This window comes from Syngnathus floridae, chromosome 22, assembly GCF_059516105.1.
Source record: "Syngnathus floridae isolate MCC-2025c chromosome 22, RoL_Sflo_1.0, whole genome shotgun sequence".
Classification (NCBI taxonomy): Eukaryota; Metazoa; Chordata; class Actinopteri; order Syngnathiformes; family Syngnathidae; genus Syngnathus; species Syngnathus floridae.
Window position 1 is genome coordinate 8,163,054 of NC_142434.1, and position 142,354 is coordinate 8,305,407.

At 45.8% G+C, this 142,354-nt stretch overlaps 2 protein-coding genes and 2 long non-coding RNA genes across 10 annotated transcripts in view; all 4 read right to left on the minus strand.

The window, feature by feature from the left end:
* Positions 1 to 4,643, minus strand: part of LOC148379540 (janus kinase and microtubule-interacting protein 3-like) — a 15,134-nt gene extending 10,491 nt beyond the window's left edge. For 2 of the 6 annotated variants that reach the window (XM_088366933.1, XM_088366932.1), the window contains exon 1: positions 3,942 to 4,637. The gene's annotated coding sequence lies outside the window, so the exon portion shown is untranslated. Of the gene's footprint in view, positions 1 to 3,941 lie in introns of all 6 variants that reach the window. The other 4 variants (XM_088366931.1, XM_088366928.1, XM_088366929.1 and 1 more) reach the window with 4 other exon arrangements.
* Positions 4,644 to 24,044: 19,401 nt separating this feature from the next.
* Positions 24,045 to 79,730, minus strand: aldh1l2 (aldehyde dehydrogenase 1 family, member L2). 2 transcript variants are annotated; one of them, XR_015855306.1, is made up of 24 exons: positions 79,533 to 79,730; positions 71,090 to 71,234; positions 66,396 to 66,630; positions 63,118 to 63,283; positions 60,690 to 60,791; positions 60,397 to 60,486; positions 58,781 to 58,915; positions 57,680 to 57,805; positions 57,451 to 57,542; positions 57,009 to 57,153; positions 45,462 to 45,581; positions 45,244 to 45,371; positions 39,959 to 40,109; positions 38,381 to 38,451; positions 38,191 to 38,296; positions 37,995 to 38,082; positions 37,813 to 37,906; positions 37,633 to 37,732; positions 29,799 to 29,897; positions 29,520 to 29,685; positions 27,015 to 27,120; positions 26,751 to 26,950; positions 24,774 to 24,979; positions 24,045 to 24,677 (listed from the first exon to the last, which is right to left on the minus strand). XR_015855306.1 is itself a non-coding variant. In XM_088366451.1 (23 exons), exons 1-23 carry the CDS (start codon positions 79,578 to 79,580, stop codon positions 24,924 to 24,926), a joined length of 2,769 nt encoding a protein of 922 aa, XP_088222577.1. In that variant the 5' UTR covers positions 79,581 to 79,730; the 3' UTR covers positions 24,045 to 24,923. The 2 variants fall into 2 exon arrangements, 1 of the variants encoding a protein (XP_088222577.1); XM_088366451.1 differs by having other exon boundaries at positions 24,045 to 24,979.
* A 24,140-nt stretch (positions 79,731 to 103,870) lies between these two features.
* LOC148379542 (uncharacterized) lies at positions 103,871 to 112,280 on the minus strand. Its single transcript, XR_015855442.1, has 3 exons — positions 111,882 to 112,280; positions 110,792 to 110,881; positions 103,871 to 107,418 (listed from the first exon to the last, which is right to left on the minus strand). It is a non-coding gene; the product is annotated as an uncharacterized LOC148379542 (long non-coding RNA).
* A 20,339-nt stretch (positions 112,281 to 132,619) lies between these two features.
* On the minus strand, positions 132,620 to 132,933 carry LOC148379543 (uncharacterized). The gene is made up of 3 exons (XR_015855296.1): positions 132,897 to 132,933; positions 132,741 to 132,806; positions 132,620 to 132,657 (listed from the first exon to the last, which is right to left on the minus strand). It is a non-coding gene; the product is annotated as an uncharacterized LOC148379543 (long non-coding RNA).
* Positions 132,934 to 142,354: the final 9,421 nt, after the last annotated feature.

Genomic DNA, 142,354 nt, shown 5'->3' on the forward strand with positions numbered 1-142,354 from the left:
TAAATTTGTCGGGCCGCGTCAAAAGTTAAATGGGACACTGTTGGAATAATTTTAAGTGAAGCTTTGGCCTGCCAGACCTGGAGGCCTCGACTTTACGAGTTTATCTTTCCTTTTATCTAGGTTCTTCCTTTTTAGTGATAGGGATGTCTTTTGATCCCTGTCAGCCATTTGTATCCTTCCTGTCCTTATGTTGTCTGTGTGTTTTCGTTCCCGTAAGAGGCCTTCACTAACAATGAGCAGGGCTTATTTGCATAGGTGACATGTTCTTTGTTTGATTCACAGGAACTTCATTCCTTTGCATTTAGATATAGTTTTGGTTCATAGATTGTAGTTTATCAGACCTGTTTTTCTTTGTTAAAGGTTACATACAGTTAGAAGTAGTTGCATAAAAGTTATCCCATATTTACTCAATGTTTGTTTAAGGAACTGCATACCGGTCACCTCACGTTTGCTTAATGTGTGTTGAAGTGTTTAGGACAAGTTACTTATTATTATTATGTGTTAATTTACCAAGTAGATAAAGTTAGCAAAGGTCTAGTTGCATTTGTTCCACAGCAAAGCGGCAATCAACGTGCTTCAAGGTATTTGACCACAGTCGAGGACGAGTCAGCCAACTGTGAGGGAAGACGGCTGGGGATGGCCTCTGCGGGGGGTCAAGAGCCAACAACGAAGTGCTAATTCACACCACACTACATTCTTTTGCTAATCAGCGTTGCTACAGACACGATCCCCCCTCCCTTTTGTGTAGCAACGCCTCTGTAACCAGGGCAACCATAAGAGGGGCACGTGGAGTAAGGACTCAGAACTGATGGAGGTTGTAACTGAGATTGCTTTCTCTATCGTTCTCCTCGCGAGTAAACCTGTTCTGGTTGTCTTCTCTTCTTCATTCCAGCGAGTGATTTAATGTCTAATCGTATTTAGACCCAACAGACACGATCAAAAAATAGACTTGCCTTCCAAATTAATTATTGGGCAAATCTAAATAGAGCACGACATTTTTATTCGGTTTAAGAAAGTCGCTATTCTTTTTGAAGCAATTAAGTGGGGTGAAGAACTCCGACGGTCAAGTGCTAGATCTACGTATAGGAAGTTAGAATTAATCGTATAAAGTGCATTGATTTTCTTCTTAAATGCTATTATTGTCACACTTTTATTAATTCGATTCTCTTTCGAATGAAAAAGTTGGTCGGCTCGCTGCATGAGCGACCAAGTGGAACGGACCCATATCAACATTTACTTCGGCAAAACTAGTGCTTGGGTGCGCTATACAAACGAATCCCTGAGGTCTTAACAAAGACATCTAAAAAATATCCGTAACAAAATAAGAACTTCAAACACTAGCGGGGAGCCATCAATACGATGCGGTCACTTCGAAGTCTTGCCTCGAATTGAGTTACTCGGCTCGAGCTTCGGGTGACTTGAGAGGGATTGGCGTCGTACAGAAATTAGATTGAGTCCGGTGGAGTTAATTTAACTCGGGTGGTTAGATTACGGACGAATCTCCGAACCCGGCTAAAACAAACCCGTTACCGGGAAGCCGGGGGCACCTTAATGCGAGAGGTGCGTTTGACAATACGTCTTACAACAAAGTAGTGATATTGGAGTTGAATAGAAGTAACATATCCTATGAATATATATATATATACATATACTATATATATATATATATATATATTAAAGATAAGTATAAAGTGCAGCAGTGATAATTATGCAATAGTGCAAGTAGGCAAAACAGTATTCAAGAGTGTGCAGAGGAATGCTAAACCATGTATTAAACTTCTATTTAAAGGGTTCATACAAGTTCAGTAAAGTTGGTAGTGCGAGATAGTGCAAGATAGAGGTCCGTAGTGTCATAAAGTACAGTTCTGTGAATGTGTGATGCAGAGTTCAGTTTAGAGCTCAACAGTTCTAGTGTTCAACAGTCTGATGACAGCAGGGAAAAAGCTGTTGCAGAACCTGGTGGACCTGCAGCGGATGCTGCGAAACCTCTTCCCAGAGGGCAGCAGGGAGAACAGTCCATGGTGGGGGTGTGATGGGTCATTGATGATGTTACGGGCACGGGACATGCAGCGCTGAGATGAAATGTCCTGAATGGAGGGAAGAGGAGCCCCTATGATCCTCTCTGCTGTCCTCACCACTCTCCTCACTTTGGGAGCTTATGATCAGGGGATGCTTTGAGAATAATTGTCAATTTTTGGCTATGTGAAGCCCTTTGAGACTGTTTGTGATTTAGGGCTATACAAATAAACTTGACTTGACTTGACTTGACTCACGTTCTTCCAATCGGAGGCGGTGCAGCCTCCACACCACACAGAGAGACAGCTTGTCAGAATGCTCTCTATGGTGCTCCTGTAGAACGTCCTCATGATGGGTGGGGGCAGGTGGGCTCTCCTCATCCTCCGCAGGAAGTACAAGCGCTTCTGTGCCCTCTTGACCAGTGCCGTAGTGTTCATAGTCCAGGTGAGGTCTTCTGTGATGTGGACCCCCAGGAATTTGGTGCTGCTGACCACCTCCACAGCTGAGCTGTTGATGATCAGTGGAGCGTGGTGAGGCTGTTTTTTCCTGAAGTCGACGATGATCTCCTTCATCTTCTCCTCATTCAGGATCAGGCTGTTTTCTCTGCACCAGCCCACCAGCTGCTCCACCTCCTCTCTGTAGTCCAGGTCGTTGTTGTCTCTGATGAGCCCCACCACCGTTGTGTCGTCTGCGAACTTCACGATGTGATTGGTGGTGAACCTGAGGACGCAGTCGTGTGTCATCAGCAGGGGGCTCAGGACGCAGCCCTGAGGGGAGCCTGTGCTGAGGGTGATGACATCAGAGGTGTTCTGTCCGACCCGGACTGACTGAGGTCTGTTGGTGAGGAAGTCTAGCAGCCAGTTGCGAAGGGGGGTGTTGAAGCCCAGGTGTTCCAATTTTCCTACCAGATGCTGTGGGATGATGGTGTTAAACGCTGAGCTGAAGTCCAGGAACAGCATCCGCACATGGGTGTTCTTCTCCTCCAGGTGAGCCAGGCTCAGGTGAAGAACGGAGGAGATGGCGTCCTGAGTGGAGCGGTTTTGCCGGTCGGCAAACTGGAACGGGTCAAATAATAGGGGGAGTCTGGAAACGATGTGACCTTTAAGCAGCCTTTCGAAGCACTTCATCATAACCGGAGTCAGTGCAACAGGCCGGTAATCATTAAATGAGGTGATTTGAGGTTTCTTCGGCACCGGAATGATGGAGGCAGTCTTAAAGCACGCCGGCACTGTGGCTTGGCCCAGCGAGGTGTTAAAAATGTCTGTGATGACCCCAGCCAGCTGACTTGCACATTCCCTGAACACACGCCCAGGAATGTTGTCGGGGCCAGAGGCCTTACAGGGGTTCACTCTCCTCAGGGTCTTCAACACATCGGCGGAGTCAAGGCAGAGTACCTCCTCTTCCTGATGGGGGACAGTTTTAACTGCTGGAGTGCCGTTTAGTGCCTCGACCCTCCCAAAGAAGTTATTTAGACCATTTAGAAAGTCAGCATCAACTACACCCACCGGGGGGGGGAGGGTGAGATATAGTCTGTAATCGCCCGTATGCCTTGCCACATACTCCTGGTGTTTTTGACGTCGTGGAAACGATCCTGAAATTTTCGACTGTGGTCTCGCTTCGCTATCCTGATGGCACGGTTCAAGTTGGCTCTCGCTGTCCTCAGTGTCTCCTTGTCGCCAGACTTGAAGGCAGAGTTCCGCGCTCGTAGCGTTTGACGTACCTCCTCAGTCATCCGGGGTCGTTGGTTGCCCCGGGTGATTATATTCTTAGTGGTGCTGACGTCCTCGGTGCATTTGTTGATGTAGGCTGACACAGTCATGGCACACGCATGTGTAATCTACATCAGGAAAACTGGGAGGGAGGGAGGGAGGCAGGCAGGGAGGCAGGCAGGGAGGCAGGCAGTGTCTGTCTGTTGAGGTTTTCACCTTGTTCTTCTCCTGCTGAAGTTCTAACTGGACGTCCATCAGTTTGGTTCACAGCTCGTCATTGGCGGCCTGAAGGGCGTCCGTTCGCTCCGCCTTGGCCCGCCCTGCCGGAGCTCGTTTGGACATCTCTTACTCGAGTCTCGCCCGGTCGTCAGTCAGAGATCACAACATTTGTACCTGGAGAGCACAAACGCAGCGCTGTTTTCCACTGGCTTCGAACTCAACTTCAATCGGTACCGTAACTTACAACATCATAAACATAGATCTAGCTTGACTTATTCATTGAATAAATGCATTTTGTTCTTCAAAACTGCATCACGCAACATAGCGTGACCGAGACGGCCGTTATCCACCTGCGTGAAGTTATTTGGTGAAATGAATGAGATGTTTAAGACACCATCGTTCTGTCTCTATGTAGATGAAGGGAAATAATCGATTGCTGAAGGTCCAAAGGTGTTGTAATAAACAAATAAACATATTAGTGATTAGTGACATATTTGTGATAAACATATTCGGCAGGATAATCACATATGTTAAGTTGACTGCCCACACTGTATTTATTTATGGTTATTTGTTAAATTGAGTACTGTTAGACATGAACTCGCCGTGTCCGCTGGAGGGAAGCAGTTCCCCGCCACAGCGGCACCGGCGGCTTCTAAAGTGCCGATCCGCTCGGTCCGATCTATTTTCGGCCACCCGGCGCGTGCGCACGGCCTCCCGGTGGTCCCGGGCGGCGTGCGTGAGTGCGCCGGCCGCCGGAAGTCGAATGAGGCTCCTTGATATCCTCCACGGTGCTTTTAAACAGCCGATCCGCTCGGCCGGAGTTATTTTCGGCCACGGCCCATGCGCACGGCCTCCCGGTGGTGCCGGGCGGCGTGCGCGAGCTCGCCGGCTGCTGGAAGTTGAATAAGGCTCCGCGATCTTCTCCGCGGTGCGTATAAACAGCCGATCCGCTCGGCCGGGGGTATTTTCGGCCACCCGGCGCGTGCGCACGGCCTCCCGGTGGTCCCGGGCGGCGTGCGTGAGTGCGCGGCCCGCTGGAAGTTGAATACGGCTCCGCGATCTTCTCCGCGGTGCTTAAATACAGCCGATCCGCTCGGCCGGGGGTATTTGTGGCCACCCGGCGCGTGCGCACGGCCTCCCGGTGGTCCCGGGCGGCGTGCGTGAGTGCGCCGGCTGCTGGAAGTTGAATAAGGCTCCGCGATCTTCTCCGCGGTGCGTATAAACAGCCGATCCGCTCGGCCGGGGGTATTTTCGGCCACCCGGCGCGTGCGCACGGCCTCCCGGTGGTCCCGGGCGGCGTGCGTGAGTGCGCGGCCCGCTGGAAGTTGAATACGGCTCCGCGATCTTCTCCGCGGTGCTTATAAACAGCCGATCCGCTCGGCCGGGGGTATTTGTGGCCACCCGGCGCGTGCGCACGGCCTCCCGGTGGTCCCGGGCGGCGTGCGTGAGTGCGCGGCCCGCTGGAAGTCCAATGAGGCTCTGCGATCTCATCCACGGTGCTTATAAAGTGCCGATTCGCTCGGCCGGAGGCATTTTCGGCCACCCGGCGCGTGCGCACGGCCTCCCGGCGTGCGCGAGCTCGCCGCCTGCTGGAAGTCGAATGAGGCTCCACGATCTCCTCCGCGGTGCCTATAAATAGCCGATCGGCTCGGCGGGAGCTATTCCCGGCCACTTGGCGCGTGCGCACGGCCTCCCGGATGTGCCGGGTGGCGTGCGCGAGTGCGCCGGCCGCTGGAAGTCTAACGATGCTCCGCGATCTTCTCCGCGGTGCTTATAAAGTCCCGATCCGCTCGGCTTTGAGCTATTTCCTGCCACCCGGCGCGTGCCCACGGCTTCCCGGCGGTCCCGGGCGGCGTTCGTGAGTGCGCCGGCTGATGGAAGTCCCGCGGAGGATCATCGGAGCTCCGCGACGCGCACCGGGGAGCCTCTCAGTAATCACCCGGGGCCGCAGGAGCATTATTCGGCCACTCTGCGCGTGCGCATGGGCTCCCGGTGCTCCCGGTCGCCTCCACTAACCGTTGAAAAAAGTTCAAGTGAGCCTACCTTAAGAGAGTCATAGTTACTCCCGCCGTTTACCAGCTTAAAGTGTCATCGGACGCGCAGCAATGCGAGTGCGAGAGGTGGTGTATTTACTCGCCGTGTCCGCTGGAGGGAAGCAGTTCCCCGCCACAGCGGCACCGGCGGCTTCTAAAGTGCCAATCCGCTCGGTCGGATCTATTTTCGGCCACCCGGCGCGTGCGCACGGCCTCCCGGTGGTCCCGGGCGGCGTGCGTGAGTGCGCCGGCCGCCAGAAGTCGAATGAGGCTCCTTGATATCCTCCACGGTGCTTTTAAACAGCCGATCCGCTCGGCCGGAGTTATTTTCGGCCACGGCGCATGCGCACGGCCTCCCGGTGGTGCCGGGCGGCGTGCGCGAGTGCGCTGGCCACTGGAAGTCGAATGAGGCTCCGCGATCTCCCCCGCGGTGCTTATAAACAGCCGATCCGCTAGGCTGGAGCTATTTCCGGCCACTGCGCATGCGCACGGCCTCCCGGCTGTGCCAGGCGGCGTGCGTGAGCTCGCCGGCTGCTGGAAGTCGAATGAGGCTCCGCGATCTCCTCCGCGGTGCTTTTAAACAGCCGATTCACTCGGCGGGAGCTATTTCCGGCCACGGCGCATGCCTACGGCATCCCGGTGGTGCCGTCGTATGTGAGCTCGCCGGCTGCTGGAAGTCGAATGAGGCTCCGCGATCTCCTTTGCGGTGCTTATAAACAGCCGGTCCACTCGGCCGGAGCTGTTTTCGGCCACGGTCCATGTGCACGGCCTCCCGGTGGTGCGGGCGGCGTGCGCGAGTGCCCTGGCCGCTGGAAGTCGAATGAGGCTCCGAGATGTCCTCCGCGGTGCTTATAAAGTGCTGATCCGCTCGGTTGGAGCTTTTTTCGGCCACTGCGCATGTGCACGGCCTCCTGTCTGTGGCGGGTTGCGTGCGCGAGTGCGCTGGCCGCCGGAAGTCGAATTAGGCTCCGCGATCTCCTCCGCGGTGCTTATAAACAGCCGATCCGCTCGGCGGGTTGCTATTTCCGGCCACTTGGCGCGTGCGCACGGCCTCCCGGTGGTGCCGGGTGGCGTGCGCGAGTGCGCTGGCCGCCGGAAGTCAAATTAGGCTCCGTGATCTCCTCCGCGCTGCTTATAAAGAGCCGATCCGCTCGGCGGGAGCTATTTCCGGTCACCCGGCACGTGCGCACGGCCTCCCGGTGGTTCCAGGCGGCGTGCGCGAGCTCGCTGACTTTTGATTCTTGCAAGAGAGTATTTATTAAGAGAAAGCATGGTGGGGGTGAGAGTGGACATTGGTGGGGGTGAACCCCTGCCCTCTAGGGGGATCACAGCTGGGGGTGTTTTACGATGTTGTGTAAACAGAACAATTCTGAATGCTTTCTCTGCAGTTCAAAGGATCCCAGCACTTTGTTCTACCACTTTGTCAAGACAGGACAAGCTATGTTAATTATTACAGGTTACATTCCAACATAAGCATAGGATCAAACTAATCAATTAACCCTAACAGCTAAGTTCATTTACACAGTATGTAACCTGAATAATGACATTTATCATATTTTTTTGTTTATATTTTCCAAAAAGCAAAATAAAAACAGGATTACATGCGCAATGCAAACAGGCTAGATACGCTGGCTTGTAAGTCACGCTCAGTATACTGGGTGCATGCAGAATCAAGGCTAACACTACTTCAAATATCAATCTTCTTCTTCTTCCTTCCAGTGATAATCCCAGAAACAGTTCCTGTCGTCTTTGAAGCAAAGACGGACATCACACTGTGTAGGTGTATCCTGTAGGGCAGTGTCCGCAGTGCCCTCTCTTCTTCGTCTTCATTGGGAAATGACCAAGAAGGTCCATACGCACATCCGGTGGTGGGTGTGGACATGTTTTCTTGGGTTGGACGCTGGTTGGATTCTCATTACCAGAGGATGGGCTCTTCTGAGCAGTCAAAAGGCCTGCTGTCACAGTGTGTGTCACTGAGCTGCCACTGCCTGCAGATGGAGTCTTGATTGTGTCCTTCAGAATGAGAGAGGATGCTAGCTGTGCCTGGAACAGTCTCAGGTTCAGTGTCTCTTTCGGAGAGACCCCGAGAGCCTTGCAGTCCCGCTTGTAGATGAGCCAGGCGTTGACCGCAGCAAGGGTGATGGTGTGCCAGAAGATGTACATGTACCAGCGGCGAGAATTCACGGGGAACTGGTATTTGGCTGTGAATGAATCCAGCAAATCCACACCTCCCATGTATTTGTTGTCGATGCCCACGATGTGAGGTCTTTCAACTTCTATGTAGGTCTTGTTGACTTTGTCCCAGCGTTGGATTTTCTCCACAGGCTCAGTTCCAGCAAAGGACGACATAAGTGTGACCGCTCGGTAGTCATACCATTTGACGGCAGAGATGTTGTGTTTCACCTCCACTCTGTGGTCAAAGGCTCCCCTTCTTCTTCAAACTCTTGTCGTCTTCAAGGTTGCAGTTGGGTAGGCACACCTGCCTGCCTGTTCCGACGTAATGTATTCCTCGATCAAGGAGCTTCTCTACCAGTGGAACAGAGGTGAAGAAGTTGTCTGCATAGAACTTGTAGTTGTGACCTTCTGGCAGTGTTGAAGCTAGCTTTGTCACAACATCACCAGACAAGCCAAGTTCTGATTTGGCTCGCAGTCCATTGTTGCTCCCTTGGTAGACATCAAAGTCAAACATCACGCCAGAGACTACAGTTCTCACCCATACTATAAACCCCCATGGGTGTGGCTTGCCTCGCATGTACTGTTTGATGCTTCTGAATCTCCCCTTGAAAGGAATCATCATCTCATCCCCAGAGTTGTGCTCTTCTGGTATCACCTGCAGGCAGTTTTCTCTGAATGAATCAAGCCAAGGTCTGGTCTTCCACAGTTTGTCCTTCTTTCCAGTCTCTGGTACTGTCAAGTTGTTGACGAAATGTAAGGCTGTCAACAAAGACTGGAATCTGTTCCATGGCATCACGTCAGCAACAGGAGGGTGTCGTGTGTCTTCCTCCTAGTACATACGGGTACCAGCCATTTGTACTTGGCCCATCTTCAGGTACATGCCCAACATTTTCTCAATTTCCTTGAAATTGGTATTCACACATGTTCCCTTTGTTTGAAAGCTGTACTCATTTGTGTTTGTCGTCAGAGACTGAATCATTTCTTTAGAAACAAACTGGTTAAGTCAAGTCAAGTCAATTCAAGTTTAATTGTCCATCCATCCATCCATTTTCTGAATCGCTTAGTCCCCACGGGGGTCGCCGGCATGCTGGAGCCTATCCCAGCCGTCATCGGGCAGTAGGCGGGGGACACCCTGAACTGGTTGCCAGCCAATCGCAGGGCACACAGAGACAGACAACCAATCGCACTCACACTCACACCTAGGGACAATTTGGAGTGTTCAATCGGCCTACCAAGCATGTTTTTGGATAGTTACACTTGTCCAGTATGGACAAAAACACAGTGATGAAGTTTAATTGTATAGCCCTAAATCACAAGCAGTCTCAAAGGGCTTCACATAGACAAAAATTTACCATTATTCTCAAAGCATCCCCTGATCTTAAGCTCCCAAAAGGGCAAGGAAAAACTAAAAAAAAAAAAAATACCAGGGGAAAATGAGAAACCTTGAGAAGGGACCACAGATGGAAGGATCCCCCTTTCAGGATCACCAGGTTGCAATGGATGCAGAGAGGGCACACATAGCACCAGCTCAGTGGCCTAGTAGTAGAGTGTCCGCCCTGAGACTGGAAGGTTGTGGGTTCAAACCCCGGCCGGGTCATACCACAGACTATAAAAATGGGACCCATTGCCTCCCTGCTTGGCACTCAGCATTAAGGGTTGGAATTGGGGGGTTAGATCACCAAATGATTCCCGAGCGCGGCACCGCTGCTGCTCACTGCTCCCCTCTCCCCCAGGGGATGGATCAAAATCACATGGGGATGGGTTAAATGCAGAGGACAAATTTCACCACACCCAGATGTGTGTGTGACGATGATCATTGGGACTTTGGGACTTTAAATAATACATAATAAAAGTGGATGTCCAAGTCAAAGCGAAGAGCTGCCGGAGGTGCCCTCGATTGTCCTGGCAGTGTCTTCGAGAAGGTTGAGCTGCAGTTCCCTCATCCTGAATTGGTCCACGAGAATCCAGATAGCCACTGTCAGCTTGGGTGCCACCTAACCACCTCGATAAGGGCATATATAATTGGGTGTCATCCGCGTAGCATTGAAAACTAATATTATATTTACGTATTATGTCCCCAAGCGGAATTATATAAATATTAAATAAAATTGGTCCGAGTACCGATCCCTGTGGGACACCACACGTAACATTATAGAGCTCAGAGGACGTATTGCCATGGACCACTCGGTGCGTCCTGTCTGATAGATAGGAATAGAACCAGCCTAGTGCTGACCCTGAAATACCAACACAACTTTTAAGACGCCCTAATAAAATATCGAAGTCTACAGTCGAAGGCAGCACTAAGATCGAGTAGTAACAATACAGAGGAAGTGTTTGAATCCATAGCTATGAGGAGATCATAAGTCACTTTAGCAAGTGCTGTCTCAGTGGAATGATTAGCTCTAAAACCAGACTGAAAAGAGTCATATCGATTATTGGCGACCATGTAATCAATAAGCTGCTGAGCTACTACTTTTTCAAGAAGTTTTGCTATGAATGGGAGGTTTGAAACTGGCCTATAATTACTGAGACAGTCCGGGTCAAGATTTGGTCGCTTAAGTAACGGTTTAATGATAGCGGTTTTAAAGGCTGTTGGCACTATCCCAGAGGAGACAGACAGATTATAGACAGATATAATTATATTTAAGACGGACGGTCCTAAAATTTGAAATAATTCTTTAAGTAGGTTGGCTGGAAGCGGGTCGAGTAAACATGTTGTTTGTTTAGCCGCACTAACCAATTGTGTAAGCCTTTCAAGGGACACGCTTTTAAAATTTGAGAGGGTTATTCCATGATCATCAGCACTGGTAAACGGCGGTCTCGACTGAGCGATTGGAATGGTATTCTTGGTCTCGTCCCTAATGGATTCAATCTTTTGAGCAAAAAATTTCATGAACTCGTCAACTGAGTGGAAAGAGCTATCGGGGGTCGGCTGGCGTAGTGTTAGCTTTGCCACTGTATCAAATAGGTATTCAGGATTGTTTTTATTGAGATTAATGACTTGTGAAAAATAACGAGTTTTTGCTAAGATAAGCGCATCTTTATATTTCAGGAGGCTGTCCTGCCATGCCTGATGGAAAACCTCAAGTTTGGTTAAACGCCATCTGCGCTCATGCTTTCTACATAATTGCTTAAGCGTACGTGTTTCATCTGTGAACCACGGAGTAGGCAATCTACAGCAAGTTATCAGATGTAGCGGCGCCACAGAGTCGATGGCATTTAACAATGTCTTATTGAATTCATTTGTAAGATTATCAATAGGGCCGATATGTATGCGGGCAATATGGCGGTTGCCGGTGACAGTAACTCAGATAGGGCAGTTGCAGTCATGGAGTTAAAATTACGGCTGCCATAATTCTGATTGCTCTCTTGTCTTTCACAAGGATAGTTCCTTTCAAATTTTATTAAGTAATGATCAGACAAAACAGTGGTGTATGGCAGTACTGCTATATTTGAGGTTGCAAGTCCTCGGGATAATACCAGATCTAAGGTATTTCCTCCATTCTTATGCGTTGCTGCCTGTACGGCTTGCGTAAAACCAAACGTATCAGTAAAAGTCTGAAACGCCGAAGTAAGTCGCTCTGACGGTAAATTCATGTCGATGTTGAAATCGCCCATGATAATTATATTATCCGCATTTGTCACTAGATCAGCCATGAATTCTAAAAATTCATCCAGGAAGCCAGAGTAAGCCCCGGGTGGACGGTAAATAACAGCAAGATAAAATGACGGTAAAGCGGTGGATCAGACAGTGAGAACTTCAAATGTTTTAAATACGTTAATCGAACGAGGCCTAAATCTAAGCTCGGAATTTGAGATGAGGGCGACACCCCCACCCTTTTTTCAAGGACGCGCCACATGCGAGCTCACAAAATTTGGAGGCAAGGCCTCATTAAGCGGCAGCAGTTCATTAGGTTTTAACCAGGTCTCGCAAAGACCAAAAACGTTTAGATTATGTTCCGTGATGAGGTCATTAACGAGAACTGCTTTCGTATGAAGCGATCCAATATTCATAAAACCGAGTGTAATCGGTCGATCAGGGTGCGTATCTATTGAAGGATTTTTAAACGAAATGCGAGTAAAATTGTGTTCTCTAGGCCTGACATCACCTCTCAAAAGTTTATTAGCGCGGTGGGATGAAACGACCGTGGGAATTTGATGGTGAATATTTGTTACACATGTGAAGTTATCTAAAACAGGCACCGTTTCATCAGCAAGACCGGTCGGGACGGAGTGATTGGATTTGTCTACTACCCCAGTAGAAAGTGTGTTTATGTGAACTGTAGCACTATTTAAACTGTCGCGCTCTAGTCTACACGAGGAGCTATGTGTATCCTGAAAGTCTAGCCTAGCGCTAGTTAACTTTAACTTAACAGACTCCAAACCCATCCTCACAGGTGGTCTAATCACCTGTGCCTTGGCCTGCTCTAAAGTGACCTGTCATGAGTGGTAATCTATATTCCTAGAAAGAGTGAAGGCGGCTTCACGGTTAGGGTGACTCTGAAGTCCTACCTCAGCAGGTCGGGGCGGCCCCAGAAGGAGGACCAGTTATCTATAAAATACAGTCCCTGCCTTTTACAGAACCCAGCCATCCATCGATTAAGGGAAACTAATCTACTAAACCTCTCATCAGTGCCTCTCCCAGGCAGGGGGCCAGAGACAAATACTCGATTCCGACTCATCTTTCTGGCAAGATCACAAGTCCTCACTATGTTTTTCTTTGTGATCTCTGATTGTCTCATCCTAACATCATTGGAGCCGACGTGTATCACTATGTCCGAGTAGCTAGTGTTGGTGGAACTACGCTGTTGACTAGGCCTATTGCGAGTCAGCTCCCTAAGATTAGCTTCTATGTCGGGTGCTCTGCCCCCAGGAATACACATTAACGTGGCTGGATTTTTGAACGCAATGTTTCGGGTAATGGAGTCACCTATGACCAAAGTGCGAGGGCCAGTAGACCAAGATGACTTCGGACGGCTATGCGTCTTACCTGGCTCATCGCGATTAGCAAGCCATCCATCCATCCATCTTCTTCCACTTATCCGGGGTCGGGTCACGGGGGCAGCAGCTTTAGGAGGGACTCCCAGACTTCCCTCTCCCCAGCCACTTCATCCAGCTCATCCCAGGCATTCCCAGGCCAGCTGAGAGACATAGTCTCTCCAGCGCGTCCTGGGTCGTCCCCGGGGTCTCCTACCGGTGGGACATGCCCGGAACACCTCCCCAGGGAGGCGTCCAGGAGGCATCCTGATAAGATGCCTGAGCCACCTCATCTGGAGTAGCGACTCTACTCCGAGTCTCTCCCGGATGACCGCGCTTCTCACCCTCTCTCTAAGGGAGAGCCCGGACATCCTGCGGAGAAAACTCATTTCGGCCGCTTGTATCCGAGATCTCGTTCTTTCGCTCACGACCCATAGCTCGTGACCATAGGTGAGGGTAGGAGCGTAAATCGACCGGTAAATTGAGAGCTTTGCCTTTTGGCTCAGCTCTCTCTTCACCACAACGGACCGGTACAGGGTCCGCATTACTGCCGACGCTGCACCGATCCGCCTGTCGATCTCACGCTCCATCCTCCCCTCACCCGTGAACAAGACTCCAAGATACTTGAACTCCTCCACTTGGGGCAGGATCTCATCCCCGATCCGGAGAGGGCATTCCACCCTTTTCCGATCGAGGACCATGGACTCGGATTTGGAGGTGCTGACCCTCATCCCGACCGCTTCACACTCGGCTGCGAACCGTTCCAGCGAGAGCTGGAGATCACGGCCTGAAGAAGCCAACAGCACCACGTCATCTGCAAAAAGCAGAGACGCGATGCTGAGGTCCCCAAACCGGACCCCCTCAACGCCTCGGCTGCGCCTAGAAATTCTGTCCATAAAAATTATGAACAGAATCGGTGACAAAGGGCAGCCTTGGCGGAGTCCAACCCTCACTGGGAACGAATCCGACTTACTGCCGGAAATGCGGACCAGACTCTGGCATCGGTGATACAGGGACCGAACCGCCCTTATCAGTTGGCTCGGCACCCCATACTCCCGAAGCACCCTCCACAGAACCTCCCGAGGGACACGGTCGAACGCCTTCTCCAAGTCCACAAAACACATGTGGACTGGTTGGGCGAACTCCCATGCACCCTCGAGGATCCTGCCGAGGGTGTAGAGCTGGTCCACTGTTCCACGGCCAGGACGAAAGCCACACTGCTCCTCCTGAATCCGAGGTTCGACCTCCCGACGGACCCTCCTCTCCAGCACCCCTGAATAGACCTTACCAGGGAGGCTGAGGAGTGTGATTCCCCTGTAATTGGAACACACCCTCCGGTCCCCCTTCTTAAAGAGGGGAACCACCACCCCAGTCTGCCAATCCAGAGGCACTGTCCCCGATGTCCACGCAATGTTGTAGAGGTGTGTCAGCCATGACAGCCCCACAACATCCAGAGCCCTTAAGAACTCCGGGCGGATCTCATCCACCCCCGGGGCCTTGCCACAGAGAAGTTTTTTAACTACCTCATTGACTTTGACCCCAGAGATTGGAGAATCTGCCTCAGAGTCTCCAGGCCCTGCTTCCTCAATGGAAGGCGTGTAGGTGGAATTGAGGAGGTCTTCGAAGTATTCTCCACCCCGACTCACGACGTCCCGAGTCGAGGTCAGCAGCACACCATCCCCACTGTAAACAGTGTTGACGTTGCACTGCCTCCCTCTCCTGAGACGCCGGATGGTGGACCAGAATTTCCTCGAAGCCGTCCGGCATTCATTCTCCATGGCCTCACCGAACTCCTCCCACGCCCGGGTTTTTGCCTCAGCAACCGCCAAAGCCGCCTTCCGCTTGGCCATCAGGTACCTGTCAGCTGCCTCCGGAGTCCCGCAGGCCAAAACGGCCCGATAGGACTCCTTCTTCAGCTTGACGGCATCCCTTACCGCCGGTGTCCACCAGCGGGTTCGGGGATTGCCGCCACGACAGGCACCAACGATCTTACGGGAACATCTCATTTGGGTCTGCCAGGTCGGACCGGCATCTTCCCCCACCATCGGAGCCAACCCACCACCAGGTGGTGATCAGTTGACAGCTCCGCCCCTCTCTTCACCCGAGTGTCCAAAACATGCGGCCGCAAATCCGATGACACGACTACAAAGTTCATCGATCATCGAACTGCGGCCTAGGGTGTCCTGGTGCCAAGTGCACACATGGACACCCTTATGTTTGAACATGGTGTTCATTATTGAAAATCCGTGTCGAGCACAGAAGTCCAACAATAGAACACCGCTCGGGTTCAGATCAGGGGGGCCGTTACGCCCAATCACGCCCTTCCAGGTCTCACTGTCATTGCCCACGTGAGCATTGAAGTCACCCAGTAGAACGATGGAGTCCCCAGAAGGAGCGCTCTCCAGCACTTCCTCCAGGGACCACAAGAAGGGTGGGTACTCTGAGCTGCCGTTTGGTGCATAGACACAAACAACAGTCAGGACCCGTCAATAAGTATACCCACACCTGCTCGACGCCTCTCACCGTGGGCAACTCCAGAGTGGAAGAGAGTCCAGCCCCTCTCGAGAGGGCTTGTACCGGAACCCAAACTGTGCGTGGAGGCTAGTCCGACGATATCTAGTCGGAATCTTTCTGCCTCGCACACCAGCTCGGGCTCCTTTCCAGCCAGAGAGGTGACATTCCATGTCCCAAGAGCCAGCTTCTGCAGCCGGGGATCAGACCGCCAAGGTCCCTGCCTTTGGCTGCCGCCCAGCTCACATTGCACCCGACCCCTTCGGCCCCCCCCACAGGTGGTGAGCCCATGTGAAGGGGGACCCACTGTTAGAGATTTGCTCACTCCAACTTATTTTGCAAGAACCACACGGTAGACAAGCAAGTTCTTTTACACACCTGCAGGTGGAGAGTTCACACGTTGAAGGAGTGAAGTCTGAACCCTCGTTCCTGCGAGGGGATATTTATTAAGAGAAACAGAGTGGGGGTTTGGGTAAACTGGCCCTTGTCCTCTAGTCTAAACATGTCAGGGGATGTTTTACGACCTTGTGATAAGGAGGACAAGGTAAGGTATTTATTACCTGTTGCATTCCAACATAATCCTATGATAAAGATAACCTGGAAAACCCTAACACCCACGTTTCCATTTCGGGCTATGCCCGGCCGGGCCCCATGGGCGAAGGCCATGGGGCCCGGCCGGGCATAGCGGCGATTAGCAAGCCGCTTGGGGCTAATGCTAACCAGGCTAGCGGGCTGACTACAACCCGTGTCTGTGTCCGCCACAACTACTGTTATCGCACTATTCTGCTCTAACTGGTGGACACGTCCCTCTAGCAGAGACAACCTCTCTAAGAGAAGGGTGCAGTTGGTGCACGAAGCCGTACAAACCTCTTGGTCCGCTGCCATACTTTGTGTCCGAAGAGCGAAGAGCGACGATCGAGATCCAACGGCGACGTGGGCGGAAGTTGAGTCCCTGTTGTCAGTTCGTCTACTTACCCTGCCCGTGACACCACTCCCTTTTTGTCCCCTGAACAATCTCTGTTGCCAGCTGCTTGTGTAAACTGACCGACCACGCCTTGATCGCCGCCTGCCCCGACTACTTGCTCGTCCTTTGACCACGCTCCTGATCGCCGCCTGTCTCGACAACCTGCCTGCCTCCGACTACGACTACGCGTTGCGCTCTGCTGCTCAGCCACGCCAGACCGCAAGTCCAGCGTTCCACTTCCCCTTTCCCCCTTTTCAATAAAGGATCGTGCGCACTTGATTGTCATGTCTCTGTTCCATGACAGTGGCATGTTATATCACTGCCGGACTCATCATTCACCATCATAAGACGATTTGTCGTCACTACCTAATGATGGAGCAAAGAGGCTATTTGCTTGTGATCAACCACAGTGGCTTAATTTACCTTCTGTCTTTATGTACAGTGGGGGAAATAAGTATTTGACCCCTTGCTGATTTTGCAGGTTTGCCCACTTACAAAGAATGCAACGATCTACTATTTTAATCATATGTATGTACATTCTAACAGTGAGAGACAGAATCCCAAAGAAAATTCCAGAAATTCACATCATATGAATTTATAAAAATTGATAACCGTCTGATGAGAAAAAACAAGTATTTGAACCCCTGGACAAACAGCAAGTATTCTGGCTCCTACAAGCAAGTTAGTCTTTCTTTAAGACACAGCCCCAATCCCAACCAATTATCTACATCAAATACACCTGCCTCACCTCGTTACCTGTATAAAAGACACCTGTCAACACCCGAAAAACCAGCATCCAACATCACCACCATGGGCAAGACCAAAGAGCTTTCTACGGACATCCTGCACAAGGCTGGGATGGGCTACAAGAGAATCGGAAAGCAACTTGGAGAGAATCTGACAGATCTTGAGGGGGGGGGGGGGGGGGGGGGATTCATAAGCTGGAAGGCGCATTACCGCCACCTATTGTGTTGGAGTGTAACCCAGAGTATCTACCATCCCATCATTAGTTTTACAATTTAACCGCGATATTCTTCACGCCAAACCTGTCTCGAAAAGGATATCTAAAAAGCATCTTTTGTCCGACCGTAACTGGATCCTTTGATGTAATCTCTGCCCCATATCTCTCCATGTCCTTTCTTAATAGATGCCATGCTTGTAACAGTGAGATTTGGCAAGGTCCAGCAGTAGCTAACAATTTATGGCAGGGGTGTCAAACTCATTTTTTTTGCGGGCTGCATTGTAGTCATAATTTATTTTGGAGGGCCATTATGACTGTCAACCTAAATAAATGTATGAGCACCACCTATTATATACCGTATTAGCTACAATGCAAACTGACTAATAACTCATTTTCAAGTCAGACTAGTAAGAACTGGTCAAATATATATATATAAAAAAGATATATTTAAAAGTGAGGACAATTTGCAATTCGAGTAATGACACATGACTTTGATGCGCATTTTGTCTTCGCGGGCCACATAAAATTATGTAGCGGGCCGTATCTGACCCCTGGGCCTTGAGTTTGACACATTTGATTTATGGTATCTCCTTTTGGCCAAACTTTGCAGTAAATTGACAATGCGAGAATAAAACTGTAACGTGTACAAAAACACTTGCAAACAAATGTAGTATATTTTTATTCTGCTCTTATTCTGTGGATATTTCACTTGTAGGCATTAGTTGTGACCTGGTCAAGTTCGTGTGAACTTAGAAGGTAGAGATACAGCTGGTGGCAATCAGGAAGGAACAAAAAGTAGACTGTGTAGAGCCAGCAAGGCAGACTGGCGTGTCATAGGTCACCCAGCAGCCTTTATACGGACCCTCAAAGGTAGGGTGACCAGATTTGGGTTTCTGAAACAGAGGACACCCTTTATCTGCGAGGGGGGTACACTGTCGTTGAGAGCACAAGAGTGGGCACCGGGGGGGGGGGGGGGGTGCTAGTGGTTAGACCACTGGATTGTCCTTGTCCGGCGTGGGCGGGGGGGTTGCTGTTGGTGAGAGCGCTTGAACGGCGGGGAGGAGCGCTGGAGTGGCAGAGGAGTACTGCTGGTGTGTGCGACGGCAATCGAACAAAATCCTGAACAATTTTGAAATTACCCCCGGACCCTTTTTTAGGTTTCAAAAGTAGGACATGTCCAGGAAACAGAGGACATCTGGTCACCCTACCCAAAGGGAGGAGGCGCGGGGTATAAAGCTCGGCATCTGGAAGACTCGGGAGCACACAACATTTTTTCTGGGCGTGAGGCACTTCACTCTGATATCGATCGGTTGAATAAGATATTTTCCCAATCAGCCATGTGTCACTGAAGTTTTCCTTCCCCAATCCACCTTCCACCGCCAGCTGACCACCGAAAACAATTCACCACACAAATCTAACGGGAAAGCTCTTTTAAATAATTTATGGTTTTAGTTTCTATGTTCTTCTCGGTTACAATGGCTTCTTTCCTGTAATACAATATTTGTGTGTGTGTGTTGTGTCGATTTGCACTTGATGAGTTGCCGTAGATTTTCGGAAACTTTATCCAACCACAAGCAAGCATTTTCCACCAGAATTTGTTTCAAATGTACCTTGAGCCTCAACAGACGACATCCATCACTACCTCTTGTTGGATTATATCCAATGTCTTTATCTTTAATGTTCGCTATGCTAATGGTAATTAGCAGGAGACTGGCTTCAAGGTTTATTTAATGTATGCCAGAAAGATACACAGCTGTGGAGCCTTCTCTGCAAGAATGCGGAAGAAGGTCTAACACCCCCCTATTCTTATAGTACTCTTGGCCGCCCTCCTTCTGCCTAGCCTGTGTGATAACGTGTGACCTTGCAGTCCTAACTGAGATCAACTCATATGTTTGTGCAAAGAGTGTCATAGAGAAGGGAAAGCCAGTTAAAGTAAGAGAAAGGTCACAGCAGGATAACGGCATAGCTCAAGCTACCTCGCTAGTCACATGTGCCGAAGGGGCCTATTCTAACACGACACGTGTGTCTGAGCTCAAATTACCATAGAAAATATGATGCAAACTTTTCATACGGTCATGTGTCAAGAGTGTGCATTTGCACACTCTTGAGACTTAGGTGCTCTCACCGACAGCGCACCCCCCTCGCCGAAAAAGGGTGTCCTCTGTTTCAGAAACCCAAATCTGGTCACCCAAGCTTACAAGCTACAACAGAAACAAGCAGGGTTCAGAAGAGGAAGGGGCTGCATAAACCAGATCTTCAGTCTGAGGAATGTTATCGAGCAGTGTGTAGAATGGAACACACTTCTGCACATCAACTTCATCGACTTTCGTAAAGCCTTTGACAGCCTACATCGTGACACCCTATGGAAGATTGTTGGGGCCTGTGAAGTTCCTCCAAAACTGGTCACTCTCATAGGGATGTTCTACTGTCACGTTCGATGCAGCGTCATTGTTGTTGGTGAGCTATCTTCACGGTTCATTGTGGAGTCAGGTGTGTGGCAAGGTTGTATTATTTCCCCCATTCTCTTCCTGATTGCCATAGACTGGGTCATGCGGAATACAACTGAGAGACAAACTTGAAGATCTCGACTTTGCCGATGATCTTGCTATCCTTGGAACAAAGCACATCCTCTACAGGAGAAAACTGACTGACTGACCAAATTCGCTCAACAGGTAGGCCTGAACATAAATGCGTCCAAAACCCAAATGATGTGCATTAATGCCACTCCAATGTACCCATCACAGTGAATGGACATGCTCTCGACTATGTTGAGGACTTTACCTACCTGAGAAGTCTCGTCAGTAAGGACAACTCTGCACAAAAGGACATTAGAGCAAGACTCTGAATGGCACAGGGTGCTTTTGCTAGGCTACACATCATCTGGAAGTCCAAGCAATATAGCTTAAGAACAAAGGTTCGACTTTACAACAGTAATGTAAAATTTGTATTGTTGTACGGCTCGGAATGCTGGCGAGAAAAATCTTACAATATGAAAAAAGTCAAAGCTTTCCTCAATGGCTGCCTCAGGAAACTCTGTCAAATCTTCTGGCCTGAGAAAATACCCCATGAACAGCTATAGAAGACCAACTGCAACAGTGTGGCGCGAGAGATCGAATGCCGTCGACTCCAATGGCTCAGGCACGTTCTCAGGATGGACCAAGACTGCATCCCCAATATCGCACGATGAACTCCACCTGGGAAAAGGAAGCAAAGCCGGCTCAAGAACACATTCGTCATACAGTTAGGTAAGGTTCAGTTGAACTGAAGGAGATGAACCTAACCTGGGGCGAGGCACAGCATGTTGCCAAAGAAAGCTCCAGATGGAAGCAGATCGTTGAAGCCTTATGTCCAGTCAGGGACAAAGAGGATTAAGTAAGTAATGATTGATGTTGGTGGTGCTCATACAATTGTCTCAAAGTTGAGTTGTTTGAAGGCAAAATTTGCTTTTGTTCCATATTTTAAATGTTTTAGCACAGTTTGAGCCTTTTGCAAAACCACAATGTTTAGGCCTCTGTGTTAACTGTTTTGAAAATGTAGATTTCTAGTTGATGGCTGCATCAAAACAATCAATAAAAATTGCTTTGAAAATGTGGATTTTGAGTTGATGCCTGCGTCAAAACAATTGATAAAAAGTGTAATTCCCATGCTATTATTCAGGTAGCAAGCAAAGTCATTTAGCTTGGCTGTTAGCGAAGCGGTTAGCGTGCTAAAACCTCATAGTTAGTTGAAGCGCTAGTCTTGTAAAGCAGGATCGAGTCTTGATTTTAATCCTCTCATATCTTGGTGAGCACAACAGACAGCACTGTATCGACATTTCTGCCACTGACTGCTCTCCTCACGGTACCCGCTTAGTTTGGGTGTACGAAAAACGTCTACCTTTTTATTTTTGATTCACTGTTGCTGCCATTTCTTTAGTTTTAATATGTTTTAGTTTCAGGATGGCAGAACAAACTCTTATGCACCCCACCATTAAATCTTTCAAAAAATTCTGCCACATGTTAGATCTTGTTTATGATTTTATTGTGTACTTGGAGTCTCCAAGATTGTAGAAAAGTGGACTCTATCCCTCCAGTTGCTGCAGAAATACTTTTCTGATCGGTTTCTCCCTTCAATTTTCTCCGTTTTCTATTATGTATTTTTATCTATTACATCACATACGTTGGGCCAGGACTACCAAACAAGGTAATGGGTGTGGCCAAACGGTTTCGCAAATTCGCCATCTTCATTACTCAGAGAGACTTTTGTAGTCAAAACAACTCAAGAATGTAGAAGTGCGGAGATCAAAATATTCCCTTGTTGGATGCAACAATCCACACAACTCATTGCACCGTCCCCCAGCATCAGAACCTCAAAGAAGTGCCTGGTTAAATTTAAATTTTCAAGCAGTGTTCCCAAATTTGTGGGCAATGTCCTGCTTGTTCAAGGACGAGTGTTTCAGAAATCTCGTCAGTATCGAGAAGGATTCACCGAAACACTTTGTTTTGTTGATGGTTTGGTTCATTTAATTTATGGAAATGACGGACAGCAAAGCAGTAAGCTTGAGATGACACAAAAATAATAAACTGTATTTCACTTTCATATAATTGCGTGTCTACAATGCATTCGTTTTCATAGCATTAGCGTCAGTCTTTCTGTGGATTTTAGAGCTGTGCGTTCTATGTTTTCACTTCTTGTGGGTGTATTTGGAGTAGTTGTATCAGATGAATTGCATCAAATGTGCTGTATTATTCTTGGGGAACACATTGTATTAAATGCATTCATTAGCTTCTCGCTAACGCTAGCATTAGCTCACTGGTTAACTTGACTGCAGTGCTTGTTTACAAAATGTGCTCATAAATATTGTGAGGGGACTTATTTTGTTACGTGTTAGTATGTATGTACGTATGGACGAGTCTTCTGCCGGTGACATCTTTTAATCAATGAAAAAGTTTGCGGCGCAAGTAAACGCTACTTTGGCTAAAAAACTACAAATATGTCCGACCGGAAAGGGAGGTCCACATCTTGCGGCCTGGAGGTAGTGTGGTGTGAAGTATCTCATTTGCATTTAAAGGGACTGCACCAAAATGGGTTGCTCTGAGCCGCACCTCAGACAAAGTATAAAAGAGGGACCTGTGATGCTATCAAAACGAGGAATTCAGACTAAAGCATCGCTGTTCCACTTTACATAAACTACAACTGAATGAGGAAAACTTAAAACGAAAGAATTTATTAACATGATAAGTAAGCTTTAAAAAGAAAATTGTCGTTGAAAACCGTGATTTTGCGTTTGAAAGCCTGCCCAATGTGGTCCAAATTTTGTTAAAAAAATAACAACTGATAATTGGGTTGTGTTTAGCCCGTCCAATTTGGTGCGAATTTAGTTCAAAAATAACAATTGATTATTGGGTTGTGTCGGCTATAAATCGGTTATACGAACATTGTTTGGAAACATTGTTACGTGTGCATCATTTATGCCAGGACCTACGTAAGGAGTAATAAACCATTGTGAAAACTATTGAAAGTTTATTACTATGTCATACGGATAGTATAGTATTTGTATATTTTATATTGTCAAAATATACAGAGAGCACAGGGTGGGACGTAATACGTTTTCAACTTTTTCCTAACCCATTTGAATGTTAACGTCAATTATTTTATTTTAACTTTCTATGACAATGTTTTCTAAATTTTGTTTTATATGTTCAATAAACAAACAATCCTCATATTTCACAGTGACTGTCTCCAATTGATGATGTTCAAATAAGATGAATTTCTATCCCGAGGCGCTTTGCCTTTGTTTCATGTCATGGTTTTGACCATTGGCGTAGCAAGCAAGACAAGACTGGGAGGGATCTGACACTGAAAAAATAAGGACGACTTCCGCAAATGTCAACAACCGATGTCTCAATGACTCACCTACATCTTTATACAGCTAAATTACAGTCTGGTGTGTCTTTGTGGGGACTTTTTGGAAGAAACAAAAAACAAACACAAAGTGTTGTTGAGTGTGGCAATAGTTTTATTCATTTTCGAGCCTCACTACACCATCAGTAACGCTGGTAGTTACATGTTACTGTGCATGTCAGTTCTTCAACATAACATAGATGGAACTGGCCTTTGATGCCATTCAATTTTTTTAGGGTAGTTAAAAAATAAACCATATATCTGTAAGAACATAAGATTGCTCAGAGCACCGTTTCCTGAAATAAGTGTGCAAAAGGTTTTAACTTCCTGAACTCGCATTAACATATATTGCACACGTCTTTGTGTTATCTTTCGTCACTGCGTGTGTTTGTTTGTGTGTGCGGGATTGACTGATTAAAAACTAAAATGAAATGAAATAGTGGCTGGTTTGAGCAGTACTCAAAACAGTCCTGCAGTGAGAGGTTTGGCCACATCCACAAAGTAGCAACTCAAAGCAAAGAGTGGCGGTCATTTGTTTCTTCTATTTCACTGTTAGGCAGCATACAATTTGGAGCAAAAATATTGGAACAACAAGGTCAGTTTCTTTGTTTTTATTTATTTCATTTCGATTTGACTTCTGTACACAGACTCTACTCAGTCAATTGTTATATGTTCCACGCATAGTCTTGCTAAAATTGGACTCAAGCAATCGGGAAAACAATGGGTAAGTCTGCTAGGTATTATTTTCAGGGTTTCTGGCTGATACAAGGTGAACTTTGGGAGTTATGGAAGCGCATCCACAAGCCAATGCGCGACTCATGGAACTCAACCGTTAGAAAGAAGGGAACGTGGTTGAATGGGACAGCTGCATGAGAACATGATGATCTCAATCTACTTCCTTGAAGGTTGGACATTTTGTCAAGCAACCAACTATGAAGCAATTTAGGATGCTCTTTTCTGACTCCATCTCTCCGTGGGTGTGTTGGCAAGGATAAGCAAAGCAGCCTTTTCCTAAACTCATATTCCTCCTCTGATCTGAAACCCAAACGGGCTCAGTATACAACAAAACAAATGAACTGACCACGTTTCAACACTTTTGGAGTCGATTCTATATCATACACAAAAAATATCGAAGAGATTAGAATGTCTGCAGTGAAGAAGCATCTGCGTCCCTGTGATGTTTGGAATCACTCTTGCTCAAATCTGATTTTATGTGTTTGTGCGTCGACCTAATGATTGGAGTTGGAGAATATAAAAATAAAATTTAGCTGTCAGTCTGGATAAAAAGGCATGAACCTAATACAAGTTATAGTTAAAATACATACCTATGAAAGAGATAACCATTGTAACTAGATTACGTAGTTTTAATTGAATGATGATTTTCTCAAAGACGTGATTCTGAATTGTGCTGGCCGTCTCGTAGCAGTAAATCCCTTCCGGTTAAGTTGTGGTTGGCATTCTGTTTAAAAAGTGTCTCAATATTCCACAGTCACTGCTTTGGTCTTGAGGTATTCCATGAGAGCATCCTCTCCTGCGAATGAGAGAGCGACCCGGTTGGAGTTATCACGACACCAACGTTCTGATTTATACCAGCATAAAGTACTTATTGAAATAATAATACCATAGCATAAACCTAAAAGAGCAGGATAAGCCAGGGAAAGATAACTGGTCAAATAACTTACAATTTGAAGATTTTTAAATGCGTTTGAACATTTGCACACACATTAAATGTTGTTGGATGACAAAAAATTTAACTTTTGACTAACTTGAGAATGGAATTTCTGAAAAAAAATGTGCTTGAAGGCTGAGAGTTGGAATGACATTTTTTTGTAAATTTTGTGTGAGTATTGTAGGAGTAATTTTTTTTAATTTGGGGTAAGTGGGGATGTTTGGCATTAGTCTGGAGAAACTCAATAGTTTAATGTTGGACTAGTTAGTCAGTCAAAAAAATGTTTGAAATTACAAAAAATGAGAAATATTTTAATGGACAAAATGTTGAATTTTTGAGTAAAGTTCTTGAATCAGTAGGCATAAGCTATAGAATAACAAATTTGGAGTGATTCAAATCACATATAAAATTTTGAAATTAGAGGAAAAAGACAACATATCTATATCAATTTTATATGGATATTTAAAAGGGAAATGCAGAATTTTTGCTACATGACAATTTTGAGCATGTTGAAAATTCTTATGGTGAATTGAATGAGCCAAAAACTTTAAATGCAAATGCAAAATGTTGAATGTGCCATTGGGAATAAATGGTGACCTCTTGATTTATCCATCCATCCATCCATTTTCTGAACCGCATAGTCCCCACGGGGGTCGCGGGCGTGCTGGAGCCTATCCCAGCCGTCATCGGGCAGTAGGCGGGGGACACCCTGAACTGGTTGCCAGCCAATCGCAGGGCACACAGAGACAGACAACCAATCGCACTCACACTCACACCTAGGGACAATTTGGAGTCTGCAATCGGCCTACCAAGCATGTTTTTGGAATGTGGGAGGAAACCGGAGTGCCCGGAGAAAACCCACGCGGGCCCGGGGAGAACATGCAAACTCCACACAGGGAGGGCCGGAGGTGGACCTCTTGATTTAAATTTTCTTAATTTTGCAATGAGAAAAGTAGTTGGTTGTCGTGAATAAAATGGATTCTTGGAATATGTTGAGGTTAAAATTGTGTGAATTGGTGAATAAATGAAGACATAGTGGTGAATAATGTAAAATATGTGAATATATAAAATTTTCAGCAAAACGATTTAAATTAAGAAAATTACTGTTAATAAAATGGATTCTTGGAATATGTTGAGGTTAAAATTGTGTGAATTGGTGAATAAATGAAGACATAGAGGTGAATAATGTAAAATATGTGAATATATTAAATTTTCAGCAAAAAAAATTAAATTAAGAAAATTACTGTTAACATTTTGAAATGTCTGGTTGTGCAAATTATGGGAACGTTATACATACTTTGTCCCCAAGGTCATTTGAATGAACTAAATGTTTATATTTTGAAACAGGAATGATGTGTTGTTTGAAAAGAATGAGAATAGTTTGGGATCTAAAAATTGTGAAATTGTGAAAATTTTGAAATGAGAAAAAATGATTCCCGGATTACATAAATTGTCTGAATATTTTGAAATTGGAATCGAGTGAATTGGGTGAAAAATGTGGAAGGAGATAGAGGACAAAAAGTGGGCAGATTAAAATATAAGAACAATAATAATAGTAATAATAATAACAATAATTTTAATAATAAACAATAGGAATAAAAATAGTTAATAATAGACTCATTTGCCTGCTTACCTAGGTCTTTGCCAAAGCCAGACTGCTTGAAGCCTCCAAAAGGTGAAGCAACATCAGTCTTGTTGTAGGTGTTGATGAATACTGTTCCAGCTTCCAAGTGTTCACTCACATACATGGCTTTGCTTATGTCACGTGTAAACACACCCGAAGCCAAGCCATACTCGGTGTCATTGGCTCGCTGTAGCACACCATCCACATCCCTGTAATTATACAAAATAAAACATTTTAACACAGGACAAGCAAAAGGGCATTTTGATTACTAACCCATCTTTAAATTTGGACACGACCATGACAGGTCCAAAGGACTCCTCTTTGGCAATGAACATATGGTCTTCCACATCAGTGAACACGGTGGGCTCCATGAAGAAACCTGTCCGGAAAAAAAATAGAAATAAAATAAAAAATCTAGTTCCCATTTTATAACACAAGAGCGCGATTGCACCCATCAAAATGGTTAATTTATGGTCTTTGTGTAGGAAAAGACCGAATACAAACAGGTAGGCTTTTGTTCTTTATGAGAAAAGGGGTCAAAAATGATAATTAGATTAACACAAATTAAAAAAATAATAAAGAATAAAAGTTAGTCAGTTTGTAACCAACCTAAATTAGTTCTTCTAATAGCTACTAGTTTAATAATTGTGTCTGCAGTCAAAAGAAGAGTAAGATGTGTGAAGAGCTTTTTTACCTATCAAATCTTTTAGTTTAGAAAGAATTGAGCTAATTTACATTTGGTGTATGATTTTCCATCTGTGGCTGCCAACGCAATTTATGATTGATAATCACTCCTAAAACATAGTTTCAGTGACTCTTTCAGTTATATACCATTTACATTTAGTTTTATATCACGATTAACCTGCATACCACCAAGCACCATCAATTTAGTAATTTTATTTTCAATTAATGATATGAAATTTAATGATAATAATTTATTAACATCAAACCATTTTGGAACACGATTAATTTCCTTTGTACTGTTTTGAGAATAGAATCGAAAGCTTTTATTGTCATTCTACAATAACAAACAAACCGGAGATACAACAAAATTGCAGTAACCCTTGCAGATACTAGTTGTTATCCCCTGTGCAAAATAAATTATCATGAAGTAATAAAAATCTAAATTATTATTATGTATCATGAGCAAACATTAAAACATTTTAATATATTTGAGACATTAAATAAAATATAAATGAATTGGGTCCCAATACCGAACCCTGTGGAATACCACAGGTTATTCTTTTCAGTTGTGATTCAATTTTCTTTTTAACATATACTCTTTATGTATTGCTGTAGCTATATTTTCTACAAATTCCATCACTGGCAGAAATGTTGATCGCTTGTTTCTGAAGCCATATTGGCGGTCATTTAGTCAAAGTCAAAGTCTGCTTTATTGTCAATTTCTTCACATGCCAAGACACAAAGAAATCGAAATTACGTTCCCACTATCCCGCAGTGACAAGACATAGTATACATACAAGTAAACAACACAAAAAATAAAAATAAAAACAAGAAGGCACAAACAATGAATAAGTAAGAGTGATGAATAAATAATAAATAAACAAATAAAGTCCCATATAACACAATGACACAATGAATAAGAGGAGGAAAAATGGAGCAAGTGTGCATACAGCAGACAGTCAGAATAAAGCGCAAAAGTACAGGACGCTACGCAGAAGGGGGAAGAGAGTTCAGGATCCTAACAGCCAGGAAAATGAAGCTGTTGGTGAGTCTGGTGGTGCGGGAGCGCAGGCTCCTGTACTTCTTCCCAGAGGGTAGAAGATCAAACAAAGAGTGAGCGGGGTGACTCACATTACTCACAATCGTGGCCGCCTTGCGGGTGAAATGGGAGGTGTAAATGTCCTTCAGGGAGGGGGGTGAAGCACCAATAATCTTACCAGCCGTGTTCACTATGTGCTGCAGGGCCTTCATGTTGAATTCAGAGCAGGCACCACCCCAGACAGCGATATAACTCGCGAGGACGCCCTCAATGGTGCCACGGTAGAATGTAGTCAATCATATTTATCATATCATATTTAGTCGTAAGTTAGAAATTCATTTAAGGTAACAAAGAAACCGGTCTGTAATTTGACACAATTTGCTTTTCACCATTTAAAAAAAATTTAATCACTTTCTTCATTTTATCAGGAAACATACCTGTCATAAAGGATTTGTTGCAAATACAGGAAAATGGTTTGCATGTTCTCCCCGTGTCCGCGTGAGTTTTCTCTGAGCACTCCGGTTTCCTCCCACATCCCAAAAACATGCTTGGGAGGCTGATTGAGCACTCCAAATTGGCCCTAGTTGTGAGTGCGAGGGCGGATGGTTGTTCGTCTCTGTGTGCCCTGCGATTGGCTGGCAACTAGTTCAGGGTGTCCCCCCCGCCTACTGCCCGATGACGGCTGGGATAGGCTCCAGCACGCCCGTGACACCCACAAAGCGGTACAGAAAATGGATGGATGGATGGTTCAATGACAGTTAATCTATGAGTCTCTATTTTAGAGATTTCCAATCAACTCATGAACACGCCAACTCGCCTAAATATCATATATATATCTTTGTTTCGGTCTGTTTTTGTATTTCTTATACATCCTTTTAGTTTGTTTTAAATTTCATGCAATGAATTAATATTTCTATTTTTTGCAAGCTTTCTAGAGAAATTCTTTTACTGCACATTTTCTGTCATTCATTATAACAAATGTTTGTTATACGAATCATTAGTATCTTACATAAATCGGACGTTTTGCATCATGTTGATTTTTTTTTTTATTTTACCTGGCCTGTCCACTTGTTTGCCACCGTATACCAAAGTAGCTCCTTCTTTTATTCCAACATCACAGTACTCCAGCAGTTTGTCCAAGTGTGCTTTGTGATTCTGTGGCCCATGATCTGTGGATCGATCTAGCGGGTCTCCAATTTTCATCTTCTTTAACTCCGCCACCTTGGTGAAGGGAAGGGAGAGAGTTTGTTGAATCATAACAATGCAATATGAAGTGCTACTCAAAATGGAAGGACTTCGCTAAGACTATGACCTTTCCACTTGACAAAACTCACCACGCGGCCAATGAATTCATCATGAATTGATTCCTCCACAAAAAGGCGCCCAGCGGCAATGCAATTTTCCCCTTTGTTGAAATACACTGAGCTCATACCCTATAATGACAAGAGTAACAAATAAAAAAATCAATTTTATTAAACCCTCAGATTTATTATTTAGTATCACAGCAAATCTTGAATTGAGAAAAATACACTTGGGAAACTTGGTATGGGGAGAAGCAGAATTTATTGATCACATGAACAATTATTCAATTCAATGGTATTCATAAAGAGACAGCAAATGGCTAATTACTTTTCCTCCAAAAGTCTCATTGTGTGAAGGCGATGGCCTTCACACATGTTATTCTACACCGTTCTCTATGATTATTATTAGTGTGAAGGTAAAGACCTTCACACTATTGTTATGCCTGTCCTTTATTATTATTAGTGTGAAGGTGAAGACCTTCACACTATTGTTATTCCTGTCCTTTATTATTATTGTGTGAAGGCGAAGGCCTTCATTAGTGTGAAGGTGAAGATCTTCACACTATTGTTATTCCTGTCCTTTATTATTATTATTAGTGTGAAGGTGAAGACCTTCACATTATTGTTATTCCTGTCCTTTATTATTATTATTATTAGTGTGAAGGTGAAGACCTTCACACTATTGTTATTCTTGTCCTTTATTAGTGTGAAGGTGAAGACCTTCACACTCTTGTTATTCCTGTCCTTTATTGTGTGAAGGCGAAGGCCTTCACACAAATGTTATTCTACTCTATTATTATTATTATTGTGTGAAGGCGAAGGCCTTCACACAATGTAATTCTACTTTATTATTGGGTGAAGGCGAAGGCATTGTTATTCTACTTTATTAGTGTGAAGGTGAAGACCTTCACACTATTGTTATTCCTGTCCTTTATTATTATTATTATTAATGTGAAAGTGAAGACCTTCACACTATTGTTATTCCTGTCCTTTATTGTGTGACGGTGATGGCCTTCACACATATGTTATTCTACTCCATTCTCTATTATTTTTATTATTATTGTTATTATTGTCACCTCCGTGAGTCATCACCTTATCGTGGGGGAGGGGTTTGCGTGCCCCTATGATCCTAGGAGCCATGTTGTCGGGGGCTTCATGCCCCTGGTAGGGTCACCCATGGCAAACGGGTCCTAGGTGAGGGGCCAGACAAAGCACGGCTCACAGAAGCCCCTTATGATGAGTAAAATAAATGGACTTCGTTTTCACCGGGGCCCCCCTCTGGAGCCAGGCCTGGAGGCGGGGCTCGAAGGCGAGCGTCTGGTGGCCGCGCCTTCGCCCATGGTGCCCGGCCGGGCACAGCCCGAAAAGGAAACGTGGGTCCCCCTTCCCATGGGCTCACCACCTGTGGGAGGGGCCAAAAGGGTTGGGTGCAGTGTTAGCTGGGCGGCGGCCAAAGGCAGGGACCTTGGCGGTCTGATCCCCGGCTGCAGAAGCTGGCTTTTGGGACATGGAATGTCACGTCTCTGGCTGGAAAGGAGCCCGAGCTGGTGTGCGAGGCAGAAAAATTCCGACTAGATATAGTCAGACTAGCCTCCACGCACAGTTTGGGTTCCGGTACAAGCCCTCTCGATACGGGCTGGACTCTCTTCCACTCTGGAGTTGCCCACGGTGAGAGGCGTCGAGCAGGTGTGGGTATACTTATTGCCCCCCGGCTGGGCGCCTGCACATTGGGGTTCACCACGGTGAACGAGAGGGTAGCCTCCCTCCGCCTTCGGGTGGGGGGACGGGTCCTGACTGTTGTTTGTTTATGCACCAAACGCCAGCTCAGAGTACCCACACTTCTTGGAGTCCCTGGAGGAAGTGCTGTAGAGCGCTCCTTCTGGGGACTCCATCGTTCTACTGGGTGACTTCAATGCTCACGTGGGCAATAACAGTGAGACCTGGAAGGGTGTGATTGGGAGGAACGGCCCCCCTGATCTGAACCCGAGTGGTGTTCTATTGTTGGACTTCTGTGCTCGACACGGATTTTCAATAATGAACACCATGTTCAAACATAAGGGTGTCCATGTGTGCACTTGGCATCAGGACACCCTAGGCCGCAGTTCGATGATCGACTTTGTAGTCGTGTCATCGGATTTGCGGCCGCATGTTTTGGACACTCGGGTGAAGAGAGGGGCGGAGCTGTCAACTGATCACCACCTGGTGATGGGTTGGCTCCGATGGTGGGGGAAGATGCCGGTCCGACCTGGCAGACCCAAACGCTCTGTGAGGGTCTACTGGGAACGTCTGGCGGAATCTCCTGTCAGGAAGAGCTTAAACTCGCACCTCCGGCAGAGCTTTTCCAACGTCCCGGGGGAGGCGGGGGACATTGAGTCTGAGTGGACCATGTTCCGCGCCTCCATTGTTGAGGCGGCCGACCAAAGCTGTGGCCGTAAGGTCGTTGGTGCCTGTCGTGGCGGTAATCCCCGAACCCGCTGGTGGACACCGGCAGTAAGGGATGCCGTCAAGCTAAAGAAGGAGTCCTATCGGGCCGTTTTGGCCTGCGGGACTCCGGAGGCAGCTTACAGGTACCGGATGGCCAAATGGAACGCGGCTTTGGCGGTTGCTGTGGGAGGAGTTGGGTGAGGCCATGGAAAATGACTTCCGGACGGCTTCGAGGAAATTTTGGTCCACCAAACGGCGTCTCAGGAGGGGGAAGCAGTGCAACGTCAACACTGCTTACAGTAGGGATGGCGTGCTGCTTACCTCAACTCGGGACGTCGTGGGTCGGTGGGGAGAATACTTCGAAGACCTCCTCAATTCCACCTACACGCCTTCCATTGAGGAAGCAGGGCCTGGAGACTCTGAGGCAGATTCTCCAATCTCTGGGGTCAAAGTCAATGAGGTAGTTAAAAAACTTCTCTGTGGCAAGATCCGCCCGGAGTTCTTAAGGGCTCTGGATGTTGTGGGGCTGTCATGGCTGACACACCTCTACAACATTGCGTGGACATCGGGGACAGTGCCTCTGGATTGGCAGACTGGGGTGGTGGTTCCCCTCTTTAAGAAGGGGGACCGGAGGGTGTGTTCCAACTACAGGGGAATCACACTCCTCAGCCTCCCTGGTAAGGTCTGTTCAGGGGTGCTGGACAGGAGGGTCCGTCGAGAGGTCGAACCTCGGATTGAGGAGGAGCAGTGTTGCGTACGTCCTGGCCGTGGAACAGCTCTACACCCTCGGCAGGATCCTCGAGGGTGCATGGAAGTTCGCCCAACCAGTTCACATGTTTTGTGGACTTGGAGAAGGCGTTCGACCGTGTCCCTCGGGAGGTTCTGTGGAGGGTGCTTAGGGAGTACAGGGTGCCAAGCCAACTGATAAGGACAGTTCGGTCCGCATTTCCGGCAGTCAGACAGATTCGTTCCCCTTGAGGGTTGGACTCCGCCAAGGCTGCACTTTGTCACCGATTCTGTTCATAATTTTTATGGACAGAATTTCTAGGCGCAGCCGAGCCGTTGAGGGGGTCCAGTTTGGGGACCTTAGCATCGCGTCTCTGCTTTTTGCAGATGACGTGGTGCTGTTGGCTTCTTCAGGCCGTGATCTCCAGCTCTCGCTGGAATGGTTCGCAGCCGAGTGTGAAGCGGTCGGGATGAGGGTCAGCACCTCCAAATCCGAGTCCATGGTCCTCGATCGGAAAAGGGTGGAATGCCCTCTCCGGATCGGGGATGAGATCCTGCCCCAAGTGGAGGAGTTCAAGTATCTTGGAGTCTTGTTCACGAGTGAGGGGAGGATGGACCGCGAGATCGACAGGCGGATCGGTGCAGCGTTGGCAGTAATGCGGACCCTGTACCGGTCCGTTGTGGTGAAGAGAGAGCTGAGCCAAAAGTCAAAGCTCTCAATTTACCGGTCGATTTACGCTCCTACCCTCACCTATGGTCACGTGACCGAAAGAACGAGATCCCGGATACAAGCGGCCGAAATGAGTTTTCTCCGCAGGATGTCCGGGCTCTCCCTTAGAGATAGGGTGAGAAGCGCGGTCATCCGGGAGAGACTCAAAGTAGAGTCGCTACTCCTCCACGTTGAGAGTAGCCAGATGAGGTGGGATGCCTCCTGGACGCCTCCCTGGGGAGGTGTTCCGGGCATGTCCCACCGGTAGGAGACCCCGGGGACGACCCAGGACGCGCTGGAGAGACTATGTCTCTCAGCTGGCCTGGGTACGCCTTGGGATCCCCCGGGATGAGCTGGATGAAGTGGCTGGGGAGAGGGAAGTCCCTCCTAAAGGTGCTGCCTCCGCGACCCGACCCCGGATAAGCGGAAGAAGATGGATGGATGGATGGATGGATGGATGGATGGATGGATGGTTATTATTGTGTGAAGGCGATGGTCTAATATGTTATTCTACACCATTCACTTTATTTTTATTACTAGAATTTGCAATTCCTGAAGAAATTGCGTGTGAAGGTGAAGAAGTTGAATATATACTTGGGGAATGCTGGAGAATGATGTTGAAACGAGTTGTATCCGTTGAAAAATGTAGAAATTAGAAGGGAAAAAGGACATTTTGGAAAATTGGGTGTGAATTTCAAAATTGAAAATGTGGAAATTTTGGTAAGTGGGAAGGTGTGGAATAGGTAGGAAAATGATGAACAGTTGAAAGTTGAAATGCGTTGAATCAGTTGAAAAATGTAGAAATTAGAGTATAAAAGTGAAATTTTGGAGAATTTGGTTGTATTTAAAATTTGGAATATTTGGTAAATGGGAAGTTGTGGAATAGGTAGGCAAAAGATGAATTTAGTTTTTCACTTCTAATTTCTACATTTTTCCACCAATTCAACCCGTTCCAACTTTCAACTGTTCATCTTTTGCCTACCTATTCCACACCTTCCCACTTACCAAAATTTCCAAATTTTCAATTTTGAAATTCACACCAAATTTTCCCAAAATGTAGTTTTTCCCTTCTAATTTCTACATTTTTCAACCGATTCAACCCATTCCAACTTTATTCACTTTGTTCACCTTGTGCTTACCATATTCACCCCCTTCACCCCCACTTCCACTATGCTTTCACAATTCAACCCTTGACCCCCGCTTCCAGTGTGGCGGCCATCTTGGATTGACCCTGATGTGCCCCAATGAACCCAGAATGAACCGGAAGTGCCCCAAATCAAACCGGAATTGACCCAAAATGAACCGGAAGTGACCTCAGGTAAACCGGAAGTGACCCCAAATCAAACCAGAAGTGACCCCTAATCAAACCGGAAGTGACCAAATAAACCGGAAATGACCTTTTTTAACCGGAAGTGACCCCAAATAAAGCGGAAGTAACCTCAGCTAAACCGGAAGTGACCCTAATCGAACTGAAAGTGACCCAAATTAACCAGAAGTGAGCTTAGTTCAACAAATAGTGCCCTAAATGAAACCAGAAGTGAAATAAATATCACATTTCCTTTAACTTTTACAATTTTTGACGGATTCAACCAGTTTCAACTTTTGAACTCCAAAGTGAACATCTTCAATCTGTAGTTTTGGTTTTGTTCCAAATTTCAAAAAATGTTGGTGCAATTTTTTTTAAAATTCCCATTCATTCTCTATGGGGCATTCAACAATGGGGCATTCAACATTTGCTCTAACTTCTACATTTTTAACCGATTCAACACGTTCCAACATTCAACTGTTCATCTTTTTCCTACCTATTCTACAATTTTTCACTTACCAAAAGTTCAAAATTTTCAATTTTGAAATTTACGCCAAATTCTCAAAAATGTCGTTTTTCAACTCTATTTTTACATTTTTTCAACCGATTCAATCCGTTCCAACTTTCAACTCCTCATCATTTTCCTACTTTTTCGACAACTCCCCACTTACCAACAATTACAAATTTTCACCACAAATTCAAAAAAAATTCGTTATACACTTCTATTTTCCACATTTCTCAAGTAATTCAACATCATTCGGCATCATTCCCCAAGAAGTGATTCCAAGTCTTTGCCTTCACACGCAATTTCACCAGAAATTGCATTTTCTAGTTTACAGTATGAGGCCATTTCCCTTATATTTGCTGTATATGGAGGAAGGAAGGAAGGAAGGAAGGAAGGAAGGAAGGAAGGAAGGAAGGAAGGAAGGAAGGAAGGAAGTTAGAGTCGGAATTCTGACTTTATTCTCAGATTTCTGACTTTATTCTCAGAATTCTGAGAGGTGAAGTGAGGTGTGGACTACCATGGGAGCTGCTCTACGCGGATGACCTGGTATTGATGGCTCACAGTCGAGAAGACCTAGTTAGGAAGCTAGCAGCATGGAAGACCTGCCTGGAAGTGAAAGGAATGAAGGTGAATGCGGAAAAATCAAAGGTCATGGTTGGTGGTGCTGGCCTGGGAGTGGTACCACAGTCAGGAGCATGGCCATGTGGAGTTTGCGGGAAGGGGGTGCAAGCTAACTCTATCCGGTGCAAGGGTTGTCAGAGATGGGTACACCGGAGATGCAGCGGAGTAAAAGGCAGCCTACTAGCTGCAAGTGAGACCTTCAAATGCAAGCGGTGCAGGGGAGAAGTCGCCCAAGCAAACCCAGCTGAGCAAGAGGGGCTCATAGTAGATGGGGAGATGTACGAGGTGGTGGACAGCTTCTGCTACCTTGGAGACATGCTTAACGCTGATGGTGGGGTGGACCTAGCAGTGACTACAAGGGTGAGAAGCGGGTGGAAGAAATTCAGGGAACTCATGCCCTTCTTAACATCTAAGGCCCCATCCCTGAAGATGAGAGGCCAAGTGTACTCAGCCTGCGTCAGAAGTAGTATGACGTACGGAAGTGAGGCATGGGCCCTGAAAACAGAACACGAAGAAAAACTAAACAGAGCAGAAATGAGGATGATCAGATGGATGTGTGGTGTGTCAATGAGGGAGAAAAAACCCAGTGCAGAGCTGAGAAAGAAGATGGAAGTGGAGGCCATAGTGGATGTGGTGAGGAGAGGCAGACTGCGATGGTACGGACATGTAGTGAGGAAGGACGAGAACGACTGGGTGAAGAAAGTTATGTCGTATAACGTAGAGGGAACAAGACCCAGTGGCCGACCTAAAAAGACCTGGCAGACGACCGTGTCAGCCGACATGAAGGCACTCGGCATCAACCACGAGATGGCCATGGACCGTTCCCGGTGGAAGAAAGCCATATCAAGAACCCAGTCCAACCCAGCGGCGCCTGGAAAACGGACTTTAAACCGATGATGATGAATTCCGCCTTTAAAGTCGGAAAGTGGGAATTCTGACTTTAAAGTCCGAATTCTGAGAATAGTTCTGACTTTAAAGTCAGAATTCTGAGAATAAAGTCAGAATTCCGACTTTAAGGTCAGAATTCCGAGAGTAAAGTCAGAATTCTGACTTTAAAGTCAGAATTCCCACTGTCTGACTTTAAAGTCAGAATTCTGACTTTATTCTCAGAATTCTGACTTTAAAGTCGGAATTCTGACTTTATTCTCACAATTCTGACTTTATTCTTTATTTATACTTTAAAGTCGGAATTCCGAGAAAAAAGTCAGAATCCTGTCACCCCTCGTTTTTTTTTTCTTCACTGGCCCTAATCCTCTTCCATACAGGTGTGCTTACTTAACCTGAGTTCACAAGTAGCATGAATTGAACTATTCACGCAATGATGTTGCAACTATTGGGTCGTATGTGGTAGAAAATCAACATTCACTTTCTCAAGATCTAATCCCGTGGACCGAAATGCAGGAGTTTTGAGATTGACCATAAAATATTTTGTTTGACAACCCACACTTCTCTTGACCAAAAATGGAAAGAAAGAACGCCCTCTATTGTAATAGCAAGATATTACAAAACTAGCAGCTTTCCATTTCAAACACCAAGACAAAAAAATAGCAAAACCTACAAAATGTGATTGTCTTACCATGCGAACAGCCTTGTCCATGTCGCAGTCGCTAAAGATGATGAGAGGAGATTTCCCTCCCAGCTCCAGAGAAACTTTCTTTAAATTACTGAGTGCACAACTTTAGAGGGAAAGTATAATATTTCAACATCAACGGCAGTCCAGGCATGTTAAGTAAAGGAGAAGATCTTTAAGTCTCACCTTTTCATGATTTGTTTGCCAATAGGTGTTGAACCAGTGAAACCCAGTTTGCGAATATCTGGGTGATCAGCCAAGCGCTGTCCCACCATTCCTCCTAAAGGAGAGCAATTTGTTTGAGTTTGTAAGATTCCAAACAGTCACTTGAAATAATATTACGTGATGTTTTATGACGTGTCTATTACCTGAACCAGGTAAGATGTTGATAACTCCTTTTGGAATACCGGCTTTTACTGACAACTCAGCAAATTTTAATGCGGTCAGTGGTGTGACCTGAATAAGTGAGACGCGTAATATAGGCCTGACATACGAAACTGATTAACATGTGGCTCAAGCATACTTGAGCGGGTTTTTAAGAAAAGACATGCTGTGTATGATCACCTGTGCCGGTTTAAGAACAAGCGTGTTACCAGCTGCAAGGCAGGCAGCACTTTTCCATGCCAACATCATGAGTGGGTAGTTCCAAGGGATGACAATAGCGCAAACACTGATACAGGGGAAAAAAATTAAGAACTAAACAAGAATAAAAAATTCAAGGGCAAAGTTTTTTCTAAAACCATGTCAAACTTACCCGATTGGGTCTTTTTTAGTGAAGGTGAGGTTATGGTTGGGCCTGGCCTGGTTGATGGGAATTGTCTTGCCCTGCAAACAGAATTGTATGGATTGCATCGTATACTTCAAATATGGGCTCTGTCTTGAGTCAGAATGTTTGCGTCGCAAGCAAGTGCCAAGTCGTTGCCAGGTCAAGTTAAAGGCTTTCCTAGGTCAAATCAGGTGATTAGTCTGACCTCTAGAGAGAGAGACAGAGAGAGCGCAGTGAGTTAAAATGATGACATCATTGGCCAATATATCTAACCTGTATGCCTGTGTCGTGGGAATCTCCTTAACCTCCTTACAAATAAATGTTGTAGTCTTTACACCAGTGCAAATTAGTGTGCAAACCTCCAAAAGAGCAAAACAGTCAATATTTACAACAACAAAAAAAAGCAGGGATGGGCTAGCCGAGTAACGAAAACAGGTTATTAATATCGAGGCTGTCGGGCCGATACCAGGATTATTATTTCAAGGTATTTGAGGTGAACATCCTTGAAAGTACTGTAGCTAATTGATAACAATCAAAGATCCTGACAAAACCCAAAAAATAAATATATAAATGTTTATCTCATAATGTTCTGTCTTCAATCCAAAAGTAGCAACCCAAATAGTTACCGAATGTGATAAAGTTAAAATGTTAAACAGTTTAAAAAAAAAAAAAGGGTGACTTTGGTTGGAATAGCTTTCATCTTGAGTACAATGCACCAATAATTTCAGAAAATCTAATTATGGGTTATGGCCAATGTTAGGGTTTTTCAGATTATCTTTATCGTATGATTATGTTGGAATGCAACCGGTAATAAATAAGATAGATTGTCCCATCCTACACAAGGTCGTAAAACACCCCCTGATATGTTTTGACTAGAGGACAAGGGCTTTCTCTATCCAGTCCACTCTTACCCCCACTCTGTTTTTCTTAATAAAAATGCTCTTGCAGGAGCCGAGAGTCAGACCTCCAATCGAACATCGCTGCACGCACAGCGACGAATGGACTCTCCACCTGCAGGTGTCTAAAAGGACTTACTTGTCTCCCGTGTGGTTCTTGCAAAATAAGTTAGAGTGAGTGAATCTCTAACAGCCAAATTCATATTTGGGGTGTAGGAAAAAAGTGGCTTTTTGGGAGATTTTCTTTGGTGTAATATCATCTATAGAGAATCTGAAAAAATGACTTCAAATTAAAGTTGAACAGTTCATGACGTCATTATTTCTTAACATATATCCTCACCCGTTTAATTTCGTCTGCGACTCGTGGAAACCCTTTTCTCAGATTGGGTGACTGTTATTAACCAATAAGATAATCTGAGTAGAAATTCCCCAAGTGTTCTGTCGATGTTAAGTTCCCACATCAGAATTATTGTAACACTTCAGATGTCCTGATTTGCCCTAAAATATTTCAAGTTAAATAGAGCAAATAGAATATTTGTGAGAAAGGGTTGTTTTTTTTTAGTTCACAAAGATAGAAGCCACTTGGCACATTACTCGTGAAATTTCACAAAGCTTGCCCATTTGTTTTTGTGGCAACTGTGTCAAAAACCTTGATGGCCATCCTTTTTACCTGTATCTTGTCACACCAGCCAGCAAAGTAGCGAAATGTCTGGATGGACATGCCCACATGAGTCTTGAGGGCCAGCGTGTACACAGCTCCGGAGTCGATTGCCTCAATGGTGGCCAACTCCTCCTGGTGTTGCTCCATCAAGTCTGCTAGTCTATAAGGCCAACCAAAAAGCACAACATTTTGAATTACCGTATTTTTCGGACTAACAGTCCGGAGTACAAGTCACATCAGCCATAAAATGCACAATATAGAGGAAAAACACATATATAGCAAGTCGCACCGGAGTTTAAGTCGCATTTTGGGGGAAATTTATTTGACAAAATCCAACACCAAGAACAGACATGAACCAGCAATAACAGGCACGGTATGCTAACGTGACATGAACACAAACAAGGAGCTGAGAACGGGCCTGATGTAACATTAACAGTTATTCAAATAACTATAACATAAATAACACGTTTATCAAACCATCTGTGTTACTCGAAATCATGAAATCTATCGATTGATTTCGTCGTGTGTGGTGCGCCGCTGACGTTGGACTCGTCATCAGTTGAAGTTCAAATTATTCCACAGGCCCATATAACAATATATAAACTATAGCAAATACCAATAATATAAACAACGATTTTATCGAACCATCTGTGTCACTCCAAATCTTTAAATCCATCGGAATCTTCATCTTGTGTCACTTAAAAAACACACACACACAGCTGTTGACGGCGGAAGGAACTACCGTATTTTCCGGACTATGTCGCTCCTTAGTATAAGTCGCACCAGCCATAAAATGCCCCAAAAAGTGAAAAAAACATATATAAGTCGCTCTGGAGTATAAGTCGCATTTTGGGGGGCAATTTATTCGACAAAATCCCACACCAAAAACAGTCATGAACGAGCAACAGCAGGCTAAATGATAGCAACAACAGGCTAAACGATAGGTATGCTAACGTGACAAACACAAACAAAGAGCTGAGAACGGGCCTGACGTAACATAGAGTGATTAAGGACAACTATTACATGAATAATATGTTTATAAAACCATCGGTGTCACTCCAATTCATTAAATAGCAACAACAGGCTAAACGATAGGTATGCTAACGTGACAAACACAAACAAAGAGCTGAGAACAGGCCTAACGTAACATATAGAGTGATTAAGCACAACTATTACATGAATAACATGTTTATAAAACCATCGGTGTCACTCGAATTCATTAAATAGCAACAACAGGCTAAACGATAGGTATGCTAACGTGACAAACACAAACAAAGAGCTGAGAACGGGCCTGACGTAACATATAGAGTGATTAAGGACAACTATTACATGAATAACATGTTTATAAAACCATCGGTGTCACTCCAATTCATTAAATCCATCGGTCGTTCTTTGTCAACAATGGGTGCGCGCGGCTGAGGGCGCTTGCACTTCAAAATATTCCACAGGCTCAGATAACGATAGATAAACTATATTTCAAATAATTATAATATAAGCCAATAATATTATCAAATCATCAGCCTCGTCTTTATTCCACAGATCTAGTATATAACTATATTGTAGCGTTAACAAAGTACAAGGATAGACGTGGTTTGGTAAACGGCTATTTATTAAACAAAACAAACTTCCAAGCGTGTGGCGGCGTGGACTTCCAGACACGAGAACTCCTTGGCATAGGACCGGGCGTGCGTAATGGCCATGTCCGAGCCCCATGCACCGTTCGCGGACAGCCAAGCGGCCGAGCGCCGGCCCCCGTCTCAGTAGAGTAGGACCGGGCGTGCGTAAAAGCCATAGTAGTTTTTCAAACCTTGTATGTCACTCCAGATCCTTAATTCCTTCAAACTCTTTGTCCTTCGTGTCACTTAGAAATGATCACCGCTAATGATGCCGGTAGTCCTTACGTGGGTACGTTTGTCCTTTATGTAAACAACCGCCGCGCCGTGCCACTGACGTCACTTGAAATAGTAATCCATTGGTACATCACGGTTCTCCAAACGTTCTTTCTGCTGCTCGATTACTGTTTTCAGCTGCATGTTTTACAACTTGAAGTTTGTAACCTGCAAAATATGAGTTTCTTTTTGGTGCCATTTTTCTTAAGCCCACCCAGTTGATGAGTCACGGCCAACGGTGAAATTTAGAGCGCCCTCATCCAGTTTCTTCTGAAAATATAATTTTTTTTGGTTGTTTTATCAAAGTCAAAGTCTGCTTTATTGTCGATTTTTTTTCATATACTAAGACACACAAAGAGATTGAAATTACGTTCCCACTATCCCTCGGTGAGATAGTACACATATGCATACAAGCAACACAAAAAAACCCAAGAAGGCACAAACAATGAATAAATAAGAGTGTTGAATAAATGATAAATAAACAAATAATAATAAATAATAATAAAAAAGAGGAGCAAAAATGGAGCAAGTGTACATACAGCAGACAGTGGACTTGGATATGGTGCTTTAAAGTGTTAATTGCTTTATTTGATGTTTTCTCTATTTTTTATGTTTTGAATATGTTCAAGATAAAGATATAAAAGCATGTGAAGTGATCAACTATACTAAAAATAACATGGGAAGTGGTCAACTATACTTGTAAGTAAGTGATGTCTTAATGATCAAGTAAAAATTTGTGAAAAAAAACATATATAAGTCGCTCCTGAGTATAAGTCGCCCCCCCACCCAAACTATGAAAAAAAACGCGACTTATAGTCCGGAAATTACGGTACGTGTGCCGCCGACGTCAGACTAGATATATCAAATAAATGTAATATAAACAACAGTTTTAACAAACCACCCGTGACACTCTTAATCATTAAATCCATCGGAATATTCATCCTCTGTGTCAATAAAAAAAAAATCCAGTTTCGTCTGAAAATATAATTTTTTTTGGTTGTTTTATCAAAGTCAAAGTCTGCTTTATTGTCGATTTTTTTTCATATACTAAGACACACAAAGAGATTGAAATTACGTTCCCACTATCCCTCGGTGAGATAGTACACATATGCATACAAGCAACACAAAAAAACCCAAGAAGGCACAAACAATGAATAAATAAGAGTGTTGAATAAATGATAAATAAACAAATAATAATAAATAATAATAATAAAGAGGAGCAAAAATGGAGCAAGTGTACATACAGCAGACAGTGGACTTGGATATGGTGCTTTAAAGTGTTAATTGCTTTATTTGATGTTTTCTCTATTTTTTGTTTTGAATATGTTCAAGATAAAGATATAAAAGCATGTGAAGTGATCAACTATACTAAAAATAACATGGGAAGTGGTCAACTATACTTGTAAGTAAGTGATGTCTTAATGATCAAGTAAAAATTTGTGAAAAAAAACATATATAAGTCGCTCCTGAGTATAAGTCGCCTCCCCACCCAAACTATGAAAAAAAACGCGACTTATAGTCCGGAAATTACGGTACGTGTGCCGCCGACGTCAGACTAGATATATCAAATAAATGTAATATAAACAACAGTTTTAACAAACCACCCGTGACACTCTTAATCATTAAATCCATCGGAATATTCATCCTCTGTGTCAATAAAAAAAAAATCCAGTTTCGTCTGAAAATATAATTTTTTTTGGTTGTTTTATCAAAGTCAAAGTCTGCTTTATTGTCGATTTTTTTTCATATACTAAGACACACAAAGAGATTGAAATTACGTTCCCACTATCCCTCGGTGAGATAGTACACATATGCATACAAGCAACACAAAAAAACCCAAGAAGGCACAAACAATGAATAAATAAGAGTGTTGAATAAATGATAAATAAACAAATAATAATAAATAATAATAATAAAGAGGAGCAAAAATGGAGCAAGTGTACATACAGCAGACAGTGGACTTGGATATGGTGCTTTAAAGTGTTAATTGCTTTATTTGATGTTTTCTCTATTTTTTGTTTTGAATATGTTCAAGATAAAGATATAAAAGCATGTGAAGTGATCAACTATACTAAAAATAACATGGGAAGTGGTCAACTATACTTGTAAGTAAGTGATGTCTTAATGATCAAGTAAAAATTTGTGAAAAAAAACATATATAAGTCGCTCCTGAGTATAAGTCGCCTCCCCACCCAAACTATGAAAAAAAACGCGATTTATAGTCCGGAAATTACGGTATGTGTGCCGCCGACGTCAGACTAGATATATCAAATAAATGTAATATAAACAACAGTTTTAAAAAACCACCCGTGACACTCTAAATCATTAAATCCATATTCATCCTCTGTGTCAATAAAAAAAAAAAAAAAAAAAACACACAGCTGTTGATGCCGGAACTACGTGTGCTGCTGACATCAGACTAGATATATCAAATAAATGTTTTATGGACAACAATTTTAACGTATCACTCCAAATAATTAAATCCATCGGAATATTCATCCTCTGTGTCAAAAAAAAAATATTATGATGTTGTTCCAGACCTACGTGCCCCGCTGACGTCACCCCCGTTGTCAGTTGCGGCTTCAATTATTCCACAGATCTACGTATATGTATAACTATATTGCAGCATTACCAAAGTACCAGGCAAGACGTGGAATTGGTAACCAGCTCTTAATTTCACAAAACAAGAGCTCGACATATGAGCCAACACACCCTGGATCGCTCTTCCCGTCTCCCCCACCCCTGCTGCCTTCACGGCCTCGCGAGACAATCGGAAACTACTGAAGTTTAACAACATACACGTTGCTACTCAAAATAAACTATATGTCAAATAATTATAACATAAATAACAAGTTTATCGAACTATCTGTGTCAGTCCAAATCATTAAATCTCCCGACTCCGGAAGTCAGTGAATCGAACTCATTGTCAGTGAGGCTCCAATTACTCCACAGCCATAGTGCGCCCTCATGCGGTTTAAAGTGAAAAGAACATGCGAATTGATCAACTATACTAGTAAGTACGTAAGTAATATGTTAATGATGAAGTAAAAATGTGTGAAAATTTTCACACGTAAGTCGCTCCTGAGTATAAGTCGCTCCTGAGTATTGCTCCTGAGTAAGTCGCCCCCCCCAAAACTATGAAAAAAACGGTATATCTTGCTCTTATTTAAAAGAAAAAAAAATACATAGACAATGTTTTTATAAAATCTGCATCCTCAGAAAATATTTTTCTATTATCATCATCTAATCACCATTAATACACTCAATATTCCACTCCTGCATACTGTTTCAGGCCACATTATTTGTTTTTAAATGTGTAATGTTTCACTGTGTCAGTCGTCACATTAGTCATGGTTTTCTTAATAACTATCAGGACACACTATTAATCCTTTTGGGACTACTTACTTATAAAGTAGATTTCCTCTGTCTCTTGGGTTCATCTTGCCCCAGGGCCCAGTATAAAATGCTGCTTTAGCAGCTGCCACGGCCTGGTCCACATCCCCCACTGAAGCATAAGACACCTTACAGATTACCTAGTCAAAAATTATGACAAGCAGAATCAGTCCATGTAGTACTTTGAATGGAAAAAGAACCGATGATTATTTTTTCCTCAGATGTCTTACAGATCCATCAGTTGGATTAATGGTCTCGTAGGTCTTGTCATTTTCAGCATCCACAAATGAGCCGTTGATAAAACACTGGTGTGGCATTTTCACAGTCATGCTGTTAATTTCCTTGGTTACCTGATTAAAAAAAAAAACAAAAAAAAAACAGGCTTATAATATCAATCATAAATCAACCACAAACCACAACTGTAAAAATTGCTGATTCTACAAATGGAGGCTCGATAATAAGGACCTGGTGTCGAGATTTACTGAGCTTTATTGAACTGCCAAAAAGAATGTTTATTGCTAGTACTAATTGAATTTAATTAATTAATTATTGGGATAACAACTGTGCTTTACAAAGATACACATGATAACTGTCCTGATGTGAGGTTGAGGTTCAGAAGCAAAAAAAAAAATATATATATATATATATATATATATATCACATTAAGCAGGTAAGATAAATACTTTCATTAGCTTTTGTTTTGCAAATCATGACTCAGCTTGGGTCACATGACCAAACTTAGAAAACAGGTGAGCCATGATTGGTCGTAATCTGATCCCTGAGCAACTGTGATGTAGTTTAGTTTTCTGTTGACAGCTAAGTGCCAAATTGGCTGCAAAATTTGCTTGCAAATGTAAACAGAACAGACCAACAAACAAGTTAACGGCTGTAGCTAACAGACAGCGAACATGGAGTGCAAACTCTTGCTTTACCTCAGAGACATAGATTCAGTTCTTCACCTTGTTATGCCCTCGTGGTTCCTAAATCCATTTGATGGAACTTCAGACCTGCCGCAAACATCCCCCTTGGCTTTCTGGGGAACTGCCTCAAGCCATGCCCCCCAACTCTAGTAAACATCAGGTCATTGGGAAATGAAACCTTTATTCTGTGGGATTTTCTCAACTCTGGTGGCCTGTACTGCATCTGTTGGACAGTGATTTCAATCAGTTCTGGTCAGTCTTGATGAACTACTGCCAACTGAATGTTTACATTTCAACTCTACAACTGTCGCGGCTCATCTGGTTTCTGGGTTTGGTCATATTAGGGTGACCAGACATGTCCTACTTTTGAGACCTAAAAAAATATCCGGGGAACATTGTTCGATTGCTGTCCTGCACACCAGCAGCCCCCCCCCGAGCATTTTCACCAATAGTAGTCTAACCACTCGCCCACACCCGATGCCCACTCTGGCACTCTCACCCACCGATAAAAGGTGTCAGAAACCCAAATCTGGTCACCATCTGTCAGGGGTCGGGAACCTTTTTGGCGGACAGAGCCATAAACGCCCATTTTTTAAGAATAACTTCCCGTGAGAGCCATACCATTTAAAAAAAAAAAAAAAGGTTAAATACAGTTAAATGCATGTATTTTAATTAAGACCAACGATTTTTTGAGTGGGGCGGCTCAGTGGTGCACTGGGTAGCACGTCCGCCTCACAGTTAGGAGGGTGCGGGTTCGATTCCACCTTCGGCCCTCCCTGTGTGGAGTTTGCATGTTTTCCCTGTGTCCGCGTGGGTTTTCTCCGGGCACTCCGGTTTCCTCCCACATCCCGAAAACATGCTTGGTAGGCCGATTGAAGACTCTAAATTGTCCCTAGGTATGAGTGCGACTGCGGATGGTTGTTCGTCTATGTGTGCCCTGCGATTGGCTGACAACCAGTTCAGGATGTACCCCGCCTACTGCCCGATAACGGCTGGGATAGGCTCCAACACGCCCGCGAGCCCCGTGGGAACAAAGCGGTTCAGAAAATGGATGGATAAATGGATGGATTGATGGATGGATTTTTTGACTGTACTAATGTATTCTTTTTAATAACGTTTTTACCGTCGCCAAAAGTATCTGGCTCGCGAGCCATAGGTTCCCAACTCCTGCCCTAGGTCATATGATGCTCACATTCTGAGACCTTAGGACAGGCATGTCCAAAGTCCGGTCCACGGGCCAAATCCGGCCCGCGTCGAAATTTAAACCGGCCTGAAGCATTGTGACATAAAATCAATAATAACTGGCCCGCTGGCACTGTCGCGGGGACCTGCGCACCCCAGAGCGGGCCACAGAAATGAAACTCGTCCGAACGGGAACACGCACATGAGCCAGCGCTCATGATCGGTTGCGAGTGTGTCCCCCCCGTCCCTTCCCAGTCCACGCGCACACAGGTGTCCGTTTGCAAGATAATCAGTGACACAGACACTTCCTCATTCAAATGTCCGCACATTTGGGGACCATGAGGGCATAACAAGGTGAAGAACTGAATCTATGTCTCTGAGGTAAAACAAGTTTGCATTCCATGTTCGCTGGCTGTCAGCGACAGCCGCTAACTAAGGCGACGCTAAAATCAGAGACGCTGCAAGCACAGGGAAAGGCAAAAAAAAAACAAAAAAAAAACACGGACTACTGGTGAGAGCTGTCTACTTCGCGCAAACTTTACACACTACTACGCGGCTGCGTCGCCCACTCACAGTGATCGCAGACAACAAAACAACTATGGATTATTATTTTGTGATTAGGAAGTAATTTGTTGCGTATGAAGTTGAAATGAAAAAGATAAAATGGAGAATGATTTAATTTGGATTAAAAATCTGACATGATGCAACTTGACCTGTCTACTGCAGTCGAAAAACCAATATCACCCTTCTCGTTAATACAACAATAACAACAATAATAAAACAAACTTAATACATTAATAGAAAATCATTTAACTTTCATTAAATTGTTCATTTGTATTTAATGTATTATTATTTTAATCTTTAACTTTTCTGGTAGTGCAATTGACAATAGATTCTAATGTGTCTGATTTCATAAGACCAAGTCGGGTTGTTGTGATGCGTCTAGTGTGTTGGTGGAGTGCCCAGTGCATGTCAGTTCTCACTGTCAACCCTTACCGCTGGCTAGCAGTATGCGAACGGGAGAGCCGAGTGCGTAAGTCTCTCCCTGCCAGTACATAGCCTCTCTAACAGCAAGCCCTATGTAGTGCCTCCATGCGGCAACACATGGTAACTGGGTACCAACACAGACCCAGGCTAAACTACAAGGGACTCGGAGGAGGTTTGGCCCCTAGACGTGCGGCACGCAGACCCACCGGTGTGTGGACACGCCCTGGTGCCTACGAACCAGCCTCAACTATGGGTTAAATAGTACCATTGCCTAGTGGGCTCCTTGGGAGAGGAATGGGCTAAGGGAGTCAACCCCTACAGAAAATCAATTTCCCCTTGGGTTGGTGTCAGGAAGGGCATCCGACTGTAAAAGGTTTTGCTCCAAAATATTCGCAGTATGGCTAGACAAACACAGGAGAGGCGGGGTGCAGCCTTAAGTACTCCGTGGGCATTTTCACCAGCCTACGACAAAAAGAATGATGGAGAAGGAGGCCAAACCGCAGGTAGATTATATGACGGCCCTCAGCCCGATGGACTGCGGGGAGGCCTGAACCGGAGTAGAGACGGGCAGGAGGCACGTGTTAGGGTGGCTACATGGAACATCGGTAGCATGTTACGCCGATCGGGGGAGGTGGTTGAGGCTCTACACAGGAGAAGGGTGGATGTCTACTGTGTCCAGGAGTCAAGAGGGAAGGGTGGAAGTGCAAGGATGCTGGGTGCAATCGGCAGAAGGTACAAGTTCTTCTGGCAAGGCTGCAATGAAGGGACTGGTGGTGTCGGAGTACTTATTGCCGAAAAGTGGATAGATCAAGTGCTAAGCATTAGCAGGGTAAATGAGCGGATCATCTTTGTGAAGTTGATCGTTGGGAAGCGCCTGACAAACGTAATTTCGATCTATGCCCCTCAAGATGGCATAAGTCAGGACGAGAAGGATGCGTTCTGGCACAAGGCCATCATGGTGCTGTCAGGGATCCCCCAGAATGAGGTTATAATTCTGGGAGGTGATCTGAATGGACACGTGGGGAGGGAGTCAGATGGCTTTGAGGGGGTACATGGGAGACAGGGGTACAGTATGCGGAACGCAGAAGGAGAGAGGATCCTGGAGTTCAGCGACGCACTGGAGCTGGTGCTGTGCAACATGCTTTTCAAGAAGGACGAAGCCAAATTAGTAACATACAGTTCGGGTGGCTCCAAGAGCACAATAGATTACATCATGGTGAGAAAGGAGGACCGCATCCTGGTCAGGGATGCCAAGGCAATCCCCGGAGAAGAGTGTGTGTCTCAGCATCGCCTAGAGTCGTCGGAGACCTAACTCTGCGAATCAAGAAGGTGGGGGCTAACAAGTATCCTCCCAAATTGAAGGTGTGGAAGCTACATAGCGCAGGGAATAAAAATGAGTTCAGGCAGAAGATTGAGCAAATAGCAGAAGAAGTGGAGGAGATGATGGGGTCGGGTGGTGTGGATGGCAAGTGGCAGGCAATGAAGAAGGCTCTGCTTGGAGCTACAGAGGAGGTGTGCGGATGGTCAAAGGGTAAAGCAAGACAAAGAGAGACATGGTGGTGGAATGACAGCGTCGAAAGAGGGGTGAATGAGAAGAGGAGGTGCCATAAAGTATGGAAGAAATCTAAAAGGGAGGCAGACCGAGCACGGTATGTAGAGGCAAAGAGGGCGTCACGGACAGCAGTGTGGGAGGCCCAAGAGACCAAGAGGAAATAATTTGCAAGTGAATTGGAGAGTGAGAGGACAAAAGAGCTTCTTCAAGATAGCGGAGCAAATGGTTAAGGAGAGGCGTGATGTGACCGGTGCAAACTGTGTGAAGGATGAGGATGCCAACATCGTGACAGACAACAGAGGAGTGAAGGAAGTATGGCGAAGGTACATGGAGAAGTTGCTGAATGTGGAGAATGACTGGGATGGAGATGTGGGATGCGACGAAGCGGAGGGTGAATGTTGCCCGATCACGCAAATAGAAGTGGGGAAAGCCATGAAGGCCATGAAGGATGGAAAGGCAGCTGGAAGATCTGGAGTGGTGGCAGAGATGCTAAAGGCAGCGGGAGACGTCGGTGTGCAGTGGATGACTGACCTGTGTAACAGTGTAATCGCTGAGGGGCACATTCCGGAGGACTGGACAAAAAGCATCCTGGTGCCTCTATTCAAAGGGAGGGAGGACCCACTCGCATGCGGGTCATACAGGGCTATAAAGCTGCTGGAGCATGGTATGAAGCTGTGAGAGAGGGTGTTAGAAAGGAGGGTGAGGTCACGGGTAGAGGTGGACGAGATGGAGTATGGCTTCATGCCTGGTAAAGGTACAACAGACGCAATTTTTGTCACCCGACAGATGCAAGAGAAACACCAGGAGTAGAGGAAGAGGTTGTACTTCGCTTTTGTTGACCTGGAAAAAGCGGTTGACAGGGTGCCAAGGGAGGTGGTGAGGTGGGCCCTAAGGAAGTCGGGCGTGGAAGAGGGACTGGTTAAGGCTGTGATGGCTCTCTACTGCAGAGCATGCACAGCTGTTAGAACAGGAGTTTGCGACAGTAATGGGTTTGAAGTAAGGGTAGTGGTGTACCAGGGATCAGTGCTCAGCCCATTACTGTTTGCTATCGTGATGGATGTGGTATCGAGGGAAGTGAGCGGTGGACTACCATGGGAGCTGCTCTATGCGGATGACCTGGTATTAATGGCTCACAGTCGAGAAGACCTAGCAAGGAAGCTAGTGGCCTGGAAGACATGCCTGGAAGTGAAAGGAATGAAGGTGAATGCAGCAAAATCAAAGGTCATGGTCGGTGGTGCTGGCCTGGGAATGATACCGCAGTCAGGAGCATGGCCATGTGGAGTTTGCGGGAAGGGAGTGCAAGCTAACTCTATCCGGTGCAAGGGTTGTCAGAGATGGGTACACCGGAGATGCAGCGGAGTAAAAGGCAGCCTACTAGCTGCAAGTGAGACCTTCCAATACAAGCGGTGCAGGGGAGAAGTCGCCCAAGCAGACCCAGCTGAGCAAAAGGAGCTCGTAGTAGATGGGGAGATATACGAGATGGTGGACAACTTCTGCTATCTTGGAGACATGCTTAACGCTGATGGGGGGGTGGACCTAGCAGTGACCACAAGGGTGAGAAGCGGGTGGAAGAAATTCAGGGAACTCATGCCCTTCTTAACATCTAAGGCCCCATCCCTGAAGATGAGAGGCCAAGTGTACTCAGCCTGCGTCAGAAGTGGTATGACGTACGGAAGTGAGGAAACAGAACATGAAGACAAACTAAACAGAGCAGAAATGAGGATGATCAGATGGATGTGTGGTGTGTCAATGAGGGAGGAAAAGACCAGTGCAGAGCTGAGAAAGAAGATGGGAGTGGAGGCCATAGTGGATGTGGTGAGGAGAGGCAGACTGCGACGGCACGGACATGTAGTGAGGAAGGACGAGAACGACTGGGTGAAGAAAGTCATGTCGTATAACGTAAAGGGAACAAGACCCAGTGGCCAGCCTAAAAACACCTGGCAGACGACCGTGGCAGCCGACATGAAGGCACTCGGCATCAACCACGAGATGGCCATGGACCGTTCCCTGTGGAAGAAAGCCATATCGAGAATCCAGTCCAACCCAGCGGTGCCTGGAAAGCGGACTTTAAACCCATGATGATGATGATGATGGTGATTCTCATTTGCAATATCAACCTATCTGCAGACAGCAAAAGATAAAGTTACATATTTACAAGTTCATTTACATTGGTAATGGTTCGAGGAATGTCGGTGCGAATATTTGGCCCTTATACAATTTCATCTAACCAAATCTGGCCCGCTTTGCAAAAAGTTTGGACACCCCTGTGATGTTATTTTCAGTCAACAGCAAGCGGGAGCACAACACAAAATGGCAGCCTCCTAAAATGGATAAACGGGTGGATTTCATTTGCGCTTCAAGTCAAGATTCAAGATTTTTTCAAGATTCAAGAGTTTTTATTCGTCATGTTTGAGCGTGCCAAACAAGGAACAAGTTCATATTATTTATATAGTTCTGACTCCTACTCGCAAACAAGTCACAAAGGGTTTCACAGGACCACAGTGGTCAATCATTGATGACATTCCATCATCCAAACTCACCAATTGGGGAAGGAAAATTCAGAGTCCAATTTTGTGGAAAATGTAGAAACCTTAAGAAGAGATGCGGGTTTTAACATATGTAAAAAGAATGGCTGTCACTATTGACTATTTTTAGAGTTGATTATTTTATTGGTTGTTCCATTGATGAATGAAATCCAGTATTATTTCTGTGTATTGAAAGTTTTTTTCCCCATTTGCTATTTATTAACCAATTATTTTTGTTTATTTAGTATTATTTAGTGATTAAAAACAGTTAAGCAATATCACACACAAAGGATTGATGGTAATTGTTAGCCAGATGTTTGCAAATGTCTTATTGTGATCAAACCCAAAAAGATCAATCAGTCTGCTTTCATGAAAGAATTAAATTATTACTTTTGAGAAGGTGAAATAAGAAGACCTTTAGTTAGATATATAGTTAAAAATAGACTGGCTCTCGGCAGGAAGTGCGGAGGAAACCCTCGGAGGTTCAACGGGCTGATCGGCGACACCAGCAAGCTTTGTGGAGCGCTGCGGGCTGGATGCATCACCTCGTAATGTATTCAGGCCATCCACTGCACCCGGCTCCATCTCCAGCCGTCTTGACTCTGTCTTGCCACTGGATACAGGGGGACTCAGGCGAGAGAGTGAGGTTGGTGCTGCGCAACCCACCCTCACTTAAATCCAATACACCGCACAAGTCATGACTTCACACACACACTTCCAGCAATTGCCCCCCCCCCAAGACCTGCGGCGTCGGGCAAGTGGCGAAGTGGCAGGTGTGGAGTCTCGCACGCAGGCGGCTCGGGCCATAGGGTCGTTGTCCAGTGAACCGAGGCAGCACTGGATTCTGGCAACCCCCCGAGCGACTAGGCAGCCCTATTTAGGTTTGCACTGCCTACCTCCTGGCATGAGGAACGGGCTAGAAAAGATGCCCCAAAAATTGCCTGCCTCACCTCTTCCTGGCCAGTTGGCCGCGGTTGGCAGGAGTCCAATTACCAGCGGTAAGAAACAAGGAAACAGGACAAAGGTGACACCAATCACCTTTGGCTCATGTAATGTGCGCACACTTCTCGATAGGGCTGCCGCCACATCAAGACCTGAGCGAAGAACCGCCCTGATCGCCATAGAGCTGGACCGGTATGGCATCCAGATCACTGCCCTCAGCGAGACCCGTCTAGCTGGAGAGGGTCGGTTGACAGAAGCTGGTGCTGGCTATACATTCTTCTGGAACGGTCGCACTGAGGCAGAGAGACACGACGCAGGAGTCGGCTTTTCATTCAAATCCAACTTGGTCAATAAGCTGGCAGTGCTTCCCAAAGGTGTCAATGACCGCCTGATGACACTGCACCTGCCTCTTCCTGGCAAACACTTTGCCACACTCATCAGCGCCTATGACCCCACGATGACTAACCCAGACGATGTGAAGGAGAGGTTCTACGAGGACCTGACAGCCACGACCACTGCATTGCCCAGGGCAGATGAGCTCATCATTCTTGGCGACTTTAATGCCAGAGTCGGCATTGATCACTAGTCCTGAGAAGGGGTCCTCGGCAAAAATGGCACGGGCAGCTGTAACAGCAATGGCACCCTCCTGCTGGAGACCTGTGCGGCACACGAGCTCCTGATCACCAACTCAGTCTTCTGCCTTCCAAAGCACAACAGGACCTCCTGGATGCACCCCTGCTCAAGACATTGGCATCTACTAGACTATGTCATCGTCAGGCAAAGGGACAGACAGGATGTCAGGGTCACTAAGGCAGTGTGTGATGCAGAGTACTGGACTGACCACAGGCTACTGGTATCAAAGCTGAACATCAAGATCCACCCTCCCAGGAGGCCTCAAGGTTCCAAACCCCCAAAGCGTTTGAACGTCTCCAGGCTCGCCAGCGCCTCTGTGAAGCAATCCCTGGATGAAGAGCTTGCCAGTAAACTGCAAGACCTGAAACCTTCAGGGAGCGTGGAGTTGGACTGGGCTGCATTCAGAGACACTGTTCACACTGTTGCCTTCAAAGCAGTAGGACCTCCAGTCTGCAGGCAGCAGGACTGGTTCAACGAGAATGATGATCACATCAGAGATCTTCTCCAGGAAAAACATCGCCTACACAGAGCCCACCTCAGTGATCCAGCATCCTCTCAAAAACAGTCTGCCCTCATGAACATCAAAGCAACCACCCAGCGGGAGCTACGTCGAATGCATGCCAAATGGCTTAGCAGGAAGGCTGACGAGATCCAGTCCTATGCAGACCAGAATGACAACAAGAACTTCTACAGCGCCCTCAAAGCCATCTACGGTCCCACCTCTTCAGGACCTCCCCCTCTCCTCAGCTCTGATGGCAACACCCTGGTCACAGACAGAGAGAAGACCCTCAAGCGCTGGGCTGAGCACTTCAGCGGCATCCTCAACTGCCCCTCAGTCATCAATGATGAAGCCATTGCGCGCCTCCCTCAAGAGCCAGTCAACACTGCTCTTGATGAGCCACCAACTGAAGCTGAAGTCACCAAAGCTATCAGAGGACTTCCTCACGGCAAAGCACCTGGCGCTGACGCAATTCCAGCAGAACTCTATGCAGCTGGTGGATCTCTCCTGACCAAACATCTGACAGACCTCTTTTGCAAGTAAAGCCAAGGGAAGCTACCACAGGACTTCAAAGATGCCTCCATCGTCCACCTATACAAATGAAAGGGCAACGGGCAGGACTGCAACAACCATCGTGACATTGCTCTGCTGTCTGTAGCAGGCAAGATCGTGGCCAGAATTCTGCTGAACCGTCTGACAGAACATCTTGAGCATGAAGTTCTCCTCCCAAAGAGTCAGTGCGAATTCAGGCAGGGTGGTGGAACTGTTGACATGATCTTTGCTGCTCGCCAACTCCAAGAGAAGTGTCGTGAACAGAACGGCGGTCTGTACTCAACCTTTGTAGATCTGACGAAGGATCGACACTGTTTGCCGTGAGGGGCTCTGGAAGATCATGTCAAAGTTTGGCTGTCCCAACATCTTTAACCACATGGTCCGCGAATTCCATGATGGAATGCAGGCACGAGTCCAAGACAACGGTGCATACTCTGAGCCCTTCCAGGTGGAAAATGGAGTCAAGCAGGGCTGTGTTCTGGCACCCACTCTGTTCAGCATGATGTTCTCAGCCATGCTGACAGAGGCATACCGTTTTAGGGACATGGGAATAGACCTGCGGTACTGCACCGATGGCAAGCTGTTCAACCTACGGAGACTACAGGCAAGAACTAGAGTGCAGACGACCACAGTCCACGACTTCCTCTTCGCGGACGACTGCACACTCAATGCATCCAGCCAGATGGAAATGCAACTGAGCATGGACATCTTTGCCACAGCATGCTCTGACTTGGGCCTCACCATCAGCACAAAAAAGACAGAGGTGATGTACCAACCTGCTCCTGGAGCCCTTTACACTGAGCCCCTCATCAGCGTGAATGGTGAACATCTCAAGGCAGCTGAAAAGTTCGTCTACCTAGGTAGCACCCTGTCCCGTACGGCCAATATAGATGAGGCAGACTCCGCATCTCTGTCTGGGAATGTAGAGGGCTCAGCCTGCAGACCAAACTCAAGGTCTACTGTGCTGTTGTCCTCCCCTCCCTGCTCTATGCCTGTGAGACATGGACTGTCTACAGCCGACATGCAAAGCAGCTCAATGCCTTCCACATGAGATGTCTCAGGAAGCTACTGAACATCAGATGGCAGGACAAGATCCCAGACACTGAGGTCCTCCACAGGACAGAGATGGAAAGCATCTATGCCATCCTCAAGCACTCCCAGCTGAGATGGGCTGGTCATGTCTGCCGCATGCCAGACGAACGCTTTCCAAAAAGGCTTCTGTACGGCGAACAACACCTTGGCAAGCGCTCTCGTGGCAGCCAGCAGAAGCGGTACAAAGACACCCTAAAGGCCAGTCTCAAAAGCTGCGGTCTGCACCCAGAGACCTGAGAGGCCAATGCCCAACACCGACCAAACTGGCGCTCTGCAGTCAAGCACGGCGTTGCAGACTTTGAAAAGCGACGCATCCACGAAGTGGAACGGAAACGACCGCTTTGCAAAACCAAAGACAGTTCTTCCCTCCCACCCAACCAGCCCTCGGCCCTGGCATGCCCCCACTGCGGCCGGTCATTCCGTGCAGGGATTGGCCTCATCAGCCATCTCCACACACATGGGACACTGTGAAGTCGCGTGGTCATCTTCGAAAGCGAAGGATGAACATATAAAAAAAAAAAAATTGTGATCAAACCCAAAAAGATCAATCAGTCTGCTTTCATGAAATAATTAAATAATTATTACTTTTGAGAAGGTGAAATAAGAGCTTTTTGTTAGATATTTAGTTAAAAATTGTAAAAAAAAATACTCGATTTTTTTAAATACAAGGCAATTATTTTGATAATCGTTTTGTTGTCGATTAATATTGATAATATAATTATCTATATTACTTTAGTATTAATTTTCTAGTTTATTGTTCCATTTACAAATAATATCCAATTCCAGTATCCCGACGTGGATGAATCTTTTGAACTGCTCATGGCTCAAGTTATTTCGATAATTACAGACTGCAACCTTTTGTTAATTGAAAAAAAATATATAGATTGACTTACGTGATCAATGATCAGTTCATCCTCCTGTTCTTCACCTCTCAATTTACGGACAAACATCTGGATGAAGTCCTGAAAGGTGGTTGCCATGTAAATGTCCTCATTCTGCAAGAGGACACCAGCTCGCTGCTTGACCTCCTCCACCAACCTGGACAGAGAAACCACTGCTTAATATCAGCTTCAAGTTATTTATTGGCCTTTCAAGAGTAAAAACGACTTCACTATTTTTCAGAAAATCCTTATGTGTGGACCCCCCCCCCCCCTCTATAAAACAGAGTCCAGTGCAGCAATTCATGCAGCGATTTCAACGTTAGGCGTATAGACGGGTAAAATATTGGAATGCCTCAAAAATTAAAGACTTAAAGTTTAAAGTTACGTAAGCTATTTTGGTTATTGTTTCATTAACAGATGAGTACCAAACATCTTGCTCTTCTAATCTCCTTACCTGACCACATCCATGGACGCAGCTCCGGACTTGAAAAAGTCCGTCGTGTCCTCAATAGCTGGGACATTACTGAGAATGCCCTTCCAGATGTTCTGTCATAAAAAAAAAAAAAAAAAAATCAAGGCCACCTCATTTGGATTCACAACACAGTGGTGGATCAGCGGGGAGAAAAAAGGGTTGAAAAACAACAGCATGCGTGCTAACATTGGTTTGCAGGAAATGAACTTACCCTCATCTCATTTACTATTTCTTTTTCGCCATCAGTTAATTCCACACTTTTAGTTTCACCAGTGGAGAAGTACTTTGAAGCAGGTATCATTTTTCCATCTTCAAACTGAAGATTCTTAACGAGAACCTAGCAAAAAAAAAAGCATAAATTGCAGTTTTTCATTGTTTTTATTTTGCTTTGAGGTTTTTCTCTGTTATTTGCAGCCAGATCAGCATGAGCAAGCGTAAAATCTTATAGAATGCCAGTTGTAACTGCCGAAGTCTACATGTTTCGCCACTAAGAAAAAGCTCTTGTAGCTCAAGCAATAGTTGAAAGTTTTACAAGGTGCACAACTTATTTTTGTGTGAATTTGTTTTCCTTTTCTTGTTATTTGTATGTAATTTGTAGCAGTGTATTGTTGATATAAAGTTGCAAGAGAAACCAAAAGTAACTTCAAGGGTGCTTCCTGTTTCCGGCTAAAGAATCGGGAGTCTGACGTAATGAAACAGCGTGATAAGAAACAGCCCGACCTCGTACGTGTTACCGCGAAGTTAAGAAGTTAAGTAGTTCAAGTAAAGTACCCCGTTTGTTCACTTGTAGGGCAAATGGGTATGCATGTTTTACTTTTGTATTTGATGTGTATGTTTTGTCTACGTTCATGTTATGCTCGTTTGTCTCACCAGTTCAACGGTATGGCTGTGATGTATCAGTACCAAGGAACTCTTAAAGTCCCAATGATCAAAGTCCCAATGATCATTGTCACACACACATCTGGGTGTGGTGAAATGTGTCTGCATTTAACCCATCCCCATGTGATTTTGATCCATCCCCTGGGGGAGAGGGGAGCAGTGAGCAGCAGCGATGCCACGCTCGGGAACCATTTGGTGATCTAACCCCCCAATTCGTACCCTTAATGCTGAGTGCCAAGCAGGGAGGCAATGGGTCCCATTTTTATAGTCTTTGGTATGACCCGGCCGGGGTTTGAACCCACAACTTTCCAGTCTCAGGGCGGACACTCTACTACTAGGCCACTGAGCTGGTTGTCTTGCCTTCTTTGTTAACGAGCTGGCATACCAGTCATGAAGAAATGTGTGGATAATTCTGTAAGAGAGGAGTACTCACTGCTTTTCCATCTTTGCCATGTATGACAAGCCCATTTTTTGTCACCAGACTTTGACTGGAAGCTCCTTCGATGTCCAGTGGCTGGCCAGCCGGCACGGATCCTTGTAAGATTGATGATCCATATAGAGTGACACACTGGGGGGGTTAGAGAAATATGTAATTGACCTCAAATTGACCTCAAATTGACTTCAAAACAAAATGTGCATTTGGTGATATGATTTTCAAGAATCAAAATAAGCCTTGCTTTATTAGTGGATCTTTACAAACTGAATATCAACAAATGTATGTATAAAGAAAGACCATGAACGGGATTACTTTTGTTTCCTCAGTTTGTTAGAGTCAGAAACCAATAAAATAAAATCACTGTTTCATCCATTATTCACAGGTAATTTCAATTTTTGTTTTGTTTTTGTTTGATCTTTCAAGGCTCACAGAATATTGTTGTAAGGAGATGTAAATACAGAAACTACAGAATGAGAGAATCGACTCTTCTTTCATCACAGAAAAATGTTGTTACCTTATTCTATTTTTAGTAATTAGCAACAGCATTGTCAGGTTCAGGGGTGGAGCATGGAGCAGGACGACCAAGTGCAGCTTGGACCAGGGTTTATTGGTGAACTCAAAAAGGCAAACTGACACGACGTAACCACAATAACATGAATGACTGACCGGAACGTGAAACCAGACGACATCAGGACATGACGACAGCAAGACCGGACGACAACAGGAACCAAAAAAGACCTCATGACAGGAACACACAACGTAATCCCAACACCGAACAACCACAACCAATGATCCAACAGGGAGTGAGGGGCAGACGGGACTTATACACGACAGGTAACGAGAGGCAGGTGGGAATAATCACACTGATCATGGGCACACAGGAGGGGAGGGGCGAGCACACAGACACACGAACAGAACTATGACACGATCGGGGACGAGTCCTGACAAGCATAACCTTTTGAGAAACTCTTAGTTGAAACGGTCGAATTTCTAGCGACAAGAGATCTAATGCTGCTATCTGCTGGCCATAAGTTTTTTTGCATCTTAATGAACAAACCATCCATCCATTTTCTATACCACTTATCCCCACGGGGGTCCATCCCAGCAGTCATCAGGGGGGACACCCTGAACCGGTTGCCAGCCAATCGCAGGGCACAGAGGTGAACAACCATTCACACTCACACTCACACCTAAGGACAATTTGGAGTGCTCAATTAGCCTACAAGGCATGTTTTTGGGATGTGGTAGGAAACCGGAGTGCCTGGAGAAAACCCACGCGGGCACGGGGAGAACATGCAAACTCCACACAGGGAGAGCCGGAGGTGGAATCGAACCGACACTCTCCTAACTGTGAGGCAGACGTGCTAACCAGTTCACCGCCGAGCTGCCCATGAACAAACCAGTGTTGGCAAAAATCTTTCTCCGCCCATTCGCATACAAATGGAGGGGGGGGCGGGTCACAAGGGCACTGACACCCCTGAAATATGCTTGCTGCCCCAGGTGCCAGACCAGACTTTTCTGATTTTTCCGGGAATTTTTCTGCCATATCCCCCCCTCCCCATATACTGAATGCTTATCAGCATTTTCCGTTTCTGTTCGTTTTGCGGACCCACCTTGCCATCAATAACAGTCCAGGCACCAGGAATTTTGTCATGGCCACGTATCCAGTTGTGAATTGCCTCAGCTGACTGAGCCAGATTGAGCTGATGGAGAAAATAAAAGTACTTAAATACAAACAAAGAACATTACACATAGAGGCGGACGAGCCAATCTCCCCACCACTGAAGAACATATGACTTTTTGTGCTTCAGTTGTTTAGATTTTAACAAAGTTTCTTGCAGACTTCAGGTTAGGATTGTGTTCAAAGTTTCCAATACATATCGACAGCTGCTCTGTAACACCTCACCTTGGCATTGGCTTTCTTCTGTATGCCTTCATAACTTGCACCTTCCTCTGGCTGTGGGATTCGTGGGGCCTTGCCATCAGCAACAAGCTGCACTGCCTCAACCTATTTTGTAAAACAGACTGCAATTAATTACTCTTAACAACATATGCATCCATTTTATACAGATTTCAAGCAATCGCAATCTTAAAATCCAGAAATTTATTAATTGCGTGTGGGAAAGCGAAGGTAGGTAGATGCTTGTAATTGAATATTTGTCAAATTGTTTGTAACATACTCAACCTTTGTGGCTCATCTACAAAGTATAAAAAACGGGACGACAATTCAACGTCAGACAGACAAAAATTAAAATAATCAATCCATTTAACCTTATTAACCACAAATATGTACACAATGTGGGCTTTCCAAACAATCTAAGAAAGCTGACATGATGGGCTGAAAATACTTTTCTGTTTTACTTAACTTTTGTACAGTCCTGGCTATATAAATTTTGACTTTTCGTTGTTTTTTTACAATTGTAAAATACGCTACTCAGGAACACCTAAATATATTGCTGCAGTTTGATTATTATTTTGATGTAAATAAACAGCCACCACCATACAATCCCTGGTTGTTGTTTTTTATTTGCAGTTAATTATTTGCTGATGCCTGGAAATGATGGACATGACCCTGAGTTTCGTAATCACGAAAGGTGTCGTTTGTTTGCTAAACCTAAAAGTTGAAATACAGCATTGGAGTCGGTAGTTAATGAGTGTTCATTTCAAAACCTTTTCCACTGTAAGTTGTGCATTAATGACCAGAGTGAGAAGTTCAATGGGATTGCGTCATTGTTTTTGTCAAGTGGAGCAGGATTGGGAACCCAAATGCAGGAAAGTGAGGCTGGAGTACATGCAAGGGGTAATTTAATATTAATGAAACAAAGAGCAAAACAAGTCACTGGGATAATTGCAAAAAAAAAGTTACCAGGAATCCAAAACAGAAAAAAAGTACAGTCAAAAACTCTACATGCGATTGTTGAATTTTTCAATATTATTTGACTCAACATCTGAAGTAATTCCCAACATACAACGTCATCAAGGTTAGCCCGTTTGATGGCAGCGCGTTGGGAAGACGTCAGCATCACGTTATCATTTCCCAAGAAGGCTAACGCAAAGTAGTAATGGTGAAAAAAGGAGAAGGTGATGATTTCCTTAAAATTAAAACAAGAAATCAAAAGAAAACGTGAACGCGGAGTGCGTGAGTGATCTTGCGAAACAATATGGCCGGAACATGTCAACAATTTTGACGATCGAGCGACGACGATTAAGCAGAAGGAAGCTCTCAAAGCGGTCAAGCCATCCAAGGGGATCACCATCATCTCTAAACGTCGCAGCCCTACCCTGGAAAGATGGAACGCCTTTTTTTTTTTTTTTTGGGAAATCTCCAAAGCGGTTGAGTGATGGTGAGGAGGAAAGTGAAGCAAAAAAATGACAGCTTGAATTGAGTGGATGTGAAGAGGGTGAAGATTAAATTTAAAAAGAAAACGTAAAAAATATATTAAAAAAAAAGGAAATGCTAAGTTAGTCATAAGTTAACATTATGTAAGTCAGATAAAAAATGACAAATGGTAAAAAAATATAAAAAAATATATGCCATATAAATAATAAATGCCATATATAAAAATAAGCTAAGTTAGTTTGAAGTTTACATACTGTAAGTTACAGTAAGTTACGGAACGTATGTACGCATCTGTGTCTCTACAGTGACAATAAAACCCCCTTTTTATTTTTTAATTTTTTTTTAAATCTCTCTGATATAACGCATTCATTTTATTACTATGTTTATATTACATTAAGTATTTATTAAGATGTTATCGTTGTTTTTTGGGTGTGGAACGAATTAAACAAATTACAGTGCATTCTTGAGGAACTATTTCTTCCAACATACAACTATTTCAACATACAAAGTAGGTCCCAGAACGAATTAAATTCACATGTAGAGATTTGACTGTATCAAAATAATCAACAGCATAAACAAACTTGAAACCAACAAGGACTGAACAGAGAGCATGGAACTATATACAGACAAGCTGACAAACACCTGGACAAGGCGCAGCTGGCTGAGGGAGCTGATTGGAAGATGCAAGGGGCGGGGCTAATAAGACAGGTGGAAACAATAATCTAATGAGGCGTACGCCAAAGAAAAGGAACATAAGCAAAACATGACACTTACCAAAAGGGACACGAAAAACAAAGTCCAAATCAAAACCAAACAAGATGTGCCTTCCTTATTAGCTGATGCATTAGCTTCACATCAGGTAACGAATGTTGGTTCACTATATAGTCTGCGGGAACTGCGTAAAACACAAATAAAATGTGTGCCGCACCTTTTTGGGAATGGGTGTTTTGAAAACGTAACAGTAGAAAGATCACAATGACCTTTCAATGGTTACCATTGCTTTGATGCCTTCCGGAAAGAGGAACCGGTTGTAGAGTGTGTCTACAGTGTCATTGGGTTCAACAGCACACTCCCTCTGCAGCAAGATCGGTCCGGTATCCAGACCATCATCGGCCCAAAATACCGTGAAGCCAGCTTTTTCATCACCGTGGATCAAGGTCCTGAGGACACAAAGGGCAGAAAAGGAAATTACAAATTACTTTATACAAGTGATTGGTGGAGATAAAATTGATGTAGAAGTTGGTATGCCTCTTTTGGGAATATAATAAAAATGTTCTTTGATTCCTTGGTTTAATTTTAGAAAGTAGTTTTGGTTGCAAGCACCAGACTGATGCTTGTTGCAACTTCAAGCAACTTCAAAACATTTAAGCGGTGCTGTATTGACTTTTATGTTATCCATTGATGCAGATTTGACCAATAAGAATGATAAGTTACCGTAATTTCCGGACTATAAGCCGCACCGGACTATAAGCCACACCAGCTAAAATTCAGGGATATTTTAGTTTTTTTCTTACATAAGCCGCACCGGACTATAAGCCGCACGTGCACATGAGTTTTTTACAAAGAAAGACAGTACACAGAAAGCCGTAAAAATCCATAAATACGCCGCGCCGCCATTTAAGGCTCAGGGTTCAAAGTAACCTTCTGAATAAAATGCATTAAAAGTTCACATTCATTACAACTTGTTTTTGGTGAGCAAAATATCAGAAGAATTGAATTTAAATGTTGATTGATTGGGTTTTAATACAATGCAGATGGTCCAAACAGCGCCACTGCTTTGTGTAATCTCTGAGTCACATGGCAGAGTAAGAGAAAGGGTTTAGAGCCCTTTGACGCAGGTCACCTAGCGTGCATTCCTACTAAAGCTCATAATGGTCACAAGCAACACAGCCAGAATAAGCTGCAGCCATAGTAGTGTTTCAAAATAGTGTTTTTTGTTGTTGTTTTTTTCTTCAAGATACCGCACAACAGTGGTCCACAGCCTTTTTATGAGTGTATAAAAGTGATCAAGTCATCACAAAAATCACGAAAAAAATCTTATATAAGCCGCACCTGACTATAAGCCGCAGGGTTCAAACTTTTGGAAAAAAGTCGCGGCTTATAGTCCGGAAATTACGGTACTTTCATTTTTTTGATTATTTTACATTTATTGTTTTCCATACAAATATTTACAGACAACAACACAAGTTGCTTAAACATTGTCACATTTGTAAACAACTTACTTCTGCCATCATGCCATCACAGAGCACATTTGCATGTACTATTAATTTCTTTGGAGAGAGGTGAAATTCAGAATAAATGACTGGGATCATGTAGATCAGCGATCCCCGACCTTTTTAGCACCACGGACCGGACTTTTGTCAGACAATATTTTCACGGACCGGTGTTTGATGACGTCACGATTTTGGAACAAAAACTTCTCAAAACAACTCTAGCAAATACAAATCAAATCAAATGTCCAAAGTATTAATAAATCAAATAATCACAGACTGCACATGGTTTTTCGAAGTTTTCTTTGCAAAAATCGTCCACGTTTGAACTCCAATTCCATTTCCGCAAAACAGACCAACCAAAGTCTTTTCAGCCAATCATATAGCGTGACGTCTTCAATAGTGTTAGGGAGCTGATCTGAACACTGAATGAATGTGGTGTCGGCTTTCAAGGTGTGGCGGATGAATTCAACAAAATAAAATGATACGACCGGCATAAAAACAATCGTATTGTGGTGCCAAAAGAAAGGAGAAGGAGGTGTGTCGCAAAAAACTTTACTGAATATACTCGGAAAACGAGGAATAGAAAGGACACACACCACGCTATCAACACACCCTTCAACTCTTAGCTCCGTGGTGGACTTCTGTATGCGAACACCTATGCAACTTTATTCGCAGCGTCCTCAACACATTGCACATGGTCTGGAAGTAGTCTTTGTCAAATGTTTTCGCTTCTTTCTAGCAGAAGCCTGACGGTCCTCTGACTTATCAGCGGAAATGTTGGTGATTATCTCAAAGTTCCAGCTGAGAAAAACAGCTTCACAACAAGATGTTGCCACCAGGGACGCAGTACAAGAAGTGAAAATCCATGAATACCGATGAAAATAAAACCTTTTTACTGTATTTTTCGGACTATAAATCACGTTTTTTTTCATAGTTTGGGTGGGGGGGGCAACTTTTACTCAGGAGCAATTTATATGTGAAATTATTCACAAATTTTCAAAATTCAAAACTCCGCGATGGAGTGAAACCGCGATAAACGAACCATGATGTAGCAAGAGATTACTGTAATCTGAAATGCAACTGCGGCACATATGCGTCGGTGTTTTACATAAAGGACAAAGGATTCGATCACGGGATTTAATGACTTAGAGTGACACAGATGGTTTGATAAAATAGTTGTTTATAATTATATGGGCCTGTAGAATATTTTGGAAGTGCAACCGCCGTCAGCGGCGCGCACCCGACATTGTTGACATAAAGGACGATCGATGGATTTAATGATTTGGAGTGACACAGATGGTTTGATAATATTATCGCTTATATAGTAGTTATTTGATATATAATTTATATATTGTTATATGGGCCTGTGGAATAATTTGAAGTGCAACCGCCGTCAGCGTCGCGGCGCGCATACGGCATTGTTGACATAAAGGACGATCGATGGATTTAATGATTTGGAGTGACACAGATGATTTGATAATATTATTGCTTATAGAATAGTTATTTGATATATAATTTATATATCGTTATATGGGCCTGTGGAATAATTTGAAGTGCAACTGCCATCAGCGGCGCGCACCCGGCATTGTTGACATAAAGGACGATCGATGGATTTAATGATTTGGAGTGACACTAATGGTTTGATAAAGGTGTTATTCATGTTATAGTTATTTGGATAACTGTCAATGTTACGTCAGGCCCGTTCTCAGCTCTTCGTTTGTGTTTATGTCACGTTAGCATACCTATCGTTTAGCCTGTTGTTGCTCGTTCATGTCTGTTCTTGGTGTTGGATTTTGTCGAATAAATTTCCCCCAAAATGCGACTTATACTCCGGAGCAACTTGTATGTTTTTTTTCACTTTATTGTGCATTTTATGGCTAATGCGACGTATATTCCGGAGCGACTTTTAGTCCGAAAAATACGGTAAATGTGTTTGTGTTTTTTTTTTATTGCCGTTTTTCATTGGTTAACATGAATACAGGAAGTTAATTCAAATAGTAAGTGAAAACAGGGAAAGACAGTGATGGACTACTGCCCAATGGTCACAAAAGACTATTACCAGTTGATGGCTGAGGCTCCTCTGTGGAGTGGAAGGATGGAGGGGTGGTAAATGATGGAGCCATGCTTGGGATAATCGATGATGTTCATGGGGATGAACTGAGAGCAGAAAGGCATCACATTGATTTCAGCATCCACCGCCATGTAGGCCTCGACTACTTCTGGGATGGGTTTTCCTTTCACTCGCCACCGTGGAAACTTGAACACTGGTGTGCCATCCTTCTCTGCTGCCAAGGCTGAAAAAGCAAGTGACGGGAGTAAATTTCCCAAACTGCCACTATCGTTTTAATTACCTTTTATGAAAATTGTTTTACTCAGTCGCTTTGGTGCATTTGTCAGATCATGATTGAAATATTCCGAAGAACTTCTTTACATCATCACTTGAGGAAATCAAAACAGCAATTGCAAATGCTTTGGCACATTTTTTTTATATTTTGTTGTTTTGTCTATTTTTTTTTGTACTTTGCAATGCTGCCTTTGCCTTTTTGTATCAGTGTTTTAAAATTAGTATTAGTATTGTCGATCTGTTTATCTGTCTATTTCTGTATTTGACTGCTGGCACCTGAATTTCCCACCTTCCTTCCTACCTACCTTCCGACCTACCTACCTACGCATCGATTAATCGACAAGGAATTGCTTATCACATCAATCAGTAATTATTTTTCATAATCTATGAATGGATTGAATCTTTAATTTAAAATTGTCCAAAGGGTCAACAATTCAACTTCTCAACAATAAATACCCAATTTATGTAGTCCTGCTTGAAAGCTGATGAGCTTTGTATTGAATCAAAGTAAAACATTTGCTTTTACTTTGGGAAACAATGATCAACGTTTTTGCCAATAAATGTCCTCGAGGGTGCATGGGAGTTTGCTCACCCAGTCCACATGTGTTTTGTGGAGTTGGAGAAGGCGTTCGACCGTGTCACTCGGGAAGTTCTGTGGAGGGTGCTTCAGGAGGCCGGGGTGCCGAATCAACTGATAAAGACGGTTCGGTCCCTGTATCATCGATGCCAGAGTTTGGTCCGCATTTCCGGCAGTAAGTTGGATTCGTTCCCAGTGAGGGTTGGACTCCGCCAAGGCTGCACTTTGTCACCGATTCTGTTCACAACTTTTATGGACAGAATTTCTTGGCGCAGTCGAGGCGTTGAGCGTGTGCGGTTTGGGTACCACAGCATTGCATCTCTGCTTTTGGCAGACGACATGGTGCTATTGGCTTCTTCAGGCCATGATCTCCAGCTCTCAATTGAGCGGTTCGCAGCCGAGTGTGAAGCAGCCGGGATGAGGGTCAGCACCTCCAAATCTGAGTCTATGGTCCTCAGTCGGAAAAGGGTGGAATGCCCTCTCCAGATCGGGGATGAGATCCTGCCCCAAGTGGAGGAGTTCAAGTATCTTGGGGTCTTGTTCACGAGCAAGGGTAGGATGGAGCGCGAGATCGACAGGCGGATCGGTGCAGCATCGGCTGTAATGCGGACTCTGTACTGGTCCATCGTGGTGAAGAGAGAGCTGAGCCAAAAGGTTTAATGGGTAAAGGTCAATTTACCGGTTGATCTACACTCCTACCCTCACCTATGGTCACGAGCTATGGGTCGTGACCGAAAGAACAAGATCCTGGATACAAGCGGCCAGAATGAGTTTCCTCTGCAGGGTGTCCGGGCTCTCCCTTAGAGATAGGGTGAGAAGCTCGGTCATCCGGGAGAGACTCGGAGTGGAGCCGCTGCTCCTCCATGTTGAGAGGAGCCAGATGAGGTGGCTCGGGCATCTCATCAGGATGCCTCCTGGACGCCTCCCTGGGGAGGTGTTCCGGGCATGTCTCACCGGCAGGAGACCCCGGGGACGACCCAGGACGCGCTGGCGAGACTATGTCTCTCAGCTGGCCTGGGAACGCCTTGGGATGCGCTGGACAAAGTGGCTGGGGAGAGGGAAGTCTGGGAGTCCCTCCTAAAGCTGCTGCCCCTGCAACCCGACCCCGGATATGCGCAAGAAGATGGATGGATGGATGGATGGATGGATGGATGGATGGATGGATGGACGGACGGACGGACGGACGGACGGATGGATGGATGGAATTGAATCATAACTGATTTTTGTTTAAAATCAAGTCCTGTTTTTTAAATAAAGGGATGGAAATCAAACATGTTTTAAATCAGAATTATTGATCAATTGCCAAAATAATTACAATTATAAAATTATTATTAATTATCATTAATAATTTGAAAATTAAAAGTGTGAGGAAACTGTTGCATAAAAAAAGCAAAAAATTATATTTTCGTAATAAGTGGCTGTTTATTATCAGTATATATTTGCAACCACACATTTGAGTTTGTTTTTAAGTTAAAAGTACTGTTAAAAAACATTAAAACAAATGTTAGGTATTCAATAAATAATACTGGTTCAAGCATTTCGGTGCATCTCACAATTCCAAGTTACAAACTGACTTCAGGAGATTGGCAACCAAACAAATTCAAGACATAAGTCAGGGTGCCACAGTATTAATCGTATTTTTAGGGCTGCTTACCAAGTTAATCGCTAAATCTTTAATCGTTCAGTTACAATTTTCCAACGGCCAGTGCTCCAAATCACGCCACACTTATCTTTACAAACATTTGAGGATAAGGGGGGGTAATGACAGGTTAGTCAGAAGGTCATGACCACCAATAATAGTTGGAAAAACAGGACACAAAAATCCTTTTTGCGAGCAGTCAATGTGCATGACATGACCTCAACACGCAGAGCGCTGTCAAAACATACAGTGGGTCAACAGATGACATAGTCCATTGTGATAAATTGATACTTTATACTAGTTTAAACTCAGAAGATTACTTCAATAAATAAACAAGAACTCAAATTGTGAGGATATTATTTGTCAATAGGTGTGTAAGTGTTTTGAGTGTCCGAGTAATTGAGAGGTAAAAACCAAAATGACCTTGGCACCTTCAAAGAAGTAAACGTAGCTCCTACACTTTTTTTCTGTTAACATGGCATCAATGGAACGGCCAACCTTCAGAATTACATGAGCATTTAAGCTTCCGTCAGTCAATCTATGAACCCGAAAGTATTCAATACCATTTTTTAATCCCATACAGCACAAGTATCCTATTGAATAGTTACAGGTCAATACCACGCACCGATACCACTAGTATTTTTCATACATAAAATGTTCCTCCCCAAAAATGATTTTAAAAAATGACACATAAATACCTATATGTCCCAGTATAACATTTTTTCTTGGAATTACATGACGTTAATGGAAACATTTTCTACTTTTCCCATTTGTAGTTTCTGATCACAAACGTTGCAAGTACCTTAAATTAAGGCTGGTATCTGCACCGATACCCGGTATCGCTGCTTGTCCATTCCTACTGACAACGAAATAAGACAAATGGACAAAGTAGAAATGCTCTGCAATATAGTTCTACTTTTTGTAAACAAAGGTCTGGCTATACATTTCTAGTTAAACAATGATTATAGAACTTTCTGAAAACAAATTTAATGGTGTTAATGGATTTTTGGCCGTGTTCAGTACATGCGAATGAAAATGTAATGAAGATGTAAATGTCGAGATGTATTTGCCGTAATTGCTCACTTTTGACTAACAGTGGAAAACTTACAATAATTCTAAGAATATGTAACAACGTTTTCTCTGGCAAGTTTGTGAAGTTTGGGCCACAGAGAGTACTGAAAAAGCTTAGGCTTCGTAAACAAGAACGACCAGTTCAGTCAGTGAAGGTGCTGAAGAACAACAAAGGCAATTTTCAAGTTGTGAGGAACTAGAGAAATAAATCAAGCTATGGGAAAAGTAATGGAGGCTAGTTAAAGCTAGGCTATTAAATGTTACGCTTTAGAGAGGATGTAGCCAACCCATAGTCTTTCACATATTCCATATTTATCAGATATATCCATAAAGACCTTTAAGCCTTTTTAAGACGGTGGCCAGCAAAAGGTTTGATAGAAATATCTCGATCCATAGTGCCTTTACGTCCACGAATTACAGTAGCGTGTCTTTTTATCTACGTATTTTGTCAAGAATTTCAAGAGTTTCGGTATTTTATTTCTAATTCTTAAACCTTTCATGTATTCATTATTGAGTATACAACGAAAAGTACCCAATTTGTTCAATAAGAAGTAGTACAAGACCACAATTCAGCCTTGGTTACATGACAAAAGAGCTGTGTCCATGCGCACAGCCATTTTATTAAGTAATTAAAACATTTCTACAAAGAGACAATATCAGGAACATTTATACTAATATTTTAATTTAATGCCATTTGGTGGCAATGACAGCAGAAATGGCTAAGATTTTGTAAGGTCTGGTTTGTCATTTGAAAAAAATACAAATATATTCAACATGTAAATAAGCTTTTATCCAATAGGGTCTTTGTCTTAATTTTATCTGGACAACAGCTTCGCTCTGATTGATTAATTCCCAATATGTTGGATTTGGGAGCCCAATGTGTCCCTTCATTGATTTGGCTTTGTTAAATCTCACCGGGCCGTGGGTGGAAATTTTTTCTCTATTTGTATTTTATTCTATTCTAGTTGATTTGGCTTGACAACTTTAAGGCACGTGTGTCAAAAGTGAACTCCATGTTTTAAAATGTACTACAGCTACTTTGTTAAAAACAAAAAACATTAGTGTATGCATTTTCTTTTTACTTGTCTACACAAAATGAAAACAAATAAGTTCCTTACTTACCAAGAGGATCAGCCTTGCCGTTTTGGTCAGGTACAGTAAACACACCAACCACCTTGTGACCCTGTTTCCTCAGGTTGCTGTACACTTCCTTGCCAAACAAGCTCTGGCCAATTATAGCTAGCCTGAGCTTATTCTGGAAGTGATTCTGTAATGGGAGGAGAAAATAAATTAATTTCAGGCATTGTACAAATTGTAACCGACCCCCCCACACACACATACCGTAATTTCCGGACTATAAGTTGCGTTTTTTTTCATAGTTTGGGTGGGGGGCGACTTATACTCAGGAGCGACTTATATATCAAAGTCAAAGTCTCCTTTATTGTCAATTCCTCCGCATGTCAAGACACACAAAGAGATCGAAATTACGTTTCTCACTATCCCAGGGTGACAAGACAGAGTTCACAACGCACATACAAGTAAACAACACAGGAAAAATAAAACAAGAAGATGAACATATAAGAGTGATAGCACGCTAGCCGCTCCCGATGCACAGCAGAGTCCGGAAAGATGACAGTCAACCAGGCCACTGCGAACACGAGCACACAGCAGGCACACACTGTCCGGTTCGTGGATCCTATCAGGCGAACGCAACCCATCTTGTCGTCCCGCGAACGAACGTACGCCAGGAGAATGGAAGGCACGGCTGGGCGAGCTGGGTTGGCCGCAAGCCTGGCCCGACGTCTTCGCGCTGGCCCCTCTTCCGCTGCCTCGCAGACCCGCTGCCGACGCATCCCAACAATGCTCCAGGACCGAGCAGTCCGAGCTCACGACACAGTCCAACCGGGGGAGGAAGAGCAGGCCAGTCCGGCGTCGCTCCATGACGAAGCAGTCCGAGCGCCCTTAATCTCTCCGCACCAAAGTCCAGAACGCCATAAAACCCACTTCCGCCGATGTTGAGCAGAACATGCCCGCCGCACTAGTAGCACGACGTATCACACGAAACGAACACACACAAAACTGCCGTACAAACACTCAGTAAACACTCACAAAACACCGAACGGGACAGAGAGTGGCCGCTGCGTGTGCACGCGCCGCCATCTTGAACCGGATATATGTTTTTTTTCCACAAATTTTTACTTGATCATTAAGACATCACTTACTTACAAGTATAGTTGACCACTTCCCATGTTATTTTTAGTATAGTTGATCACTTCACATGCTTTTATATCTTTATCTTGAACATATTCAAAACATAAAAAATAGAGAAAACATCAAATAAAGCACTTTAAAGCACCATATCCAAGTCCACTGTCTGCTGTATGTACACTTGCTCCATTTTTGCTCCTCTTATATTTATTATTATTATTTGTTTATTTATCATTTATTCAACACTCTTATTTATTCATTGTTTGTGCCTTCTTGGTTTTTTTTTGTGTTGCTTGTATGCATATGTGTACTATCTCACCGAGGGATAGTGGGAACGTAATTTCAATCTTCAATGTCTTGGTACATGAAAAAAAATCGACAATAAAGCAGACTTTGACTTCAAGATTCAAGATTCAAGAGTTTTATTCGCCATGTTTGAGCGTGCCAAACAAGGAATTTGACTTCGGTAAATCACAGCCTCTGTTCAACATTTAGGTGACTAACAACAACACTCAGGACATGTGAAAAATGAAAGATATTCTCAAACATCCCCTGATCTTAAACTGATCTTAAACTCCCAAGAGGGCAAGGAAAAACTCAAAACTCCAGCTAGGGGAAATGAGAAACCTTGAGATGAGACCACAGATGGGAGGGTCCCTCTTCTAGGATGACCAGGCTGCAATGGATGCAGAGAGGACACATAGTACAAACAGTGTAGACAAAAAAGGTGTGGAAAGCGGGATGTTATTGCACAGTAATGACTCTGAGACTCTAAGAGTGGTGTGAGTTCATCAGAGCGACAGCCTGGGGGAAGAAGCTGTCTCTGTGTCTGCTGGTTTTAGTGTACAGAGCTCTATAACGGCGTCCGGAGGGGAGTAGTTCAAACAGGCTGCAACCTGTTGAGATGTTACTTGCACGTTTCCTGGTCCTGGACAGGTACAAGTCTTAGATAGATGGGAGGTTGATTCCAATTATCTTTTCTGCAGTCCTTATTGTCCGTTGCAGTCTGTGCTTGTCTTGTTTGGAGGCCGATCCAAACCAGACAGTGATGGAGGTGCAGAGGACAGACTGGATGATGGCAGTGTAGAAGGTCTTCAGCAGCTCCCGCGGCAGGTTGAACTTCTTGAGCTGTCTCAGGAAGTACAGCCTCTGCTGGGCCTTCTTCCGGACAGAGTCTATGTGGCCGGTCCATTTCAGGTCCCGAGAGATTGCTGTTCCCAGGAACTTGAAGGTCTCTGATGAGAGAATAGTATTACTGCGGATAGTGAGGGGTGAAAGTGGTGAAGGGCCTCGCCTGAAGTCCACTGTCCTCTCCACGGTCTTGAGCTGGGTTCAGGTCCAGGTGGTTTTGGCTGCACCAGTGGACCAGCCGCTCCACCTCCTGTCTGTACGCAGTCTCATCACCGTTCTGGATCAGTCCGATGAGAGTGGTGTCGTCTGCATACTTCAGGAGCTTCACAGAAGAGTCACTTGCGGAGAAATCGTTGGTGTAGAGGGAGAAGAGCAGTGGGGAGAGGACGCACCCCTGAGGGGCTTCAGTATTGGTGGTCAGGGTGTCAGATGTGCCCTCACTCCGGTGATCATGAAGTGCTTTGAGAGGCTGGTTCTTCAGCACATCAAGGATTGTCTTCCCTCACACCTTGACCCTCACCAGTTTGCATACCGGACCACCAGATCCACAGAGGACGCCATCGCCGTAGCCCTTCATTGTGCAGTGAACCACCTGGAGCAGCAGCAGAGCTATGTCCGGATGCTCTTTGTGGACTACAGTTCGGCATTCAACACCATCCTCCCTGACAGACTCACCACAAAGCTGGACACTCTCGGACTCCCCTCTCTCACATGTGCCTGGATTAATGACTTTCTGACCAACCGACTCCAGGCTGTGAGAGTTGGCTCCCGCCTCTCCTCCACCCGTACGCTGAGCATCGGCTCCCCACAGGGCTGTGTGTTGAGCCCCCTCCTCTTCTGCCTCTACACTCACGATTGCACACCGGCTCACAACCACAATCGGATTGTCAGGTTCGCCGACGATACCACTGTGGTCGGTCTCATCTCCAAGGGCGATGAGGTAGCCTACAGAGAGGAGGTCCTGAAGCTGGTCGACTGGTGCTCAGAGAACAATCTCGCTCTGAGCACCAAGAAGACTAACGAGATCATCATAGACTTCAGAAGGCATAGCCTTGAGCCAGCTCCCCTCTTCATCAACGGCGAGCAGGTGGAGAGGGTCCACAGCATCAAGTACCTGGGCGTCCACATCTCTGACCGGATCTCCTGGCCAGAGAACATCACCACCATCGTCAAGAAGGCTCAGCAGCAGTTACACTTCCTTAGAGTCCTCAGGAGGTACAACCTCAACACCGACCTGTTGCTGACCTTCTACCGCTCTTCCATCGAGAGTCTACTGACCTACTGCATCGTAGTATGGTTCGGCAGCTCCACCGCCGCTGACAGGGAGAAGCTGCAGAGAGTGGTGAAGGCAGCACAGAGGATCATTGGCCGCCCTCTCCCCTCCCTTACGGACATTTACACTACCCGCTGCCTCAGCAGGGCTAAGGCCATCTCAGCGGACAGCTCCCACCCTGGCTCTGCCCTGTTTGACCTGTTGCCCTCTGGAAGACGCTACAGGCAAATGAAGACCAGGACAAACAGATTCAAAAACAGTTTCTTTCCCAAAGCCATAGCCGCCCTCAACTCCAGCCGACACTGATGACACTTTCCTCCTGCACTACTACCGCACTTTATCCGCACTACTGTTTCCGATTATTCATCTACTTTTCTATTATTCGTTTACTTGACTATGTTACTTGTATCTACCTCTCATGCACTGGATGGAGGTCTCCAATTTCATTGTACTATGTAGAATGACAATTAAGGTTTTCTGATTCTGATTTCTGAGATGTGATGCTCCCCAGCCTTACACGCTGTCTCCTGTTGGTCAGGAAGCTGGTGATCCACAGACAGGTGGAGGCAGGCACCGCGAGCTGGATGAGCTTCTGTTGGAGGATGTCAGGAGCGATGGTGTTGAACGTCGAGCTGAAGTCCACAAACAGGATCCTGGCGTACTTTCCTGGGGTGTCCAGGTGTTGCAGGATGTAGTGCAGTCCCATGTTGACCGCATCATCCACCGACCTGTTTGCCCGGTAGGCAAACTGGAGGGGGTCCAGCAGGGGGCCCGTGACATCCTTCAGGTGGTTCAGCACTAACCTCTCAAAAGATTTCATGACTTGACTTTGATAAAATACCAAATAAACAAAACAAAAAACTACATCTGAAAAAAATTATATTTTCAGACGAAACTGGATGAGGGCGCTCTAAATTTCACCGTTGGCCGTGACTCATCAACTGGGTGGGCTTAAGAAAAATGGCACCAAAAAGAAACTCATATTTTGCAGGTTACAAACTTGAAGTTGTAAAATATGCAGCTGAAAACAGTAATCGAGGAGCAGGAAGAAAGTTTGGAGAACCGTGATGTACCAAGGGATTACTATTTCAAGTGACGTCAGTGGCACGGCGCAGCGCGGCGGTTGTTTACATAAAGGACAAACGTACCCACGTAAGGACTACCGGCATCATTAGCTGTGATCATTTCTAAGTGACACCGAGGACAAAGAGTTTGAAGGAATTAAGGATTTGGAGTGACATAGAAAGTTATGGCTTTTACGCACGTCCGGTCCTACTCTACTGAGTCGGGGGCCGGCGCTCGGCCGAGTGGCTGACCGTGAACGGTGCATGGGGCTCGGACATGGCCATTACGCACGCCCGGTCCTATGCCATGGAGCTCTCGTGTCTGGAAGTCCACGACGCTACACGCTTGAAATTTGTTTTGTTTAAGAGCCGTTTACCAAACCCACGACTATCCTTGTACTTTGTTAACGCTACAATATACTAGTTATATACTAGATCTGTGGAATAAAGACGAGGCTGACGTCAGGGCGCACGCACGGCGATGTTGACAAAGGACGAGAAATTTGATTGATGGATTTAATGGATTTAAAGTGCGCGGATGGTTTGATAATCTTATTGCTTATATTATAGTTATTTGAAATATAGTTTATCTATCGTTATATGAGCCTGTGGAATATTTTGAAGTGCAAGCGCCCTCAGCCGCGCGCACCCATTGTTGACAAAGAACGATCGATGGATTTAATGAATTGGAGTGACACAGATGATTTTATAAACGTGTTATTCATGTGATTGTTTTCTTTAATAACGCTATATGTTTCGTCAGGCCCATTCTCAGCTCTTCGTTTGTGTTTGTTACGTTAGCATACCTAACGTTTAGCCTGTTGCTATGGTATCGAACGATCGATGAATTTAATGAATTGGAGTGACACCGATGGTTTTATAAACATTTATGTAATAGTTGTCCTAAATCACTCTATATGTTACGTCAGGCCCGTTCTCAGCTCCTCGTTTGTGTTTGTCACGTTAGCATACCTATCGTTTAGCCTGTTGCTATCGTATCGAATGATCGATGGATTTAATGAATTGGAGTGACATCGATGGTTTTATAAACATGTTATTCATGTAATAGTTGTCCTTAATCACTCTATATGTTACGTCAGGCCCGTTCTCAGCTCTTTGTTTGTGTTTGTCACGTTAGCATACCTATCGTTCAGCCTGTTGTTGCTATCGTTTAGCCTGTTGTTGCTCGTTCATGACTGTTTTTGGTGTGGGATTTTGTCAAATAAATTGCCCCCCAAAATGCGACTTATACTCCGGAGCGACTAAAATATTTCTTTTTTCACTTTTTGGGGCATTTTATGGCTGGTGCGACATACTCCGGAGCGACTTATAGTCCGGAAAATACGGTATATTGCAGATATACATGTATATAATGCACGTATCGTGGGTGGGGATGGATGGATGGATGGATGGATGGATGGATGGATGGATGGATGGATGGATGGATGGATGGATGGATGGATGGATGGATGGATGGATGGATGGATGGATGGATGGATGGATGGATGGATGGATGGATGGATGGATGGATAAATGTGTTAGGGCTGTCACAATGCAATATTTTTATCAGCAATTATTCTATCGATTTTTTAATCGATTAATCAAATAATTGAATATGATTCTATTTTGCATGTAGGTGTATCACAAAACAATTGTCCTTATTTAATGTAAAAAATCTTGTATTTTTGTGATAAGAGGGACTAATGCTGTACTCGCCAAATTTTATAAGACTGATTCAGTTCATGTTCTCCGTAGTTAAGCAAATGTTGAAATTGCCTTGTTTTGATTAAACACAAAAGATAATACCGTATTTGCCGGTGTATTGGTCGACCTTTTTCGATCCAAAATCTTATACACCGAGTCATAAAATTTAACTTCGTATTCATCGCTTCAAATGTGATGGTAACCAAGGCCGTTTCTCATGCATCTCATTGTGCGTTGCACTTAGAAAATTTGAACCGGGCAGCGTGCGCGAGTGCGCGGCCCGCTGGAAGTCGAATGAGGCTCCGCGATCTCCTCCGCGGTGCTTATAAACAGCCGATCCGCTCGGCGGGGGCTATTTTCGGCCACTTGCCGTGTGCGCACGGCCTCCCGGATGTGCCGGGCGGGTGCGCGAGCTCGCCGGCCGCTGGAAGTCGAATGAGGCTCCGCGATCTCCTCCGCGGTGCTTATAAACAGCCGATCCGCTCGGCTGGGGCTATTTTCGGCCACTTGGCGCGTGCGCACGGCCTCCCGGATGTGCCGGGCGGGTGCGCGAGCTCGCCGGCCGCTGGAAGTCGAATGAGGCTCCGCGATCTCCTCCGCGGTGCTTATAAACAGCCGATCCGCTCGGCGGGGGCTATTATCGGCCACTTGGCGCGTGCGCACGGCCTCCCGGATGTGCCGGGCGGGTGCGCGAGCTCGCCGGCTGCTGGAAGTCGAATGAGGCTCCGCGATCTCCTCCGCGGTGCTTATAAACAGCCAATCCGCTCGGCGGGGGCTATTTTCGGCCATTTGGCGCGTGCGCACGGCCTCCCGGATGTTCCGGGCGGGTGCGCGAGCTCGCCGGCCGCTGGAAGTCGAATGAGGCTCCGCGATCTCCTCCGCGGTGCTTATAAACAGCCGATCCGCTCGGCGGGGGCTATTTTCGGCCACTTGGCGCGTGCGCACGGCCTCCCGGATGTGCCGGGCGGGTGCGCGAGCTCGCCGGCCGCTGGAAGTCGAATGAGGCTCCGCGATCTCCTCCGCGGTGCTTATAAACAGCCGATCCGCTCGGCTGGAGTTATTTCCGGCCACTGCGCATGCGCACGGCCTCCCGGAATTCGAACACATTTCGTCAATAAATTTCGCATATTTCTGATTGAATTTTGAAGTTTAATATAATGCAACAATTGAGCTTGACTTATACAAAGGATATATCATAAAATTGTAAATTTCCGTCGAATTTTAGGGGGTCGACTTATACACCGGCAAATACGGTATGTTTATACTTCGGGATAACTACTAAAATTAATGAATAATTACTGTTGAGAGGCTGACAGAGGATTTGGACTGTTCTGAGGTAAAAAAAAAAAAAAAAAAAAGATGAATTTTGAGAGCTTTAAAATAGAGTTAAAATAATGAAATAAATCATGAAATTTTTGTTAAACACATTTACTTAATTACATGTGTCACTGAAAATATAAAGCATTCTATGTATTGTGCTCTTTATTACCAGACTACAGTAATGTACTTAAGACAACAGTTTTCCTTCCACCTTTAGCTTCATGGGAGTGAACATTGGATGCAGTTGCGTTTGCCACTCTGTTCCATACATTGAGTTCCCTCGATTGCAATTCCAAGAAGCAAGATGTTTGCCTTACACCCTGCCAGTTGTGTTATCATAAACACTTATCATAAAGCATTTGCCATTGGCCAGAATAAGAGCCGAGAAAAGCTACTGGCTGACTGACGATGACGCCTTCACCCTCCCCATCTGTTCCAGACACGTGTAAAGAGAAAAGGGGCTGCGAGTTGGCTCTGTCAAGTGCACGAGGCAGCCGGTATCGTATAGCATGTTGCAAATGGTTCACGGCCACTATTCACTGATTATATCAGAATTGCCTAAAATCTCAAATAATAGAAGCACTCGTTAAAAAGGACCAGGCAGTGATTCCACGATTTCGAATATTCTTTGTAAGTCATGCACGGTCGCATCACTGCCCTCCGTGATTAAAAAAAAAAAAAAAAACGTGCTGATGCAACTCCTCTACGTTTTGCAGTGTGCAACACAGTAGAGACAAACCCGTACAGCTATGGATTAATATGGGAAATATTCAAGTATTTCTAAGCCTAAGCGACTTCGCATCAGTCAATGAATATGTGTCAGTGGCAAGTTTGTATGAATGCAACAAAAGCAGCTTTTACTCACAGAGGAGGTGGAAAATGTTCTGAAGACCTGGCTTGCTGTCGACAACATACTGGCGTTTTGTGTTCTTAAAAAGATGAACAAAATAGAAGACTAAAAGTGCGAGCTGCCAACAAATGTCCGTCCATTCAACAACCTGATACGTGTCAAGAGTGAGAGAGCGGCTTGTCGCTCTCCACAACATGCACGTAGCACCAAAGCGTACGTAGGTAGTATGCTATGCGGTGTGCGTGCGCGTTCACGGTTTCCTACTCCGCGGGCACCCGCGTTTTTGTCTTTTTGCGTTTACTTGACAATCATTAACATTTTTTATGGTTATTATTATTGCAGGAGCTAGAACTTAAACTCTTCCTGGATTGTCATCTTAATGTGCCATTTATGAATGTATATTTTTTCTATTTTTAAATAACTTTGACATCTTCAATTTATAATAAACAATCTCATTCGTATCAAGCTCGGGGGGTAACAATTAAAATATATGCATTCAATGTACATTTATAAAAAAATAATTCAATACTTCAATACAGTTTTATGAATGGAATTGAGTACAAATATACTAACGACGTATAATATACGTACGTATGTATGTTTTCAGTGGGCCTATCGCCTTTCCAGTGGTTATTCTAAACTGTCCATTTTAACATTCACACTCAGTTATGAATTAAAATTGAATCACTCAAAATACCATGTTATAACCTAATAAAAGAAATAATAGTTATTACTTTACAATAATAGGTTCTATGTGCGCCACTCATCTAAGGGCAATTTTCTGATGTGTGGAATATGAATTAAGCTGCAAAGTCCCTCTGTGTTGAGCCATCTCAGGGGGCACCTGGGGTGGCCACTTTGCCACTTGCTGTCAACAAAAATTGATGACGAGTTCCTGAGAGCTTAGATATGTGACCAATCACAGCTCAGCTTGAGAACATCAAACGAGCCATGATTGGTCGATTTAGTCGACAGCAAATGGCAAAATACGTTTTTAAACGTTTTATTGTACATGAGAAAAATTAGAGATCAAATTCATTTTAGAGAAAGCTTTTACAGCTGGAAATGGCTGAATGATTAAAGTTTTCCTTTAACTAAACCTATCCTCCTACACTAACAAAAAACAGGGGACAAAAATAATTGAACTACTTACTGCAATATAGAGGTGTTAATAACAGAAAACTGTTAGCTCACCAAATGAGAGAAAATAATCTCTGACCACTAATCAACTAAACAAACAAGCGCTATAGCTACAGCAGAAAAAATCGAGATGACAGCTGCAAGGAGGGATATGTGACAGCTGTCATTTGGGCCTTGCTTCACACTGACAACAGCAGATTTGAAGTTTGCATCTCCTAGCAGCAGCCAATGACAAAGCTGTTAGTGTCCTTGCAGCAACCAATCAGCAGGACTGTAACAGGAAGGCAATCAGCTACGGAGAGGCGCACACACAGAAATCACCACAAAAGATCCTTTCTTTACACTCATTTTATTGCTTTGACTATGTAAATCTATTGAGCACTTCTGGTCATTCGTTGTGATTTGGAACTGCTGAATCTTTGCCTACTCTGATTGAAAAGTAAGTGAGTTTTTTCATTGGATACTTATGACTCAAGCTATCAATAAAAAATAATATTAAAGCACAAATATCATGGAAAATGTCTTTTTTTGCTTTTAAAATCATTTTCTTGAGTATCTGGAGTATTTAGGAGTGTAGAAAAGTGTAATATTATCCCTCCAGTTGCTGCAGAGATACTGTTATGATAGTTTTGAAGGGCTGTTTTTTACTCTGTTCAGATTTCTCCGTTTTCTATGACGTTTTTTATCTATTACATCACATCCGTTGTGGCGGGACAAACCAAACAAGGTCATGGGTGTTGCCAAACGGAAATCTAAGTAATAAACATTGCAGATTCACAAATCCGTCATGTTTAAGATGAATCCACTTTGTTTATTACTCAGTGAGACTTTTGTAGTCCAAACAACTCTCGGATGCGGAAGTGGAGAGATCAAAATGTTGTGTTGTTGGATGCATGACATCCCCATAAATCATTGCACAACATCAGAACCTCAAAGAAGTGGCTGGTCAATTATAATTTTTCAAACAGTGTTCTGACGTCTGTGGGCAAAGTCTTGCTTGTTTAGGAGTGTTTCAGAAATCTTTTGTCAGTATGGAGAACGATTTGCTGAAAGACTTCATTTCATTGATGGTTCAGTTACTTTAATGTATGAAAACGATGGACACAGTAAAGCGATAAGTTTGAGATGACACAAAAATAATAAACTGTATTTCACTTTAATAATATTGTGTCTGCACTCGTTTTCAAAGCATTAGCATCAGTCTGTCTGCTGATTTTGGAGCTGTGCGCTGTATATTTTCACTTCTTGTGGGTTTATTTTGTATTATTCTTGGGGAACACAATGTGTTAAAAGCATTCGTTAGCTTCTCGCTCGCGTTGGCATTAGCTTATGCCATAGCGTGACTGCAGTACTTGTTTACAAGTCGTTCATAAATATTGTGAGGGGATTTATTTTATTACGTGTCATGTATGGACAAGTCTTCTGCCGTTGATATCTTTTAATCAATCAAAAAGTTTGTGGTGCAAGTAAACGCTACCTTGTTTAAATAAAGCAACAACAACAACAAAAAAGTAAACGCTACCTTGCCTAAAAAACTACAAATATGTCGACCGGAAAGGGCAGTGCACATCTTGCGGCCTGAGGGGTGTTAAGTATCTCATTATGCGTCTGAAAACTCACTGTAGAAAGCCTACTCCATGGTTCACAGATGAAAGACGTACACTTAAGCCTTTATGTAGAAAGCATGAGCGCAAATGGTGTTGAACCAAACTTGAGGTTTTCCATCAGGCATGGCGTGACAGCCTCCTGAAATATAAAGATGCGCTTATCTTAGAAAAAACGAATTATTTCTCGCAAGTTATTAATCTCAATAAAAACAATCCTGAATACTTATATGATACAGTGGCAAAGCTAACACTACGCCAGCCGACCTTCGATAGCTCCTTCCCCTCAGCTGACGAGTTCTTGAAATTTTGCGCTCAAAAGATTTAATCCATCAGGGACGAGATCAAGATGACCGTTCCAATCGCTCAGTCGAGACTGCCGATTACCGGCGCTGACGACCATGTAATAACCCTCTCAAATTTTAAAAGCGTGTCCCTTGAAAGGCTTACACAATTGGTTAGTGGGGCTAAACAAACAACATGTTTACTCGACCCGCTTCCAGCCAAACTATTTAAAGAATTATTTCAAATTTTAGGACCGTCCGTCTTAAGTATAATTAATCTGTCTGTCTCCTCTGGTATAGTGCCAACAGCCTTTAAAACCGCTGTCATTAAACCGCTACTTAAGCGACCAAATCTCGACCCGGACTGTCTCAGTAATTATAGGCCAGTTTCCAATCTCCCATTCATAGCAAAACTTCTTGAAAAAGTAGTAGCACAGCAGCTTATTGATTACATGGCCGCCAATAATCGATATGAATCTTTTCAGTCTGGTTTTAGAGCTAATCATTCCACCGAGACAGCACTTTCTAAAGTGACTAATGATCTCCTCATAGCTATGGATTCAAACACTTCATTGGTATTGTTATTACTCGATCTTAGTGCTGCCTCTGACACTGTTGACTTTGATATTTTATTAGAGCGCCTTAAAAGCTGTGTTGGTATTTCAGGGTCAGCACTACGCTGGTTCTATTCCTATCGCACCGAATGGTCCATGGCAATGCGACCTCTAGCTCTATACGTGTGGTGTGCGGCAGGGATCGGTACTCGGACCAATTCTATTTAATATGTATATGATTCCGCTTGGGGACATAATATGTAAATATAATATTAATTATCAATGTTACACGGATGACACTCAATTATATATGCCGTTATTGATGACAAATCCGCGGGACTGTTGTAATCTTGAGGCGTGCCTTGCGGAGATCAAGCAATGGTTGTCTCTCAATTTCCTTCATCTTAACCCAGATAAAACTTAGATGTTGATAATTGGTCCAGCTCGTTATCACCACTTATTTAAGGAAAACCACTATAACTATGGATAACCGTACTATCACTCAGAGCGATACTGTAACTGATCTCGGGGTAATATTTGACCAAACGCTCTCCTTTCAAAAGCACATTAAGAACATAACTAGAATTGCGCTTCTTCACCTTTGTAATATTGCTAAGATTTGTCCGATCCTCTCGACCGGTGATGCGGAAACTATTATACATGCGTTTATTACGTCGGGCCTGGACTACTATAACGCATTATTCTCTGGTCTTACTTAATCCAGTATAAAAAGTCTACAGTTAGTACAAAATGCTGCGGCAAGTCTGCTCTCACGGACAAGAAAATCTGATCACATTACCCCAATATTAGCCAACTTACATTGGCTCCTGGTCCATTTAAGATGTGACTTCAAGGTTCATCTATTCACCTATAAATTATTGCATGGCTTAGCGCCGTCATATCTCGTCGACCTAGTTGTTCCTTACGTTCCGTCTCGTAACCTCCTCTCGCAAAACGCTAGTCTTTTAGTGACCCAGAGGGCCAAAAAAATGTTTGCAGGTTCTGGAGCATTTTCTATTCGGGCTCCAGAGCTTTGGAATGCCCTACCAATGGATATTAGAACTGCTACCTCAGTAGAAACATTTAAGACACGTTTAAAGACACATTTCCATGATATGGCCTTTGATTAACCTGTAGTGCCTGATTCGACTGGAGTTTGTGTTTTCAACTTTTGTGATTGATGGCGGACTCGTCATACAAAGGCAACTTATCGACTAACTTTATTTCCTAATACCTGGATTGTTTTCACAGAGGTAAGACATTTTATTAATTTGGGGATTTTAGAATGACATGCAGGACAAACACATGTTCATGTAAAAATAAAGTCTTTGTGAGTTGACCTTTGTGGTAGCATGCACAAAATTAGTTCTTGCACTTAATGTTGTTTTGCATTTCAGCAGTTTTGTGCCATCTTTGAATGGAATTTTTATGCAAGTGAGGACTTTGCACAGGGAGAAAAATAACACGTTTTTGGGGGAGTTGATGGGTAGATATTTCACTATCGTGCTGTGGTAAAATATTAGTGGATACATAACACTGGAGCTAACCTCCATTTTCCCTTTGAGCCTTTCTTTGATGATCACATTCTCTCTCACTCTCTCCTCCCCCTCCATCTTTGGGGCCTGTTGTAGGGGTCGGCAACTCCTAGTTTGGAGCCCGTTCACTTCCCACGCTCCTGGCCGGCTGCCTGGTTCCTCCTCAGGGTGGGGTGGAGGAGTGTCATGAGTGTATGGCGAGGCATGCCCACCCTCCCCATTTCTGGCCCACAGTAGTAGGGCTGGGTGAAATGGCAAAAATTGTTGATCGTTTTAGAATTGAAAGTTATAAAGCATGAGTACTGAAAAGAGCAGTTATATATATATATCAACAAAATTATAAAGGCAAACCTGGAAAATATTAAAACCATGTTTACTAGAGGCGTAAAACTTAATTGATTAATGAACAACAAATCAATTAGTTCCCAAAATACCGGTCCTTTAGTGACCCCAAGAGCCAAAAAGAAGTCCGCAGGTTCTAGAGCAGGGGTGTCGAACTCATTTCTTTCGCGGGCCGCATTGTAGTCATAGCTTCTTTCGGAGGGCCGTTATGACTGTCAACCCAAATAAATGTATGAGCACCTCATATTATATACAGTAAAAGCTACAAAACAAACTGACAAATAACTTGTTTTCAAATCAGACGAGTAAAAACTGGTCAAATATTTAAAAAAAAAGATATTAAAAGTGAAGACAATTTGCAATTCTAGTAATGACACACGAATTTGATGCACAATTTGTCTTCGCGGGCCACATAGAATGACGTGGCGGGCCGTATCTGGCCCCCAGGCCTTGAGTTTGACACCTGTGCTCTAAACCCTTTCTCTTACTCTGCCATGTGACTCAGAGATTACACAAAGCAGTGGCGCTGTTTGGACCATCTGCATTGTATTTAAACCCAATTAATCAGCATTCAAATTCAATTCTTCTGACATTTTGCTCACCAAAAACAAGTTGTAATGAATGTGAACTTTTAATGCATTTTATTAAGAAGGTTACTTTGAACCCTGAGGCTTAAATGGCGGCGCGGCGTACTTATGGGTTTTTACGGCCTCCGGCCTCCAGGGGGCGCTCTAGCAGGAAGCAAGAGCGAGACAGACGAAGAAGACATAATGCGCCAAAGAAGACGTGCTAGTTTGTGTTTACAACATTTCGCCCATCACGCAGAATGCGATCAAGACGGACATTACTGAAAGGAAGCTTTTATACGCAAACCGTCATTATCGGGGACAAAAGAAATGCATATGATGCCACTTTTAAGCTAAAGGCAGTTGATGTCGATGACATTGTGTTGTGGCACCCTTTTCTTTGTTTCGTGGTCCCGTCTACTCTGGAGCTATACGTGTCGCTCGCTAGTTTAATGTAATCTAGCGCTTCGTGCATGAATAAGATTAGCATGAACAGACCCTCATCATGGAAAATGCTAGAAGAGATGGATAAAAACGACGACGAAAGAGATACTGAGAAAGTGTGTGGCGAAGGATATCTAATGCTATTCCAATCGGAAATTGAGGAGGGAGACTTCGACGGTTTCAGTGCACAGGAGGAAGATGAAGACGATGAAGCTCTTTCTTTTTTTACTTTTACTTTAACCAGCCCTGTTAGTGCTGTGCTACCGTGTCGCTGCTGTGTTACCGCCGCGTCTCAGTGACTTTTACCGGTATGTTTTATTTAATCAAACCCTATTAGTGCTGTGTTACTTCTGTGTTGCTGCGGTATTACTGCCACGTCACAGGCAGTGTTTGGAAAGAAATGTTAAGGTATGTTATTAAAACTTTAAAAAAGCTTTCTGTGTCCAGTCTTTCTTTGTTAATAACTCGCGTGCACACTTCCGTGTTGCTGCAGTACTACTGCTGCGTCACAGGCAATGTTTAGAAAGACATGTTAAAGTCTGTTATTAAAACTTTAAAAAGGCTTTCAGTGTACTGTCTTTCTTTGTAAAACACTCGTGTGCACGTGCGGCTTATAGTCCGGTGCGGCTTATGTAAGAAAAAAACTAAAATATCCACCAATTTTAGCTTGTGCGGCTTATAGTTCGGTGCGGCTTATAGTCCGGAAATTATGGTAATCGATAGAATAATCGTTTCTACACATTTTTACATATCTTTTGGGATGGCGCCGCTGTGGGTGGCAGCCTCCCAGCAGTGTTCTCTCTTTTCCTTTTTATTTCCTTCTTTTCACCTTTTTCTTTCTTTCTATTTGTCCATTCGGTGATGCTGGTGCCTTCTACCACACCTAAGCGTGTGCAGATCGCTTCGGATCGGATATTTTTTTACCCTGTGAGCCGGGATGGCTGCGCACATCGGCCGGGACCAGTGTGACTCTACGACGGCCATCCTGCTCATCCGGCCGGTGCTGACCGGGTCCCTCGCCTTGGCCTCGCAGCTGTGACTCCTGTGGGAGGGCCGCTCCCTCGTGCTCATCGGAACCAACGACCTTCGCTGTGCCAGCCTCACGGTGACCATCTGCACGTGCCCCGACTGGGTGCCCAGGACGCTGCTCACACGTTCGCCTGTTTTGTGATGTTTTACTGATTCACGACCACGGTCCATTGGGCGCCGTTGAACTTGACTGCCCTTACACCTGTTTATGGACCCCGTGGAGGCTATTTTGTGTGTTTTAGCTGAAGACCACTCCCCCCCACACGAGCAGCCCCTGCGCCTCTCTGCCGACGGTGTGAGGAGGGCGCTTGCCGCTATTGACATCCGTAAGGCGGCGGGCCCTGACAACATCCCGGGTCAAGCGCTGAAGGACTGCGCTGGGGAGCTGTCGGGTGTCTTCACGGACATCTTTAACGTTTCCCTGCAGCAGGCCATCGTCCCCTCGTGTTTCAAGGCTGCCACCATCGTTCCTGTGCCGAAAAAACCTGCACCGTCCTGCTTCAATGACTACCGCCCCGTGGCACTGACGCCCATCATCATGAAGTGCTTTGAGCGGCTTGTCATGGAGCACATCAAGTCCGTTCTCCCCCCCACCATTGACCCTTTCCAGTTTGCGTACCGTGCCAAGCGGTCCTCTGAGGATGCCATCTGCTCTGCCCTCCATTCGGCCCTCACCCACCTGGAGAGAAAGGACTCATATGTGAGGTTGCTGTTTGTGGACTTCAGCTCTGCCTTCAACACCATTGTGCCGCAGCGACTCATCTGCAAACTCGACGAGCTGGGCCTCAGTACCTCCCTCTGCAACTGGCTACTGGACTTCCTCTGTCAGAGGCCTCAGGTGGTGCGTGTTGGCGACAAAATCTCCGCCAGCATCACGCTGAGCACAGGGGCCCCCCAGGGCTGCGTGCTCAGTCCATTGCTCTTCACCCTGCTGACGCATGACTGCACTGCGACCTACAGCGACAACCGCATAGTGAAGTTTGCTGACGACACGACTCTGGTGGGTCTCATCACGAAGGGCAACGAGACTCGGTACAGGCCGGAAGTTGACCTTCTGACCACGTGGTGCAGGGACAACAACCTCCTGCTGAACGTCAATAAGACCAAGGAAATCGTTGTTGACTTCCGGAAGGGTCGCACAACACACCTGCCACTGATCATCGACGGTGCTGTGGTGGAGAGGGTGAGCTGCACCAAGTTCCTGGGGGTGCACATCAGTGAGGACCTCTCCTGGTCCGCAAACACCTCGTCACTGGCAAAGAAAGCTCAGCGCCGCCTGTACTTCCTGCGGAAGCTCAGGCGTGCATGTGCTCCTCAGGCAGTCCTGTCTACATTCTACCGTGGCACCATTGAGAGCGTCCTCACCAGTTGCATCGCTGTCTGGGGTGGTAACTGCACTGAACAGAACTTGAAGGCCCTGCAGCGCATAGTGAATACGGCTGGTAAGATTATTGGTGCTTCGCTCCCCTCCCTGAAGGACATTTACACCTCCCATCTCGCCCGCAAGGCAACCTCGATTGCCAGAGATGTGAGTCACCCGGCTCACTCTTTGTTTGACCTTCTGCCCTCTGGGAAGAGGTACAGGAGCCTGCGCTCCCGCACCACCAGACTCGCCAACAGCTTCTTTCTCCAGGCTGTTAGGGCTCTGAACTCGCTACCCCCTTCTGCGTAGCGTGCGGCACTGTTGCGCTATTTTCGGGAATGTCTGCTGTTTTTTTTTTTTTTTTGCTCCTCTTATTTATTTATTTATTTGTTGTGTTATTTATTCATTATTTATTCAGCACGCTTTTGTTATACTTGTTTACTTGTTTGTCTGTTGTGAGCCATGTCTTGTCACCGTGGGATAGGGGGGAACGAAATTTCGGTTTCTTTGTGTGTCTTTGGCATGTGGAGAAATTGACAATAAAGCTGACTTTGACTTTGACTTTGACTTCTTTGGTATTGAGGGGGGCTCGTTGGCTGCCGTTACTTTTTTCCTTTGTCTTGTTGCTTTGCTTTGATGGCTTTTAACTTTTGCACTTACTGGCTTTCTTTGTGGCGCCGTTGTGTGGCAGCCTTATAGGAGCCTATTGAGTTGCGCTCATGTCATCTGTGTGTCTTTTATATACCCGCTCTGTGGTATGAATACTGCTGGGGCGTAAATTCCCCAACCCCCGGGATCAATAAAGTTTCAATCAATCAATCAATCAATCAATCAATCAATCAATCAATCAATCAATCAATCAATCAATCAATCAATCAATCAATCAATTAATCAATCAATCAATCAATCAATCAATTTTCTATAGTGACAGCCCTAATATTTACTCTACAGCAGTCATACTCAATTAGTGGTCTGCAGGCCACATGCAACCCAGAACTAACCCCTGAGTGGCCCAGCCTGCCTGAATAAAATTGCATTCAAATGCAGAGTATTTGTCAGTTCACAAGATTTGAACAATTCCTACAGTGTTTGATACCGTGAATGCAACACTCGCGTAGCCTACCCAAATAGCTGACAGTGTTGTTTTAAAGCCTGGCAAGGGGTCCTAAAAACAGGAAAATATTTAAAATTGAGATGGAAATTGGGCCAAGGCTAGTTTCTCAACAGGAGTTAGGGTTTCAAAGTAGGGTTTAAAGCTAGGGTTAGGGTTTCAACCCAGGGTTTCATACTGTAGTTAGGGTTTCAAAGTAGGGTTTAAGGCTAGGATTAGGGTTCCAAAGTAGGGTTTCATACTGGAGTTAGGGTTTCAAAGTAGGGTTTAAAGCTAGGGTTAGGGTTCCAAAGTAGGGTTTCATACTGGAGTTAGGGTTTCAAAGTAGGGTTTAAAGCTAGGGTTAGGGTTCCAAAGTAGGGTTTCATACTGAAGTTAGGGCTTCAAAGTAGGGTTTAAAGCTAGGGCTAGGGTTCCAAAGTAGAGTTTCATACTGGAGTTAGGGTTTCAAAGTAGGGTTAAAAGCTAGGGTTAGAGTTCCAAATTAGGATTTCATACTAGAGTTAGGGTTTCAAAGTAGGATTTAAAGCTAGGGTTAGGGTTCCAAAGTAGGGTTTCATACTGGAGTTAGGGTTTCAAAGTAGGGTTTAAAGCTAGGGTTAGGGTTCCAAAGTAGGGTTTCATACTGTAGTTAGGGTTTCAAAGAAGAGTTTAAAGCTAGGGTTTGGGTTCCAAAGTAGGGTTTCATACTGGATTTAGGGTTTCAAAGTAGGGTTTAAAGCTAGGGTTAGGGTTCCAAAGTAGGGTTTCATACTGGAGTTAGGGTTTCAAAGTAGGGTTTAAAGCTAGGGGTAGGGTTTCAAAGTAGGGTTTGATATTGGAGTTAATGTTTCAAAGAAGGGTTTAGAGCTAGGGTTAGGGTTCCAAAGTAGGGTTTCATACTGGAGTTAGGGTTTCAAAGTAGGGTTTAAAGCTAGGGTTAGGGTTCCAAAATAGGGTTTCATGCTGGAATTAGGGTTTCAAAGTAGGGTTTAAAGCTAATGTTGCGGCAACCTGGGAGGTGCACACCTGTCTGTGGGTGCATGTGACCACAAGGGGTCACTGCAGGTGTACAACGTGAACGCGCAGCACGCAGTGGAGCTCCGCGGCACAACAGCTGAGCGCAATCTATCCTGATTGGGAGCACACACACACCAGGGTTCATAAGCAGCAAACGGCACAATCCTCTTATCCAGCAGCAGCAGCAAACAACACAATCCTTTTGATCAGCGAGCAACACAGCAGTAGCAGCGAATCGCACTGAACTCCACGGAGAAAGATAAAAACTCATGGGAAGAGGAGATCAAAGGGACTCCCGTTTTTTTCACCTTGATTGTTTCGCGCAATAAAAAACCTGAGCAAAGAGTTAAATCCCAGTCTGGTCAAGTCCTTCCTTTTTAAGTGTGGAAACCCATGACGTTAAAATACACTTGCCAGCTAGGGTTAGGGTTCCAAAGTAGGGTTTCATATTGGAGTTAAGGTTCAAAATGCTAGACGAAAGTATCCCCGTCTATGTGGTCAACCCAGATAATGGAGTAGGCAGAGAGCGGGTTCTGCATCGGGACATGTTGCTACCATGTGGATTCACACCCTTGACTTGGACAAGGGATGAAGAAGAGGACATACCGTCTGCTCCTATGGCTGTTTCTGACACGACAAATCAATGTGATTTGAGGAAGGATCCATCCCATGAAGAGATGGAATCTTCAAGGCGCCGTTGCAGATACTCCAGATTCAGTTAGTCCTTCACCAAGTATGGCTCTCAATCCTGATGCCCTGGAATTTGTTATGGGACAGGCAGATGTGTTGGGCATGGAGGACAATGGCTAGCCCAGAATTGCCACGCGTTAGGCCGCAGAGAGATAGGGAACCCCCAAAGTACCTCAGTGATTACCAACTGGGCTACAAAGCACGTTGTGGGCGTCACTATTTGTGTACTCCTTCACAGCAGGGATTGTTTCATATTTTTATAATTTCTTTGCAGCAACAACTTGCCGATTTAGTGCAGGAGAGTGGTAGTGTCGGGGACGTCGCCGTCTAAGTGGGGGAGAATGTAACCCAGCTGTATTTTTTATTTTTTTTGGTGTAATTGTAATTCAGCGTTTATATCCACTATCACATTTTTTTCTACTACAGTATGTTTTTTTTTTTTACCATTGCATTTTATGTAGTTGATTGTTGCGACACCGTATTCTGCAAAGTTTACAACAGCGCCCTGATTTACGCTATTGCGCTCGTAAGCGAACGCGAGTCAGACGAGTAGCGGCTGTTGGTGAGTGCGGGTGGCTCATGCTAACGTTCGTGTCCTTCGCCTCATGCTACCATTCTCCAATGGTACGCGTCCATAGTGTGAAACTCCGCCATCTCCCTCTTGGCCCTGCTTGGGACCGCCTGATAAGTCTCCCCCTCTGGCTTGTGGCCCCTCTTTATTGTCATCACCTCAAACGGGAGCTTCAGGGTAGCAGAATAGCAGCAACCCAACCATCCATAAAGCAAAAACAAATGAGCTTTAGTCCCACATACCCACCAGATGTCTCTAAGGTTACCTATGGTTGTGTTTCCAGGCACCGTGCGATTCTCCACCATCACCGTAATCGCATCATAGGAGTCGGGTTGAGGAAAGGTCACCGGATGGATGGCTCCCCTTTCCCCCCATGCTTCACTTGGGAATTGCATAGAGTAATAGTCGCAATCTGCCACCCCCATAGGCACCCCCGGACCACCGTGAGTCACATTAGAGCAAAAACAGGCGGGCACCTTTATAGATGGCACATCTATGGATTCTGGCACCGCAACTTGAATGTCCTCATGCACGGCGAGCATATCCAAGTAGGGAAGTTCACTTATCCACGCGCACACCCCTGTGGGCTTAAAAATCTTCCTGACCTGAGCGTCAGTTTCAGGTGCTTTCCACGACTGTTTGTACACCAACCAAAGCAGTAGCCTAAGTTGGCAATCGTCGGATACCGGCACCGGAACAGTCTGAAAAACAGCTTTCAGCGTACTTGGTGATTTTACCCTTACCAAGCACGGCCCACTCACTGCCTTGGACGACTTGATTGAATGCACCATCAGTTGATACCACATGTTTCTTCCTGCCCATTCGTCAACCCCCGTTAATGCCAAAGCATCGAACCCATAAGCCTTCCAAGCAGCTTCTCGTCTTGCCATAGCATGCAAATTGGTTCGCACCTCCGCCGGGGACCAGTCCGAGTCCGCAAACGCTTCGTGGACAGTTCCTGGAACGTTAGGCGTCGGCTTTACCGCCTCCACCGTTGTCATGAGCGTCCCTGACGCGGCCGACTGCGTTTTACTGTTGTCGCCAATCGTTGTCATGGATACAATGTTAATTTTGATTGTGACTGCCTTCTCCGTCTTAACATACTCCGTGACTGGGCTGTCTAGTTGTTCGTCATCAATTTCTTTTTTCTCCGTCAATGTCACAAAAGTAACACTGTCTACCGTCGTTTGGTCGCCCATGCGTTCTGCCTTTCCCACTCCCATTTTGAAACAGGTACACGTATAGTTTCCAAAATCAGTCATACCAATTTTTGTCAGAAATAGAGCGCAATGTCCTAACACCTCAAATCGCCTATATGTATTTAGTAACAGTACATTGTCCACATGTGTTTGCTGGGCCAGGGCAAGGATGTTACCGGTGTTGTCTTCCCATTTGGCGGTGTGTCTGCACAGGGACCTTCCTGCCCTTGCGCAATTACATGGCAGTATGACAGCCCCTCCCAAAACTCCCTCAACATTGCTCAATGTAACGCTCCGGCCGGACTCTGTGGCGGACTGGGCGTCCGTCACTGGGTCCTGTAGGGTGACCGTGTCCAGTGGGGACACCATCTCCGGTGGTAGTTGGCTCGGTGTCGCTGTGTTGAGGAGAGTCACCTGCATCTGGGGAGGGAGCGTCGTTAAGATTGACATTGTCCAACTGTTGGCTTCCTCGGTCGTCGGCTGTGTCGCCCCCGATGTCCTCAGGAACAGATACAGCAGACACGTTATCCACCACCGCTCGACCTTGCCCGTCTTCATCCCGATCTGGGCCCCTGGGCGACTCTTGTTCTGGCAGTTGTTCGGAGTTCTCGCAGCCGCGACTCCCTCTTTGGGGTTCTTAATCTTTAGGCACCTTGACGCAGTGTGTCAGATGGTACCAAGTTGGCGACCCTTTTACTTGCACCACTGTTCCGGTACAGCGGACAACTTCAAATGGCCCCTGCCGTCTTTCGTTGTACCACTTGCGGCGGAACACTTTCACATACACCATGTCTCCTGGCTGAACTGTGTCTTTAGTATTTGCTTCGAGTTTCTCTTGTGCTTCTTCTTGTTTCTGCCTGTCAACAACATAGGTGGAAATATTCCTATGTATCATGGTTAAATGTTTGACATAGGCTTTCATTTCGTCCTCCAAAATTGACAGGCTTGGGCCTTTCCCACTGGTACGCAAACACGGCGAAGGCATGCGTCTACCGGTTACCAATTCATGTGGGGTCAAATGCAAATCGCGGAGTTCACTCGACCAGCAAACCATCAGTGCCAGTGGTAAGGCAGCTATCCAATTTAAGCCTGTATGTTGACAAATTTTGGAAATTCAATTTTTTATGACACCGTTCATTTTTTCACAAATGCCTTGGCTTTGTGGATGATACACTGCTCCGAGCCGCTGTTTAATTCCCAATTTTTGCATTATGATTTTGACCGTTTTATCCACAAACTCTCTCCCGTTACCTGAAGAAATCCTATCCGGCAGACCCCATCTGCTGATAACTTCGCGGCACAGAAACTTGGCCACAGACTGAGCATCTTTCCGTTTAGTTGGACAGGCCTCCGGCCATCTTGAAAACCGGTCTACGACCACCAACATGTATCTTTTCCCTTCGACAAGTTGTATCATGTCGACAAAATCCACCACTAGTTCTCTCATGGGGCCATTAGGAGTCGGGATGTAACCCGTGGGGGTGGCTACCCCTCTTCTCACATAGTTTTTCAAACAGATTGCACATTTTCCAATTACCTGGTCGATTTGTTCGAGCAAATATGGCGCCCAAAACCCGTATTCTGCGGTTATTTTTCTCTTTACCTCCCCCCTTGACACATGGGCCAACCCATGTGCCTCCTGGATTAACAGTCCCAGCAAATCTGGCGGCGCCACTACCAGACCCTCGTGATTTCTCCACAGTCCAGTAGGGTCTTGACTCGCCCCCCTTTGCTCCCAAAGGTGTTTATCCATCGGGTTAACGGCTGCCTGCATTAAGATTACATCTCTGAGTGTGACCCTGTCTTCGAGGTCGACCTCATGCGTAACAAACAAAACTTTCCCTTTCTGGCTGCCTTTCGTGACAGCCCTGGCTGCTTCATCCACCACTCTATTTCCCTGCGTGACTCTGGACGCATCGGACTTGTGGGCAGCACATTTTGCAATGGCTATTTCTCTAGGTTTCATCATGGCCACCAGCAGCTTCATTATCTGCGCATGATGCTGGATGGGAGAACCGTCAGTCTTCTTGAACCCCCGATTCCTCCACACAGCACCAAACAGGTGGCACGCACAATGCGCATATATCGAATCTGTATAGATTGTCACTCTTCAAAGTCAAAGTCAAAGTCAAAGTCAGCTTTATTGTCAATTTCTCCACATGCCAAAGACACACAAAGAAACCGAAATTTCGTTCCCCCCTATCCCACGGTGACAAGACACGGCTCACAATAGACAAACAAGTAAACAAGTATAACAAAAGCGTGCTGAATAAATAATGAATAAATAACACAACTGTCAAGGTGTACTTGCCAGAGTCCGAAGACTATGGTGAGTAAGAATTGTCACAGGATAGCCCATGGTGATAGCAGAGGCTTTGTCATACATCAAATAGACTCCAACCATTGCTCTATAGCATGGCGGCAGGCCCATCTTCACCTCGGAGTAGGATGTCGAATAATAGGCCACAGGTTGGGGTCCAGACCCCGTACCTGTAGGCTGACAAAGAATTGCACATGCAAACCTACCCCCCGCCGGGATTGACGTAAATAACACAAAATTTTTCGAGTAATCTGGTAAAGCCAATGCCGGAGCCTCTTGCAACCTTGCTTTGATTGTTTCAAACGCCACATGGCCATCCTGTGTCCAATCCAGAGTGGCGTGGAGATCATTATTGCCTGTGTCTTTGATCATAGCTACCAATTTGGCGTATTCTTCGACCCAAGAGGCCGAATATCCCGCAATTCCCAGAAAGGTTAACATTTGCCGAACAGTTCTGGGTTTCGGAGCCGTTCGTATCGCCTCCAAATGGCCATCTGAGATACGTCTCTGTCCATACAATATTTTCTGGCCCAAATAGTCAACCTGTTTTTGACAGTATTGTAATTTCTTTTGAGACACTTTATGACCATTTTCTGCCAAAATTTGCAACAGTTTGATCGAGTCTTTGTGGCACGTCTCGACATCCGATGCAATAATACAATAATGTCGTCCACATATTGAATAACAGTGCTCTGCACCTGTCTTTCGAGCCCTTCGAGATCATCCTTTAACACTTTGTTAAACACATGAGGGCTATGTTTGTAACCCATAGGAAGTCTCTGATGTTGATAAAACTGTCCTTTGAACGTGAACCCGAACAGTCCTTGTGATTCGCTACTGAGTGGGACACTGAAAAAGGCGCCACAGAGGTCCACCACTGAGAAGCATTCCGCGTCCGGCGGAATCTGTGCCAGCAGGGTGTGCGGATCTGGCACATCGGCTACATTGTCAATCACCACTTCGTTCACGGCTCGAAGGTCATGTACTAGCCGGTGGGTGTTGTCAGGCTTTTTCAAGGGGAGTATTGGCGTATTACTAAGAGGGGTCTGCGTTACCCTCAGCACATTTGCCACGAGCAATCCTTCGATCTGTGTTTCAATCCCCCGCACCGCTTCCTCCTTCAGGGGGTACTGTGTTTTCCATGGAGGTCTGCAGCCTGGCCGAAGATCCACTGTTACCGGTTGTGCTGTCCATGTCCATGCGCTGAAACCATGATTTTCATGAAACGTTTATCAACACTCACCCACAGAGCATTGTTTCCTGCCAGCGGGGAAAACTTGAGTGTTTCCGCCTTCGCCATCATTTCTCCTACATGTTGCTGCTCCCAGTCATCTGCTATCAACAAAATCACATGTGGGATGCTATTCTTGACTATAAATTCCTTGTCAATGAATCCGTTTCTCTGGATTTTCATGGCCACTCCCTGTGGTCCCAGGATAATGCAAGTGCCGTTCAATTGCACTTCTTGAGGTTGTTGACGCAACCACTCTTCCGCCTGTGCCTGCGTTAGGTCTTTGTGATATTGTAGCGTGCAGTGGAATGGGTACTCTGGGGTCCTTGCTCCTGGTCTATTGGAGCGGATAAACTTCTCCCACTTCTTGTACGGTTCCAACAGGTTGTCTCTGACATCTCCCACCCAAAATACAGTGGGCGTTGACTTTCCGGACCTTGCCTGTATCATCACCTTGTGGCACGTTTTGTATGGTAGTTCAACCTCACATCCATCGGGAGAACACTTTATGGTACAGTTCAATCCACACAGGGCATCTCTGCCGAGGAGGGCAATAGGTGTACGGTTTGACACCAGGACTGGAATTTTTATTGTGTGGTCTTGCCAGCAGAGCTTTACTGGTCTTGTGGAAGGGATCAGCTGTTTAATACCCTCGAACCCTATTGTCCGCACAAAATGATGACATGGGGAGATGTGTAGCGTCTTCGGGCCGGATACAAGTGAAAGCCGCTCCGCTGTCAACCATAGCTGTCAAAGGCTGATCATTTACTTTCACTGTTATTGTTGGCTCCTGTTCCGGAACTGACACTACCAGCTGACATCCCTCCTTAGGGCACTCTGGGCACCCCTAAAATCCAGGCTCCGGTCCCCCAAAGGGCTTTACCGGGCCCTGAGGCCTTTGGCCTTGTGGTTTGATTCCCCCTCTGAAGCCACCTCCAGAGGAGTTGTGATAGGGCCTATCACACTGGCGAGACATGTGGCCTGGTCGTCCGCAATTATAGCACGCATTAGGTCTCTGTTGTAGGCCCCCCGGGAGATTAGGCCTTCCTGCCCGTCCTTTGTCTCCACGGGCCGTGGCTCCCCAGAGATGGGCCGGTCTGTTTCCCCATTGAGGGGCTGGGCTGAAGGGCACCACCATGGCTGCCTGTGGAGTTAGGCCATGCGGGGACGTGGGCTGTAGTATGATTTGTTGCGGTGGAGCTTGCACCACGACTGTCTGCTTCTTTTCCTTTTTATTGTCCACGAGCTGCACTTGGTTCAGCCTCCTCACCACTTCTTGGTCCTGCTCCTTTTGAGCCATCTCCTTCTTGCGGAACCAATCAACTTGATGAGCGATGTGATCAGTGTAGACATTAGTCGTCATGCTTCCCAGTCCCACCACTTCAGCCAGTTTGCTCCCCACTTGTACGGGCAGGCCCTTTTGGATCTTATCCCGCAAGATAGATTTTTCCATTTGGGTTGTATCTGGATCATTTCCTGTGATGTGTCTCCAAGTCTGATATGCTCTTGCCACGTATGAGCGTGCGTTCTCTGTCAGTCCCAGGGGTTCGAGCACAATATTATCAGGGTTTGCATTGGTCGGGTACGCTGCCTTCAGTGCTCCCCACATCTGGCCTCGGACTGCTGCAAACAGGTCAGTCATTTGCTGATGTTGTAGCAAAGCGATGTAACCCTGCTTTTCCCAAAATGTCTTTCATGGTATGGACTCCCACCACGTTAGCCAGAAGCCTCTTAATGTCTCCTACTGCGAACTGGGTTCCCACCATGCACTCCTCCAATCTGGATATCCAAGGGTGTGCTCCGTCTTGAATGGTGGGCAGCTTCTCAAGGATGGCTGACATGTCGGAATTCTGCCATGGTTTGTATTCCAGCTGTTGTTCTCTCACCAAAACTGGTAGGATTGTATTTGCCCGCCTTGATCTTTGCCCCTGGCTCAAAAGGGACGCTGGCATTTTGGACGCTTCTTTCTTCAGCTTGCGTTCAGCGACCTCCAACCTTTGCAATTGTTCCTCCAGCTCCTCTTGCTCCTTTGGTTCCACACTCCAGTCCAATTCCTCCAAGCATTGCTTTTTCCTGTTCTTAATGCTCATTAAGGCGGTTCTTCTCCAATCCTCCATGGCCGTGGGGGTGGAGCATGAGGTAGGCGTAGGATCCTTGTCCCCCCCCGTCATCATCACTACTGTCGCTTCCACTGTCGGTACTACTAAAATATGTTCTTGTTCTAATCTTTTTCCCCGGAGTGCGTCCTTTTTCCTCCGCTTTTTTCAAAATGCTTTTGATTGTGGGGTCATAGCCCCCCGCTGCTCCTTCAGCATCACTCTGGCTGTCATACTGCAGCTCCTTTCTGGTGTAGTCAAAAGTGCCTTGCTTCACAAATCGTGTTCTATTTCTTTTGCGGGCAGGGCTAGGGTGCATGATGATGGTGGTCTTTGCTCTTCCTGTTTCGACAATGTCCTTATCCTCCGTCTCCAGCTGATAACTTCCTTCCTGGTTGATTATCGGAAGTTGTGGATAGACATTTCCACGGTCTTCACTCACATCATATGGTGGGGGATTCTTAACAGGGGACACATGTGAAAAAGGCATGTTTGCTTTTTCCATTAGTTTCTTAGCTTCTTCCATATTTTTCTGCACTTCAGCTTTAATTTTCTCTTTTCTCTGTTGGAACTCTCGGTTCAATTTGAGTCCCTCTTCGTCAAATATTTTTAACAATCCCAATTCCCATTCTCTTTTTTCCTTCCTCTTTTCTCCTCTTTTTCCTTTTTTATGTCCTGCCTTGTATGCTGATACTAGTACACGTATAGTCTCAACTACTTCCCTGTTAAAAGTCCCTTCCACCGGCCAAGGCCTCTCGATGTCAGGCCATCTTTTATTCCATTTTTGGGATATTTCTTTAACCCCCTTAATAAGCGGGTAGTTTCTCAGCACTACCTCGATGGGGGTAGTCACATTGGACTAGCATAGTTCCTTTCTCCCATTTTTTTTAAATTTTTTAAATTATTTTTATTTTTTTTTTAGTTGGATTTGGTTTGATTGCAGGTAACAATATAAACTAAACAATAGACATACGATTTTGCCAACCTCAGATGGACCCCTTAAGACCGGCTGTCTCAATTGATATTTGATCCGGTGTATTCTGCCCGCGCTATTTCTGTAGCCGCGCTCAACTTATGTTGGAGATGACGCCTTGTTTGAAAAACAATTGTTCACAAGTTTATGATGATCAGTCTGTAGTCAGTCTGCTATGCAATCCCTGTTCTCCGGTTAGAGTGAAATGCAGGAGTTTGTGGACAAAATCACACTGGCCTTAAGAATTTGAATGCGACGCTCCACGAAGCTCTTCTCCAGACGACTTGGAAGTTCAGTCTGTGTCTCTTTGTCCCCCTGGAGAAACGGATGTATCCGCCGTCTCAGGTTTTTTATGTAAACAGAAAATCAGAAGTATTGAGGAGAGCCCCAGAGAGCAATATCAATAATTGGTTTTTAATTTTATCATTCTGTCTTTAATTTAAATTAACAAGCTGGGATTTTCTTCAACTCCAATTTCTCATTGCTCCCAGAGGGTCTAGGGGGCGCCAGCTGACCCTAGTAGGGTCCCTCATTATTTATGAGGGACCACACTCTTTCTTGAGATGCATACATGCACATCTATATTAGTGTCGTATTAGGTAGCATTCCCGTGCTTCTTGTTTCTTGTTAGACAGCTGTGGCACATTAATTCTCCTGGGTTGCAGTTACCTCAGGACCTCCACTGTTGGTCATGCATTCCTTTGCTCCTTCAGCATACCGTCCTCCATCATCCTGTCACATTTTCTCGCTACCAGCAAGGTAGGCCCCAAAATGGGCACAACTCCGGCCCCGCGCCCCGCCCCCACGTCACCCACACGGGGAGTGCCTAGCCTTAAAACACGGTGGGCAGGTACAGGTTGGCCACTCCCTGTCCCGCCCCCGAAGCCAGATTCCCCTCCCCGAGCGGGTACCGCAGGCGGGCACGCGCCCCAGAACACCGAGAAACTCACTATGCTTTTAGCTTTTTGCTGCCTCTACAAGCACGCTCACTCACATGCACTCAAGAGCAAACACACACACTTACTCACGATCGCACACACGCGCACACACGCACGCTCACACACACACACCCATGGGTACACTCACACACACACATAGGATCCCACACGTCTCTGCACGCGCAGACAATCACAAACAGATGCCATTGAGCGATAAACGCTCACGCACAAACATAGAAGACAGAGCAGGATTCGAATCCATTCCACGTTTCGCTGCTTGCCAACTGCTGCTATGCAGTTTGGTGTTTAACAGTGCACATATGCACTGACAAATACGCACATCTTACTTAACTTTCGTTTCGTTTCGTTTCTAATAGCGCTTTATATTTTCCCCTTTATTTTCTGCAGAATTTAACTTAAGTGTGCACACAAATTACTTTTCCTTCATGGTATACCAATCCTTGCACTTCAAGAGGCCTCATTGCCACGTTTTCCCTTTTCACACAGAGGGATTTTCTCTACACACAAAAGCCGTTCCCAAACGCGGTCTGTACAGGCTCAAATTTATCAAACTTTGACAGACGTGCATGCTATTATAATACGTCCCCATAGAGGAATCGAACCGCAAGCAGATCGTATCAGCTTAATCAATATTCAAAAACCGCCAGTCCTCTTAAGTTTTACCTGGGGGCCTCTTACACCAGCATTTAAATTGACAAGCCTTATATCTCAAGCCTTATAACCTCACATACACCTCTAATTCGATCAGTGCCCAAACGACGTGGATTCGCGCGCATCCTTCTCTTCGGCCCACAGGTCCCTGACCTGGCCGGATATCTTCTCCCATACACTCTCACAGTACGGATGCCAAGGTTGCGCTCATTCCCATTGGCCAAACGCGGTCAACGCAACCTCCCTTTTGCGCTGGACTTTGGCAGAGACTAGGCTTCCACCGGACATCTCGGCTATAGCCCCTGGCCCGTGTGGATTCACCCGTATCTTGTCGCAGCATAGTTCAATCGTACCTGTGTTTCCGCCACAATCACACAGCGAAAATTTCGATCCTCCGCCGGACCATTGACACGACTAATTTCCATGTCCACGTTTTATGGGACTTCCTACTATTTTCTTCTCGTGACAGCCGACCAGTGTTGTTCTCGACAACCTGTCCTGTTTCACATTCGCCCTCCCTGGGGCGTTTATTTCTTCTCGATTAACATTCTCACCCGGCATGCCATTCACTCGTGCAATCCCCAAAACGTTTTGTTACTGTTCCCTTTTTATTTATTGTTTTTTATTTATTTTTCCGGGTTTTATTTTATTTTTCTTTCGTTGTCTCTATTTGGGGCCACTCCCCCTTCAAAAGTCGCATTATGACGGCTTTTGACTAGGAGAGACAACTTTCCCTGGAGCCCGCCGTCGCCCCATCAGATCCGTTTAACTGCCCTCCGTATGGGGGACAACGCTCCCTCCCCCCCTTTCCAAGAGCGAGCATGCTGCGGCGACTTTGAGTGCAAGCAACTCACCTCAATACAGGTCGTCGGCCGGCCGCTGGATGCTCGCGGAGAGAGCGGACGGGACGGTCCCCTGGAGAACACGAATCCTGTTCGTGACGCCAAAAATGTGGTATATGGTTTTAGTTGCTTCGCTGGTCTCCAAAAAACACTCGGTGGTCGGTGGCTGTTTCCAGACAAATAAGCACTTCAGGGACCACGGCTGATTGGGAAAAGAGTTTATTCAACCGATGTCAGAGGGAAGTCTTTCTAAAAAGTTGAGTGGCCCAAGGCATGGATGTAAACAAGCCCCCCCACCCCTGTCAGGCCCGTATCTTTTATACCTGGCAATGAGCTGATGTCATGGCTTTGTGTACCAGCTGCGGTTTTCAATCTACTAGTTTACTTCAGTCCTAAAAAGGAGATCTTGACCAGCGCTGTCGGTGATGGACGACAACAGCCACTTTACCTTATTATAGGATTGCACACATTGCTGAAACTGAATTCTCCCTGACCAGCAAATATAGAATAGACTCGTATCACTGACGCCAGGTGGACATTCTAAGGCCACCTACAGGAATAGAGGGAATTCCAAATTACACTTCAACATGCCTTTAAGACCTGAAGGGTAGATACATATGAGCATTCTTTCCTTTTGTTAGGAGACCAAACTTACGTCGTCAATGACTGCTTCACCACTATAACCAACATGTACTCGAACGTGAACACAGCCTTCAAAATAAAAGCACTGCTGAATAACATAACGAGGAATTCTTAACAGTGGGGGTGAGAGTGGACGAGAGTGGAGAAGTTTGGTGGTCACCTCAGCAACTGGTTAATCAGTGCGGAGGGTCTTAGCTCTTTCTTATACATACAAGGTTGTGGAAACAGAAACTTGTGGAGCATTTTAGATAACTAACTAAGCAAGAATGTTTCCACAGCATTTGGAAAGTTTCAACAACTGAATGTGGAAACTTTCAAGAGTCAAGGAAATGTGAAAGGTTTTAACAAAGTTAATAATTCTAGTCTACATTCCAACATAATCATACGATCAAGATAATTTGTCAACCCTAACACATACTTTGTCTATGTGTTTGACATTAAATACGTTTGGTTACCGTATCACCCCAGCTGACTCATGCCGAATGATGGCACATAGGCATATTTGGGATAATGTAATATCTATAATGTAACGTGGCACAACAGTGATAGTAAATGGAAAATCACTCACCTTGAATTCCCTGAACAAGTCTGGGTGCCTGTCTTTAAGGTGTTTGGCCATGTTGGACGTGTTTCCACCTTTGGTGTGGAAACCTTTCAAGCATTTTTTGCACTTTGGCTTGTTCAAATCTATGATTGCTCTGGCGTCACCCGCCTCGAATGCAAAATATTTCCACACACGACTCTTTGAGCGACCTGGTTTCTCAACTATAGCTGGCGTGTTGGACTTCCACAAGTTTTCTTCTTCTTCAGCGCAGCTGATTGCTGCTTCGTGCTGCTCGCATGTGTATACTGCCCCCCTCAATTCCGTCAAGAATCGACAGAGCTCGCTGAGTGAAAAGTTAAATATTCGGTTTTAACGGTACCACAAAAAGCAGGCATCGACATATTTTTTGCGTATTGGTACCGAATTGGTAGCGGATATATCGGTTCTTGTGACAACCCTACCCTACACCCCCACCGAATCGCCCGCACCGCATCCACCCCATGGAATCATCACATATCACATATTACGTACCTACATGTGCAATGCAACTGGACTTTTAAAATATCCAAAAAAAGGACGAGACCAATAGTCTCCACCTGTTGTTACGAAATCAAGTGATGTGAATAAAAATGTGTGAGTTGTTTTGAGAGGCACGGTTCTTCCATGTCTTGGGGAGAATGCCTGGCGCCGTATTGCTTTTTCCTGAACGCAGACTTAATATAATTGATCAAATTGTAACTGAATCTTATTTTTGTGGATACCTTTGTCCTTAGAAGAAAAACGTTGGACACAGGTAATTGGTAATAGTTAATGCAAGGTGGAAGGCCCTAGCCTTCTATAGGTTACTTTAGTTTATTCACATGATATCCAAGACATTATTATACAAACAGTATTACACAGTCGGATGTGTGAAAGGTCACCCCAAGCAAGCTATTTAAAGCTTTTAATAGGGGGCCCGGTTTCCCATAAGGATCGGATATTGGCCAGATATCCTTACATGATAGACAACATACAGATATAGAATAGACAATAAACAATAAACACACAATAAGGCACAACAAGCAGTAGACACACAATAAACATACAACAAGTAATAGATAGTCTCAGTATTCTGGTTACACTGGATTTGATGTGAAGTACATTAGCAATTAATAAATTAACAACAGGACACAGGTGTTCATGCGATTAATAATCAGCACATTAAACATACATTGATCGGAGTTGATTTTTTTAGATTTGCCTTGATTGCAACATTTTTAGTGTTTCGTCAAGCTCATTCCAAATCTGTGGCCCTCTGCACACAATGCTAAAGTTTATAGATTTTAGTTTCCGTTTTTTCCCGATGATTAGATTGCTATTCTTGGTGGTGTAGGTGTGGCTGGGAGGACAGATTGGGATGAGTTGACAGAGTTTATGGTTTCGTTTATGGACAGTCTGATACATAACGCAAGCATTCTGGAAATAGTTGTGTTCAACAAGCCTCAGAAGATTGTGTCGGTGGAAGATTGTTTTAGTGGGGTCATTAAACTCAGACCATGTTATGGCACGTATGACCTTTTTCTGAAGTATCTCAAGCTTTTTTTTAAATGGGTTGGAAATGTGTTACGCTATATAATATTGCAATATATTAAATGAGGTTCAAATAAGGATTTGTACAGAATATGAAGTGCAGTGAGTGGCAGATAATGTCTCAATTTGAAGAACAAAGCAGCATATTTAGACAGTTTGATTGTGAGATCATCAATATGTCTTTTAAAGTTCAAGAACTCGTCAATGTGGATCCCCACGAATTTAGTAGAGCTGACTCTTTCAATGTTTTGTCCGTTGATTTTTATGCAAATTTGGTCAATGTCCTTTTTTTTATTTTTTATGGGAGCGGAATATGATGTGGTTTGTTTTATTGACATTTAGGGAGTTTGTTGCATTTAAACCATGTGTCTATTTTCGTTAACTCACTATTTATAATTTGATCAAGTGTATTTGGATTTTTGTGGGAAAAAAACAAGTTTGTATCGTCAGCAAATAATACTTTATGTAGTATGAATGAAATATTAACAATGTCATTTATGTACAAGATGAAGAGGAGCCGCCCTAAGATGGACCCTTGGGGAACTCCATGATTGATGGGTTTGTATGAAGATTTATGGTTGTCAATAGAAACATATTGATGTCTTCCAAACAGGTAGCTGCGGAACCAGTCTAACGCCAGGCCTCTAATACCATCCATCCATTTTCTGAACCGCGTAGTCCCCACGGGGGTCGCGGGCGTGCCGGAGCCTATCCCAGCCATCAACGGGCAGTAGGCGGGGGACACCCTGAACTGGTTGCCAGCCAATCGCAGGGCACACAGAGACAAACAACCATCCGCACTCGCACACACACCTAGGGACAATTTGGAGTGCTCAATCGGCCTACCAAGCATGTATTTGGGATGTGGGAGGAAACCGGAGTGCCCGGAGAAAACCCACTCGGGCCCAGGGAGAACATGCAAACTCCACACAGGGAGGGCCGGAGGTGGAATCGAACCCGCACCCTCCTAACTGTGAGGCGGACATGCTACCCAGTGCCCCACCGAGCCGCCTCTCTAATACCATAGTGTTGTAATTTATTTACAAGGATGTCAATCTTAATGGTATCAAAAGCTTTAGACAAGTCCAGAAAAATGCCAATACCATATTCGCCTTCATCAATTGCATCTAAAGGGAAATGTGCTTTCGGTAGTTTGCAAACATATTTTATTAAGGCTGTGTTAGACTTATCATCATATCAATATAATATCTAGTAGTGGAGTGCTCGTGTGGTTAGTGGGTGGCAAAGAATGTTTAGGCAAACTGCATGAACTTGTTTTCTTCGAAGTGTTGTGGAACAGGATGTACCATCGGTCCAGACAGGGAGTACCTGACGAGAACACCTCAAGGTTGGTGAGAAACGAGAATAACATCATGTCCTGGTGGTCGGGCTTCGCGGGGAAAACCCAACCGCCAGACAGCTGAGGCCGGACACCTGCACTCAGTGATAACACCTAGACGGGGAGGAGATGGCCATCGACCAATCATCACACAATGTTTTGCATGTTTTAATATTCATATTGTGTTTCTTTAAAACTGGGCAACCCGGAGGAATGTGTCGTCTCTTGTTGTGGGTCACAAGAACGCACGAGTTTTGGTGTGAGGGACCCGGTGAACGGCGGCTTGGGGGACAGAACCGCGCTCGGGCGGCGACTTGGGGGACAGAACCGCGCTCGGGCGGCGACTTGGGGGACAGAACCGCGCTCGGGCGGCGACTTGGGGGACAGAACCGCGCTCGGGCGGTGACTTGGGGAACCGAACCGCACTCGGGCAGCGACTTGGGGAACCGAACCGCACTCGGACGGCGACTTGGGGAACCGAACTGCACTCGGGCGGCAACTTGGGGGACAGAACCGCACTCGGGCGGCGACTTGGGGGACCGAACCACGCTCGGGCGGCGACTTGGGGAACCGAACCGCGCTCGGGCGGCGACTTGGGGAACCGAACCGCGCTCGGGCGGCGACTTGGGGAACCGAACTGCGCTCGGGCGGTGACTTAGGGAACCGAACCGCGCTTGGGCGGCGACTTGGGGAACAGAACCGCGCTCGGACGGCGACTTGGGGAACAGAACCACGCTCGGGCGGCGACTTAAGCAACAGAACGCTCGGGCGGTGACTTGGGGTACAGAACCGCACTCGGGCGGCGACTTGGGGGACAGAACCACACTCGGACAAACGGAGAGTCAGAACCGAATGCAGCGGCAAGAGTCACACGCGCCGCTGCAGTGGGAGTGGAGCCAGGGACGATCGCTGGTTTGGCGCAGCTGGCTCAAAGTCCGGTGTTGCTGGCAAGAAGTCCGACGACGGCCGTGGGTCCAGTGACGCCGGGGTGAGGCCCGATGGTGGCCGTGAGTCTGATGGCGGCCGCGGGTCCGGCGCCGCCGGAGCGAAGTCTGATAGCGGCCACGGAGCCGATGGCGCCGGGATGAACTCCAATGGTGGCCGCGGGTCCAGTGTCGCGGGAGCGAGTTCGACGGCGGCTGTGGAGCCCATGGTGCTGAAACCTGCTCGGACGTGGATCGGGCGTCGCAGCGGGAGCTGGTGGTGGAGGGGGGTCCAAGCGCTGGTCGATGTGATGGTCGGATCGTTCTGTCACGATCGGATGGAACATGGAGCAGGGCGACCAAGTGCAGCTTGGACCAGGGCTTATTGAGGGAAAAGAGAAGTGGAACGAGGCATCGAGGGAAACAGACGTGAACTGGCAAACTAATAACATGACAGACTGACCGACAGGGATGGCAAACAGAAACAGACTCGAAACAGACAAGAACCACAAGGACAGCAAACGTGACGACATCGACGATCCGACAGGGAATGAGGGGCAGACAGGACTTATATACACGACAGGTAACGAGAGGCAGGTGGGAATAATCACACTGATCATGGGCACACAGGAGGGGAGGGGCGAGCACACAGACACACGAACAGAACTATGACACGATCGGGGATGAGTCCTGACACCCGGGACCCAGGCGCCTGTATTAGTTTGCTTTGTCAGGAATAAACAATTGGTAAATTCGGTCTGATTGATGTACTGGTCTTCTCTTTGACAGAATGAACTCGCAAAATTGTTAGGTGCGCCAGTGTGTGGATTAGGACATAGCAACTCATGTGTTAAGTGTTGATCGCAATTTGGAGTCAGATCAATGACTAAAATCCGTAGCCTAACACATTGTAGATTTCATCAGTCAAGTCAAGTACTGCCATATATGTAGTGTTTTCCTTTCTGAATCCATACTGGGATGGGGCAAAGATGTTTAGTTTGTTTAGATAGCTGTTAAGTTTATTGTAAACTGCTCTTTCCAAAACCTTGGAAAGAGTAGGCAAGATTGATATTGGTCTGTAGTTGCTAATATCGTTTTTGTCTCCAGATTTAAAGACCGGTGTGATGCGTGAAATTTTTGCCATTCGTGGCACTACTCCAGAGAGTAGCGACAGATTGATGCAATGTGTAAGAGGTGCAGTTATTATATTGGAGATGCTTTTTAGAATTTTACTTGAGATACCATCTGTTCCAGCTGAGTTTGAATTCTTCATATTCATGATTATTTTACACACTTCATCGCAGTTACCGTATTTTCCGGACTATAAGTCGCTCCGGAGTATAAGTCGCATTTTGAGGGCAATTTATTCGACAAAATCCCACACCAAAAACAGTCATGAACGAGCAACAACAGGCTAAACGATAGCAACAACAGGCTAAACGATAGGTATGCTAACGTGACAAACACAAACAAAGAGCTGAGAACGGGCCTGACGTAACATATAGAGTGATTAAGGACAACTATTACATGAATAATATGTTTATAAAACCATCGGTGTCACTCCAATTCATTAAATAGCAACAACAGGCTAAACGATAGGTATGCTAACGTGACAAACACAAACAAAGAGCTGAGAACAGGCCTAACGTAACATATAGAGTGATTAAGCACAACTATTACATGAATAACATGTTTAGAAAACCATCGGTGTCACTCCAATTCATTAAATAGCAACAACAGGCAAAACGATAGGTATGCTAACGTGACAAACACAAACAAAGAGCTGAGAACGGGCCTGACGTAACATATAGAGTGATTAAGGACAACTATTACATGAATAACATGTTTATAAAACCATCGGTGTCACTCCAATTCATTAAATCCATCGATCGTTCTTTGTCAACAATGGGTGCGCACGGCTGAGGGCGCTTGCACTTCAAAATATTCCACAGGCTCATATAACGATAGATAAACTATATTTCAAATAACTATAATACAAGCCAATAATATTATCAAACCATCCGTGCACTTTAATTCCATTAAATATAACTATATTGTAGCGTTAACAAAGTACAAGGATAGACGTGGGTTTGGTAAACGGCTCTTTATTAAACAAAACAAACTTCCAAGCGTGTGGCGGCGTGGACTTCCTGACAGACCGGGCGTGCGTAATGGCCATGTCCGAGCCCTGCGCACCGTTCGCGGACAACCACTCGGCCGAGCGCCGGCCCCCGACTCAGTAGAGTAGGACTGGGCGTGCGTAAAAGCCATAATAGTTTTTCAAACCTTCTATGTCACTCCAAATCCTTAATTCCCTCAAACTCTTTTTCCTCCCGTGTCACTTAGAAATGATCACCGCTAATGATGCCGGTAGTCCTTATGTGGGCACGTTTGTATGTAAACAACCGCCGCGCCGCGCTACTGACGTCACTTGAAATAGTAATCCATTGGTACATCACGGTTCTCCAAACTTTCTTTCTGCTGCTCGATTACTGTTTTCAGCTGCATATTTTACAACTTCAAGTTTGTAACCTGCAAAATATGAGTTTCTTTTTGGTGCCATTTTTCTTAAGCCCACCCAGTTGATGAGTCACGGCCAACGGTGAAATTTAGAGCGCCCTCATCCAGTTTCGTCTGAAAATATAATTTTTTTTGGTTGTTTTATCAAAGTCAAAGTCTGCTTTATCGTTGATTTTTTTTTTATATACTAAGACACACAAAGAGATTGAAATTACGTTTCCACTATCCCTTGGTGAGATAGTACACATATGCATACAAGCAACACAAAAAAAAATCAAGAAGGCACAAACAATGAATAAATAAGAGTGTTGAATAAATGATAAATAAACAAATAATAATAAATAATAATAATAAATATAATATGAGCAAAAATGGAGCAACAGCAGTACATACAGCAGACAGTGGACTTGGATATGGTGCTTTAAAGTGTTAATTGCTTTATTTGATGTTTTCTCTATTTTTAATGTTTTGAATATGTTCAAGATAAAGATATAAAAGCATGTGAAGTGATCAACTATACTAAAAATAACATGGGAAGTGGTCAACTATACTTGTAAGTGATGCCTTAATGATTAAGTAAAAATTTGTGAAAAAAAACAACATATATAAGTCGCTCCTGAGTATAAGTCGCCCCCCCCACCCAAACTATGAAAAAAACCGCAACTTATAGTCCGGAAATTACGGTAGTTGGATTCAGGAAGAAAGAGCCCAGGTAATTACCTGATAGGTAGTCTTTAAACGAGGCATCCTGAGGATGACTGATTTTACTGGATATGTTGCTACCAATGGAGACAAAGTAGTTATTGAATTTGTCGGCAAGACTGTTGTTTCTGGTGATGTTGCTTGTATTATTATCATGGTCAGGGAATACAGGAGTTTTTTGGCTTCTGTTCAAGACCTTGTTCAGTACTCTCCAAGATTTCTTGGAATCACCCTGTGATTCGTTTATCAAGTATCAAATGATTACTCTTCCGCTTTCTGATTATGTGTAAGTTTATTTCTATAATTAATATATGCATTTTTGTTGTTATGGTTAGATTTATTTATGTATCTTTTATATAATTTATTTTTATGCTTAATAGACCTTAATATGCCCTTAGTGATCCATGGATTTTGACTAGTTGTATTGCATATGATAGTTTTCTCAGGAATGGTCCTTTGAATAGAGTCGGATATTTCTTTGGTTAGAGTCTCAAATGCAGCATCAACATCACTACAAATATATATTACATACCATGTCTTGGTCTGCAGGTCCTCACCGAGACGTCGTATGGTTTCTTCATTGAGTATTTTTATTTTTATTGTATGACGAGTAGGTGGGGGCCTAGCAGGGAGGTCAATGAATAATACAATAGGGAAATGATCAGAAATCTCAGAGAGTACAGTTCCAGAAGTAAGTGTGGCGTTTTGAAGATTTGTGATGAAATTATCAATAATTGACTTAGTTGAGTGAGTGACTCTGTTATTCATAAGTATTTATCGTGGGAAAGAAGGATGAAGAGTGTAATGTGTTTATAAAGTCATTTTTGGCTGCATCATCCTTGGAAAGATCAACATACAAGTCGCCAAGGAGGACACAGCTTTTGTTATTATTTATAGAGAACAATGCTTCCTCCAGTTTGGCCCTAAAGATTTCAAGATCAGCGTCTGGGGGACGATAGATTACACCAATAATGAGGTTTTTCCTGTTTTTTCCGCTTATTTCAACAAAAAGGGTGTCACTGTGGTTGTCTGCTATGACAATGTCATCACAAATCCTCACGTTGTATGCGGAGGAAATATATAGGCACATGCCACCGCCAGATCTGCCACATCTGTTCTTAGTCATCTACTTATAGCCATTAAGATTTAAGATGTCAGTGTATGACCTGTCATTCAGCCAAGTTTCACTGCAGCCAATTAAGTCAAAGCTGCAGCCTGTGTTTGTAAGTAGAGTAACTAGATCATCATGATGTTTATTCAAGCTCCTGATGTTTAAATGCAAAAAAGAGCAGTTATTTATATTTGTTAAATGTTTTAATTGCTCAGGAATATACTGATTACAACTAATATTTCTATGATAGTCAATGCAATTTGTCACCTCGTCTCCTTCACTGTCTATTTCATTAAATGCCATGCACAGGGTAATGAGTGAGATTTACTGAGATCCAGCAACAAAGACACACACTTAAGACCATGGACATAGACATACACTCATCCATACCAAAGCTGGCCAGACAGACGTACACACATACACCCACACACTCAAACACACAAGTACACTCTGTAGACATTACCCGCTGTATTGTCACAGAGCAGACAAACAGACAATTGCCTAGTCCTACCCAGTCAGTAGTATTCAGGCCAGTTCCCAAGCCAAAAATGAAAAAATAAATGTAAGAGAGAGGAAAAGTGAAAAAATGAGGGGGGCGAGTGGTGAGATGGGGAGCGAAAGAGAGAAATAGGCCATCACGCGTCATCATCACGCGCCTGTGTTTACAGTCGTGGGGAGGCGGCATGTTGCAAGTTGGCAGACAGTTCCTCTTGGAGTTCAGAATTAATGTCTCCATCTCCTCCACTCAGCCAATAAGTTGTTCGGGGGTTCCTGTACAGTTTCAAGATTCAAGAGTTTTTATTCGCCATGTTTGAGCGTGCCAAACAAGGAATTTGACTTAGGTAAATCACAGCCTCTGTTCAACATTTAGGTGACTAACAACGACTCTCAGGACATGTGAAAAATGGCAAATATTCTCAAACATCCCCTGATCTTAAACTCCCAAGAGGGCAAGCTTGTCAATGAACAGTCGAGCGGTCTTTTTGGCTTTCCTTGCCTCGGCCATGATTGGGTGAAGCAGCCTCCGCCTGTTCATGATCTCCAGAGGGAACTGATCGCTGATGGAGTAGTTAGAGCCTTTTAGCTCTCTGCCCCTCGACATGACGACAGACTTCATCTTTGAGTCAACGACTTTAGCCACAATGGGATGGGGCCTCCTCTGTTGGTCGGTTCTGGTCATCCCGAGGCGATGTACTCTGGAGAAGCGAACAGCTCATACGTCCTCAGGCTTCATTCTCAATTCGTTGACAAGAAACGTTTTGACAAGTTCTTCTGATTTTCATCTTTTGTTTCTGTAAGTCCGTGTATAATGATGTTATCCCTCATACTTCGGCACTGCAGATCAAGAATGGAGTTTGCCATGTTGACTTTGTCTCTTTGTAGTTCGGCTGTCAAATGTTTGAGGTGGTTTACTTCAGTCCGAAGAGACGCATTGTCAGCTTTAGCACCTTGATGAGTGAGTTGTTAAACTCCACAGAGTGCTTCAGTTCTTTTACAAAAACGTACTGTTTGGTATACACAAGAACAACCACATCAAAGGTGATGCACTACACCTGATCAAACTCCTGTTTATACTTTTGAAATTGCATATTCATTGTTGCAAGTACTCAGGGAAGAAGCCATGCTTTAATGCGTTTTATTATACATTTAAACCTGGGGTGGCCAAACATTTTGCAAAGTGGGCCAGATTTGGTTAGATAAAAATGTATAGGGGCCGACCATTCGCACCGACATTCCTCGAACCATTACTATTGTAAATGAACTTGTAAATATGTTACTATATCCTTTGCTGTCTGCAGATATACTGCAAATGAGAATCTGTTGTCAATTGCACTACCAGAAAAGTTAAAGATTAAAATTATAATACATTAAATACAGATGTACAATTTTATGAAAGTTGAATGAGTTTTTTATTAGATGTATTAAGTTTGTTTTATTATTGTTGTTGTATTAGTAAGAAGGGTGATATTGGTGTTTGTGACTGCTGTAAACAGGCCAGGTTTTTTAACCTTTTTTTAACCCAAATTAAATCATTCTCCATTTTATCTTTTTTATTTCAACTTCAAACACAACATATTACTTCGTAATCACAAAATAATAATCAATAGTCTTTTTGTTGTTTGCGATCACTGAGTGGGCGGCGCGGACGCCTAGTAGGGTTAGTAGGGTTAGTACGAAGTAGGCAGCTCTCACCGGTAGTCCGTGTTTTTTTTTTTTTTGCCTTTCCCTGTGCAGCGTCACTTGCGGCGCCTCTGATTTTAGCATCGCCTTAGTCCAACCATGTTATGTCCAAAGTCCGGCCCACGGGCCAAATCTGGCCCTCGGTCAGATTTCATACGGCCCGCAGCTTTGGTCTTATAATGTATTATTTGTGAATAAAAAATATCATGAAACTTGAAAATTCATTTGTTTGAAGTTTTAATTATAACAGACAACGTTGCATTACTTATAACTCATGTTTAAAATGTTCGAGGCAAAAATAATTTTCAACTCATGCAAATTTAAGGTATTTCATACAGTTTGTTCAATGTTATCGGACTCTTCAGATATGAATGAAAGGCAGAATTTGTGTTTTAAGTTGTTCACATCTGCCTGAGCGGCTTATATTTGGTTATATTGTAATTTAAAAAATAAAGACAATTGGGAGAATGAAATTTGTTTTATAACAGTGTGTATTTGCATGAATTTTTTGTAGTTAAAAAATGTCAGACAAAACTATTAGCCCCCGGGCCCCTTCACTTTATCAAATCTGGCCCTCCTTGCAAAAAGTTTGGACACCCCTGCCTTAGTCCTTCATGTGTGGACATTTGAATGGGGAAGTGTCTGTGTCACTGATCATCATGCAAACGGACACTTGTGTGCGCGTGAACTGGGAAGTGACGGAGGAGACATGCTCGCAACCGATCGTGAGCGCTGCCTCATGTGCGCGTTCCCGTTAGTTAAAGTTAAAGTTAAAGTCCCAATGATTGTCACACACACAACTGGGTGCGGTGAAATTTGGCTCTGCATTTAACCCATCCCCGAAGGAAGCAGTGGGCAGCAGCGGTGCCGCGCCCGGGAATCATTTGGTGATCTAACCCCCCAATTCCAACCCTTAATGCTGAGTGCCAAGCAGGGAGGCAATAGGTCCCATTTTTATAGTCTTTGGTATGACCCGGCCGGGGTTTGAACCCACAACCTTCCAGTCTCAGGGCGGACGAGTGGCTCGCTCTGGGGCGCGCAGATCCCAGTCAGTGACGGAGCAGTCCGAACTCACGACGCAGTCCAACCGGGGGAGGAAGAGCAGGCCAGTCCGGCGTCGCTCCATGACGAAGCAGTCTGAGCGCCCTTAATCTCTCCGCACCAAAGTCCAGAACGCCATAAAACCCACTTCCGCCGATGTTGAGCAGAACATGCCCGCCGCACTAGTAGCACGACGTATCACACGAGACGAACACACACAAAACTGCCGGACAAACACTCAGTAAACAGTTTTTGCTGTGGTTCTTGCTCTTTCATTGAGCAATCTGCATGTAAACATGTAGGGCAGGGATGTCAAAGTCAAACACACCGAGGGCCAAAAAACAAATTTGCTACAAGCCGAGGGCCGGACTGGTTCAATGTTTATTAAAATATATCGAAATGATTACACTTAGCCTATTGAACCAAGACCTAACACAGTGTACATTATTTAATGATTAAATGAATATGGCAATATTTCGTTATGGCTCTTGTCAGTAACTTCAAGGGAAAACATTTTCGACAGCCAAACAGCAAAAAATTAAATTGTTTTTAAAAACAAAATGAGTTTCTTAATATCAAGATAAATGCATAAATAAAAGTGCATGCATTATAAACTGCAAATTTATTATTGTGCTGCTCTATGATCTACTGATCACTGCTTTCAAATCGTAAAATAAAAAAAATAATCAAATCAGTTGTATTCTCATGGCTCCTATCTGCAATTTTCCCTTAGTCCATTCAACTGAAAAACAAATGTAAATAAATAAAATACAAACATTTATGGCACACAGACAAAACAATACTTTCTTGAAAGAAAAATCACATCTTGTAGAAACAAATGTAAAAATGTAACTGAATTAAAAAACGGAAAATACGCTACTGCTTTGTGATGCTCACTTGTCTGAGGCTGAGCCTCATACTTGGAGGTGTCTCATCTTTTGTACAAGTTCATCAATGTTTGGGGTTGGGCTCTGAGGCTCAAAACCCGTTTTTGAGAAACTGTCCTTCTGCAAAGGGCCGGCGGGCTGATTTTGCGATCTCTTTTGCCACAATAAAGCTAGCCTTGACAGCAGCCTCGCTTTGTGATTTAGCATATGTGAACATAGCCTTTCTGGACTTAAGGCCTCGTTTTAATTCTTCCACCTTCTGTAGCTTTTGTTCATATTCCATATTCTTGTCTTTGTCTGTGTGTTTCTTAGACGTTTGATAGTGCCTTCTTAAATTAAATTCTTTCATTACAGCCACATTTTCTCCACACAGAAGACACACAGGTTTGCCTCTTACCTCCGTAAACATGTACTTTGCCTCCCACCTGGCCTGAAACCCCCTGTTCTCAGCGTCCACCTTACGTTTAGCCATTTTTGAGGAGGGGGGTATCAGAAAGTTGAACTTGCTCTGACTACTGATGAATAATGAAGCCGCTTGTGCAAGATGCAGGGACATCGCGGGCTACCGTTGCATTGTGAGAAATGTAGTGTTGGTGCGTGCAAAACACCAGCGGGCGGCTGTGGCCTGCGGGCCGGTTCTAATAGTAATTAAATATCATCCAGGGGGCCATAGATAATCAATTCGAGGGCCGTAACTCTGACGTATGTGATGTAGGGTGTCGCTTTGCGTAGGTGTCGCAGGTCATTCGCTTAGTACAGTTCTTAGACAAATGGCCAGGCTTCAAGCATCCGAAGCATAGCCTTTCACTCTTGATGTGTTTCACACGGTCTTCAATTGTTTCCGCTATGAATTTGTGACACTTGTATATGCAATGTCCTGCTTTCTTACAGAATGCCAGACTTCGTTCCAGCAACGCTTGGACCTGCGGCCGTCGGCGAACCGCGTGCCAGTAACGCCGGACCCGCGGCCTTCACTGGACCTCTAGTAGGCTAACACCACCAGCCCCAGGAGGAGAGCAACCATCAGGCCCAGTGTGCTAGCACAACCAGCCCCTGGAAGAGAGCTAACATCAGGCCCAGTAAGCTAGTACCACAAGCCCCAAGAGGACAGCCACCACCAGGCCCAGTAGACTACCATCACCAGGCTCAGGAGGACAGCTACCACCAACCACAGTGAATTAGCACCACCAGCCGCCCCAGGAGGAGACCTGACACCAGGCTGAGTGGGATAGCACCTCCAGCCCCAGGAGGGAAGCTACCATCAGGTATAGATTGATAGTCAGGATGGCCAAGAAAGTGCTTCAGAAGGACATGGAAGAGCTGAAGTTATCAATGGAAGTGATGTCTTCAAATGTGGCAACAATAATGAAACAACAGGCCATTATTACAGAGCTGATGGGAGAGGTGAAGCAACTCAAACAATGAAACATTGAACAAAATAAGAAAATTGTCAGCCTGGAAAATAGATTAGACAATTTGGAGCAGTATTCAAGAATGAGCGATGTCATCATTACAGGTTTAAAGATCAAACCATGGAGCTACCAGCAGGCTGTGAAAGGCCTTGCTTCAGAGGACAATCCTGAACATGAGGAGACAACCGATGAGCAGGTAAAAACTTTCCTCCAGAGTAAAGACATCGTCATTGACACAGTCAATATTGAGGCATGCCACACTCTGCCAACTAAGAGTCTAAATGGCAACCCTGTCATAGCATCTATAATTGTCCGATTTAAAAATAGGAAAAGTAAGATAAATCTGCTCAAACAAGGTAGAAAACTAAAAGGCACCAACGTGTACATTAATGAACACCTCACCAAGAAAAATGGTGAAATAGCTAAGAAAGCAAGACCTCTTAAGAAAAACGGTCAAATACAGTCCACTTGGACTGCTGGTTGTAAGGTGTTCATCAAACCTGTTGGAGCAGCAGAGAGTTCTCATGGTTTCTGCATCAGTGCCATAGAGCAACTTAAGAGGTACGAAGGAGACCAGTAACCTGTACATCATTCCGTTAAACCTCAAGTTGTGGTACTTTTAGATCATGGAAGGTGTGTTTAACAAACAAGCACTGATAACTGAAAATGAAGAACTTGATTTGAAAACATTTGACTTCACTGATCATAAGGGATTTGACATAGAGAACAATATTGATCCTGTGAATAACTTCTTTATCAACTACACTCAAAGGAATTGTAAATACTATACTGGAGAGCAATTTAGCAAGAATGTAGCAACAAATAGAGCAATGTCAATTATACATTTTAATAGTAGGAGCTTGAAAGCAAACATCTCTAAGATCAAACAATGTTTAAAAGATATGAATAATCCGTTTACTGTAATTGCAATATCTGAAACCTGGTTAAAGGAAGATCAGTCTGAAAAGATTGACAGAGGGGTATGAGAGTTATACATGAAATAGGAAGGTAAAAAGATGCGGAGGAGTTGCTCTATTCATAGATAAAAACTATAAGTGTAAGATTGTAACAAGTATGTCTCAAGCAATAGATAATATCATGGTATGTATTACTTGTTTTTTAGTTATCGATCTGACTCCAAATTGCGATCAACACTTAACACATGAGTTGCTATGTCCCAATCCACACACTGGCGCACCTAACAATTTTGCGAGTTCGTTCTGTCAAAGAGAAGACCAGTAGATCAATCAGACCAAATTTACCAATTGTTTATTCCTGACAAAGCGCACTAATACAGGCCTGGGTCCCGGATCCCTCACACTAAAACTCGTGCGTTTTTGTGACCACCAAAAGACGACACATTCTTCCGGGTTGCCCAGTTTTGAAGAAACACAATATGAATATTAAAGCATGCAAAACATTGTGAGATGATTGGTCGATGGCCATCTCCTCCCCGTCTAGGTGTTGTTGCTGAGGTCAGGCGGTTGGGTTTTCCCCGTGAAGCCCGACCACCTAGACGTGATGTTGTTCTCGTTTCTCACCGACCTTGAGATGTTCTCGTCCGGTACTCCCTGTCTGGGCCTATTCCACAACACTTCGAAGAAAACAAGTTCATGCAGTTTGCCTGCACATTCTTCGCCACCCACCAATCCACACGAGCACTCCAATACTAGATATTAATATGATTATAAGTTTAACACAACCTTAAAAAATATGTTTGCAAACTCCCGAAAGCACATTTCCCTTTATTCCCTCTCATGATCTCATTTATATTATCACCCGTTACTCAAGCAAACAGCTACCAGCGTGCTGTTGGTACTTCCTTCCCCCCGCTGCTCATGTTGAGTCACCATGGTATATCGGCTCATCGGTGGCAACGGGCCAACGGTTTTCTCGATCAACCAGACAGTGAGTGACCTACTACATGGAATACAACAACCGCATAAAATCAGAATTGTAGTAAAAATAGCCACAGCAACAAGCACAGACATGATGAGGCCTTTCCAGCTTCCGAACGTTTTCATCCAATCAGACCAAATATCGGTGTGTCCACCTGAATGATCTTTCATTTTTTGTTCAGTGTCCTTAGTTCTTCCAACGCCTTGGTCAGTCGGCCCCCTGGTGCCGTGTTGTTTGGGATGAAAGGACAACATGCATCACCAAACATTCCACACACACCATGTTCCTTAGCCAATAGCATGCCCAACGCAATTTTATTTTGGAACGCCATTAACGACGTTGCAGCTAATTGTTCATGAACTGCGGCAAATGATACAGCTGTACAATTACCCAGTCGTTGGACATTGAAATGAACGTAATTAATACGGTCTACATTTTTATTGGGGGTGATCCATAGGAAGATACTTTCGAATCCTGAGGACACTTGATTAACAAGTTTATACTCATCTGGCACACCCCGGGGCACTCCTATAGTGTCAATATATGTTGGATGGTCGTCGCTCAACCACGGGGGCAAAACGTCTCTTTTGGCTCGCTTCAGGAGCCCCGCCAGTCGGGACTCCAGGTTCCAATTGAGATTCTGTATTTCAATGGGGACAACCACCATAGGCATTATCAAAGACACGAGGGCACAGATACCTGATGCATTCTTCGGCAAGCGATCCTATAATTTGTCATCACCACACCACAACCAGATGTCACTGGTCTTCCTCTGCTCCTTCCATCACTGCTGGGTGAATTCTGGCATGTCCTGTTAAAGCTTGAAAACAAGTGAATTTGGAAAAAACTTTGTATATGACAATTACAAATTGAAACCTACTCACCCATTTCTATTTTACCACTCCCCCTTTGACAAATTCACCCAATGTGTCATTACGTATCAAAAGGAACCTGCAAAGCATCCCCCCTTTTCAGGGTTTTCAGATTATCCTTATCGTATGATTATGTTGGAACGCAACCGGTAATAAAAAACCTAGCTTGTCCCATCCTACACAAGGTCGTAAAACACCCCCTGATATGATTTGGTGAGAGAACAAGGGCTTTCTCTACCCAGTCCACTCTTACCCCCACTCTGTTTTTCTGCACCGGGCTGCACCGCGCTATGGTGCTGCAACGCGCTGCTCCGCGCTGCTCCGCGCTGCACCGCGCTGCTCCGCGCTGCACCGCGCTGCACCGCGCTGCATTGTGCTGCCGCTGCACCGCGCTGCACCGCGCTGCACCGCGCTGCACCGCGCTGCACCGCGCTGCACCGCGCTGCACCGCGCTGCACCGCGCTGCACCGCGCTGCACCGCGCTTCACCGCGCTGCACCGCGCTGCACCGCGCTGCACCGCGCTGCACCGCGCTGCACCGCGCTGCGGCGGTGCACCGCGCTGTGGCGGTGCATCGCGCTATGGTGCTGCACCGCGCTGCACCGCGCTAGACTGCGCTGCACCGCGCTGCACCACGCTGCAACGCGCTGCACCGCGCTGCACTGCGCTGCACCGCGATGCACCACCGCAGCGTGGCACTATGCCGAGAGGGCGCCGCACCGAGAAGGCCCCGCGCCGAGAGGGTGTTGGACTGAGAGGGTGAGCCCGCTGTGAGCGCTGCGTCTAGAGGGCGGACCGAGGTTGCGCCGAGATGGTGCACGCGTGCTGCACCAAGAGGGCACTGCGCCGACAGCCCAGGCACGCTGCGCCGAGAGGGCGCTGCACTGACAGGTCAAGCGCGCTGCGCAGAGTGTGCGCTGCGCCCAGAGAACGTGCGCGCGCTGCGCTGGGAGGGCACGGTGTCTCTAGGGCGCCGTGCTGAATCAAGAAGGCGCCACGCTGCGATGACAGGGCGCTGTGTCTCACCGTGCCGAGAAGGCGCCGTGTTGCGTCAAGAGAGCGCAGCTCTGAGTGGACGCCACGCTGAGAGGACGCCGCACCGAGAAGGCGCCGCACCGACGGTGTGCGAACTGCGCAGAGAAGACACGAGCCCTGTGCGCGCTTCGCGTGCTGCGCCGGCAGAGTGGGCCGACAGTTTAACGCGCCGAGAGGGCGCCGCGCTGAGAAGGCACCGTGTCGAGAGAGTGCTGCATCGCGCCGAGAGCAAGCTGTGTCGCGCCGAGAGAGTGATGCGAGGATGCCGAAAGGTTGCCACGCCGAGAGGGTGCCGTGGTGCGCCACACCGACAGAGAGTCGCGTCGATAGGGTGCCGCACTATGTCGAAAGGGTGCGGCACGGCGCCACAAGGACGCCGCGGATAGAGGGAGCCGCTGCGAGAAGGCGCCGCGCCGAGAGAGGTCAAGGCGAGAGGGCGCCGCGCCAAGAAGGCGTCACCCTGCGTCGAGGGGATGCGCGCGCAGCGTGCGCTGCGCAAGATACGCGTGCTGCGCACGCTGCGCACGCTGCGCACGCTGCGCACGGTGCCCTCTCAGCGTAACGCCCTCTCGGCGCGTCACAACCTCGGCCCACTCTGCTGGCGCAGCGCGCGGCGCGCGCGCAACACTCGTGTCTTCTCGGCGCAGTTCGCACCCTGTCGGTGCGGCACACTCTCGGTGTGGCGTCCTCTCAGCGCAGTGTCCAATCAGAGCGGCGCACTCTTGACGCAACACGGCGCCTTCTCGGCACGGCGTGAGACGGTGCCCTGTCGGAGCAGCGTGGCACCTTCTTGGTGCGGCACGGCGCCCTCTAGACACCGCATGCACGTTCTCTGGGTGCAGCGCACACTCTGCGCAGCACGCTTGATCTGTCAGAACAGTGCCCTCTCGGCGCAGCGTGCCTGTGCTGTCGACGCAGTGCACTCTTGGTGCAGCATGCGTGCGCCATCTTCGCGCACCCTGGGCCCGCCCTCTAGGGGCAGCGCTAACAGCACGCGCACCCTCTCGGTGCAGCACCCTCTTGGTGCAGGGCCCTCTGGGTGCAGCGTCCTCTCAGCGTGGCGGCCTCACGGCGCGCGGCCTCTAGGTGGGGTGTCTCTCGCCCCAAGGCCAATCGCCACGGTGCGGCTCATTCTCGGTGCGGCATGGCGACCTCTCGACGCGCACCCCCTCGGCGCACCGCGCGGGCCCTCTAGCTGCTGTGCCCTCTCGGCACCGCGCAGTGCCGTTTCAGCGGAGGTCAGCGCTCGCAGCGCGTGCATCCTCTCGACGCAGGGCCCTCTCGGCTGTGAGCGCCGCGCCGAGAAAGCACTGCGTCACACCACGCCAAGAGGACGCCGCGGCGAGACCCGGCACATTATCCTCTTGGTGCAGCCCATGTGCCCTCTCGGCTCATTGCCCACTCGGCGTAGCGCTCTTGGCACAGCGCCAAGAGGGAGCTTCGCCAAGTGGGCACTGCGCAGAGAGAGCTCGCGTACTCCGCCGAGAGGATGATACGCCAAAAGGGCCCACACCCTCCGCCGACTGGGCGCCACGCCGAGTTGGCACTGCGGCGAGAGGACTACGCGCCATGAGGGTGCTGCGCCATGAGGGCGCTGCCCCTTCAGGGCACCCTCGCGGTACCCACACGGCACCCTTTGCAGCACCCTCGTGGCACCCTCTCCGTCTCTGCTCACCGCCAACTTGGCGCAGCGCCGTCAGGGCGCAGCACACGCGCTCGCACACTGCACCAAAAGGGCTTGCGCACTCTGCCGACAAGGCGCCGCGCCGAGTTGGCGCTCCGCCGAGAGGACTACGCGCAATGAGGGTGCTGTACCATGAGGGTATCTCCAGGCTTTGCAGCACCCTTGCGGCACCCTCTCCGCCTTCTCGGCGCAGCACGCGCACGCGCCCACCCGACACCGAGAAGATGCATTACCAAGAGGGCCCTGTGCCAAGAGGGTGCGCGCGCTGCACCAAAACGGCCCGCGCGCTCCGCCGACAGGGCACCGCGCGAGTTGGCGCTGCGCTGAGATGGCCAACTCGGCGCAGCGCCGTCTCAGCGCAGCACAATCCGTTCCAGAAGGCGGTTCGAGAAGTGAATCGGTCGAATTTCGAATCTATTTTTCCCATTACAAATAATGGAAAAAGATTTAATCCGTTCCAAGACTAAAACAAAACACGTTTTTTAAGCATTTTTTTAAGTTGCGCTATTTTGTCCGATCACGCAACTGCAGCGCACCACCAAACGCACAACCTTAGGACGCTGCCGACGGCAACACTGCATTATTGTGACAGAGCCGTCGCTGAAATTTAGAAAATATTTTTAAAGTCCTGATGTACAAACCAAACTTTAAGGGCGCAGGGAGCTTAATTTGGCCCGATCGGGCAACCGCAGTGCGCCGGGCACTATCTGTTGCATTGCTTTTAGAGCATCTTTGTGTTTCAGGATGCTCCCACTTGCTTTCTTTAGAGGCATGATTGGGGTTTAATACAATCCTCAAAGTAAAGAAAATACAATTACGAGCGGAGTCAGTCTGCTTACGGGCCGTGCAGTCCGATTTTCTCGGGTCCTTTCGGCTCATCTCGCGAGGTTCGACCGCCGAATATTGTTTTACAACCGAAGCAAAGAAATCTCGAATTTTCGTTCGAATTCCGATTTGTTCGAGAACCGGGACATTCCAAAACCGAGGTTTGACTGTAACAGTAAATATATTGGAGCGAACCGGATGTGAGCGAACGCTGGCGCGTCTTGCTGCCGCTGTTCTCCGGTCATTTTCTTTAAAGATTTGCTCTGATATTGTGCACATTCTGCAGCAAACCACAAAACCTTGATGGATGTGGTACTGTTTGGCTTCATTCTGGGTTAACTTCCTAGCGGACCTGTCTGTCTGGAGCGTGTCTTTGACCGCCTTGATCAGGGGTCGGCAACCTAAAATGTTCAAAGAGACATATTGACCACCCCCCCTCCCCAAAAAAAGAAATAACTGTCTGGAGCATCAAAAATCTAAATGGTTTTTATAAGCATATAATACATGAACTATTTTTGGCACAGCCATCGCGGTAAGAGATAAACGGACGAATAAATACGGAGGACAAATATAAAGCAGAGACATGAAATTGGTTTGGCCTGCATGTGATCACCTTTGTGAATGAGCTGCTGCCATTTATGGATTGCACACAGGTGTGTAACCACACCCACACTCACTGGGTCACAGGGTCAATTAGGGACATGACATATCCATCGTCCATAGTTCAGTTACCAAATAGAAAACATATACATTTCTCCATCCTGACTTTTACAACCGACTTAGTAAAAACATCGGCCACTATATCACCCGTAGGGCAATAGAGAAGAAGAATTCAAGTCAAGTCAAGTCAAGTCAAGTTTATTTGTATAGCCCTAAATCACAAACAGTCTCAAAGGGCTTCACATAGCCAAAAAATTGACAATTATTCTCAAAGCATCCCCTGATCATAAGCTCCCAAAAGGGCAAGGAAAAACTCAAAAAAACCCTGCCAGGGGAAAATGAGAAACCTTGAGAAGGGACCACAAATGGAAGGATCCCCCTTTCAGGATCACCAGGTTGTAATGGATGCAGAGAGTGCACAAGTAATACATAATATGAAAATCAATGAAAAAATGGATGTCGGAGGTGCCCTCGATTGTCCTGGCCGTGTCTTCAAGGGGGTTGAGCTGCAGTTCCTTCATCTTGAATTGATCCCCGAGAATCCAGCTAGCCGCGATCAGCTTTTGAGCCACCTAACCCCAGCCGGGGAGGGGGTGGGCAGAGAGAACAAAACAAACTCCGGCCAAATCGGCCATCACAAGTTAGTTAAAGGCCATCTCATAGAAATGTGTCTTTAAACGTGTCTTAAATGTTTGTACTGAGGTAGTAGTTCTAATATCCATTGGTAGGGCATTCCAAAGCTCTGGAGCCCGAATAGAGAATGCTCTAGACCCTGCAGACATTTTCTTGGCCCTCGGTATAACTAAAAGACTAGCGTTTTGCGAACGAAGGTTACGAGACGGAATATAAGGAACGACTAGGTCGACGAGATATGAAGGCGCTAAGCCATGCAGTGATTTATAGGTTAGTAGAAGAACCTTGAAGTCACATCTTAAATGGACCGGGAGCCAATGTAATTTGGCTAATATTGGGGTAATGTGATCAAATTTTCTTGACCGTGAGAGCATCCTCGCAGCGGCATTTTGCACTAACTGTAGACTTTTGATACTGGACTTAGGAAGACCAGAGAATAATACATTACAGTAGTCCAGGCGCGACGTAACGAACGCATGTATAATGGTTTCCGCATCCCCGGTCGAGAGGATAGGACGAATCTTAGCAATATTACGAAGGTGAAAAAACGCAATCCTGGTTATATTCTTAATGTGTTTTTGAAAGGAGAGCATTTGGTCAAATATTACCCTGAGATTAGTTACCGTATCACTCTGAGTGATAGTCCGGTTATCTATAGTTATAGTGGTTTCCTTAAATAAGTGTTGATAACGAGTAGGACCAATTATCAACATCTCAGTTTTATCTGGGTTAAGACGAAGGAAGTTGAGAGACATCCATTGCTTGATCTCCGCAAGGCACGCCTCGAGATTACAACAGTCCCGTGGATCTGTCATCGATAACGGCATATATAATTGGGTGTCATCCGCGTAGCATTGAAAGCTAATATTATATTTACGTATTATGTCCCCAAGGGGAATCATATAAATATTAAATAAAATCGGTCCGAGTACCGATCCCTGTGGAACACCACACGTAACATTATAAAGCTCAGAGGACGTATTACCATGGACCACTCGGTGCGTCCTGCCTGATAGATAGGAATTGAACCAGCTGAGTGCTGACCCTGAGATACCAACACAACTTTTAAGACGCCCTAATAAAATATCAAAGTCTACAGTGTCAAAGGCAGCACTAAGATCGAGTAATAACAATACAGACGACGTATTTGAATCCATAGCTATGAGGAGATCATTAGTCACTTTAGCAAGTGCTGTCTCTGTAGAATGATTAGCTCTAAAACCAGACTGAAAGGAGTCATATCGATTATTAGCGACCATGTAATCAATAAGCTGCTGCGCTACTACTTTTTCGAGAAGTTTTGCTATGAATGGGAGGTTTGAAACTGGCCTATAATTACTGAGACAGTCCGGGTCAAGATTTGCTCGCTTAAGTAGTGGTTTAATAATAGCGGTTTTAAAGGCTATTGGCACTATCCCAGAGGAAACAGACAGATTGATTATATTTAAGACGGACGGTCCTAAAATTGGAAATAATTCTTTAAGTAGTTTGGCTGGAATCGGGTCGAGTAAACATGTTGTTTGTTTAGCCGTACTAACCAATTTTGTAAGCATTTCAAGGGACACGCTTTCAAAATTTGAGAGGGTTATTGTATGATCCCCAGCACTAGTAACCGGCGGAGCGATTGGCATGGTATTCTTGATCTCGTCCCTAATGGACTCAATCTTTTGAGCAAAAAATTTCATAAACTCGTCAGCTGAGTGGAAGGAGCTATCGGGGGTCGGCTGGCGCAGAGTTAGCTTTGCCACTGTATCAAATAGGTATTTAGGATTGTTTTTATTAAGATTAATGACTTGCGAAAAATAACGAGTTTTTGCTAAAATTAGCGCATCTTTATATTTCAGGAGGCTGTCCTTCCATGCCTGATGGAAAACCTCAAGTTTGGTTAAACGCCATCTGCGCTCATGCTTTCTACATAATTGTTTAAACGTACGTGTTTCATCTGTGAACCACGGAGTTGGCCATCTACGGCGAGTTTTCAGACGTAGCGGTGCCACAGAGTCGATGGCTTTTAATAATGTCGCATTGAATTCATTTGTAAGATTATCGATAGAGCCGCTGTATGCGGGAAACATGGCGGTTGCCGGCGACAGTAACTCAGACAGCGCAGTTGTAGTCATGGAGTTAAAATTACGGCTGCTATAATTCCGATTGCTCTCTTGTCTTTGACAAGGAACTAAAATTTCAAATTTTATTAAGAAATGATCAGACAGAACAGTAGTGTATGGCAGTACTGCTATATTTGAGGTTGCTAGTCCCCGGGATAATACCAGATCTAAGGTATTTCCATTCTTATGTGTTGCTGCTTGTACAGCTTGCGTAAAACCACACGTATCGATTAAAGTTTGAAATGCCGAAGTCAGTGGTTCTGATGGTGAATTCATGTGGATGTTGAAATCACCCATGATAACTATATTATCTGCATTTCTCACTAGATCAGCCACAAATTCTGAAAATTCATCCAGGAAGCCAGAGTAAGCCCCTGGCGGGCGGTAAATAACAACAAGATAGAATGACGGTAACGCAGTGGATCGCACAATGAGAACTTCAAATGTTTTAAATACGTGAATTGAGCGAGGCCTAAATCTAAGCTCAGAATTTGAGATGAGGGCGACACCCCCACCCTTTTTTCGAGGACGTGCCACATGCGAGCTCACAAAATTTGGAGGCGAGGCCTCGTTAAGTGGCAGCAATTCATTAGGTTTTAACCAGGTCTCGCAAAGACCAAAAACGTTTAGATTATGTTCCGTGATAAGGTCATTAACGAGAACTGCTTTCGTATGAAGTGATCTAATATTCATAAAACCGAATTTAAGTGTAATCGGTTGATCAGGGTGCGTATCTATCGAAAGATTTTTAAACGGGATGCGAGTAAAATTGTGTTCTCTAGGCCTAATATCACCTCTCAAAAGTTTATTAGGGCGGTGGGATGAAACGACCGTGGGAATTTGATGATGAATATTTGTTACACATGTGAAGTTATCTAAAACAGGCACCGTTTCATCAGCAAGACCGGTCGGGACGGAGTGATTGGATTTGTCTACTACCCCAGTAGAAAGTGTGTTTATGTGTATTGCAGCACTATTTAAACTGTCGCGCTCTAGTCTACACGAGGAGCTATGTGTATGCTGAAAGTCTAGCCTAGCGCTAGTTAACTTTAACTTAACAGACTTCAAACCCATCCTCACAGGTGGTCTAATCACCTGTGCCCTGGCCTGCTCTAGAGTGACCTGTCATGAGAGGCTCAAACAGTAATCTATATTCCTAGAAAGAGTGAAGGCGCCTTCACGGTTAGGGTGAAGGCCGTCCTTCCTCAGCAGGTCGGGGCGGCCCCAGAAGGATGACCAGTTATCTATAAAATACAGTCCCTGCTTTTTACAGAACCCAGCCATCCATCGATTAAGGGAGACTAATCTACTAAACCTCTCATCAGTGCCTCTCCCAGGCAGGGGGCCAGAGACAAATACTCGATGCCGACTCATCTTTCTGGCAAGATCACAAGTCCTCGCTATGTTTTTCTTTGTGATCTCTGATTGTCTCAACCTAACATCATTGGAGCCGACATGTATCACTATGTCCGAGTAGCTAGTGTTGTTGGAACTACGCTGTTGACTAGGCCTATTGCGAGTCAGCTCCCTAAGATTAGCTTCTATGTCGGGTGCTCTGCCCCCAGGAATACACATTACCGTGGCTGGATTTTTAAGCGTAATGTTTCGGGTAATGGAGTCGCCTATGACCAAAGTGCGAGGGCCAGTAGACCGAGATGACTTTGGACGGCTCTGCGTCTTACCTGGCTCATCGCGATTAGCAAGCCGCTTGGGGCTAATGCTAACCGGGCTAGCGGGCTGACTACAGCCCGCGTCTGTGTCCGCCGCAACTACTGTTATCGCACTATTCTGCTCTAACTGGCGGACACGTCCCTCTAGCAGAGACAACCTCTCTAAGAGAAGGGTGCAGTTGGTGCACGAAGCCGTACATACCTCTTGGTCCGCTGCCATACTTTGTGTCCGAAGAGCGACGATCTGTCAGAACCAGAATTTTGCCTTCTGAAATAACAGAGCGAACAAAATGGTATCTGATGTCAATATGTTTGCATCGCTGTCGACACACAGGGTTTTTGGAGAGAGCAATAGCACCCTGATTGTCCTCAAAAACAGTCACAGGTATAAAGCTCAAAGCCAGCTTCAGAGAAGAGGAGGACGCAACGGCAGCAGCACTGCTCAAAAAGCTAGACGCCACCCGCAAGGCGAGATGGACAGAAGTCATTGAATCAATCGACTTCACCCATTCCAGCCGCAAGGCGTGGCAGACCATCAACCGGCTCACAGGCAGAAATACACCAGCCCACAGATGCCCAGTCACTGCAGACTCCATTGCCTCCCAACTCCTGAAGAATGGCCGCTTCCTGGATGCAGACAAAGACTTTGCACGACTGATATCGCGTGAGGTGTCTTGCATCTCAAGAGCGGCCAACGTCGATTTCAATCTCTCTGGAGCCTTTACAGCAGAGGAACTCAGTGAGGCCATTAGCAAGCTAAAGCCGGGCAAATCCCCAGGCCGTGACAACATTCACCCGGAGTTCGTCATCCACCAGGGCCCAACTACATCTAGATGGCTTAAAGCTTTCTTCACATCATGCTACCGGAGATTAAAGCTCCCGAAGATCTGGTGTACCTGAAGCTGCTGAGGACCATACTGGACCGGCACATGGTGCAGTTCATTATGGAGACGCTTTCCAACCGCAGCTTTACTCTCCAAACCAGCAGTGGGCAGTGCAGTAGACTGAGGAGCGGGGTACTGCAAGGGTCAGTTCTCTCACAAACACTATTTAACATCTATATATACGACCTACCGGACACAGCATCCAGAAAGTATGGCTATGCAGACAACCTTGCCATCATGCTGAGTCAACCAACGTGGAAGGCGATGGAAGATGGCCTGAATGAAGACACGCGCACCATGGCAGCATACCTTCAAAAGTGGTGTCTCCAGCTTAGCGTTGGAAAGACTGTTGGTGCATCATCCCATCTCAGCACCAGGGAAGCAAGGAGAGAACTGGCAGTGAGCATTGAGGGCAAACACTTGGAGGTTCAACAAGCCCCGAAGTACCTCGGCGTGCGTCTGGATCGGATCCTATCCTTCAAACAACACCTCGAAGATCTGAAGGCAAAGGTGACATCCAGGGTTGCACTGATCCACCGCCTTCCTGGAACAACGTGGAGCCTCTGCTAAGATTTTGCGGATATCAACCCAAGCACTGGTCTTCTCTGCAGCAGAGTACTGCGCTCCAGTTCGGAACAGAAGCCCCGATGCCAAAAAGGTGGATGTGGCAATTAACAACGCCCTCCGAACTATAACAGGATGCCTGAAACCCACCTCTGTGTCCCTCCTGCCTGTCCTCGCGGGAATAGCACCGGCCAACCTTCGGTGAGAGGCTGCCACCCTCGTTCTCGCCAGGAAGGCAAAAAATAACAACTGGCACATCCTGCACAACACTACAACAACTCCAGCTCCACCAAGAAGACTCAAGGCACGCCACCCCTACAACATGGCAGCACAAGAGATGCTCAATTCCATCCCTGAAGACATCTCCAGAGATGCCTGGCTGGCAGCAGCTTGGAAGCAGGAGTGGGAGGCAGCTGGCCCCTCCCTCATGCACCGTTATATCTGGGAACCAGGAGACGGCGCCATAGGAGGAGACAAACTACCTCGCCAGCAGTGGACCACACTAAACCGCTTAAGAACTGGTGTTGGGCACTTCAACACGTCTATGCGGCAGTGGGGACTAACGAACGGTGCGGCATATGAGTGCGGAGACCCCGAGCAGACAGCCGACCACATCATCAACACCTGCCCCCTATATAGACCACCCTCGGACGCCGGCCTCTTTGACCTGGGACCAGAGATGCTGGTGTGGCTCCACGACACCAAGTTGGAGCTCTGACGTTACACAAGAGAGAGAGAGAGAGATTGCGAAGGAAATGTCTTAGTTTCCCAAGATTTTGAATTTTGAATTTGTACCCTAACATTTCCTTCACTTCACAACACTGCAAGAAAATCGTCAACCCAAATGATCAACAAGATTCTGTCATTTCCAACATTTTTACAGTAAACACAATAGTCAGCAATATTTTGAACAAAACCATTTTCAATAAGGAAATCTTGTAACATCCTATTCCAGTTTCGTCCTGACTGTTTCAAACCATACTGTGACTTATTGAGCTTACACACTAGTTTCTCTCCTCTTTTAGATTTAACCTCAAACACTTCAGGCTGCTCAATGTAAATCACACAGTCTGTAGAGCATGGAGAACTTCTATTTTAACATTCATCTGATGCAGCACTAAATTGTACTGTACTGCGAGCTGCATCAAAATAGGAACAGAAGTCATATCAGCAGTTGGTGAGAAGGTTTCATTATAGTCTAATCCTACCACTTGACTACAACCTTTTGCTACATATCTGGTAAAGTCGTCAAAGTAAAAGTATCGTTCTCTATTAGAGAGTCCATTTCCTCTTTCATAGCTTTGGCTGACTACTTATAGTCTAATCCTGCCACTTGACTGTAACCTGCTCGTCAAAGTAAAAGTATCGTTCTCTATTAGAGACTCTATTTCCTCTTTCATAGCTGTGGCCCACTGCTTTGATTTAGAAGAGCTCAAAGCTTCTTTTGGGGTTCGTGGGACACAAGTCACACAATAACAATAATTGTTAGAGATTTGCTCACTCCAACTTATTTTGCAAGAACCACACGGGAGACAAGTAAGTCCTTTTAGACACCTGCAGGTGGAGAGCTCACACGTTGAAGGAGTGAAGTCTGAAACTCTCCCAACTGCAAGGACATATTTATTAAGAGAAAGAGTGGGGGCAAGAGTAGACTGAATAGGAAGCCCTTGTGCTCTAGTCAAAACATATCAGGGGGTGTTTTACGACCTTGTGTAGAATGGGATTCATTACCGGTTGCATTCCAACATAATCATACGATAAGGATACTCTGTAAAACCCTAACATCTCCCTCCTGTTTTATCATATGATTATGCCACCCCAAACAACAAAGACAAGTAAAGAACAAACATATATATATGCATAATGAAGAAAGAAGAATAGTAAAAATAAAAAACAACAAACAATGATAGCAACACTTTCCAGTGAAGATGAGGCATTACCTTAATACCCCAGATCAAACTTAATGTGTAAGCGAAAAACCTGCCGGCCAGATGTTATTAGCAGGGAAATTCTTACACGGTCCCTTTGCCTCAGGCGACCAGAATGCTAACAATAAAAAAAATAAAAAGAAAAACACAGAAACAGTACATCATTGTACCCATCACTTGCGAAGCATTTTCGATGGTCAAATCATCAAGTTTCTGTAAAACATGCTCAACAGAACAGCATCTACGCAATCCATGTTTCATTATCGTCATCACATCCGTCATCCCTAAGAAGTTGTATATGGACTTGGGCTACAGTAGAAGACACAAACCTCGTCACAGCAGACTTCAAACATGGGATAACGCAGGTTGTAAACAAGCACAACACCACCAGCACAACAAGCACAGGAGACAGCAATTTCAAAAGCGGTTGCCACCAGTTGCCAGAGAACAGCCATGAAAAGAAATCAAACTGATGTGGGACCTTGTCATTAGACATGGCCTGCTGTAAGTTCTTCAGTGAATTCATGGAGTCCTTGATGTGGGTGTCATTTTCTCCTGGTATGTATGTGCAACAGGAAGTCCCAATGATGTGGCACACACCACCTTGTGCTGCCGTCAACAAGTCCAGAACCATCCTGTTTTGCAAGACCACCAGTCTAATAGCCTGAATCTCTCTATTTTGTCCATCGTTGATTTGCAGTGAGAGATTCACAAAGGATTGAAAACGATAGTTCAGTGTCTGATGAAGAGCGATAGTTTCCCAACCCCAATCTGAGGAAAGAGCGCAAGGACAACTTTGTCTCCGACGGACCATACTTTATGGTCGTCTGGAACGTTTGCACCCCAGACAGGGTCATGAGGGTCGAAGGTTGCAACTGCCCTGCGTCGACGTCCAGAAGAGTTGTGTGCTTCTGTCAGCTGATGATGTCGTATCCTGCAGGTGTGGTCCGTCACCCACAATGGTGCACACACTCCTGTCCAGTTGGCGGGCAGCATCGGATAAACCTTGTGACCACAAAGCCACCAGCCATTCTGTATGAAGTATGTTCCGTTCGATGGTGTAGCCATGTTAGTTGGAGAGCCCTCACCACCTGAAATGGCTCTCTTATCTTGACACTCATCGGTGATGTCCAAAGCTCCCATCCAGTCTCCTCCTGGAGAGCAGTCATCGTTAACGCAGACGTGGGTCACGTTACCTTGGATGTAAATGTGTAATTCACTCCAGCTGGTCTCGCTGTGTAGACCACTTGCGGTATTGTTCGTCCTTTAACAGTCACATTGAGATTTGTCCAGAATAGCTGATCACAGTACAAGTCCAGGGCGGTAAGGGTCGGCATCCTTGACTGTGACAGCACGGTGTTGATATCCAACTCCTGGATGCCGTGTCCCTGTAAAACAATGCTCTAGAATTTCTTGCAACGTTTCACACAATAATAATGATGAGTAAATCATCAGATACCTCTCGTGCATACACTCCAACAAACGTTAAGTAGATGTGAGATAACTTGCATGAAGTCTACTTAACCAAACATTGAGTAAATATGGGATAATTTAAAAACTGTCCCGGTCAACAACAATTCATAAATAGAAACTACAAAAGTTAAAGTCAAAAGTTAAAGTCCCAATGATCATCGTCACACACACATCTGGGTGTGGTGAAATTTGTCCTATGCATTTAACCCATCCCCATGTGATTTTAATCCATCCCCTGTGGGAGAGGGGAGCAGTGAGCAGCAGCGGTGCCGCGCTCGGGAATCATTTGGTGATCTAACCCCCCAATTCCAACCCTTAATGCTGAGTGCCAAGCAGGGAGGCAATGGGTCCCATTTTTATAGTCTTTGGTATGACCCGGCCGGGGTTTGAACCCACAACCTTCCAGTCTCAGGCAAACACTCTACTACTAGGCCACTGAGCTGGTATAATAAAGCTAAACAAGCTAAGCTTTTCTTTAGCTAAACAAGGAACAAAGGTGTCCTGTTCAGAACTAGTGAGGGCCTCTCACAAATAAGACAAGGAAGGAAGTATAAGAACTCCCTAAAACCTGGCAGATGTGTTGGCCTTGAGCGAAGGTATGAGACCTCCGGTTCAGGCTGGCGAGCGCTTCTACAAAACTAATTATCCTGACATTTCCCCACTGTTTATCACATATTTCCTCAAATTCACACATCACCGTAAACAACCCCTTTTCTCGACTCTCAGTCGTCGGATCACATTCATGAGGACAAATATGTTTACACCAAAGGATAAACGTTGCGATGTCATCATTCAGAATCCCACGGATCTAGGAAAAGTCTGGTAACACAGATGCAAGAATTTTGCCATAAACATCATCATGTTGCCGCTCAGACATTAGGTATATCTGAGCAATCTTGTCCTCCATGGGCGATATTACTGTAGTGACGAGACGATTAAACAGAGCACGAAGACATGGTATGCAACATCCATACAAGGTGAGCATAGCAGCAAACACTGCAACTGATGGTAAAATTGAGGACACAATGGCGTTATACTTCCCAAAAGCAGTCATCCACTTGTAGTGCTCTTTCATCCTCGTTTTGAGGGATCGCAGGCCTGCAATCCGTCAGGCTCCCATCAGGGGCGGTGTTGTTGGGGATGAAGGTGCAGCATTGTTCTCCAAACATTGCGCAGACGCCTCCTTTCTCAGACAACAACATATCATGAGCATTGTGGTTCTGGATCGACATTAGGGAAGGCGTGGCTAGCTGTTCATGCACTGCCTCGAGCCCTGCTTGTGTCCGTTTGCCCAATTTCTGCATGTTGTAATGGATGTAATTTATCCTGTCCACGATCTTGTTCATCGTTCACCAGCAGCAAATGGAGGACTCCCATCCCGCTGCAATTTGGTCATTTAATTCTTATTAATCAGGAACTCCTCTAGGGACTCCAATTGCATCAATTTCGGTCAAATCATCGTCGCCTCTCAAATTTAAAGATATTTTGGTTTTTACCAGCTTTTTTCACAGATCTTGGCATGTTGATGTATATACAATTTCGCTTGAATACATTCTCTGAAAGCAATGGCTTCTTTTTTTTCTTTTTTCTCTCAATGGATATTATATAGACTGCTCTGTCACACACTTCACAATCCAGTAGACATGACAGATTTCACACAATCTTTGGTCAATGGCAACGGTACAACATAAATAATCGGTCGCAAATCCATACATATGACATATTCAATTTTTTCTGTCTTTGCAGCTTGTTTTGCCATAAGCAATCAATTGTTTCTTTTTTCAGTTACTCTCATAGTTAGTTACCTGAAACAAATTATCCACATTCATTCTAGATATTCATCCCATTCTTTAACATCTACAGCGGTTGTTGACAAAGTACACGTATAAACATCATACTTTCATGGCAGTCCCGATCCGACACAGCAGATCATCCTGCAAAGGTCAAATTGATCTTTTAAATTCTAATTTTATTTATTTATCTTCTAGAACCAAGTTGCATTTCTTTACCACTTGATTTGCATATTTTAACTTTAGTGTAACACAAATTGATCTCTAGTCATTTGTAATTTGCCACCTCAAAAATATTATTATTATTATTATTATTATTATTATTATTAAACTCCTCTTGCCCCTCGCTTGAGCCGCGGCTTGAGCTGCGGCCTTGCACCTGCTCACAGGGGCCTTATTGTGTCCTGGTCTGACAAACACTTGTGACCTCATCAGTTTTCATTTTTCTAGCTTTTGTCTCTTGAATTCGTTCTCATCTCTTTGTGAAGATTTCAACCACACTCTAGCACTTCTACCACTTCTTCCACATTTCAAATTTCCTTGTATTCCATACATATTCTTTCACTTCAGCATGTATTGCATACAATTAAGAAATCTACTCGCCATGAACTTCTCATCTCAAAGAAGAGCAGCGCAAGAGATTTACCGTTCTTATTTCCCATCTTAATTTTAGTAGTTTAAGGTTTTACAATTTTTTTTTCAATTTTTTTTTCTTTGAGGATCCTCAATGCAGGTTTAAATTGACCTTTCAACAAATTACTAGCCTGTATTAATGCCGTGGATCAATACTAGAACTGCTATTTAGTCAATTTATCCTACCAGTCACACACTCAATCACACACACTCTAGCACTTTTTTTTTTTATTATTAGGCCTCATAGCTCGGACAAACCAAAGCCGTTTCCAGCGTTTTTTTTTTTTAGGCCTATTCAGGGATGGGTGTAAAACCCTCCCAAACAGCTTTGGAAAAACAGACAAAAGAAAAAATCTACGCCCTTCTTCAATTAAGAAAAAGAAGCTCTGTTCTTCTTAGCCCGTTTCTTCCACTGGGACTTGAACCCAAGCTGTTCTTTGGCTTGGAAAAACATACAAAGAAAAATCCACGCCCTCCTTTGATTAACACATAAAAGAAGCTCTGTGTTTCTTAGCACGTTCCTTCCACTGGGACTCTAACCCAAGCCAGATCCCTCAGCTCGGAAGAACAGACAAAGAAGAGTCTACGCACCTCTTCGATGAACAAAAAAGAAGCTCTGCTTTTCTTAGCCTGTTCATTCCACTGGGACTTGAACCCAAGCTGGCTCTCGTGCACCTCTACATTTTACGCGTTTCACAACAACACAATCACACAACTTCAGGCCTTTAACTTACTTGTCCCCTGGTTTGTTGCACTGCCGGGTCCTGTCAATCCACCTCTGTCAGACGAAGGCAGACCTAAGATGCTGGCCCAGCGAAGAATTCTCTTCCCAGGACTTTCTCCTCCAGGTCCTCCTAATGGACGCTGGCTTGTCGACAATGCAGCACGTCCATCTTCGTCAGACAGATAGCGGGTATGAGGGATCCCGGGTTTCAGAACCAAAATGTTAGAGATTTGCTCACTCCAACTTATTTTGCAAGAACCACACGGGAGACAAGTAAGTCCTTTTAGACACCTGCAGGTGGAGAGCTCACACGTTGAAGGAGTGAAGTCTGAAACTCTCCCAACTGCAAGGACATATTTATTAAGAGAAAGAGTGGGGGCAAGAGTAGACTGAATAGGAAGCCCTTGTGCTCTAGTCAAAACATATCAGGGGGTGTTTTACGACCTTGTGTAGAATGGGATTCATTACCGGTTGCATTCCAACATAATCGTACGATAAGGATACTCTGTAAAACCCTAACAATAATCAATACTTGTGAATGCTTCATCACATTTGACCTCATAATCACAATCTGAATAATATTGAGGGGCTCTCCTCTCGCTTTGGATAACGACCACTTTGGCTGCTCTCACCATCACATTTTAAGTTTGAATCACAAAACTCTATTTTTACATCAGGTGGGATTGGTTGTGTCTCATCCGGTTTTGGTTGTGGGGTCTCCACCCTCTTTCTAGACTCAAAATGTTCATACAGGTCATCTGTCTGAGTGCCATATTCAATAAAACTTTTTGTAACAAACTTCACCAGTCTATTTTTGGTTACTTTCTCTCTCTCTGTCTCTGGATAGAAAATAAGATATGCTGAACTGTTTTGGTTATAGCAAACAAATTCATATGAATATCAAAACCCATACCCTTTTTATGGATGAACGGATTCTGTCCCTCCTTGAAGATGACTGTCGCTCCTTCCGCTGTAGCCGATTTAAGAGAAAAGATGTCCTGGGAAAATTATGGCACATAGAGCGCCTCCATCAGGAACATATCCACAACGCGGCCTTTACAGTCTCTGAAGCGCAACTTGGCGTGCGTGAGTGCGCCGGCCGCCGGAAGTCGAATGAGGCTCCGCGATCTCATCCGCGGTGCTTATAAAGTGACGATCCGCTCGGCTGGAGCTATTTTCGGCAGCCCGGCGCGTGCGCACGGCCTTGCGGTGGTCCCGGGCGCCGCGCGTGAGTGCGCCCGCAGCCGGATGTCGAATAAGGCTCCGCGATCTCATCCGCTGTGTTTATACAGTGCCGATCCGCTCGGCTGGAGCTATTTTCAGTCACCCGGAGCGTGCGCACGGCCACCCGGTGCTCCCGGGCGGTGTGCATGAGTGCACCGGCCGCCGGAAGTCGAATGAGGCTCCTCGATCTCATCTGCGGTGCTTATAAAGTGCCGATCCACTCGGCTGGAGCTATTTTCGGCCACTTGACGCGTGCGCACGGGCTCCCGATGGTCCCAGGCGGCGTGCGTGAGTGCGCCGGCAGCCGGAAGTCAAATGAGGCTCCGCGATCTCATCTGCGGTGCTTATAAAGTGCCGATCCGCTCAGCTGGAGCTATTTTCAGTCACGTGGCGCTTGTGCACGGCTTCCCGGTGGTCCCGGGCAGCGTGTGTGAGTGCGCCGGCCGCCGGACGTCGAATGAGGCTCTGCGATCTCATCCGCGGTTCTTATAAAGTGCCGTTCCGCTCGGCTGGAGCTATTTTCGGCCACCTGGTGCGTGCGCACGGCCTCCCGGTGGTCCCGGGCGGCGTGCATGAGTGCGCCGGGCGCTGGAAGTCGAATGAGGCTCCGCAATCTCCTCCGCGGTGCTAATAAAGTGCCGATCCGCTCGGCTGGAGCTATTTTCGGCCACCTGGTGCATGCACACGGCTTCCCGGTGGACCCGGGCGGAGTGCGTGAGTGCGCCGGCCGCCGGAAGTCGAATAAGGCTCCGCAATCTCATCCGCGGTGCTTATACAGTTCCGATCCGCAAGGCTGGAGCTATTTTCGGCCACCTGGCGCGTGCGCACAGCTTCCCGGTGGACCCGGGCGGCGTGCGTTAGTGCGTCGGCCGCCGGAAGTCGATTGAGGCTCCACGGTGTTAGAGATTTGCTCACTCCAATTTATTTTGCAAGAACCACACGGGAGACAAGTAAGTCCTTTTGGACACCTGCAGGTGGAGAGTCCATTCGTCGCTGTGCGTGCAGCGATGTTCGAATAGAGCTCTGGACTCTCCTTCCTGCAAGAGGATATTTATTAAGAGAAACAGAGTGGGGGTATGAGTGGGCTGAGTAGAAAGCCCTTGTCCTCTAGTCTAAACATCTCAGGGGATGTTTTACGATCTTGTGATAAGGAGGACAAGGTAAGGTATTTATTACCTGTTGCATTCCAACATAATCCTATGATAAAGATAACCTGGAAAACCCTAACACACGGTCTCATCTGCAGAGCTTATTAAGTGCCGATCCGCTCGGCTGGAGCTATTTTCGGCCACACGGCGCGTGCGCACGGCCTCCCAGTGGTCCCGGGCGGCGCACGTGAGTGTGCCGGCCGCTGGAAGTCGAATAAGGCTCAGCGATCTCATCCGCGGTGCTTATGAAGTGCCGATCCGCTCAGCTGGGGCTATTTTCGGCCACCTGGCTTTTGCGCACGGCTTACCGGTGGACCCGGGCGGCGTGCGTGAGTGTACCGGCTGCTGGAAGTCGAATGAGGCTCCACGATCTCATCCGCAGTGTTTATAAAGTGCCGATCCGCTCGGCTGGAGATATTTTCGGCCACACGGCGCGTGCGCACGGCCTCCCAGTGGTCCCGGGCGGCGCACGTGAGTGTGCCGGCCGCTGGACGTCGAATAAGGCTCAGCGATCTCATCCGCGGTGCTTATGAAGTGCCGATCCGCTCAGCTGGGGCTATTTTCGGCCACCTGGCTTTTGCGCACGGCTTACCGGTGGACCCGGGCGGCGTGCGTGTGTGTACCGGCTGCTGGAAGTCAAATGAGGCTCCACGATCTCATCCGCAGTGTTTATAAAGTGCCGATCCGCTCGGCTGGAGCTATTTTCAGCCACCCCGCGCGAGCGCACGGCCTCCCGGGAGTCCCGGGCGGCGTGCGTGAGTGTGCTGGCCGCTGAAGTCGAATAAGGCTCTGCGATCTCATTCGCGGTGCTTGTAAACTGCCAATCCGCTCGACTGGAGCCATTTTTGGCCACCCGTCGCATGTGCGCAGCCTCCCGGGAGTCCAAGGAGCGCGTGGAAGAGGCACAAAGTGCCGTCGGACCGCTAAAAAGTGTCCATCCGATCTCCTGGTGCTTTTTTCGGCCGCCTCGGGCGTGTGCACGGCCCCCCGGTAGTCTCAGGAGCGCGTGGAAAAGGCACAAAGTGTACATGCGTGTGTGTGTGTGTGTGTGTGTGTGTGTGCGCTCGCGCTTGTGCCTGCGACATCCCTGGCACAATCATGCGCATCAACCGCGCGCAATGGCCGATCGGAAAGGCCGCGCGCAATATCCGATCGCAACGGCGGCGCGCAACGTCCGCTCCAAAGCTGCACACTTCCTTTCGGTAGAAACCCCTATGACCGATATGAATTGACGCGTGCAATGACCGCGCGCAATGGCCGATTGGATCGGCCGCGCGGAATGGCCGCTATCAGCTGCATACTTCTTCTCGGTTGAAACTGCCATGGCTGATCGGAATTGTTGCGTGCAACGACTGTGCGCAATGGCCGATCGGAATGGTCCTTCGCAATGGCAGATCGCAACGGCCGCGCGCAACAGCCACTCCAAAGATACACACTTTGTCTCGGTTGAAACTGCAATGGCCGATCGGAGCAGCCTAGTACAGTAACGTGCAATCGCCGATTGGCACGGCCGTGCGCGATTACGATCGCAACGGCTGCGCGCAACGGCCGATCCAAAGCCGCACACTTTCTCTCGGGTGAAACTCCAATGGCCGATCGGAATTGCAGCGCGCAACGACCGCGCGCAATGGCCGACCACAACGGCCGCGCGCATCGGCCGTTCCCAAGTGGCACACTTTCTTTCAGTTGAAATTACACAAAGTGCGAAGGCCAATTCATTTACTTTTGGGATTTGGGTGAAGGGCGACATTCTCACAGCGGCAATCCAACAGTAGCGCAATAACCGCGCAAAATGGCATATCGGAAACAGCTGCGAGCAACGAACACGCATAATGGACGATCGGAACGACGGCCCACACTGACGGAAGTGCTTTTTTCGGCCACCTCGCGCTTGTGCGCGGCCTCCCGGTTGTCCCAGGAGCGCGTGGAAAAGGCACAAAGTGCCGTCGGACCGCTGAAAATTGTCTATCCGCTCTCCTGGTTCTTTTTTGGCCGCCTCGGGCGTGTGAGCGGCCTAACAGCAGTCCCAGGAGATCGTGGAAAAGGCACAAAGTGCCGTCGGACCGCTAAAAAGTGTCCATCCGCTCTCCTGGTTCTTTTTTCGTCCGCCTCCCGCGGTCGCACGGCCTCTCGGTAGTCCCAGGAGCGCGTGGAAAAGACACAAAGTGCCGTTGGACCGCTAAAAAGTTTACATCCGCTCTCCTGGTGCTTTTTTCGGCCACCTCACGGATGTGCGCGGCCTCCCGGTAGTCCCAGGAGAGCATGGAAAAGGCACAAAGTGCCGTCGGACCGCTGAAAATGGTCTATCCGCTCTCCTATGATTTTTTTGGCCGCCTCGGGCGTGTGAGCGGCCTCCGGGTAGTCCCAGGAGCTCGTGGAAAAGGCAGAAGGTGCCGTCGGACCGCTAAAAAGTGTCCATCCGCTCTCCTGGTTATTTTTTCGTCCGCCTCGTGCGTGTGCGCGGCATCTCGGTAGTACCAGGAGCGCGTGGAAAAGACACAAAGTGTCGTCGGACCACTAAGAAGTGTCCATCCGCTCTCCTGGTTCTTTTTTCGGCCGCCTTGCGCATTTGCGCGGCCTTTCAGTAGTCCCAGGAACGCATGGAAAAGACACAAAGTGCCGTCGGACCGCTAAATAGTGTCCATCCGCTCTTCTGGTGCTATTTCAGCTCACTTCCCGTGTGTGCACGGCCTCCCGGTTGTCCCAGGAGCTCGTGGAAAAGGCACAAAGTGCTGTCGGACCGCTAAAAAGTGGAGAGAAGGGGAGGTTTCAGGGAATGAAGCTAGCGGGGAGCTGTGCACGTAGTGTGCACGAGGTGGGTTTTCCGTCATTTCTGCCCAACCGGGGAACCATAGTGGCCGTTGCGATTGGCCATTGCGCGCGGCCGTTGCGATCGGCCATTGCACGCGATCGTTCTGATTGACCATTGCGCTTGGTTGTTTCGCGTCGCCGTTCCGATCGGCCATTGCCCTCGGTCATTGCGCTCCTGTTGGAGCGTCGCTGTCGGAATGTCACCCACCGGCCTAAGCGCAAAAGTAAATGAATGTGAATTCGCACTTTGTGCAATTTCAACCCAGAGGACGTGTGCGGGTTTGGAGTGGCTCGTGCACACGGCCATTGCGATCCATCAATGTGGTGCCGCCGCTCATATCGTTCATTGTGCACGGTAGTTGCACGCGACCGTTCCGATTGGCCACTGCGCAAATGTAGCATGCTGGAATCATTATTGTCAGCGGCTTTGGAACAGCCATTGCGATCGGCCAATGTGAGCGGATCGGAACAATCGGCCATTTTGCAAGGTCGTTGCGCGCAGCCGTTCCGAGCGGACATTGCGAGCAGTCATTAGATTGTCGCTGTGGAATGTTGTCCTCCTGCCAAAGCCCAAAATTAATTGAATGGGCTTTTGCACGTTGTGTAATTTCAACTGAGAGGAAGTGTGCAACTTGGGAGCGGCCGTTGCGCGCGGCCGATGTGTTCGGCCATTGCACGCGGTCGTTGCGCGCGGCAATTCCGATCGGCCATTGCAGTTTAAACCGAAAGGAAGTGTGCGACTTTGGAGCGGGCGTTTCGCGCGGTCGTTGCTATCGTCCATTGCACACGGCCGTGCCAATCAGCCATTGCGCGCGGTTGTTGCGCGCGGCAACTCCGATCGCCCATTATAGTTTCAACCGAGAGAAAGTGTGTTGCTTTGAAGCGGCTGTTGAGCGCGG

Excerpts from the sequence above, each read along its gene's own strand:
- aldh1l2 (XM_088366451.1), bottom strand. The coding sequence starts at position 79,580 with ATGTTGTCGACAGCAAGCCAGGTCTTCAGAACATTTTCCACCTCCTCT. Across the intron at positions 57,543-57,679 it reads AAATAGTAAATGAGATGAGG|AACATCTGGAAGGGCATTCT; the intron begins GTAAGTTCATTT and ends TTTTTATGACAG. Across the intron at positions 37,907-37,994 it reads CAACATCTTACCTGGTTCAG|GAGGAATGGTGGGACAGCGC; the intron begins GTAATAGACACG and ends GCTCTCCTTTAG.